Source organism: Podarcis gaigeae (genome assembly GCF_964106915.1).
Source record: "Podarcis gaigeae genome assembly, chromosome: 4".
NCBI classification, from domain to species: domain Eukaryota; kingdom Metazoa; phylum Chordata; class Lepidosauria; order Squamata; family Lacertidae; genus Podarcis; species Podarcis gaigeae.
The window spans coordinates 17,677,178-17,821,356 of NC_139677.1; positions in this window are offsets into that span (position 1 = coordinate 17,677,178).

Here is a 144,179-nt window from a genome sequence, read left to right on the forward strand (position 1 = left end):
CACCCCCCACCCCCACCTTCATCTGCCAGTGTCCTTGGTCACCCACTTGTGCTTCATCCCTGGGCTGGCTGAGAGGTAAAGGCTCGCCTGGCCTGTGGGGTGGCAATGATGAAGGCGGCAGGGACCGAGGAGAACTGGGCAGCAGTGGGAGCAGTGTCCAAGGCCTAGTCCAGGAAGGAGGAGTCTGCTCCTGTGGAGAGGGAGCTGGAGAATACAGTGTGAAGAATGCAGATCACACTTGCTTGACTGGTTTCCATTTCTGACCACAGGAGAACACATGAACTGCAGGCATTTCTGCTTCCTTTTCCATTTTCTTTGGAGTCCTCTGACATCCTGGACCATAGCAAGCAAAGAAATGTATGAATCTAACATTTACATACCAGCATATGTGCTCCAGCTCGTATATTTGTCAAAGGCAAGGAGTACATGGATTTCATCTGGAAATCAAATCAGCTCTATTTGTTTGTCGGAATGCTGTTTTGATCATTGACACTGGGTCAGCCGCAATGTAATTCACAAGGATGTAATCCACTAGGCACTTTAGAGAGAACAAAGCTGAGAGACTAACACTCTAAATCAACGTAGATGGTATTTCTATTACTATGTGCTTTCGCCCTTTTTTGTTAAGTAGCTGAGTGAGTCAATGTTTAATCTTGCCTTCTGCATGCCGCAACAGAATTTTCTTTCTTACTCAATTGCCTGAATTGCTGGAATGGAAATTAAAATAAAATGTACAAGCCGACACCGAAGAAACACACACAAAAAGGACAACTTCTTCCATGTTCCTGAATTTGGCCAATGCAACCTGACAATGTCAAAGCTGAAAGAATATTTAATCAATGTGAGTATTTAAGGGGGGAGAGAGAGAGAACTTGAGCTGCCAATTTCAACTAATCACAGATGTATTATGTTGAAATCCACAGTAGAGAAATTACCTGTGCAAAGCAACTTCTGAAGTGACTGACAAGGAAGGAGAACGCTGCAAGCGCAGAGTGCCACTTAGGCTATTAATAGGAATGACATGGACAAAGGGGAAAAGATAACAATATATGCTGACATTGCATAACATGAGCCATGAATCAATTTGCCCTTACACTCGCATCTTTGAAAGGACACCCATCTGATCCTATGATTAACTATGCCACAATCTGCATGTGAAACAAAACGGGGGACATTTCAATTTCATCTCTTTTGGAACTTCTAATAAGAGGCATAACAAATAATCAAGTGTAATCTCCTTCATGTTGTGCCCAGTGTGTCCATTTAGGTAGTTCTGCTTTGTTTGCTTTTTTCTTTTTAAATAAACAAACAAAATGTCATAAATTAGGAGGCCATTTTAGATAGTGTACCACATCTGTATCCATTCCTTTCAGCGATGCATATCCATTGTTACCCTCACAACTACATTGGAGAGGGTCAAATTTACCTCATGAGAGCTGAGAATTTTCTTATTAAATAAGAAAAGGTTTCACTTTCCCCAAGGTTTCGTAAGTATACTTGCTTTTTATGCATGCAGAACCATGAGCGAGACAGATGTTGAACAAAGAAAGGAAAGGATGGAGGCAATATTAATTAGTGCTTCTGTTAGCAGACTCTCCATCTCTCTTCCCCCTGCCTTTTCCTTCCTCTACTTTTTAAAAAATGTTTTGCTGCATTAGCAGTGGCAGAACTGCCAGTCTCTACCCTCCTCGGATAAAAAGTGGGTGGCGCTGTGGGTTAAACCACAGAGCCCAGGGCTTTCCGATCAGAAGGTTGGAGGTTCGAATCCCCATGACGGGGTGAGCTCCCATTGCTTGGTCTCTACTCTTGCCAACCTAGCAGTTTGAAAGCATGAAGTGCAAGTAGATAAATAGATACCACTCCGGCGGGAAGGTAAACAGTGTTTCTGTGCACTGCTCTGGTTCGCCAGAAGTGGCTTAGTCATGCTGGCCACATGACCCAGAAGCTGTACGCCGGCTCCCTCAGCCAATAAAACGAGATGAGCGCCACAACTCCGGAGTCGTCCACGACTGGACCTAACAGTCAGGGGTCCCTTTACCTTTTTACCCTCCTCGGAGGAGCATTGCATTGTACCAGAGTGAGACCTTGTGGGCAAGGCAGCCCGTGAGAATGCTTGTGCTGTTGCCATTTTGCAGTAGCAGTTAGAAGTTATGTTTCTCCCTCACCAATAATTTTATTGGTTTTCATGTAAATACAAGAATGACGTATAACTACAGTGACCCATACAGTGGTACATTCTCATTAAGCTTCATATGTAGTACACAGTACACAAGCAATATGTTTATTTATGCGTTGTCAGTTCAAGTATCCTCTCCACAGAGATTCTTGTGTTGTTGTTGGAATAAAAGTATTTTCTGTCTCATTTATAAAGGAAAAGATTGGAAGCCAAGTCTCACCAAAAGTGTCTGCCTTTGAAGTGCCTTTAATTACCTTTCTGTGGTGAGTAAGGTATTTCAGATATTATTTACACAGATGTCAATGGGGATTTCTATACGTTGTTTCCAGTCTTGGGCTATTGTTAATTGAGCTGCTGATAATGGGGGGGGGGGGGTCTAAGTCTCTGCATTTAAGGTTATTGTTTCAATTTGAGTCTGATGATCACTAGGCAAGAGCTGAATTGGATGGAAGAGATTGCTGCATAATTTTGGAAATAGTGTGAAACACCATTAAAGTATTACCATTGTGCAACTCCACCATACATAAAAAAATATAAGCCTATCTGCCCGTAACCTTCCTAGCATAGGAAACTATGTTTCAAAATGGTTAAAAAATTAAAGTTGGTTTTAAGGGATGATGTGAATAGTAGTCCTAAAACAGCTGGAGACCCAAGTTTGCGAAACATGGGCTTAGAACAAGGTGAGGAGAACCCTATGCTCTCCAGATGTTGCAGAGCTAGAGCTCCCATCATCTCTTTCTTTTTTTTAAAAAAAATTTATTAACAGTTTAAACACTACAAAAGAAAAAAAATAAACAAAACAATACAGTACAATACAAAAACAAAGACACTACATAACACTAACACTAAGACATTAAACTAACAAAACAAAAACAATTTTAAGACACATCCAATAATTTCAATATCTTATTTTTCATTGACTTGTTTCAACGACCTCCTCACACCTCCCTTTTTGTATTCCACTTCAGTTAACTGTTTCAGCAATTCCTTTCCATCTTCCTCTGTTTTCTGTCCTGTAATTTATTTTAACACATTCTAACCTTATTTTTTCCCTTTAATACATTAATAATCTATTTGTACTTAGTTCCTTATAACATTTCTACTAAAGCCATATAACTTCATTCCAACATTTTTCTAACATTCATTGATTTTACAGTATTTCTGTAAATAGTCTTTAAACTTTTTCCAGTCTTCTTCCACCGACTCTTCTCCCTGGTCTCGGATTCTGCCAGTCATTTCCGCCAGTTCCATATAGTCCATCAACTTCATCTGCCATTCTTCCCGGGTGGGTAAATTTTGTGTCTTCCAATACTTCGCGATGAGTATTCTTGCTGCTGTTGTTGCATACATAAAAAAAGTTCTGTCCTTCTTTGGCACCAGTTGGCCGACCATACCCAGGAGAAAGGCCTCTGGTTTCTTCAGGAAGGTATATTTAAATACCTTTTTCATTTCATTATAGATCATCTCCCAGAATGTCTTAATCCTTGGGCATGTCCACCAAAGGTGGAAGAATGTACCTTCAGTCTCATTACATTTCCAACATTTATTGACAGGTAAATTATAATTTTTTGCTCCCATCATCTCTGGCCATTGGTCATACTTGTTGGGGTTGATGGGAGTTGGAGTTCATCAACATCTGGAGGGTCAAGGTTTTCCCACACCTGGTTTAGGTGGGGCAGGGCTATCACATGACATGCACAGCTCTGCCCTGAAGTGCCTCAAGACTTGCTCACTACCTCTAGCAACTGCCAACTCAGCTGCCATCCTTTCCCTAATGTTAAGACTGTGCATTAAATGAGAGTGCAGCCAGGATGTGTCCCCAGAACATTCCCAGACTTCCCATGACTTCCACAGCAAACAAGTCAAGGTAAAAAAAGATAATCTGAAAGCAGACCATTTAAAGGCAGTATTTTATGCTACTAAAACAGTCATGGGGTACAAATTATACCTGAATTTGCTTCTTATTTTACTCTTCAACATCAAAGGAGATGTTGCTATCGTCTCTGAGTTGACATATTCTAACCTGACAGCAAAATTGTTCTTTTAGTAGCGAAATCACTAATGTGAAGGGAAAGTGAAAAGCATTCTTTTTGAAAAGCAGTTTGCTGAAACTTTTAAGAATCTGATGTTCTTTTGTTAACAACTGACCACTTGAAACCACCTTATTTCCAGAATAGAGATATGCCGTTTGACTAAATCATCAGTACATCATCTCAAAATTATGTTTCAATAATCTGCCAATTCACCCTATCTAGTTTGGCTCCAACACTTCCTCAGGGAAAAGTTGGGAGATAAAATTAAAAAGCAGTGTTCAGTGTCTTATGGGATTCAGATTTTAAATTATTAGATAACAAAAAGAAATTACTTTTGAAAGAGCAATTTTTGTGGGTTGCTCGGATCTTGACAGCAGAACATTTTTTTAAAAAAAACACACAGACACACACTTGGGATTTACCACAATAAATTCCCTTTGAACCTCAGAGGCATATCACAAATATAGCTTTAATTATGTCCACTGTCTGATAGAGTCTTGATAAGGTTTGTTGCAGTATCAAAAAGAGAAAGAGGAAAGAACAGTTCCTTACACAACATAGGCAGAACAGTAGTTATTGAAATTTACAACCTATAGGGGAGTCTAGCATACGTCTGATTTATTTCTACTGCTTTTATCCATCAGTGATACATGGTTCATGGGGGAAATTTCATCCTACTCATTTGATATCTGATTTCATTGAAACACCAAAGTATTGTGTATAATAACAGCAGAATAGATAACCTCTGTTGCTTGGTAACATCACATAAAACCTAAGCTGATGGCATAAAAAGTCAGAACACTGTTGACTGATAATAATGTATTTCCAAATATATTTGGAGTGTATGTGTTTTTCTCTGTATAGAAAACATATGTTCTTATTATGCTGCTTCAGAAAGCACTTTAACTCCAGCATTCGACAGAATATCACTGAAAACCATAGAGGTTGCGGGTAGAGTCTAAATATATATGCAAACATCATTGTTCACTTGCTTCTTCTTCTCCCACCCCCAACCCCCGCCATAAAACACTTCGCTGTCTGGAAAACTGTATTATAACATTAATTCCCAATCTACCTTTTGTCCCTTGTAAAAAAAAAGAAAGTATAGCTCTCTCCTGGACATCAACCAACTTAACCAACCCTCTAGCCTTGCTCTGCCATTTCTGGTCCAGCTATAAGATTTTACTTCTTACTAGACTTTGAAGCAAATGACACATTGTGCCCATTTCTTATTTATTTATGAAAGTATTTATATGCCACCCTCTCACAAAATATCAGGTGAGTGTAGAACTACACACACACACACACACACACACACACACACACACATATATATATACAGTGGTACCTTGGGTTACAGACGCTTCAGGTTACAGACACTTCAGGTTACAGACTCCGCTAACTCAGATATAGTACCTAGGGTTAAGAACTTTGCTTCAGGATGAGAACAGAAATCGCATGATGGTGGTGCGGCAGGAGCAGGACGCCCCATTAGCTAAAGTGGTGCTTCAGGTTAAGAATAGTTTCAGGTTAAGAACAGACCTCCAGAACGAATTAAAGTTCTTAACCTGAGGTACCACTGTATAGTAAAGGGGGAAAGGACCCCTGGATGGCTAAGTCCAGTCAAAGACAACTATGGAGTTGCAGCACTCATCTCACTTTCAGGTCGAGGGAGCCAGCATTTGTCCACAGACAGCTTTCCGGGTCATGCGGCCAGCAGGAATAAACCACTTCTGGCGCAACGGGATACCATGACGGAAACCAGAGCACGAGGAAATGCCATTTGCCTTCCTACCGCAGCAGTACCTATTTATCTACTTGTGTGCTAGGTTGGCAGGAGCTGGGACAGAGCAACGGGAGCTCACCCCATCATGGGGATTTGAACTGCCAACCTTCTGAACGGCAAACCGAAGACGCTTAGTGGTTTAGACCACAGCACCACCCAAATCCGGCCCTGTGTGCACATCACATATTGCGACCTGGAAAAATCCCACCTATTATATGTTATGTTATGTTACGTTTATGATATGATATGATATGATATTATAATGTTGCATTACTCATAGAAATGACTCGAGGTGACTTACAGACACAGTCAAAATACTAAAGCCAATTATAAGAATCACAATAAATGAAAAACTAAACACACACACTCCCCAATACATATTGTATAAATAAAAGACAAGTCTCCGTAGATCCAGTCCCCTTAAAAGAGGCCACAGATACAGCCCTATGGAACTCTAGAAGACATATGAGGGCATCAAGGAAGTTTTAAATGGCTGTTACTTTGTTGTGTTTTTAATATTTTGGTGGGAGCCACCCAAAGGGGTTGGGGCAACCCAGCTAGATGGGTGGCATATATGTAATGAAATATGTAATGAAGGATTATTTGAGGTCCAGCCTAGCATCTAGATAAACTTCTCTAAATATAAGAGTCCAGATTCGTGGTTAGGTGAGCAACATGACACCACTTCACTCTGCCATCTAGTAGTTTCCAGAGCATTTTATTATTTAGTCACTCCAAATTTTGGAATTCGAAAGCTTCCAGCAGCAGCAGCCTATGAAAGAGCAGAGAAAGGGTATTATAATTCACTGGCATTAATTGTCTGGAGAAGAGGTTTAAAAAACATAACCCCTTCCCCTAAGGGATAAATAGTTATTACAACGTGAAAGAACAGGATCCTAAATTATGGCCATGCAGTCACAAAAGTAACATTGAATTGCAATTTCCCTTATAAATCTCTAGTTTTCCAGGTTTATAACCTGATAATAAAATTTTGCTTGGGGCTAAACCATGTTGCACAAGCTCTGCAATTACAGGTGAAAAGGAACAAGGCTGTAATTTTTTAAAAAGTTTGGTTTAGTTTAAGAAAAAAACGGGTATTTAAAAATTCCACGAGTGTGTGTGAAATATATATATATGCTACACCCCCTTTAATACACCCTTGATTTTTTAAAAAAAGACACAGTTTACTTAGTGAGAGGCCTTTAATAATGGTCAAAAAATTATATTGTGAAGATTCAATGGCACTATTTGGATTCTGTAAAATATGGGGTTGAGGCATGCACTCACCTAGGTGAAAAAACCACTTTGAATGGCAGGAGAACTAGAGCTGTACATTTGTGCGATCTTCCCTGCCCTTTTGGCAGGGAGGTCTCTTCACATTGTTCTTTCTGTCATACTTTCTGCTCTACATCTCTGTAATATTTGCAAGTTCTTAAAGAAATGGGAGTGCCTGATCACCTCATCTGTCTCCTGAGAAATCTATATGTGGGACAAGGAGATTTTACTTTCTTGGCTTCCATGATCACTGCAGATAGTGACAGTTTGTTTTTTAATTTCTCTCTTAGGAGAAAAGCAATGACAAACCTAGACAGCTGTTAAAAAGCAGAGGCATCACCTTGCTGACAAAGGTCCATATAGTTAAATCTATGGTTTTTCCAGTAGTGAGGTATGGAAGTGAGAGCTGGACCATAAAGAAGGCTGATCGCCGAAGAATTGATGCTTTTGAATTATGGAGCTGGAGGAGACTCTTGTGAGTCCCATGGACTGCAAGAATATCAAACCTATCCATTCTGAAGGAAATCAGCCCTGAGTGCTCACTGGAAGGACAGATCCTGAAGCTGAGACTCCAGACCCTGATGCTGAGAAAGATTGAGGGCACAAGGAGAAGGGGACAACAGAGGATGAGATGGGTGGACAGTGTTCTCGAAGCTACCAACATGAGTTTGACCAAACTGCAGGAGGCAGTGGAAGACAGGAGTGCCTGGCATGCTCTGGTCCATGGGTCACAAAGAATCGGACACGACTAAACAACGACAATATTTGCTGAGATAACCACAGAGAAATGATGCACAGGTTGGCTACTTGTTCTATCTTCCTTCTTTTATCCTAGCCTTTGGGCTGGTACCCAAAACCTCAGTCCTGCCTATAGTGGTACACTGGAACAGGAACCCAGAAGACCACAGGCTGCAATAGTGGAGAGCAATGGGTTCCCTACTAGGGTGAGTGCCATCAGCATATGCTCAGCCATTCTGACCCTTGGTGCTAGCTGTGATCCAGCTGTCCTCTGGGAACCTGCTGAACAAGTGCCTATCTGCTTCCAATATGTTGTCTTGAATTATTTGAAATAAAGGCACTATTACAAAGGCAGCACAAGTCTCCAATGCTCTCTCATCCAAAGGAAACTAGCACAATGCCATACATAGCAACTGTGCTGCACTGCCCCGAGAATGTCTCATGACCTAGGGAAGTGGGGTGCATGTAAAATAGGTCCTGGGAAACAGATCATGTCGCCTATGAGCTGGTGTGATTGAGCCAAGAGGGAGCAAATAAAGGCAGTCACGTAATCAATCAGAACATCCTATCACAGAATGCTGGAAATCACAGCAGTGATTTGCAGGGAGAAATAAAGCAACAGTGAAAGTCAGAGCCTTAATTGATCAGCCACTAAAGGAGAATCACCTGCAGAGCACGCAGTCAGGGGGTGCTGATAAAGTCTATCACCAGGACAAACTGTTGACAGTCCATGGCTGAGAATTAGGAGACTTTAGCTGTCCAGAAACCCAGCAATGAGAGAGGAAAAAGTTGAAGGAACAGTTCTGGGAATAAAGGTAAAGAGACCCCTGACCATTAGGTCCAGTCGTGACCGACTCTGGGGTTGCGGCGCTCATCTCGCTTTATTTGCCGAGGGAGCCGGCGTACAGCTTCCGGGTCATGTGGGCAGCATGACTAAGCCGCTTCTGGTGAACCAGAGCAGCGCACGGAAATGCCGTTTACCTTCCTGCCAGAGCGATACCTATTTATCTACTTGCACTTTGTGCTTTCAAACTGCTAGGTTGGCAGGAGCAGGGACCAAGCAACGGGAGCTCACTCCGTCACAGGGATTTAGACGGTCGACCTAGTTCCGGGAATAGGAAGGAGCAAATTTTCCTAGGGGGAAGTGGTGGGACAAGAGGAAGTGTCTGCCTTCCACTGGATTGCATTAAAGGTGGGTCTCAGGTCTGAAACAGTTGAAATCTGCTGCCTTAGAAGGTTGAACTGGTGAGAAATGACAATTCAGCCAATGTGCATTAAATTAACCTATTACTTTGAGAAGAAACATTTCAGTGAACACCAACTATTGTTCCCTGCATTAATTTATGGACTGCTTCACTAATTTAACCTTAGCAAACAAGGATTGCTTGGGGTGTGGCTAACAGCTTGGGAAAGAAGGAGGAATGGGAAACCTAGCTTTGTCTGGTTGCCTAGGCAATACAGTGTGACTGTGTTCCCTGTAGCTGCTCCTGTCTGCAGGAGACCAAGAGACAAGTTTGCAAATTGCAATGCACTCCAAGGCAGCCAGGTTGGCAAACAAATGACTGCAGAGATTCAGAATTGCCATGTTTACTTGGAAGCAACACAAGTGCATTTGCTCTTAAGTAAACACAGTTTGTATTGTGGCTCATGATGCATTTTATAGCATTTATATGAGAAACAGATGTGTTCAAAGGGTTAGGCCAGTCAACTAGTTGAACACACATGGGAGTAAATGTTTCCATGCACTTTGCTGCAGGATGACATTTTAATAAATAAAATTATTAAAGGCAGAGTAAGTCAAATTCCCAATCCACTAGAGGAGGCTTGGCTAGACAGAGAGAATTGGATGAGGCAGAGATATCTCTGTTTAGCCCTGTCTGGCACTGCTGACCTCTGCCAGCGGGAGATTCCTGCCAGCAAGAAATACATCAATGCTCCTACCCAAATGGTGGTAGGCAGCAGAATACCCTAAAATGGGGAGTTTGGGGAAATGGGGCACAGGCAGGGTTGGGAAATTTCCTGCCCACTCCCTAACTTCTGCCCTCTACCCATCAAGCCTTCCCACCAATGGCAAAGGCTTTGGATTGCACTCTACAACATGGGCAGTTTTGAGATTGTTGAGTTTGAGGGACTTCTGGTCCCTCTTTCCTTTTTTGTATTGAAGATCAAAGTCACTCTGGTCAGGCTCAAAATCTCTGCACATCTGCAGGGTGCTTTTTGCTCAAAAACTCAAAGTGGCCAACAGGTTGTTGATATGGCATGGACCTGGCCTCCCTTTGTCACTGTGTGTGTGTTGTTCCCATTGTTCTAGGTGCATTCTGTGCCAGGGAATTTCATTAGCGCGAGCAGTTTCTGAGCTCTGGGTGCAGTACTATGCCTAAGATTTCAAATTAAATCTGCAGAGTGGAAGGAAAGGAGGACCCTTTTCTGCCTCCCCATTTGCAGCTACTCTCTGAATACTGGAGAAGATACCCTCTTAAGAATGTTAGGGGGATGGCTAGGAGAAGGACGAGACCATGTGAAAAAATGAACATAATATTTTAGCTGCAGTCCATTCATTTTCAGCTTTGTAATCTTGTTATTTAAAAAGTGTGCCTAGACATTCCAATGTTGCACCCATAACCTAGGTTTAAGGTGCCATTTAGTTCCTACCTTTCATATCTCAGCTTCGAACACTGAGCTTCACCATCTCTCAACCCATAGCAAGTTTATTCTGGAACAGAGATGAGGAACCTGTGCCTCAGATGTTGTTGGACTACAGTTCTTATCATCCCTGACTGTTGACCACGGCAGCTCCAGCTGATGGCAGTTGGAGCCCAGTAACAACTTGGAGAGTCACCAGTTCCCCATTCCTGCTCTAGAAGCACAGCCTAGTGCAGGCATCCCCAAACTCGGCCCTCCAGATGTTTTGGGATTACAACTCCCATCATCCCTAGCTAATAGGACCAGTGGTCAGGGATGATGGGAATTGTAGTCCCCAAACATCTGGAGGGCCGCGTTTGGGAATGCCTGGCCTAGTGACTTCAACTAAAGAGCTTTAGACCTAGTGGCTCATAGAAGGCATATGTGTGGTTGAACATTAGCTTGTGGGAGGAAGAAGGATAATCTTTGCCATAGGCCTAAGCCACATGGTAGTTCACTCTTTTGTTTTTAAGGCTTTCTGCCTGGTTAATGGGGTTGTAGTCACTTTGTACCCAAGTGTGATATGGCAAAGTTACTCTTAACTCCCTCTTTTGGTTCCACTCTTTCATTTTTTCAGACAGTGCCTGTCTGATGACTGCATATGTCTTTGTTTTTGTGTACACTTAGTAAATTAAGAATGTCATTTATGAAACACAAATTCCTTCGGCATGACTGGAAATGCACTGGTAGGCATCTATCTGAGACATGGTGACCCTTGCCAAGTTAGGTAACATTTCCTAATTATGAAGAACAGAGGGACAGCAACATTGGAGATTGTTCTTATTCTTAATTAATTGAATTTGTACTGTAATGCCCTTCATCCAAAGATCTCAGGGTAGTTCACAGCATAAAATTACAGGATAAATAAACAAAGTACAAAATAAAACAATAACCCTGCCCCCCACCCCACCCCATCACACAAACACATCAAAAAGGATATATTAGTCAACCAAAGGCCTGGTTGAAGAGGAATGCTTTTGCCTGGCACCTAAAGGTGTATAATGAAGGTGCCAGGCAAGCCTCCCTGGGGAGAGAATTCCACAAATGCGGAGCCACTGCAGAAAAGGCCTGTTTATATGTTGCCACCCTCCAGACCTCTGGATTCTCACAATTCTCTGTAGTCGCGTAGGAAACAACTGAACCAATAACTTTTTGCAAGCTACACTTTACCTTGAATGTAAGTGATTCAAAGCAACAAACACACACACCTCCGCCATGAGTGACCAATACATTTGTCTATGTGGCACTCGGGGGGGGGGGGGGAACAAAATGGTATCCATTTATTGTGTGTGTAGAATGACAAGTTTTAAAACTTCCAAGGAAGTTGCAAGTTCCTGGCAACAGTCATTAGGTCACCGCTTTAATTGCTTAATGTGTGCTTACTCGAGTTTATCCTCACCTCATTCCAATTTGTTAAGAAAGACATTGTCAAATGATACTAGTAGACTTTGTTCCTGTACAGGTTTTAGCCTGTTTTCTGTTTCCTGTGGTGTACTTCCATTTGGATTTATGCCTGTCAGTAATTTATTTCCAATTTTAGCTACAGCTTATCAGACATAATTGCTGTTTCCTTTATACTTAACTTTTTCTGACGTAAACTCTCTTGGCTACTTACAGTGACATTACACCAAACAGCCGTGGAACTTTGGTAGCTCTCGTCTTTGTTTTTCTGCAGAAATCAAGTACAGTCAACAATTTATTTCCAATTTTAGATAGTACTTACGACTCCAAATGTATCATCAAAGTCTCATTCTGCTCTGGACTATACACACCTTCTGCCCACTCCTCATCTTCTCTCTCTCTCTCTCTCTCTCTCTCTCTCTCTGTGTGTGTGTGTGTGTATGTGTGAGAAAGCTAACTTGATTTCATGTGAGTCTATTCAGATTATAGGAAGCAGTGAACAAATCACCTCCTGAAATGCCAGCACCAACACAAGTTGTATTACTCATGTCAATTTGTCCATGTAGTTCTTATCAGAATATTGTGTGAATGCTGGAATGCTGAATATAATGGAGGGTAAATAATAATAAATTGCAGTCACAAATGCCAATGGAGGAAATAATTCATTGCCAAGGTTTTGTGCCATTTAATTTAGCATCTGAAAAAATTCAGGAGTTTTGCTCTCCTGAAAATATTGTCACATACTGCGAAAGGCTGAGCCATACAAGTTGATGAGCATCGCAGGTGCACACGTGAATTCTCCATTGGCATTATACCCAGGCCATGATTGTGTAGAGAATCCTTTGTGTGATTCAAGATACAGAAGTTTTCAGCCAGGATCTAAAGAGCCTAATCTTATGTGTGTCTGCTCAAAAATCCAGCTAAATTCAGTGTGCTTACACTTGTGCATAGAATTGCAGCCTGTTACCAGGAAACATCAGCATGCCTCCCTTTTGCCCTCATACTGTTCATCTTTTCTGGAAAGGTTAATTGGTAGATTATTGCTAATCAGGAGAGGATGAGTGACCTGATTGCAGGACTAGTTATCACTATTTATTAAGGTCAAATTAATGTTGTCAGGCGCTCTGGTGCAGTTCCACCAAAAAAACCTGCTCCCCCAAAAGAATATATGAAATATGGCACCAGAAAATACATCTTGAGGTATCTTAAAGACTGACAACTGTGTTATTTCATGGGGCACCAAAACTATTCTGAGTATCTGCAGGTTCTCAACTCTCAGCAAAACACAAGGAAAAAAGCATTTTGGCAACCTTCATAAAAATAAGCATATGCCGTTTCAAATTTCAAACTCACTTCTCATTGTTTTTGGTCACTTCCTTACAATTTGTATCTTATTTTTCTTTATCAATAAAACCTGTTCCCCCCCCCCCAAACAGAAAAGCTCTGGCCTCATCTCTGTTGCTCCCTTCTGAGTACATTACAAGGGTACTCCATGACCTAGTCCTAGGCCAAAGTCCCTAACATGACCCACATTGTCTTTTGATAAAATGTGCCAGTTTCTGGGCCATTTCTAGTAGACTGACAGCAACATGTCTTCTAGAAGAAGCCTGCAGTGGGAAGAATTTCCCTAGTTCTAAAGTAATGCCAATCGTCATTCATGTTCATGAACATGGAGAAAAAGGTTTTAGGCATATAGCAATCCATGTCTTGAACAGGCATGGGAACAAGCTACATTAATTAATTAGTACTCTGCAGTCAAGTGGTGCTATGGGCTCCCCCCCCCCCCGCCTCAAACTGAACTCTTTTCCAATGCCAAAAGGAAGACCGTGTGGCGATCACACAGGGTCCCTGGACGTTAAACGGTCTATTGATCCCTGTGCCACCACTGTGATCGCTTCCCCGCTGCCACCAACCCGTTTCTCTCTGGTACACACAGAGTCCAGACATTTGTTAACATTAAACCAAATACATAAGTTTATTTTATAAGCTTTAACAAGTTTATGGTTTCAGATAATTTTTCCTGTCAGTTTCTTAATCTTAGTTACTTTACCGGTCTATACCTTCCTAATGACTTCTAACTGGTTACCCCAACTGTCTATCTGACTCCTCTTAACAGATTCTCTCACTCTCTCACATCAAACTATCCCAACCCACAGACTTATCCTCCCTCTCTCTTCTCTAACACCCAACTGACTCCTCAACAACACTAACTCTAACTCCTCCCCTTGGGTTCCCACTTGCCAATCACTTCACACTCATTTAACCCTTTCCTTATGACCCAGCATGATGTCACCTAGGAGGGCAAATGCCACAGACCACTTTTCAGACCAAGAGCACTTCCAGATTGAATCCCACCCCAAAATAGCAGCATTCACAAAATGACAAATTCAGGTGGTGCAATTAAAGATGATTTGGAGGTCTTGGATGGTGAAGCCCAGTTCGTCCCAAATTAATAAACAGGCAACGTTGACTCAGGACTTACAAAGTTTGTGCAAACAAATCTGGATGAATGCTTTAAAAAAAAAAAAAAAGGTAACCTGGAAGCGATTAAAGATTGTGATGGAATTGTTATATAAAGAAGCACTCAGAAATTCCACAGCACATGTACCAGCTCTTATGTGGACCTTAGATTATACTATCTCTCTCTTGAGTATATTATAACTCCAAGTTCAAGTTTAAGAGGCAATTTTATATAGGCATACATATCATACAAATAAAAATAAATTTTGCCTAATGGATCCAAGCTGTATATTTCCTAATGTGCTTAGCCATTTTATAGTTATTTTGCAATGTAGCAACAAGAAAGCCCATTTTCCAGATAGTTTGAAATTAAGGAAAAGTTCATCAAACCTCGCTTTAGATTTCTACCTCTCTTTTTTTTCTTTCGCCAATATCCCGAAATATGCCCCAAACCACTTGTATAATATAGTCCCGTGTTTCATTCAGAGGAACAGCCCATATGCTCCCTAATATTAGTAAATTAATGAGGCTACTTAAACTCAAGCAGCCTGGCAATCTATTGTCTACTTTTAAGGGAATCGTTTATCCCCCCGAATTGCATCAAAAGGCAATTTTGGCTAATTATTCAGTGAATATTGAAATGTTAGCTCTGCCCCCATGGGTACTTGCACTAAACTGTAAATGATAGTGCTTCTGAATGTAAAATAACTTGGTATGCTGTGTAACTTAGAAGGAGCCTGCCATTAAAATGATATGAAAATCTTAAACTACTGATACACTATCTCCCAAGCTATTTCCTTGCCTCATCATTTTTTAATTTTTTTTATTTTACAAGATTATAAAACATGAACTACAGCTTTCATATGTGTTTTTATTTTATAACCAATATGTTGTGGTGCTCTCCGCTGAAACGGGGATGTTGCCAGCTAAATTTCCATCTTCTCCCAGCCTTGCCCAGCTATAGCAAATCAGCAGGCATAGAGAACAGTGGTGATATTGATAATCATGGCCTTCTCTTTAGAGGATATCTTTTGGCCTAGCATTGCAACTGTGGAATATTGAGCAGAGTTGCCAACTATTTTACCAGCCCTTATTTGTTGTGACGGGGGTGCACAGATCAGGGTAAGACAACCTGTTTTCTTGCAGATATTGGCAGACCACAGCCCATCGATCCCTATCACTGGCCATTGGCTATGTTGCATGGGACTGACAGGTCCAAGAACTCTGGAAAACCCTCAGGTTCCTTACCCCAACTATGATAGTCTAACACTGATTTCCATGCCATGAAAAGGTTCATTGGGTGACTTTTGTGGGTCACGCTTGTCTACTTGACGGAGCAGCAGGCTTTTTGTCGTCTGTTGGCAAGCATTGTCATTGCCTTATTTATTGTTTTTATTTAATAGCTTGCTTTTTCTTCAGTGGAGTACATGGTGCCCCCTCCCAGATGTTAACCTCTGTGTAATAGGTGAGGGTGACCCAACTACACACACACAAAAGTAGGTAACTGTGATGTTAACATATGAGAGAGCTGGAGGTGAAATAGTTAAACAGGTTGCCCAATCAGAAGCAAGTTGGAGTCAGAGGGACTATAATACCAGCTCTGGGAGGGGCGAAGGGAAGAGTTTGTTGGGAGTTGGGTGGTTGGTTGGAGTGGGAGTGAGTTGGGTTAGAGTCTGTGGGTAGGTTGAGTTAGTGTAGAGAAATAAGCTGAGTCAGGAACAGTTAGGAGCTAGGAAGACAAGTAAATATCTGAGAGGTGGTTTAGTGAGTGAGAGCAGGCAGCGGAAGTTATAGGTCTGGATAGGCACCCCATGATTGTAATTGACCTATATCGTTTATGAAACCACACACTTGTTAACTGCAATAAATAAACAGAAGTTTATGTTCCAATTTAACCCTGACTGGACTCAGTATTGTACCAGGTAGGGCCTGGGTGGTGGCAGTGAGAAATAAAGTGGTGGCACAGGGATTAATAGATGGTGAAACATCCGGGGACCCTGTGTGATCACCACAGTGACCTTTATGGCCCTGTGGGAATTTGGTTTCCCCAGCCTTAGCCTGGATCAAGAACAATTTCCCCATGTCATGTTGCATATAATCAGCATCTCATTTAAACCTTTAACTATTAGGTGTGCAAAGCCCAGCAATGTAGATCCTGTTCGCAAGCAAGTGCAGCAATCAGGTTTAAGTGAGCATTTGTCCATGTGTATGCTATTCTTTGCTTATCTAGCATCATATTTGCATTAGGTCATAGATATCATCTAGGAAAATATTTTGTAATTAGAACTCCACGAAAGCCAACTTCTGATCAGATAGAACAGGGATTGGAACCTGTGGCTCTCTGGGTGTTGTTGGACTACAACTCCCATCATCCCCGAAACTAGCCCTGCTGGCGGTGGCTGATAGGATTTGGAGTCCAACAACATCTGGGAGACCACAGGTCCTGCATCCCTGAGACAGAATTATTGCGTGGACTGGCGGTGTCTCCAGATCCCGCGCAGTCCCCCCTGTCATGTGGAATAACGACTTGAGACAACGTGCTATGGGATTGAATTGGCCACAACTTTATTAAATTTCAAATGTGGGTAGACCTTGGCTCAGGCATTGGGCGTTCTCCCTCCCCAGTCCTGCACTTCCTGCAGCCAATCCGAAGCCATGGATGGCTCTGGGCAGGCGGTGATGCTGGTGCGGCTTTGGATTGGCTGCAGGAACTTCCTGTAGCCAATCTGAAGCCTTGCTGCCCAAGGCTGAGGTAAACCCAGCGCGACCATGGATCGCTGGTGGGCGGGCGGTGGGTCTGGGCTGTGCAGTGGGCATCATGATGGGCACATTGCGGGGCTTAAGTCGGAGTTTGGCGTGCCTGCTGGCCCCACGCCTGGCACCTGGCTCAGCACTGCTGCTGGTGGCGCGCTCAGCGGCCGCGCTGGAGCAGCTGGAGGGCGAGCTGCACACCACCTGCCCAGTCCTCCGCATGCGCAGCCTGCCCGCCAACCTGCCCTCAGATGATGGGCCGCAGCGCATGGTGCATGCCGCCTGGCAGCTCCACGGGGACAGCCCGATGGGGTGGCTGCTGCTCGTCAACAATGCCAGTGAGCGGGCAGAGCCCAGACGTGCTCCTGAGCAAGTGCAGAGTGTGTTCCTCTTCTAGGTCTGGAGGCAGCTGCAGGACCAACTTGCAGGATATTTATATTTTTCAAGATAAAGTCCAGCCCCCCACAAGGTCTGAGGGCTAGTGGACCGGTCCCCTGATGAAAAAGTTTGCTGATCCCTGGTGTAGAATGAGCAGCTGTTTCACTGCTGAGTGATTTTGTAAAGTAGCTGAATGGGTGCCCATCATTTGCAAGGTGAAATATAGGCTGCATCTACACAGATTTTTATATATAAAATGCAATGAAAATGCTATGGAAAAAAGTTATAAAAATATACATGCAATTTGCCATAGAGCTCTACAACACCATTTGGTGTCACATTTTTATAACATATGTATAACGTTATAATTGCCGCTGTGTAGCTGAGTCCATATATAGCTAAAAGTGAAGACAAATTCAGCCTGCAGGCTTGCATTCCACCAGACTGTGTATATCTGATGTTCCCTACCTCAGTTCTGAAGAAGATACTTTTGTTGTTGTGAAAACTGGTTGTATAAGATATCTTCCTTCCATTATGATTCTTTTGCTTACCAATTCTACCTTCATCTCTTAGTTTTAAAAGGATGGAAATAAGAAAAGAAAACAACAAAGAGGCTGCAATGGGTAAATGCACCATCTGGACATCTTGACTAGGAAACCACTATAATAAAGAAAGAACAAGATACTGTTCCACCCTCATATAAATCTATCTTCACATTCCTAAAACTGCCTTTCTGGAGACAGACAGTATTACATACCATCGTATAATGTGCAGCTTTAGAAATCTGCAGCAAGCCGATGCCTGAGAACCAATAAAGAGGAAGAAAATGTGTGCTATTACACATCTGTGGGTTCTGTCCCCCTCCTTCATGCCTAGATATTTTACTTTGATTTTCTACAGTTCTGTGAGTTTGAATCTGTTAATTGATGTTGACTTTGGAAACCTGAGAATCCCAGCTAACAATTTTAACTAGGTAAGGGCCAGTGAAATTTCACAAATAGAACAGTGATGGAGTAATAGTGTGTCTCAGCTCTTCCCTAGATAGTTTATGATGCTCACCACAATATGGGATAGCTATAAAGTGCCGCTACAGCACAGGGCTAGAGAAGATCTGCCCTAACAGTAAGTACCTAACCATCTGTGTACTTTTTGTGTTCTCCTTGGACACTGCTCCTGAGACAACCAAGGCCTTTCCCTAAGTGCTGGAAGAAACACCTTTTCCCCCCAACAAAGAGACCAGAGGGACAATGATTTTCGAAACGACATCATGTTTTGAAGCCTTTTGCACCATTGACTGACTGTGTCAGAAGACAGAAACCCCTGGCATATATTGATGTCAGGGTTGCCATTGGTGGGGTTGCCACCAAATAAATTTCCCTTTGGGGAAATCCTTTGGGAGTCTTTAGGGTGCTACTACCTTCTATAGAGAAGGAGTCTATGTGGTGTTCCTGCCCAGGTGAGCCCAATGAAGGTTGCCAGGTACCCTGAATTTGACAGCCTGAAGTTGGCAAAAAGCTGGCCTTCCCTGGGTGTGAGACAGGGCAGCTACTTTATGTATGTTATCATAAAAAGGTAAAGGTACCCCTGACCGTTAGGTCCTGTTGTGGACGACTCGGGGGTTGTGCGCTCATCTCGCTTTACTAGCCAAGGGTGCCGGCATTTATCCGTAGACAGCTTCCGGGTCCTGTGGCCAGCATGACTAAGCTGCTTCTGGCGAACCAGAGCACTGCACAGAAGAAGAAGAAGAAGAAGAAGAAGAAGAAGAAGAAGAAGAAGAAGAAGAAGAAGAAGAAGAAGAAGAATAGTAGTAGTAGTTTGGATTTGATATCCCGCTTTATCACTACCCGAAGGAGTCTCAAAACGGCTAACATTCTCCTTTCCCTTCCTCCCCCACAACAAAAACTCTGTGAGGTGAGTGGGGCTGAGAGACTTCAGAGAAGTGTGACTAGCCCAAGGTCACCCAGCAGCTGCATGTGAAGGAGTGGAGACGCGAACCCGGTTCCCCAGATTACGAGACTACCGCTCTTAACCACTACACCACACTGGCGGTGTTTACCTTCCCGCTGGTCTGGTACCTATTTATCTACTTGCACTTTGACGTGCTTTCGAACTGCTAGGTTGGCAGGAGCTGGGACAGAGCAACAGGAGCTCACCCCGTTGTGGGGATTCGAACTACTGACCTTCTGATCGGCAAGCCCTAGGCTCTGTGGTTTAGACCACACTGCCACCCGTGTCCCTCTGTATGTTATCATATTATATTGCAGATCACTTTGGGGTGCCTTCTGGGAAGTGATTCATAAATGAAATAAATTAATTGATATTAATAATATGGTAGCAGCATGCCACCATTTCCTGGACTGCTAGTTTATTGTAGCTGCAGACTGCAAAATGTTAGTGGAGGATCACTTGGCCAATGTATGTTGCTTTCCTTTCCCCCCCATTCCTTAAACTTCTTTACTGCAGTGGTATTCTTTTCATCTCTAACCCTGTCACCTTTTGCTCTGTGTGGTTCTGTCAGCCTCCTCTCAGTCTTCCTGTTTCTGCTGGGACATCTACAAAGGGAAGAAAGTGATATAAAAACACTTGAGGCAGAACAGGGGAGAGGTTCCATCCTTCCTCTTCTACATGAAAGCAGCCAATAGGAAGTGTGCGCATGGAAGCAACAGAAAACTGGCATAACTTTGCTCGATAATAGCTCCTAGGGACTCTTCTTTCATCATGTCTGCAAGAGATGCATTAGTCGTACACCAGGAGGCCTTTTCAGCATCTGGTTTCAGTGGCTCGTTCTCCTGAAGGACAGATGTCACCCAGAATGGAGAAAAGGCAGGACTAGAAAGGAACTGCATGCATGCATAGCTAATAAATGAACACATTCACTTTCACATTCCTTCAGAAAGGAAATGCTTAGCAAAGGTTTCTTTGAATCAATGTGAAGATACCAAACAGCAGCTGTTCCACAAGCAGAGCAGCACAGCGCTTCCTATTTTGCCCTTCCTGCTTCTCATTTCCCCCCTCATAATATCTCACAGGATCTCATGAGTCAGGCGGTCGAGTGGGTAACAGTCTCGGTTGTATGGTGAATCAGGACCATTTTGCCCCGCAAGCTTAGCTGAAGAGAATTCTCCTCTCAACAGTTCTATCCAGACACCTGCAAAGTGGATGCAGCTTGGTGGGGAATTGTGCCTCGAGCCCCCAAACCCATCCCCCATGGAAATAAAGACACAGTGGAGACAGAATTCAGTTTAAAGGTTAATGAGCAAATTTTGGCCACAACTTTATTAAAATACACAAATGTGACTGGTTTAGGCATTGGTATCAAACTATATCTGGCTCCTGCCCCACCCTGCAGGAAGCCTGGAAGGGTAAACAACCAGCAGGGGGAGCTCCATCAATGTATATAAACTGGTGCTCACCCCTGGGGTTCCCAGGGGTCCTGGCATGGCCCTAGCCCCTCTCCGGGCTTCGGACGAGATCCAGACCCCCCAGATTCCTTTAATGGAATACCCTATTCATTGGAGGGCAGGTGATGGCCACACCTCCCCTCCCCACATTCCCCTAAACCAATGCCTAACTGCCAAACCTTACAAAGTTGTGACGATTGCTAAGAGGCAGGCAAAAACCAAGTGGCCACAGCCAATCTGCCACATTGAAAAAAATTCCTACCTGGCCCCCATTCCAAAAACAGGTGACCAACCAAAGTCCAAAGCAAGGTCACAATTGGAAATTGCAGAGTTTGAAGAAAATGGAGGGTAAAGTGCGAGACTGGTTACATTACGCCCAGATTAAAGAAGTTTTTTAAAATGACAAAAAACTAGGGTTCCAGGTGGAGAAATCGAAGTTGGAGACAGAACTGTTAGAACCAAAGACTAAGGTACTATCAAGAATGTATAACTTGCTGTTAAAATGGAATACACAAGACGAACTGGTTAAATCTGCTATGATAAAGTGGGCACAGGATATTGGGCATAACATCATGTTTGAGGACTGGGAAAGGTTGTGGACCACTGGGCTGAACTTCACTGCATGTAATGCTCTGAAGGAAAATGTAATGAAAATGATATATAGATGGTACATGACCCCAGTTAAACTTGCCAAAATATACCATTCGTCTGATAATAAATGTTGGAAATGTAAGGAAAATGAAGGAACATTCTTTCACCTCTGGTGGACCTGCCCTAAAGTGAAGGCCTTCTGGGAAATGATATATAATGAGCTGAAAAAGGTATTTAAGTATACCTTCACCAAGAAACCAGAGGCCTTCCTCTTGGGTATTGTCGGCCAGAGGGTGTTAAAGAAGGACCAAACATTTTTTATGTATGCAACAACAGCAGCAAGGATACTCATTGCCAAGAATTGGAAGACTCAAGATCTACCCACACTGGAAGAATGGCAGATGCAGCTGATAGACTATATGCAACTGGCAGAAATGACCGGCAGAATCCGAGACCTGGGAGAAGAAAGGATGGAAGAAGATTGGAAGAAATTTAAAATTTATTTACAAAAATATTGTAATTTGATTGAATGTTAAGAAGGATGCTTGATCATAAATAATTGGCCACCACTAAACTAGATTGAAAATAGATGATAAGTGAGATTAAGGAAAAGACAAATCCTTTGGGAGAACTACCAGATTATATTTAAACGAGTGGATATAAGATTGTAAACAAGATGATAATTTGCTTGAAAAAACGTTTTAACAATGTAAGTGGGAGCAGGAGACGTGAGGAAGTCCAAACAAGTTATGAAATTTTGTGTATGATATAAGCAATGTTGTTTGTTATTTATGCTTTTCTCTTATAAAAATTCTTAATAAATATTTTTTTTTAAAAAAAAAAAAAACAAAGTCCAAAGCAAGGCCAAACACAACCTAATTAACGGGTGGGTGGGCGGGTGTTCGGCAGTGCAAAGCAAAAGGAGGTCCCTATGTCATGCTGCCAAATAAATACCAACCTTGCCACACTTGTGATTGGTGAAAGGCTATTGGCATAACTGTGGCAACACTGGCTTGGAGCGGGGCAAGGCCCACCCACAAGCCGGTTAGGGAAGAGTTTCAGGGCCGAGCACAACATGGACCCTCTGTTAGGAGGATTAGCAAAGCCATGGCATGCTTTGTGGTTTCCCAGGGTAGCCTGGTGATCCATTGCCCCCTGGATCAGGTATGACTGTGTGGACCTCTTTTGCCCAGATAGTATGCACTGGTTTAAAATGGCCAGTGATGCCTGGCTTGGCAACCTATGTTCTGGCCTCTGTTTGCTTACAGAGGTAGGTGGGGTCCAGTGCCGAGAAACTGCCAAGAGTGCCTCCCAGCCACTGAGCAAAGGCAGATTGGAATGATGATCTGATCCTCACTCTACTGCTCTGCCAACCACATCTGCTGTATTATCAATGAAATTGTGACCTAATTTCACCCAACGCTTTTGTCCAGCGTGAATCATTCATGCTGCACCCACAAGCTGCAAATCTGCAGCTGCTAGAGAAAAGGTTATAAGAAGAAATGAAGGGGCATGCCAGGCTACAGCACTCTCGGTGACACCATTATTCTAAAATAATATGAATAATCAGATTATCTTGATGAGAAGTGTGAGAAATACTGGACTGAATATTGTTCCGTTCTTATATCTCTGCTAAATGAAGTATTGTGAACTGCTGGGGTGTGGAGGAAGGAGAGCAACGCCCGGTGCATGTAGCGTATTTTTTGCTCTATAAGACTCACTTTTTCCCTCCTAAAAAGTAAGGGGAAATGTCTGTGCGTCTTATGGAGCAAATGCAGGCTGCGCAGCTATCCCAGAAGCCAGAACAGGAAGAGGGATCGCTGCTTTCGCTGCACAGCAATCCATCTTGCTGTTCTGGCTTCTGAGCTTCAGAATATATTTTTTCTTCTTTTCCTCCTCCGCACTAGGTGCGTCTTATGGTCTGGTGCATCTTATAGAGCGAGAAATACGGTGATTTGCTTGCCAAGAATATGGAATACAGCAGCAGTGGGTAGGGCTGCAATCCCACACAAACTGTGGGAAGAACTGGCTGAAAAGATGCAAGCAAGAGGACTCATATCAACGTCTCTGTGTGAAAAGCCCAAGAAACTTGCAGCAGGTCAGAAACAGAGAACTCTCTGAGGACATGTGTAGGGTTGCCATACAGCCAAATTTTCCCAGATATTGCCAGGATCCGAAAGTTGGAAACAGTGTCTTGAATGTTTGGCAACCCATGTCGAAAGTGTAGATTTTGGCATGTATGGCTACCCTACCACAGTGTGAGTGACACAGAAAGTGGTCAGGAGACAAGACTCTGTTGGACACATGTGTATTAAAGTAGACCCCAAAAAATCAACTTTATTGAGACTTGGCCTTTATTTGGCATTAGCAACATAATAATGCAGATTCATCTGTCATGTTCTTACTTCATTTCATATCTGTACATCTTTTGGTATATTTATGTCTATGGGAGCAATCCAACTAAGATGATTATCTTTAGTTGACTCATGCCCTATAGTTACATTGCTTAATTTTTATTTGTTTGTTTGCTTGCTTTTATGGTTTTTTAAAATACATTCAGCCAAAGTAACATAAAGCTAGTAAGAATCTTCCACACACAACAGCAAAATTTATCTCATAATGCAGCTTCTCTTCTGAGCGATTCCACTAAAGTTAGCAACTTCGGAGAATCTGCTTTGCTTTCATGGGTATATTGGAGAAAAAGCAGTGTGTTATATGAGAAGGCATGAGCCAATGAAGCATATATAGCTTTCAAAAAAGATGCTTGTGGTTAGTACAGCTATAGCAACATATTTATTCTATTTTTTAAAGGAAAGAAAAATAATAGATAAACGGGGAGGGATGTTCAATAGCAATATCAGTGTGTTTCCCTTTCTTTTCTGTATCCCTCAACTGCCGTCCCAGTATGGCTTTGTATGAGTAAAGCTGCACCACGGTCCCAATTATGCACTACCTGCTGCTACTTGGATTAACAGAAAACACTTTTCAGAGGGAAATTGCTTCCTAATTACTAGCAAAAAAATTCAAGTAATCGGAACATCTTGAATCTTTCAGAACGGCAAATGCACTGCCATTCATGCCACCTCCCTCCCCCAAAGAGCACGGACATTACAAAGGCAGTAAACAGAAGTACTTTGTCATTAAATATATATATAAACATGCACGTGCTTCCTAGAGGCCATTAAAATCAATTTCCCTGGCTCATGATGAAATATGTCTGAAGATGAGCTGTCATTGTGCATGATGCATCCTCCCACATGCACAGCTGTGTGTGTGCCAGAGGAGATGATCGCTCCAGGGCTCGAGAAACCTCTTCCCCACCCTCTTCCACTGCTAGTACTCAGCTGGAAGCAAACAGGGATGTAGCTGGCCAGGTGTAACTTCTTGGCTAGAAATATTTGAATGGGAAAGGTGATATCTGCTGCTTTTGATGGGACCCAGCTGTTGAATTCAGCCCAGATTCGGCTGCTTTGTTCCTTGCACCTGCAGTTCCAAAGTGACTTGCAGAGTAGATGAAGGTTATTCAATGTATTTTGTTGAAGCCAAAACAGGTCCTTAGTTAACAGCTGTACTTACCAAAAAAAAAAGTCATTCATGCTTTTAACTTGAAAAGTGAGCCTCCTTTCTGCCTCACTCATATTGGGTGATTAGCTGAAATCTGTGTGTGCTAAACAGAAGCTGGTAAGGGAATGAAAGCGATCTGTGTCAAATAGGAAGGAAAGAAAGAAAGGCAAGCAGATTGAGGCAGCTACTTCAAGGATGGTGGCAGCAATGGCGCAGCGTGAGTTGCCAGCGCCCGTGGCAAGGTAGAGGGGTGTGTGGGAGGGAAATGGATGGATTACGCATGTGCATTCAACTGCCTAATGGTATCGTCATCACCCAGAAGATCGCAGCTGCAAAGATAAGAAAAGAAGAAGAAGAAGAAGAGTTTGGATTTGATATTCCGCCTTTCACTCCCTTTAAGGAGTCTCAAAGCGGCTAACATTCTCCTTTCCCTTCTTTCCCCACAACAAACACTCTGTGAGGTGAGTGGGGCTGAGAGACTTCAGAGAAGTGTGACTAGCCCAAGGTCACCCAGCAGCTGCATATGGAGGAGCGGAGACGCGAACCCGGTTCCCCAGATTACGAGACTACCGCTCTTAACCACTGCACCACACTGGCTCTCATTCCAGTGAGAGTCATTCCATTGTCACTTCCTGGTTCGCATAGAGAAGCTGTTTACAATGGAGTCCAGAACTGGAAGTGCACAGTGGTACTGTCAGGATGCTGTCAGCGGCTTCTGGCTGGTTGCCCAGGAAAATATAAAGACAAGGGAAAGTTTCTTACTGTCCTTTTTTATTTCAATATTACATAGAGAGGCTATAGAACCCAGCCTCTTTGATAATGGCGTCCCGAGTGAATCTCCACCTCCTGTCTCTCCCACTTCTCATTTGTCACTTCTATGGGTCCTGCTATGTGCCCTCTGTCTTTGAGCTCTTTGCTCTCCTACTTTTATTTATTTATTTATTTTTTAAAATGATATTTATTAAAATTTCCAAAAATCCAGAATACAAAAGAAAAAAGAAAAAAGAAAAACATTTACATTTAAAACCTTACTTTCATTAACATCTTTCCAGGACTTCCCCATCCCTCCCCCTCTTGTATTCCATTTCCATTAAATTAATTCCACAAGTTCTTATGCCAAATTTTAAAACTTATTATAATTATAATTAGCCCATTATTCAATTTAATTTATCTTATATAACCATTTCTCTTTATATTTTTTGTACTTCCCTAAGATCGACCCCAATTCCCTTCCACGAATTCCCCTTTTTTGTCACACAGAGTAAAGCAAAAGAAAATAAAAAAGATATAATTTTACAGCCTTTGGGTTCCAAATCTCCCTCCCCCCTTTCCCGGTTTCGATCCCCCAAATCCATCCATCTATCTACTGCCAGCCTGGAGATCCCACGTCCATGTCCAAATCTCTCTCGATTCCACTTTGCCGTCTTTTTGGTAGTCTTTAGTTTCAAAAGGCCCAATCTTAGAGAAACTCTCAGAAAAGTTCATTCTTCTTCCATCCAGACCTCTATATTTAAGAGTAAAACTCAAATTCTGTTTCTTGATCCTTTTAAAGTCTGGATGTCCCAAATGTTCCAACTTCGAGCTTATTCCAGTTCTTGTTCCTCAGGTTTCTTTTCCTGTTCCGCTGCAAAAACCTTCTAATTCAAAAACTTCTAGTTCCTCTACAGAGGCCTAATTTATTCAGGAACACAAACTTACGTCAAGTCCCTTCCATTCTTCAATAGATAAATCCATTGTCTCCTTTAGTGTAGAGACCTCTGTAGACAAAATAATGCTTCGTTTTTGCAGCTTTCCCAGGAGATAAAAAGTCCTGTTCAATTCCATGAGTATTTTTCCACTTGCCACATTCTTGTAATGTCCCAGAACTCCCTCTAGAGGGATTATGGTAACTTAGTTTCCTTCCAGATCACACCCAAAAGTCAAGTTAACTTGTTACCCTTGTTTTCAGTTATTTATATCCAAATTGTAACGAATCTAACCAGCAAAGTCATCATAACAAAGTTCTCTTTTATTCTCCCACTTTGACAGCTACTTTGACAGCTGTCAAAATTTCAATATCTCTTCACCAGTCTCTCATAACGGATCACTCCCGGTTCCCGGGGGGTTACACTTTAGTTCTCACAAACCACTCTTCTCCAGCACAATTACTTGTAATTTCCCTTCGTGAAATTAATAACTTTTTTTCAAATAAACAGACTCTTCTCTCGATCTTAGTTGTCAAATCCTTGCGTTAAATCATCTACAACAGGGGGGAGACGGACTTCCTTTTTGCACCTCCCCCGCTCGCTCCGAATTCATAAAACAAATTTTTCCTTTTAGGTCCGATAAATTTACTCACGGGTTGTTATTTTTAATCCAAATTTTCAATGGAAGAAGTCGGCGCTCTCCGTCGAATGGCATGCGGCTTCGCTCAGCAGGGGAAGCAGTGGACTCATAGCACCACACCACCCCCCGTCCCCCGCTCCGCAGCCTTTAAAAAGGCTCCTTCGCGGGTCGGGGGGCGCAAATGGTGCCCGCCAAGTCACCAAGTCCATGGGCATCGACGCCCATGGTTTTTGAGGGTCCCCGCGTCACTGGCGCGGCGGGACCCAACCCCTGCCTAGCAGGCTCCCTCCGGAGCTCAGAGGGAGTCCGCCATTCGGCGATGGCACCAACCCGGAAGTCATTTGCTCTCCTACTTTTAAGGCTCGCCGGGTTCTGGGAGATGGAGGGTCTGGAATACTTTCTAAAGACACTGTGTCAGCCAGCTGCCATTCCAGTCCTGCCTCCTCCTCTCCCATTATTTCCCAACTTTTCCCCTCATCTGTCTCTAAGCTGTGACCTTCCTCAAACCTCTATTGTCAATCTATACTGTCTTCCTCTTCCTCCTCCCTGGAGGGGTGAGGATGGGGAGGCAGTCTCCACCATTCCTCCTCTGCCCAGTCCCTGACAGATACTGAGACAACACCAGGTGTTGAAATTTTGCAGCCCTCATAATTTTGCACCCAGGGCAACTGCCCCTGTGCCCCACCATGCTATACCACTGTGCCGCAGGGGGGTGGAGGGCAGAAAAGTGTTGGGAGGGTGGTAGCAAGATGTTGTGTTCCATTTAGCTCTCCCACCTGCTATCCTGCTGCCCTTCAGAGTTTTTTTTCCAGCTGGAACTCATTTCTGGCACCTCTCTGGTGGGCACCGTTGCCATTATAAGAGAACATGTGAGGCCTTCATGTTGAGTTCTGACACCTCTTTTTCTAAAAAAAATAGCACTCTTGTCCTACATTTATGTGGTGGATGCTGTCTCATCATCAGTGTGGAATTTAGATTCAACTCCCAATCAAGTTGGCTTATGTACCTATCATGGGAGGGGGCCATCTTGTATTTTGTCTCAGGAAGAAAAATGTCATGAGCCAGCCCTGTAAACAGTAAAATGGTTTAGATGACATTCATTGGTAGTCCTTTCTTCATGGACATAAACATCTATGACTGGAGAACTAGATGGTGCAGGGTATCATTGATCTCTTGGACCTTGCACCAGCTTCTGATACCTTTGACCACCATGAGGAGGTAAGTTCTGTTGGGTGCTGGATGGTTACAGCAGGTGCCAGTTCCTTGGGTTATAAGTGGGGTCCCCTCTGCCCCAGGAATTCAATTACCCTCTGGTAAATGTTCAAACTGGATCACAGTTTATTTGTGACCTATCTGGTTGTTTAATATACTCTCCTCCCCCCCCCCCCTGCATTGGAATAAATGGCAGAATCTACCTGGAAATACCTCCCTCCCAACCATGATGCCTTGACATCCTTTATAAAAAAGATTTGCAAATTACAGCACTGGTTGTGCTACATCAGCAAGCAAGCAAGCAAGCTCTCTTTTCAGCTGTATAATGAAAGTATCCATCAAAGTCTCAGATTTTTGTATGGAAATTAAGAGTGTATCAGTCAGTCAATCAGTGTCCTGATTTTTCAAAAAGAAAGAAAGAAAATTAAAGTTTAGAAGGGATTGCTTGCATTATGTATAGATGGTTAATGTGTCTGCAGAGATGATCACACACTCACTCTTGAATTCTCTCACTCTGCAGGAAATAAAGGGGGAAATGTATAAAAATTAATTTTAGGAATAGATTATTTGCATTATGTATTGATGTGTAGTTTACAACAGAGTTTACTGCGTGTTTGCAGTTGTTTGCATTCCCATTTGATTTGCACAGTCCACATCATATTCTCTTCAAATGCCATTCTCAATGTAAATTTGGCTTTACCTTATATAGAGATATACTCAGGGTTGCAAACAATTTGCTTTGGAGTTTTTGCATAGGTGGATCAAGTCTTACTTTCTGCTACCACTTTCCACCCTCACTACAGTGCTTTTCCTGTCATGCTTAAAACTATTTCCAGGATGCTCCTGAACAGATTAGCATGTGTGTGTGTGTGTGTGTGTGTATACACACACTACATTTTAATCCCTTAGATTTGCCCAAAATCAGAAACCTGCACAAGCAAACCACAGTAAAAATTTCTACACCAGATATTACTGAGCAATCTGAAAATGTTGTGCTTTAAATATATTTTCTGGTGCTGCTCTTAACATTTCCGGCTCACTCCTGAATGGAAGAATGTGTGTTTATATTTGTGTATTCCCTCAGATTTGCACAAGACTGTCCATGTGTTTTTCCAGTGCTGTTTTGAAATCTGCATTTACAGAGTCAGGGTTGTTAGGTGGCAGCAGGGAGAGCGAACCACTGGCAAGACCAGCGCAGCCAGCTGGGTGCCATTCAAATGCCATTAATACCATGAGCAGTGCATGCAAAGATCTTGAGAACTTCTGTGCCCGAGACCCTGCTCCAGCCTGATCTAGATGGGATATTTTTTGCATATCTCTGTGTATGGCTAAAACCAGTGCTCTCCAAGTGAAACACTTCATCAGTGAAGTGCTGAGGGTGAAGAAAAAGATGTCCAGTGAGCATTCTCTTTTAACACATGCTTTTTATGAATTGCACATGAGAGGGGAGTCCATTTGCTACCAACATTTCATGTAGATCTATGCCTGTGTGCAGTGACATCTTGATTCGGTTCATTTTAGATGACATAATGCATACCATAATAAAATGGAAAGCCATTCGAGAGTTTGGGCACAATGATAATGAAGAATAAACATGTCATGTAGTTAAAGGGTTAATTGAAACTTGTTCTGGTTCTAATTATAGCAGGGCAGCCCACAGGAATGTGAAGAGAAAGGAAGCAGAACGAACAAGAAAAGGGCCATTTTGCTAAATCACCCCTGAGCTTATGGCTTAAAGGCTCCACAAAGGTCTTAGGGGTGTCGGTTTCATTATAGTCAAAGACTTGCAAAAGAAACTCAATGGCAGGCCACCCAATAATTTGCATGATCATTTAGAATGCACAGACCAGATATTTTTCTGACACGATCATTAGCCACTCTAGTATCTGTCTCAGTTCTCTGTGGATCAGTAGTAATTGCATGCTCAGAGTAAGAAAACAAGGAGCACGTCATTAGCTTTTTTCAAATAAAACTAATTAGAGGGAAAATAACACAGCAGTGTTTGTGAGAGTGTGATAATTAAAAAGAAGAGGACAGATAATCATACAAGGGTAATTAAGTGCTATCAGGTAAGAAAGATTGATGTTGCATATTAAATCACCACAATTGCTGTTTTAAAATCACATCTTTTGGAAGAGGGGCTGCCAAAAATCTGATGGTAACAAAATTTTGATGAATTCCTAGAGATTGAGCTGAAAACTTACCAGAATCATTTGGCAGATTTGGCAGGTTTTGATGTGCCTAGGCTTTGATTTCACAGCATGGGGTGAACTTTCCAGAATCCAATGTTTTACGAATTTGGATCTGGAAGTTACACATATTCAAACCTGAGAAAACTGTTTTGTCAAATCTTTTTATATCGTCAAAGAAAGTGTCTCCACCCATCTTTATGCTTCCATGCCTTCATCTTGGATGCAGTATCTAGAAGGAAGTTATATAACTATAAGTGCCATTCCAAACTTTTCCGCTGTTGTTTTGTGAAGAGAAGGAATTGCCCTAATTCATGACAGTATGAATGGCAGCATATTCTTGGGGAAAACAATGGCTGCCTCCACTGGTCAAAGCAGGCAACCTGTCCTCCCCCACCTCACCCCACCCCACCCCACCCATGGGTGTCATTCCCACTGGGGCATATTAGGAAGAATAGTGGCCTCAGTTTCCTCACTTTATATATAGACAAAACTCTGCTGCCTTTTCTTTATTGTTAAGCACCCACCAAAAATTCTGAGAACTTACCTTTCCCTGAAAGTTGCAGAACTGCTTCCCACACACGTTTGTGGGGAACCAATGACCCCACGAAATTGAAGAGGGAATATTTGGCTTAGCACTGCACCTTCTGCAGATGTTGCCCACTTGTATTGCAGCTGATCCAGTGTCTCCAGGGACGGATCTACACTCATGGTTTTTAACGCTAAGAAAGAGTTAAGGAATGGTTCTGATAACTGTATAGCTACATGGCGTTCTGCTCTTAACGTTATTAAAATGTGACACCAGAGGCTCTTGCAGAGCAACCAGAAACCAGGGAGGAAATGGGGAAGAAAGCAAAAGAGAACATTTCCTGATTTGACGTTCTAATAACGTCTAAAAGGTCCGTGCAGATCCAGCCCAAGTTTACATCTTTGAGTTTTTAATAGTATTTTCCTTTGCATTTTTATATATCAGCCTGTGAGGTTCCCCATGAAAATGAACACAGCCCTTGTTATCTAAATAGTCCCTTTCCTACATGTTTTTTGTTGTTTTATTTGCGCATAACGAAAAATGTCACAGTAAGAACAACATATAATGCTTCAGCTCTATAGTGCAGAGACAGCTCACTCTTCACTTTTCATTCCACAGACGCAATGTAGCCATATTTCTAGTTTGTATTTTCCTTTTTCTACCTTGAACGGGATTGTGAGTCCTGGGAGCATGTAATCCCAGGCAGCTCACTGGACTAGTCCCTTGCCTCAAACTGTGAGGTTCAAGCTGTACAATCCTCAACCCTTTTTCTAGTTACAGTTCTCGCCCTTCCCCATAGTTGTTATTGCTGAAATGTGTCATACCCTCCAACATCTTGAGCTCCATAACTGGGATGTGCATCTCTCCACCTATGCTCCTGTGCAAGTCACATGATCCACAAGAGATCATGGAGTCCAAAATAAGTGTTTTCTTCTTTTAGAACAGCCTTTCTCAATCTGTGGGTCCCAAGATGTTGTTGAACTACCACTCCCATCACCCCTAGCTAGCAAGGCCAGAGCTCAGGGATGATGGGAGTTGTAGTCCAACAACATCTGGGGACCCACAGGTTGAGACCTGCTGTTCTAGAAGTTTAAAAACTACTCCTGCATTTGGGGGAGACTGATTGGGAGCAGAGAAGATGGTTTGGAAAATATCCTCATGTGGGAGTTGCTTGCACTCTTTGAAGTACCTGTTAATCTCTGGATAGGGCATGTCTGTCTAGTGACCTGCTGATTTGATCCATCTTAGCCCACCCACCCAAAGTTATCTAGTTTTGAAAGATATTGGAGGATAGTTTGTATCTTATTGTGTTTCCATCACTACCTCTTAAAACTCAATTTTGCCTATAAGTAAATGCATAATCCTTTGCCCTTGTATAGTGACTTGTTGTTCGCAAATCATTAAATGCATCGTGGTGAGATCTGCATACTAATTTTTGTATTCATTATTTGCAGTTCTAGCACAGGATTAGAAATGCCTGCTATTTACTGGCACCCAGAGGTACTAAAGCCTGTTTCTGGCAGATTATCCAGCTTGTTAATTACCTGCAAAAAGTGGTTTGAGAGAATTCATTACCTGCTTAAAACCCAATAATTTCAGGGCAGCGAGAAACATAATTCTTTTGTCTGTAAACAAGACTTATGCAAAGAAGGAAACATTTTGCATCTCTAACAAGCAAAAGGGTGAGTGGAAACTTATTTTGCTGTTATTCATATGTGACCTGAGAAATGGCAGTTGAATCTTGCCAAGTAATCAAAGAAGTCACACATTTGTACTGCTCTGTAAAAGGACGCATATCTGTTCAATGATATATGTTTGTTTGGCATTCGGGAATCAGAAAATGTAAATGCTGAAATCAGAAAGCTTAAAACAAAACTAGTAAATATTTGCTACACACACACTATTCTATCAGTTTGGAACACTGTGTGTTTGGAACAAATGCCAAGGTGGTTACTGGATTTCAACTAAAGTGATGTCCAAAGTGAATTTGGAGGTTCTACCAGCAATGAAACATCTGAATTTTTTTCAGGGAAGCCAGGGAAGCCAAGTCTGGTCATGTAACAGAGCTTACTCTCGCTCTCTCTTAATTCCAATCTCATGCAACTTTCTAAAGCTGCTCTGGTTGTTCCAGATTTGGAGATGATATGGGGATTGTGCAGGAGCAGGAGGGAGTGAAATTTGATTGCATGGTCATGAAATTGCTCCCCTCATGGAAAGACTTTGTTGGATTCAACCCATGAGAATGCACCAGAATTTAAAAACATGTGCAGGGGAGGGCAACTAAGATGAACAAAGGTCTAGAAGCCAAGTCTTATGAGGAACAGTTGAAGGAGCTGGGTATGTTTAGCCTGGAAAAGAGGAAACTGAGAGGAGATATGACAGCCATCTTCAAATATCTGAAGGGCTGTCACTTAGAAGCTTGTTTTCTCCTGCTCTGGAGGGTAGGACTTGAACCAATGGCTTCAAGTAACAAGAAAGGAGATTCCACTAAACATCAGGAGAAACTTTCTGACAGTAAGAGCTGTTCAGCAATGGAACACTGTCCCTTGGGTGGTTGTGGACTGTCCTTCCTTTTAAGCAGAAGTTGTCATGGATGCTTTAGCTGAGATTCCTGCATTGCAGGGAATTGGACTAGATGACCCTCAACATCCCTTTCAACTCTACAGTTCTTTGATAATATTCTATGAAATGCTCTTAAAAAGGAACTCATGACTACTGTTGTTTCCCTTCAGTTTGGCCTGCCTTCCTTTTATTACACGTAGTCTCTTCCAATTACATTAAACCCCAACCAATTTCATTCCCAAATTCCTGGCCCTCTCCAAAGCTAATCCCTAACATACCCATTTAGACTTCATCAGGTGCAGGAGCAGCAGTAATTAATATCTTTGGTTTTTTCCTCCGCAACAAATAATGGCTACTGTTACATTTCCACTCTCAGAACATACAGTGAGAAATCACTCCAAATGCCTACTACACAGCCAGGTTTCTGGGAGTTCAGGGGGAGATGTCCTGAAACACATACAGCCATTTATTATTCCAGCAATCCTTTAATCTTGGTAGCTGTAACTGTGAACTCTGGCATGCACAGCAAAGCCTTATGTCTATGGTGCAACTGAGAAAAGACTTGGCTAGTGGCAAGACTGAGATGACCGGAGCAAAGCAGGATGTCAGCACCTTACCAAGATAAAAGAGGAAGCATCCAGTAAACATGCAGAGAACCGGAAGAGGTTGTACACAGGATAGTTGTAGGTTCAGGGAGGGCTAAAGCAGAACAAAGCAAGGAGCAGCAGAAAGGCCAGCAGGGTTGTGACACAGCCAGAAACATCTAACGAGAGCTGGTGAATAACACCTTCCAGTTTTCCTTCTTATAAAGACTATTAATAGGCTGGAAGCAGGGAAGCTGAGTAGTGGCATCAGGTAAATCTGTATTCCAAGGCAAGAGTGAGAACTCACCTGAGGCCGCTTGGTCTTGTCTGGCTCTAACCTACCAAGAACCTTTACAAAATGGAAACTAGAGGAGTCATTTCTGAATGACAGGAGGTTCTGCTGATTATTATCATGAGATCTTGATCCTATCATCCTTCTGGAGGCCAATTCTTCTTCTTCTTCTTCTTCTTCTTCTTCTTCTTCTTCTTCTTCTTCTTCTTCTTCTTCTTCCTCCTCCTCCTCCTCCTCCTCCTCCTCCTCCTCCACTCGTAGCTGAGTAAGATTGTCTTCCATGAACACAGTCTTAACAGTGAGTCCGTAAGGGACTGTGGAGGCCAATTCTGGATCCACACGTTCTTCCACAGTGGGGACAGAGGTTTCCAGGTGGGAAAGGGTTTGCCAAGTGTGCCTTCCTCTTAGCACGTTTCTCCCTTTCGTCCTGAGTTTGAGTGTCTTCAAAGCCCATGACACCTTTGGTAAAGGCTGTTCTCCAATTGGAAATAGACAGTTCAAATATGTTATTTGCAGCCTGGGACTTGTTTGTTGTGATCTATTCCCATGCTACATGAGCATTCTGGCAGTACTAGAGAAATTAATGACCTGGCCATGCAAATGCTTGTATTGCATTTCTGGAACAGCACCGGACCACATCAAAGCAGTTCTAATGTCACAAAGGAAAAGAGATCTGCATCATGCAGTCTTCACATTGTAGGTGGCTTTGGAGCCTGTTTATTTTTTATTATTTTTACAGTGATTTCATGTAAGTAATTAGGAAATCAGCTGAATGTGCAGGCCAATCTGTTAGTACAATCTGAAACCCCACCCCCTAAGGAAAAAAGGAAAAAGAAATATGTCCTGTTCTGGGAAATCACAAGGACAAAACCAATTCATTTATCAGTGCCCTCTAGCCTATGTAGAAACTTGTGTTACTTCTACAATTCACAGCTAATGTGCAAAGAAAGGACTGTTCCCAGAAACAGAAGCTGAAAAGGCTATTTAGAAATGTGAGATTTTATGGGGGGGGGGGTGGAATGGGGATAAGCATGAACAAAAGAGAAAAGGAGGTTTTTCCTATATAAAGAGGCAGCCTGGAGGGCTTCAAACGCTCACGTTCCCTGCCTTTAGCTCGAAGTTGGTCCAGATAAAATTGCCAGAGTGCCTACTTTGCAGCTGACAGCAGAGAATCAGGATAAAATTTACATTCTTTGAGCCTAATTGTAGCACAAGTATGCCTTTTGATAATAATTTCTGCATGATAAATGTTAAGAAATATCATAAAAAACCGCAATAGAAAAAGCCAGTGCAACTTTATAACCCTTTCATTTAAAAGAACACAGGAGGGAGTAAATGAATTTCTTTTAGACTTGAATATGCATCTTAATGGTATACTAATTGAATCGAGCTTCCGGAGTATTAGGAGCCCGAAATAGAAATTTTTCAAAACTATATCGGAAAATTCTTTTGCAAGAAATATGTTATCCCCTATTGCAAAAACAGACTTTTCGATATTCTGCCAACTCATTCCTTCAGCCAGTGAAGATTTGGTCAGATAGTGGCATCTTATTAGCTTTCTTTTTATCTTATATTTCAACTTTAATCTCTTGCAATATTTTTTCTTTCAGTTGTGAAAGAAAGAAAGAAAGAAAGAAAGAAAGAAAGAAAGAAAGAAAGAAAGAAAGAAAAACACCCACACAGAATGGACAATGCACTTTTAACATGTGTTTGTTTGGATGCATCAAATGCATTTTGCATTTCAAATGATGTTACTATATCGCCTGCCCTTTTAGCGGATGGAAGTTTTAGTATGCTTTCCTGCATAGGAAGCTGAAGATTTATTCATTTTAAGCAAACTACTGCAATATTCCATTGTAATACTTTAAAAAGAATTTGCAAGCACCAGAGTTAATAAGACATTTCAAAACTGTCTCAGGAAGCATTTAGCTGTTTCATTTTTGAAAATATTCAAGGTCTGACATGCCAAATGCTCCACGTTGTTTTGAAGGTGGTATTGTTTACTGGATCTCTGTTCCCCTAACCAACAGTTTCAAAAACTGCTGAATAGTTTTATTGCAGTGTGCTGCAGTAAGGAGCAAAGAATTCGGAGAAATTCATGTATATTTTGTGGAACCTTTGCTGCTTCAAGAGAATGTTCAAATCTAAATCCTGGTTGGCCTTCAGCAACTTCATTGCCTCTTACTTCAAAGAGAGCTTCAGGTGCTGAGAGTGTCACGGGAAGACTCATCAGTCAGCGGATATTTCATACAGGCCTGCATTTTACAGAAGGATAATGAAGAGCTGGAGGTCTGGATTCAGCAAAGCAGTTACAGCATCTTGTTCTTTCAGCCTGTAAGTAGATCACTGTCTTTTGTATTTTTAATTGTCTCTCCCTAATGTGTTTGCCATGGGTTTGGTCCCGAGGCTGCAAAGAAGCCTTGAGCACTGCTGACAAATCACTGAACATCCATTGTGTATGATCAGCCCTCTAATTATAGCCCGGGGGAGCAATATCAAAATACTTACTCTCTGTCAGGTGGTGTGGGATGAAGCACCCAGCTGAGTCATTACATCGCCTTCCAATGCTGGGTCAGGCCTAGTTACCGTATTTTTTGCCCTATAGGACGCACTTTTTCCCCTCCAAAAATGAAGGGGAAATCTGGGTGCGTCCTATGGGGCGAATGCAGGCTTTCGCTGAAGCTTGGAGAGGGAGAGGGGTCAGTGCGCACCGACCCCTCTCGCTCTCCAGGCTTCAGGAAGACATCTGCAGCCTAGACAGCCCTGCAGGAGTTCCCGCAGGGCTGTCTAGGCTGCGGATAGCAGCTTGCTTCCCGGAGCGCCGGACACGCTGAAAGCAGAGCACCCGGCGCTTCGGGAACACATCTGCAGCCTAGGCAGCCCTTGCGCTGGGCAGACATCCACAGTGTGGGGAGCCCTGAAGGAGTTCCCCGCAGGGCTCCCCACGCTGCAGATAGCAGCCTGCCGCCCAGCGTGAAAAACGCCCTCAAGCAGAGCGCCCCTCGCGCCGGGCAGACATCCGCAGCGTGGGGAGCCCTGCAGGAGGTCCCCGCAGTGCTCCCCACACTGCGGATAGCAGCCTGCCGCCCGGCGGGCAGGTCGCGCTGAAGCAGAGCGCCCCGTGCGCCGGGCAGACATCGGCCAGCCCCACAAGCTCGGGGGACAGCAGGGAGGCGCAGCGCCGCCATCCCGCTGTTCCTCGACCTGGTTCGGTTTCCCTGACCTGGTTTTGGGGGAGAAATAAAGGGGAAATTTTTTTTCCTTTATTTCCCCCCCAAAAAACTAGGTGTGTCTTATGGGACAGAGCGTCCTATGGGACGAAAAGTATGGTAGTTAGTATATTTGGCCCAGGAATATCTGTTACAGGGATGGGGAAACTGTGCATAACCACCAAGATTTCACTTGGAAAATAGGGGTGTCCTGTTCAATAATAATAGTAATAATAAATTTATTATTTATACATAGTCCATCTGACTGGGTTGCCCCAGCCACTCTGGTTGGCTTCCAACATATATAAAAACATAATAAAACATTAAACATTTTTCTAGAAACTTTCCTATACAGGGCTGCTTTCAGATGTCTTCTAAAGATTGTATAGTTACTTATCTCCTTGGCTCAGGGGACACGTAACTCCATACCCTCCAACATTTATTTCTCTGATGAAAATAGAGATGTCCTAAGGAAAAGCGGGACATTCCAGGGTGAAATCAGAAACCGGGATGGCTTTTGTAAATCGAGGAATGTCACTGGAAACCAGAGACATTTGGAGGGTATGGAGGGTATACATTTGGAGGGTATACAATTTGAAGATTGGATAAAACTTTGGAAAGTAAATTTGAAATTTACAGATTGTATATTGCTAAAAGAGAATTATATGAAGTTGATGTATAGATGGTATATTTCACCGGTTAAATTGTCAAAAATATATAAAAATGAAAAGAGGGAATGTTGGAGGTGCAAAGAACTTGAAGGTACCTTTTACCACATGTGGTGGGATTGTAAAGTTGTTAAAACTTATTGGGAAATGATATATAATGAATTGAAAAAATGTTTAAAATAGCATATGTTAAGCAGCCAGAAGCCTTCCTGTTGGGCATTGTAGGTCAAGATCTGCTGAAAGAGAAAATGACATTATTTATGTATGCTACTATGGCGGCGAGAATACTGATAGCACAAAACTGGAAAACTGGAGAAGTTCCAACAAAAGAGCAATGGCAAGAAAAAATGATGAACTATACGGAGCTGGCAAAGCTGACAGACAGACTTCGGGAAAGCGTGTTCTCCAATAAATGAGAGCACGTGTTGCGGTGTGGGCCACCAGGCCAGGCCTCTTGTTGCCAGGCAGGTTATAATTGTTGCCTGGCATCATGATTGGGTAACCGGGTTGCTAGGGCAAATTGTATGTTGCAAATTGGGTGGGAGGGACCATAGTCTTTAAATATTGGTGCACTCTGGTTTCTCTTTCTCTTTGCAGAGTGCATCGGATCACCCGCCCGCCCGCCCTCTTTCCGGTTGACCTTGTGTCAGGGAACTGCCATCGGAGGGACAGGTGGTGGACAGGCTCCAGGAGAATAGGAGAGAATCTGCAGCAGAGGAAGGAACCAGCAGGGGGAGTGCAGGAGTCACAGCGGAGGGGAGGCTCTGGGATACTTCTAGTGAGAATAGCGAAGAGGTAACAAGACCCCCGTTAGGAACTCCCACCCTTCACCGGAAACTGTCACGCAGAGAGTCACGAAGGCACATGTCCGTCAAACAGCTTTTATGTTGGCATAAATTCCGTAGACGCCCACTGTCAGATTCTACCAGCGACTGATGGAGTCATGCTTTGGGGGCTCCGTTAGTGCCTCGGTTTGGATGACCAGCCAAACCCCAGAGGGATCAAGCTTTTACGCACAAGCAGCTCACTATCCCATCACAGCAATCTGACAGTGAGATGCAGGAGTTAAGGGAGTTCATTGACAAGAACCTCAAGCGAGGTTTCATCAGAGAGTCACGAGCGGTGGGGGGCAGCCCAGTGTTCTTTGTGGACAAAAAAAACACGGGCAAGCCCAGGCTTGTATGTGATTTCAGGGCCCTAAATGCAGTGTCAGAACCAGTGACTTTCCCTATGCCTAGAATTGATGACATTCTAACACGGGTGAGAAAAGGGAAAATTTTTACCAAGCTGGACCTTAGGGGGGCATATAACTTGATACGTGTGAGAAAGGGGGATGAGTGGAAGACCACTATGTTCACCCCCTTGGGGGCTTTTGAGTACCGGGTTATGCCTTTCGGATTACAAGCGGGCTCCGCCTGCTTTCAATCATTCATGAATCACGTCCTGGGGCCACTGCTCTACAAGAACTGCGTAGCGTTCTTAGATGACGTCCTGGTGTACTCAGAGAATGAGGAGCAGCATGTGCGAGATGTAAGAGAGGTACTGAGCAAGCTGCGAGAAAACCGGCTGTGGGTGAAACTGGAGAAGTGTCAGTTTCATACCAGGAAGGTGGAATTCCTGGGGTACCGGTTGTCTGACAAGGGATTGGCCATGGATCCCAGCAAGGTTCAAGCGGTACTGGATTGGAAAACACCAAAGACCAAGAAGGACGTGCAAAGGTTCCTGGGCTTCGGAAACTTCTATAGGAAGTTCATCAAAAACTTTGCCCATTTAACAGCGCCCATCACGGATTGTCTTAGTAGCAAAAAGAAATTTGTTTGGACGGAAGAAGCGCAGCAGGCGTTCGAACGTTTAAAGCAGGCGTTTGCGTCGGAAGAGCAACTTTTGCACGTGGATCTACAACAACCAATGAGAGTGGAGACTGACGCGTCAGACCGAGCGGTGGGGGCCGTTCTTCTCCAGCCGGGAAAAGATACGTCTGAATGGAGATCGTGTGCATTCTTCTCGCGGAAGTTGAACAAATCCGAGAGGAACTACACAGTATACGACCGAGAACTGCTCGCCATTCATGAAGCATTCCGGAAATGGCGGCACTTGCTGATTGGGGCGCAGCACAAGGTTCAAGTCCGAACTGACCACAAAAATCTGGAATACTGGAGAACAGCCCGAGTGCTGAACCAGAGACAAGTGCGATGGGCCCAGGAGTTCTCCAAATTCCACTTTGAGATTCGTTACGTGCCCGGCTCCGAGAACGTGAGGGCGGACGCTCTTTCCAGGAAACCTGAGTACTTAGAGGGGGAGGGAGCACCTGAGGCAAGGCATGTAATCCCTGAAGACTGCTGGGTGTGTGGGGCGGCATTGGTGGGGCAGAGGGAACTGATAGAGGGTACTGAGAACGATGAATACGCCCAAGAGAAACTCAGAGAGCTCAGGAGGACAGAGGAGAACACAGGGGGGTTTGAAGAAAAGAACGGGGCGTTGTATTACAAAGGGGCACTGTACATACCCGATGGGGAACTGAGGGGCAGAGTACTCAAGCAGTTGCATGACAGCCCCACAGCGGGACATTTTGGACAGCACAAAACCATGTGGTTGGTTACCAGGGAGTTTTGGTGGCCCAAGGTGAGGGAGGACGTACGGGAATATGTCAGGGGTTGCGACAGGTGCCAGCGAGCGAAAGGAGAGAGGGTGGCACCAGCGGGGCTATTACAACCCTTACCCACGCCAGAAAGGCCATGGGAGGCAGTATCCATAGATTTTATGACGGACCTGCCAAAATCCAAAGGCAAAACAGCTGTCATGGTGGTGGTAGATCTATTAACCAAGATGTGTCATTTTATAGCTTGTTCACATGCGGTCACAGCGGAGGAAACCGCCAAGTTGTTTGTAGAACATATTTTTAGGTTGCATGGCGCCCCCTTGAGGGTTTTGAGCGACAGAGGGAAACAATTTACTTCCAGGTTCTGGAGGAAACTTATGAGCTTACTGCACGTAGAACTCAATTTCTCAACTGCCCGGCACCCAGAAACAAATGGGCAAGCGGAAAGGGCAAACGGGATTTTACAACAATACCTGAAGTGTTATGTAAAAGACAGAGAAAATGATTGGGTGGATAAGTTACCTCTAGCAGAATTTGCCTACAACAACGCGGAGAACGTGTCCACAGGGATGAGTCCCTTTCTGGCAAATTATGGGTGTCACCCCCGGGCATTCCCAGGAGAGGGAGGGGAGAGGTGGAGCGTGCCGGCGGCGGAATATTTTTTTGAAGAGATGGAAGCGATCCACCATCAGCTTCAACTTAATTTAGAGAAAGCCAAGGAAGAATATAAGAAGCAAGCAGACAGAAATAGGAGGGAAGGTGAAACTATAAGGGTGGGAGACCGGGTGTGGTTATCCACCCAAGGACTACCGTTCAAGGGCGGGAGTAAGAAATTGAGACCCAAAAGATTGGGACCCTTTGAGGTCATACAGCAGGTCAACCCAGTAGCATTCAAACTCAGGCTGCCCAGTCACATGAAATTACACCCAGTATTTCACAGGTCATTACTGTCGCCGTACCGAGAGGGACGTGAGTGGGGGGGGCGTGAGAGAGAGGCCACCCAAACGCCCGTGATAGAAGAGAGAGAGCGCGACATGAACGTGGCAGGAATCATTGATTCCAGGTGGAAGGGGAATCAGGTGGAATATCTGGTAGAATGGGAGGGGGAAGTAGAGTCGGAAAACACTTGGGTACCAGCAGAGGTAGTCAATGACGAGGTCTTAATAGAAACATTTCATCAGCGTTTCCCAAGAAAACCGCAACCCGTGGCACGATTTAGAAGGGAACACTTTGGGACCACCGATGAGGAAGGAGAGTTTGAAGGGTTCCCAGAGTCAGGGGTGGGTGAGGAAGCCGACTCCGACGAAGAAGAGGAAGACGGGGAGAGAGACGGTACGCCGTGGCTAGAAGTGTTTGAATCCTCGGACGACGAGGAGAGTTCCTTCAGGGGCTTTCCGCCCTCACCGCCAGTGGGAGAGGAGGCGGGAGGGGGTGAAGGGGGCCCTGGGGGGGAGGTGGATGTCAGGGAACTGCCATCAGAGGGACAGGTGGTGGACAGGCTCCAGGAGAATAGGAGAGAATCTGCAGCAGAGGAAGGAACCAGCAGGGGGAGTGCAGGAGTCACAGCGGAGGGGAGGCTCTGGGATACTTCTAGTGAGAATAGCGAAGAGGTAACAAGACCCCCGTTAGGAACTCCCACCCTTCACCGGAAACTGTCACGCAGAGAGTCACGAAGGCACATGTCCGTCAAACAGCTTTTATGTTGGCGTAAATTCCGTAGACGCCCACTGTCAGATTCTACCAGCGACTGACGGAGTCATGCTTTGGGGGCTCCGTTAGTGCCTCGGTTTGGATGACCAGCCAAACCCCAGAGGGATCAAGCTTTTACGCACAAGCAGCTCACTATCCCATCACACCTTGCTTTGCCTGTCATGGGGTCGTCTGCCTTGGAGCAGGGGCCTAGTAGGAATTTTGCCATTTGGTGATTGGCTGTGCCATTTGGTTTTTGCCTACTACTCAGCAATTCGTCACAACTTGTAAGGTTGCGGTTAGGCATTGGTTATAATATGCTGGTGGTGGAGGGGTTCAGGCGGTGCCTGCCCCTCCTATTGCGCTGAAGGGAATTCCGTTAAAGGAATCCTGGGGCTTGCCATGATTTCGTCCAATCCCTGTTATGGGACCAGGGCCACCCAATCCCTGTTATGGGAATCCTTGTTATAGGACCGGGCAGGCAAGCTTTCGGGGAGCTGCTGGGGTGAGCAGCGTGGGTCAGAAGCTTAGCTCAAATGACCCCCAGTTTGACTTTCTCTTCTACTGGCTACCGATCGGACCTCGGGATGTCAGTTCTGTCCCAGGCGGGGGGACAGATAGTCATAACCAATGTCTAAACAACCACTCACTGATTTTGTATTTTAATAAAGTTGTGGCCAAAATAGTGCCCAAAAACCAAAACTAAAATTACGTGTTATGTGTGAAGTTATTTGAGGGGTGGCCTGGGGACCTACACACGCAAAAAGACAATAGTGACTTTGAAAAAGAATGGGAACCTTTTATATTATATTTGCAGAAACAAAGAAAGAATATTAACGTGATGGCAGGATTTAAATAAACATTCACCATCTTATTGATAGGGAGGAAATAATGCAATAAAGGGAAGATAGGATACATTGTAAAAAAACAGCAGAATTCAATAATGAAGATAACAAATCAGAAATGGGAGGTGAAGGACATCCAAAGGGAGGGAGGGGGGAATGTTAAAGTATGACCTCTTTTTTACTGATCCAGGCATGGACAAGATATAGACCTTCAGCAAGGCATGGACAAGATATAGACCTTCAGCAAGGCAGAGGCCTCCTGTGCCTTCAGATTCTACCCTAAGCTAGCATCACTATGAGAATGTATGTGAGTAATGTCATAATTATTCCTATGTTACTTCTCATACTTCTCTGACCCTTTATTGCGGTTGTTGATTGACAGTAATGGAAGAGATGGATTTAAGTGGACCTAGGAGATTTAGATGAGCAGTTTTTGTGCATGCTATATCGGTAATGTGGCCCTGACTCCTTGGCAGCACCCATGTCACAAAACATTACTATGAATCAGGCTGTAGCTCTGAGTGTATATTACAAGGAAAAGAATATAAACTCTTGAAGAGCTCTCCTGGCTTGCATCCTTGGTTTCACTATTACATGACAAGATCTCCTCTTCTAATTGTGACTTGCAGCTATTTTTATTGATCATAGTTTAGGCATTATTTATTGCCATTGTTAAGAGTGAATTTCTGTTTAATTATTATTTGCTCGTGTCTTGAGAGTTAATTGCATTGTGTACCATTATAATAGATTATTGAATATTACTTTGTTTGATATAAGATGATTATTTTAAAGTTATGTTTTATTATGATGCTTTGCATTGGATCAGATTATTGTAAGGTGTATGTTTTTGTTGTTGCTGCTGGTGTTGCTGTAAACTGCCTTGTGTATAGAAATACAGAAATGTGGTATACAAATTAAAAGTGGAATGAAATATAACCAGCTATCAACATGGAAACAGCATCTTGTCCAGAGAGTCAGCATCCCTTGCAGCACTTCTCAACCTGTGGGTCCCCAGATGTTGTTGGACTACAATTCCCATCATCCCTGAGCTCTGGCCTTGCTAGCTAGGGGTGATGGGAGTTGTAGTTCAACAACATCTGGTTGAGAAAGGCTGCAAAGGACATCAGGCTTGGAATGGACACTGATTTCACCTGGGCTGAGATTTGAAGGTGAATGTTCTGGTAGAAAGTCTGCAGAAAGCAACAGCAAGATTGATGAAACTTGCAAAATCACCTCCCTCTGCCTTTCTTTCTGCCTGTTCTCAGACTCATGCCCATATGATTCCTGTTCCCATCAACAAAAGGGTGTGTTTGGACGTGGCCCAGGTCCCCTCCCACCCTGCGTGACACATAATTAGCACTCAGAAAGCACTGATTTCTGCAATCTAATGGATAGTGTTCTTCAGGCATTCACAATCTGTCAGTCGGGTGGAAAGGGATGTCCTCTAACTGGCTTTTGTATTGCTGGGACCAGGAGCCAGTGGGGAATGAGAAAATCTTGGCAGACCACTAAAAAACTGGCCAGATGGCTGGCAACCCTAAAAGCTGAGCAAGCTGACAGCTAAGCTGAGCTGTGAGGAAAGAACTTGGCGGATCATAACTCGTGCTCTTAACCATTGTACTGCAGCCGCATATTTAATTCACAGTATTTAGAGTGGACATGATTTCAGGCAAAAAACACCCCATTATTTTTGCCTTTTCTTTTCTGGCAATATGCATTTCTATTCCATCTGTGATAAATAATGTACAGTCCTCTACCCTCTCTTCTCTCCTTTCAGAGCAGCAGTGTAAATTCTGATTCTCTACTTTTCTGGCATGAAATCAAGTTTTTTTTTCTGGGGGGAAAAGAAACCCATCAATTTTTCTGCATCCTGTACAACACAGGATAAACATTCTAAGTGCCTTTTCTGTCAAATGAAAAGAGAACACAGTTATAGGTTAGCTGTGCCAGCCAGTTCATTTTTGCAATCAACACTGCTGCTGGTGCCAAGTACTTGAAAAGATCAAAAACACAAAAGTAACACCTTGGTTTGAGTGATAATGTTGATACCCTACAAGAATACTTTGGCTGCATACCAGGCACGTTCCCTATTATTTAATTCCTCCGGCAAATATTTTAACATACTGTGTGCCTACCATCTGAAAAATGGTAGAGTTCAAAAATGTCACCTCGTAGAATTGGGAACCCTTTGCATTGTACTTGCAGGAGCAGAAGCAGGGAATCAGTGGCTCTCAAGATGTTGTTGGGCTATCTCATCACCACTGGTACCAGGCCATTCTGACTGGGCCTGTTGGGAATAAGAGGGCCAGAGCACCTTCTTCCCAGGGAAATCTCTGATAGCTGTGTGAGGGGAATAGGAGATTCCAAACGACTCTCAGCACCATTAACAAACTACAGTTCTCAGCATTCTTTGGGGGGAAACTGTGACTGTTTAAAGTTGCATGATACTGCTTTAAATGTATAGTGCCGAAAGTGTCTCTTTTATCAGAGGAATTGTAGAGTTGGAAGGGACCCCAAGGGCTATTGAGTCCAGGAATCTCAGCTAAAGCATCCATGACAGATGGTTGTCCAACCTCTGCATACAAACCTCCAAGGGAGGAGAGTCCACCACCACCCAAGGGAGACCATTCTACTGTCGGACAGAGTTAACTATCTCTTCCTGATGTTTCGTTAGAATCTCCTTTCTAGTAACTTGAAGCCAGAGCATCAGAAGACAATCATCTCATGTTTGCAATGCAGCTGCAATTATTATTGTTTATGTAAGAGCATAAAGAAGGCTGATCGCCGAAGAATTGATGCTTTTGAATTATGGTGCTGGAGGAGAGTCCCATGGACTGCAAGAAGATCAAAAGTATCCATTCTTCAGGAAATCAGCCCTGAGTGCTCACTGGAAGGACAGATCCTGAAGCTGAGGCAAGGCTCCAATACTTTGGCCACCTCATGAGAAGAGAAGACTCCTTGGAAAAGACCCTGATGCTGGGAAAGGTTGAGGGCACAAGGAGAAGGGGATGACAGAGGACGAGATGGTTGGACAGTGTTCTCAAAGCTACCAGCATGAGTTTGACCAAACTGCGGGAGGCAGTGGAAGACAGTAGTGCTCTGTTCCATGGGGTCACGAAGAGTCGGACATGACTAAACAACTAAACAACAACAAAAATGTAAGAGCATTTCTCAAAAAAAAACCAAAAACTTGTTTAGGTGGGAGGTGGAGATTAGAAGACCCATGTTCACTTTTTTATTAAGCTGAAATGTATTTCCTAATACATTGTGACACTGCTTTTATGATGGCTCTCACACAAGAGTGTACAGCATAGCTCAGCTTTCCCCAGGCTGGTGCCCTGTAGATGTTGTTGGGTGATATTTGTTGTAATGCAGCAACATCTGGAAGGTACCAGTCAAGGGAAGCATAGAATTATAGATTCAGAAGGGTCCTGAGGATCATCTAGTCCAACCCCCTGCAGTGCAGGAATCTTTTGCCCAACATGGTCCTTGAACGCACAACCCTGAGATTAAGCATCTCATGCTCTAACAACTAAGCTAGGATATAGTCAGGTGTGTTGAACTTTCAGCTTTCAAATTTCAACGAGTGGGGCTAACAAGTTGTAACATGACTTAGGAATTCAAAATATATTTTGGATAAATCAATATGATTTAATTTTACTTGGTAAATAACTGCATTTTAAAAAATGAACATTTTTGTGGAATTTCCAATACATTTAAACTTGTCTTAATAAAAAAAATGTCAGTAAATTTGCATCAGAGTTATTTAAAATGATTGCTAAGTTATAATATATATCAATATTGTTTTTATTATCCTCACACCCAAAAACATATTTTAAGACCCCTCACTGAAGAAATTTGCAAAAATTAATTTTCACCCCCTATAATGACATGCCGTAAATATAACACTAACACTTTCTCTTCTTCCACTCATAGTTTATTGGATGCAAGCTGATATGTGAAACAATTCAGGAAGCTTGTTCATTATATGCCAGTCTTTATCTCATCAAGTAACAAGACTAAGGATGGGTGAATCAGTCTATTTTGGCCTCTTACATGTCCACCCAGAAGTTTGATCCATCTGGTTTCTGCGTTAATCAAATGCATATTTCTAAATATCTCAAAGCATGCATTTTTAGTAGAGTTTTAAGTCAAGATCTGTGTTGGAACATCTGGAAAGGGTAAAACTGAGTAAACATAAATAAATTAACATGTACAATCCAGGAGGTGTGGATCAAGTCAGTTTATCAGAATTGGTGAAGATCACATTTCTCAAGCATTCCTACTGCTAATACATTTGTTTTGGGCATCCTGAACCATCTTCATCCTTAGATCTCTTTCTACCCAAGGAACAGCTGTTCCATAATGTTTGCTGTGCAACAGCCAAGTGTTTCAGGCTACTGCTAACACGCTTCAACTAAATTCATTGGACCTACTTGAGCGAGCAGCAACACTTCACCTCTGTGCTACATCTGCAGGCATCTGTAATGACTGAAGAGATGGAGGCAGTACAGCCTTAACTGTTCTATGATTAATAAATCAAGTCCCCTTGAAGTAGACAGTAAATTTTTGACCTGCAGAACTTTGACAGCCATAAAGAGAGAGACATCATATGGACACCAGCTAATAAAACCCGTGACAGATGAGTCTGTAAGCAGGATATGACATGACCCCCAGCAGTGCAGAATCTATCACAATGAGCAAAGCTTGCAGTGGCAGGAACAAAGGCTCAATCAAGTAGGGTTGCCATATTTCAAGAAGTAAAAATCCAGACACAAAAAGTTGTGGGGCTCAACAACTTCCCAGGAAACCCAAATTGCTCCCTGGAAGTTTAATCCGTCCTTGGAATTGTAGGCGTATGGAACCCCCCCCCCCAAAAAAAAACACATAGAAATTAATAAGTGGTAGGATTTTGGTTAACTGGGATATGAATGAAAGTACAACCTGTAGAGCTGTGCCAGACAGGGAATCCCTGGGCTGGCTTATGCAAACCAGCCTGGCTGGCCTAGCGAAGGGCCAATCTGTTAACATGACAAAAGGAGTTGATAGACCATCTGAGATGTCCTTTGGTCTGGGGAGAAGGATGTTGCCAAGGTGCTGGCGTTTGGTTTTGAGATGACAGGAAACAAGAGTTTATGAGCAAGGTGTTCTGGGAAGAGGAAGAAAGTGTGGGATCCATCTTGGGCAGGCTAGCTGAAGACTTTGCCGCACTGCTGTGGGGCGCAACAGGCTGAGTGGTAATGTTAGTAACAAATTTCTTTACTGGTTACTTCCTATCATACAAATCAAGTCCAGGATGTATACCATAAACAATCCTTAAGCAAGGTATATAACCAATTTAATTAAATCCAATGCAGATATATTTGTTCCTTTCTTCATACACCCTTGTTTTAGTTCATATATTACACAGTCCTCGAATGTGGTTAAGGAAAGGTCCCCGGAATCTCATGGACAATACAGCTGATGAGGAAACCTTGTTCTACCCTCTACCCTACCCAGCTGCCTGAGCCAGCCTTCCTGTGTTTGCTACCTATGCTAGCCAACCTCATTAGCTGTATTGTCTATGACATTCTGGCGACCTTTCCTTAACCACATTCGAAGACTGTGTAATATACAGCATGAACAAAAACCAGAGTGTATGGAGAAAGGAAGAAATATACAGTGGTACCTTGGGTTACAGATGCTTCAGGTTATAGACGCTTCAGGATACAGACTAACTCAGAAATAGTACCTCAGGTTAAGAACTTTGCTTCAGGATGAGAACAGAAATTGTGCGGTGGCGGCAGCGGGAGGCTCCATTAGCTAAAGTGGTACCTCAAGTTAAGAACGGTTTCAGGTTAAGAACCAACCTCCAGAACGAATTAAATTCTTAACCCAAGGTACCACTGTATCTGCATTGGATTTAATTAAATAGGTTATATACCTTGCTTAGGGACGTGGGTGGCGCTGTGGTCTAAACCACAGAGCCTAGGGCTTGCCGATCAGAAGGTCAGCGGTTTGAATCCCCACAATGGGGTGAGCTTCCATTGCTCGGTCCCTGCTCCTGCCAACCTAGCAGTTTGAAAGCACGTCAAAGTGCAAGTAGATAAATAGGTACCGCTCTGGCGGGAGGGTAAACAGTGTTTCAGTGCGCTGCTCTGGTTCGCCAGAAGTGGTGTAGTCATGCTGGCCACATGACCCAGAAGTTGTACACTGGCTCCTTTGGCCAATAAAGCAAGATGAGCACCACAACCCCAGAGTAGTCTGTGACTGGACCTAATGGTCAGAGGTCCCTTTACCTTTACCTTTACCTTGCTTAAGGATTATTTATGGTGTACATCCTGGACTTGATTTGTATGATAGGAAGTAACCAGTAAATAAATTTCTTACTAACATTACCACTCAGCCTGTTGCACTCTATATGTTGTAACTATTGTATCTGCAAAACAAAGTATTGTATTTTTTTTTGCACTGCTATGGGGGACAAGCCCCTCTTGAAATGGCCATGCTTTAAGATCTGGACTCACTCCGTGCTGGCTGAAGGTAAAAACAGGTGAATAAATCATATTTCTTAAAGCTACAGCAGTCTATGCCGCTTCTCAATTCTCCAAAGGAACACAGACCCTGGGTGAGTGCAAGGAACCCCATGGACTCTTGCAACCACTTGGCAGAGAGATGGGCACCCAGCTTTTGTAACAATATACTTTACAGTGCTGTTCAGTAATGGGCCATGCAAAAGTAAGGGCAGTATCCAACTAACATGTTCTGTAAGCACAAGAACTTACGCTTGAATGATGAAATTTCCTTTATACACAGTCCATATACTCCCCAAATCTGTTCTGCAAGGTTTGGGGAACCCCCAGAACAGATTAAGGGTGTGCAGAGAGGGGAAAGATGGAGGAAAGTCCTATTGCATAGGCTTGAATCCTTATGTTGATGGAACAAGTTACTTACCCGGTAGTTACTTACTGTGGATGCAACCATTAGTCCTGATAAGATGAAAAGATGTGGATTATTATTATTATTATTATTATTATTATTATTATTGCAGACTAGTAGGTTGGTGGCTCCAGTGTTGGTATTCTGTACATCCTGGGGAATTTTCCTTCGTTCCTCATCACCTTTCCAGCACTTTGCAGTAGCTAGCTGCGGGGTGCAAAATTACTATCTATTTTTGTGCTAGTCTGTGGAAAACACCTGTGCCCTTAGGATACTTTTGCTGTGTAATAAACCAGGTGAATCCATCAGAGTTACTGTATGTTACTGTGGACTTAAAACAGCAAACCCAGTCCCTGAAATGGGCTGTTTCCAAGAAGTGTCCTTACTTTGTGGTCATGAATCTGAGTGGGAACTTCTTTTAAATAACAGAATTGTTTCATAACCAGCATTTCTCGGTGATATTGCAGCTAGTTATGCCGAATGGGGTTTTAGACGCCAATGTTTTGTTTCTGTTTTCCATTTAAATAAAGTTACTAGAAGCCTTTTAGTGTATCATTTAATTAACACTTGGGAGTTATTTCCTAATTATACTTCCTAATTACTTTTAGCCAGTCCCTATAATTAATCTCTGATACTGGCAAATGTCCAGTTTTCTATTGGGGGAGGAATTTCTTTTGTTTTCTCAGGCTGTCGTCAATGCATGTCTTAACTACTTCCTTAGTTGTATCATTGAGTTTCTGTGGTAATTTTACATTATCATTTCCCTCATTCCTTTGTTAGAGCTACCTAGGTATATAGCCCAAACAGCACAACACCATACATGAGAGGGCGGCATCAGCAAATTTGCAGGAACCCTGTGACTTGTAGAGGTGCAAATCATTTTGTGGGTGTGCATTAAAATGTGAAATAATTTCCTGTGTTGTCCATACTCATTAGTGGCCGGATTTGATGTGATAGGGACAATACCACATACAATGTTGTCAAAATGAAAATGTGTGTTGTCATAGAGATGCTTTCGTGTCTTCAAGTATTTGAGCATTTCTCCTTTGGATTCCTTTTTGATTAGGCTTCCTAGCCCTATTCCATTTTGTTACATGGCCATTTGTATCCGAGTGTATGGTCTGAAGGCATGGTCTGATGGCACAAGAGAAAAGCTAGGAAATTCTGGGTCCAGGGTTTCCCCCGCCCAGCCAGAACTCACTGGCACTCAGTTCCTGCACCTCTCAGGTGGGTGCCATTGCCATTCTAAGAGAACAAGGGAGGCATTCATGATGAGTTCTGGCACCTTTTTTTCTAGAAAAATAGTGCTGTCTGCCTGGAAACCAATGCATGTGATGTTGAGTTCTATGGAAGAAAGCAGGAATGTGAATGCATCATACCTCTTTATGGCAGACTTAAGGGGGGATTTAATTCAGCAAAGATCTCTCTTGGCCCAGCCCAGCTGCCCTCTTGTTGACTGTTGTGTCACTGGTGCAAAGCCCACCCACCAAATCATGTCCTCATCACGGAGAACACATGTTGCGGTGAGATCACTAAGACTGCCCTCGCCATTTGTGTGGGTGGGAGCGTTTGGATAGCCACAACAACCTGATTGGGTCCCTATGTTGCTGGGGTAATTCTGGCCAATGAGGTTGAGAGAATTTGCAGCCGGGGGACCTATTTATACTGCTGCATGTTGCATCGAGCTTCCTCTTAGTGCCTCGTGCATCGGATCACCCACCCACACTCCCTATATTTAGGGTCTTGCTATGACCTTGCTGGAACACGTGTGGTGCTGTGGGTTAAACCACAGAGCCTAGGACTTGCCAATCAGAAGGTCGACAGTCCGAATCCCTGCGACAGGGTGAGCTCCCGTTGCTGGGTCCCTGCTCCTGCCAACCTAGCAGTTCGAAAGCACAAAGTGCAAGTAGATAAATAGTTACCGCTCTGTCGGGAAGGTAAACGCTATTTTTTTGCGCTGCTCTGTTCCGCCAGAAGCGTTTTAGTCATGCTGGCCACATGACCTTGAAGCTGTACGCCGGCTCCCTTGGCCAGTAAAACGAGATGAGGGTCACAACCCCAGAGTTGGGCACGACTGGACCTAATGGTCAGGGGTCCCTTTACCTTTACCTATGACCTTGCTATGCTGTCGTGGGTCATTTGCTTTGGGGGCAGGGGCCCGATAGGAATTTTTACTATTTGGCTGCTTGGTTGGTGCCACTTGGGTTTCATCTGCCGCTTAGCAAATTAACACAACTTTGTAAGGTTTGGCGGTTAAGCATTGGTTCAGGTTAAGAAAGGACCTCCAGAACGAATTAAGTTCTTAACCCAAGGTACCACTGTATCTGCATTGGATTTAATTAAATAGCTTATATACCTTGCTTAGGGATGCGGGTGGTGCTGTGGTCTAAAACACAGAGCCTAGGGCTTGCTGATCAGAAGGTCAGCGGTTTGAATCCCCGCAATGGGGTGAGCTCCCATTGCTTGGTCCCAGCTCCTGCCAACCTAGCAGTTTAAAAGCACATCAAAGTGCAAGTAGATAAATAGATACTGCTCTGGCGGGAAGGTAAACGGTGTGTGAACTTAATTCGTTCTGGAGGTCCTTTCTTAACCTGAAAATGTTCTTAACCTGAGGTACCACTTTAGCTAATGGGGCCTCCTACTGCCGCTGCGCCGCCGCCATGCGATTTCTGTTCTCATCCTAAAGCAAAGTTCTTAACCCAAGGTACTATTTCTGGGTTAGCGGAGTCTGTAACCTGAAGTGCCTGTAACCTGAAGCATCTGTAACCATGGCTTAGCTGGGACTGGGTCAGTTGGATCTCAAACTGCTCCCACTGCTCTCATGGGATCTGGGCCCATTCACTGCACCAGCTCTGCTACCCAATTTCCTCCTTGGTTTAACTAACCTAAGGCTATTGATTTCGATGGATTTCTCTGAATGTGCTTTAGTTAGATGCAGCCCTAAATGAGCACCGGCTCTATGGGGTTTGCAAATGGTTCTGTTTGTTTTCAGCTCTTGTTGTTATGGCCTTTGGGTGAAAAAATAAAATGTATGAAAGCGTGTTCTCACTAAAAGGAGAGCACGGGTTGCGGATGGGGCTATACAAGGCACCCCATGATTGCTAGGCAAGTTAAAGCCAGGGCTTGTTTAGATGGGAGGATCTGGTTATCTGGGGAAAGTTGATGTTGCAAACTTAGGGGTGGGGTCAGTGGCTATTTAAGCAAGGTCCACAGCTTTCTCTTTCTCTTTTGCTGTGGACATCGGATCTTGTGGACATCGGATCTCATCGGATCTCTGAGTGACTACAGCAGAAGTTTGGGTCGTATACCCTTTCCCTTTGTTTTTCTTCCTCCATTTTCTCCTCTTTCTTTAATTTGTTGCTGAAAGATCCTTCCCCACTTTATTTAATTTTCCTGTTTGTTTTGATTCCCTTTAATTTAGTCGGGGTGGTGGTGCTCGGCCTGGGCCCAGGGGCCGTGTGGGGAGGGCTTCCCTCAATTCCCCTGCCCTCTTGCAGGGTCGATCCCCAGTCAAGGGAACATTTCTTCTCAGTTTGTCCTTGCTTCTCCCTTCCCCACAGGCTTCTGTTGGTAGCTTCCCTGCGGCTGGCTGCCTGGCTAGGGGTGGCTTACCTTGCCCTGTAGCAGGCCCTGGGAGGCCGGCCTGGTGTTGCTGGGGGGCTGGGTGCCGCTGGTTGTCCCCAGAGGTGCATTGATTTGAGCGGAGAGCTGTGAGGCCTCCATTTTGCAGCCTCATTAGGCGGGAGCGCCATTTTGATTCCTCTCGGCCACGTGGCGGCCTCTAGCGTTCAGGCCTAGTAATTGCAGGGCCTGGTGGTTGCTTTATCCTAGGCTGAGTATAATTGGTACTACTGCGACCTCTTGTGGCAGTTGATATGTTTGCAGGCAATTAATTTCTTCAATTGCACGCAGCCTGGACGGCTAGTGTAGGTGTGTGTGCTGGTAAAGAGCACAAGGTTGTGGTTTGTTTCCGTATTGGACAGCTTCTGATTTGGTGGCTGGTGCTCTTCCCAGCTGCTCCTGGGTTACCGATCTGTTGCATAATCTGTAAGCAAGTGGTTGCCTCCTGTCTACTGGTGCATCATGTTATAGTCTAGGTCTTAGTTTTAATTAACTATTTAATTCATTCTGCTTCATTTTCTTGCAGATTCTAGCGTCTTAAAGAACTTAGTTGGTTTTTTTTTTATTTTTTTTTTATTTTTTTTTTTTATTTATTTTTTTCCTCCTCTACTTAATTTTATTTTCTTTTCTTTTCTCACCAGTAGTAGGAATGGCTCCTAAGAAGGCAGCAGGAAGGCCTGTTCCAGCCCGCTCCTCGAAGCGGCCTATAAAAGGCCCATCCCAGGCCTTGCGATCTCCGCAGCCTGGTCAGTCCTTGAAACGCATCCAGGCTATGGTTTCAAGTTTGTCTGGCGACCCGGTGACACTGGCAAGGGTAGAGGCGGAGATGGATGGCCTGCTACACCGTTGCTCGACCCCGTCAACGTCATCAGCATTCCCGCCTCCCCCGGTGGATGTTTCCTCTCCTGCATCATCATCTAGTGAAGAAGGGGAGCCACTGTTAGCCGGAGTTGGCTTACCTGATGCTCCGCAGGTCCAACCTTCGGTGCTGCCTGTATCGCAGGATGCAGTGCCTAGGGGCCGTGGTCGTGCCAGGGTCGGCGCCAGAAGAAGCGCATCGACCCGGGGCCGCGCTGTACGGGGCTCACCTGTACGGCCCCCAGCGCTGGGGCATTCTAATCCAGTTCATTCACAAGTTGTCTCTGTTCAGTCAGCCCCAGGTGCAGTGCAACAGGGTGAAGCGTCAGATTCTTCGATTGAAGACAGTCTTCCTCTTCCTCCAAGGTCCTCTTCCGGTGGGCATCGTCGCCGAAAAAGGGGCTCCAGGAGGCACTCTAAGAAGAGACGGAGGGACACATCGTCCTCCACTTCAGGTACTTCCTCCATCAGCTCTAGCAGTGATGAGGGGGCCCCCCTTAAGCTTTACTGGGGCTACGGGGAGTCGTCGGGGCTGCCAAAGTGGGTTTGGGAGCGTAGGGCAAATTCTCATAGGGCCAGGTATGGCGCCGTACAGGAGTGTCGAGAAGGGGTCCTGGTGCCTGACGTAAGAGTCTCCACCAATTCTGCTAGGGATATTATTCCTGGTGCCCACTTGTCTTCCAAATTGCGGTCTAGGATTCTGGATGGCCGCTACGTGGATATTTTCAGCTTGGCTCCTCCGCTTGATGGTCGGGAGCCGCTGGACAAGGGCCTTTCCGTTCCCAAAAGACGGACAATTGTAGCAAAGGCTGACAGGACTTTTGAACGTTGGATGGATAGTTTCCAGGTTTTTGCTGGTGTGATTTCTGCAGCGTATCCCAAGAGGTCTCTGCACCTCTGGGTTTATCTGTCTATTGTCCGTTCAGCTTTTACGATGGCTGGCGAGACTGCTGCATTATCATATGACCAGAACTTTAGGCGTAGGGCGGCCAAGATACCGACGGCCCGCTGGGACAGGAAGGACTTGGATGTGTGGACCACTTATGTGGCACCACGTATTGAGAAGAAGGCTTCTGAGTTGCAAAAATTCAAGCCTGCCACCCAAAAAGTTGGGCGCAAGTGGTTCTGCTGGGACTTTAATAAGGGCATTTGCCAACGTCAAGCCTGTAAATTCGCACACCTTTGTGACAAATGCTCTGGGAGCCACTCGGCTTCTGCTTGCTCCGCGGCCAGGCGGCCCTTTCGCAGGGGAGGGGGCTCCCAGCAGCCCCCCAAGGTCCCTGCCCAGCCTCCTGTTCCCGGAGCAGGAAAGTGATATCTTTTCTTTGGCCTATACTCCGGTTCGGCTACAGCCGTTACTGGCGTTACTGGAATCTTACCCAGACAGAGAGTCAGCGTCGTATTTGAGTAATGGTTTTTCGCTGGGATTTAGGATCCCAGTGGTCGTGGCCCCTGTAGCCCAGAATCCTAGGAACCAGAAATCCGTTAAGGACATGCCTGGTGTGGCGCGTAAGAAAATTGAAAAGGAGCTGGCTTTACGTCGTATGGCTGGTCCTTTCGCCACCCCCCCCTTTCCTAATTTGCACATTTCACCCTTGGGAATAGTTCCCAAGAAGGCCCCGGGGGAGTTTCGCCTAATTCATAACCTCTCTCATCCTAATGGTACGTCGGTTAACGACGTAATTCCCCCGGAGCTCTGTTCGGTGAAGTATGCCTCTCTTGATCATGCGATCAAGATGATAAGGAAGTTTGGGCCTGGTGCCCTATTGGCCAAGTGCGACATTGAGTCGGCTTTTCGTTTGTTGCCAATTCATCCTGAGGATTTCTGGCTGCTGGGTTTTCAGTTTGACGGGGGATTCTATTTTGATAAGGCTATGCCCATGGGCTGCTCGGTAGCTTGTGCGGCTTTTGAGTGTTTCAGCTCATTCCTGGAATGGGCCTTGCGCGACAGAACCGGTTTGGGCGGGGTTACGCATTATTTGGATGACTTTTTACTGGCCTCCGCGAGGGACACGGGGAATTGCGTGGTTCTGCTGCGTGCCTTTGCGTCCCTGGCTGAAGACCTGGGGGTTCCATTAGCGGCAGAGAAAACTGAGGGTCCCACTACGCAACTTACCTATTTGGGTATCTTGTTGGATACCGTGGCCCAAACCTCTAGTTTGCCGCCAGATAAGTTAGTTGCTTTAAGGAAGGTCATTGAAGAACTGCTCCCATTGAGGAAGGTTACCTTGCGACAGCTTCAGTCGTTGCTAGGTCATTTAAACTTTGCTTGCAGGGTGGTGGCGCCGGGGCGCCCGTTCTGCTCTCGCCTGGCCAAACTTACCTCGGGGCTGCAGGCACCGCATCATAGGGTTCGTTTGTCCGCCCAAGTGCAAGCCGACCTCCGTGTGTGGCTGGAATTCCTGGAAGAATTTAATGGCGTATCACTGTGGCAGGACACTTTGAACCTCCACAATGATTTTCAAGTGCATTCGGACGCGGCAGGGTCACTGGGGTTTGGTTTGTTTTGGGACGGCAGGTGGTGTGCTGAACCTTGGCCCCAGGCTTGGTGTGGGGAAGCGATAACTCGAGACCTGACATTTCTTGAGTTTTTCCCCATAGTTGTTGCGGTACACTTGTGGGTCGAGCATTTTAAGGACCATCGGGTTTGTTTTTGGTCCGATAACCAGGCAGTAGTGACTGTTTTAGCTAAGCAGTCATCCCGGTCGTCTAGGGTTTCGGCCTTGCTTCGGGTGTTTGTTTTGCACTGTCTGCGTTTTAATATTGTATTTTCTGCTCGCTTCGTTCCGGGTATTTCTAACGAGATTGCTGATGCTCTGTCCCGTTTTCAGATGGAACGATTCAGGTCATTGGCGCCAGAGGCTCGAGACCGTCCGGAGATTTTCCCGGATCATCTCTGGAACCTTGGCAACACTTAGTTTCACAGGGAGTAGCAGCATCAGTCGCCCCTTCCACGCTAAGGTCCTATAAGAAGGCCTGGGCTGATTTTCTGTCCTTTAATGGCCAATCGGCGGGGGCGGTCATCACCCCTCATTCTACTGCCCAGGTGCTTAAGTATCTGGCACATTTGTTCCAGATGCGCCGGGCGGCTAGGACCCTGCGACTTCACTCGGCAGCAATTTCTTTCTTTAGCAGGGCCACTTTTGACAAGGACCCATGTAGGAAGTTTGTGGTGCGCCGGGCATTGGAGGGATGGGGACGGCTCACCCCATCGAGGACTGTTCCCAGAAGTCCCATCACTTTTGAGTTGCTGATACAGATGCGCAGTAAACTGCGGAGCATCTGTTGGTCCAAGTTTGAGGCCCGTCTATTTTCAGCAGCCTTTTCCTTGGCATTCTTTGGGGCACTGAGGGTAGGCGAGGTGGTCCTGGAGCAAAAACGGGATGGAGGTTCCAGGGGTTTGCTGTTGCAGGACGTGAGCATGTCACAGTCGGACCTGAGGGTGCATATCAGGAATTCGAAGACCGACCAGGTGGGTAGGGGAGCCGTCATTCGGCTCTCGGCAACGGGAGAGAAGGGTCCTTGCCCCGTAAAGGATCTTAAGAGATACTTGTCCTTGCGGCCGGCAGGCGAGGGGCCTTTGTTTATTCATGAAAATGGGCACCCTTTAGTCCGGCATCAGTTCACTAAGGTGATGCGCAAGGTGGTAGTGGCCTGCGGCCGCAAAGCATCGGAATTTGCTCCTCACTCCTTCCGTATTGGTGCCGCAACGACAGCTGCCCATTGGGGTTTGTCTGCAAGGAGGATAAAGGACCTGGGTCGTTGGAGATCGGATGCATTCAAAGTATATGTGAGGAAATAATGGTGGTGTGTGTACTGACATTTTTTGTGTTTTAACCCTAGGTCTGGCCGCTATCCGTATTTGGATAGTGGGACACAGCATTGTGCACTGGGCCGCTGTCAGAGCTCGTCAATCTGGTCTGGGAGCTGGCTTGGGCCTTCCGCAGCACGTGCAGGTGTCCTGGATTTCCAGACGAGGGATGCAGTGGAGAGAATTATTGCCTCTCATGCACAGACGGGTCCTCCACGCTGGCCCCCCTACAGCGATAGTGGTGCAGCTGGGGGAGAATGATATGGTTTCCTCTTCCTGCTTTGGGCTGCGTGCTGCCATATTACTGGACTTGAGGGATTTGGCGGCCTTGGTGCCTTCAACCACACTAATTTGGTCGCAGCTGCTGAAACGCCGCATTTGGAGGGGTAGCCCTTGCCCGGCGGCCACCGAAAGAGTTAGGAAGCGGATTAATTCCGCGGCAAGCAAATTGGTGGTTGGTTTGGGCGGATTTGTGATTCCTCACCCTCTGATTTCGTTCAAGGCCTCTGAATTATTCAGGGATGATGGGGTGCATCTTTCCCCGTTGGGGAATGATGTCTGGTTGGATGCAGTGGTGTCCAAGTTGAGGGTGTGGTTTAGTCTGTGAGTGGTTGGCGGCGAGCGTAAAGGGCTCGGGTGGCGGTTAGGCATTGGTTAAAATTGGTTGGTGGAGGGGTATGGATAGGCTGGGCCTGCCCCTCCAATGCTGCACGGGTATTCCGTTAAAGGAATTCTGGAACTTACCATCCCCTTCGTCCAAACCCTTGGTGCAGGGTGCGGGCCGTGTAAGTTCCAAGGAGCATGCGGGGATTAGCTGAGGGTCTGTTTCGCAGCTCCAGTTGACCCTGATCTTGCTCTTCCGCACTGACTACGGAGTCAGGGCTGTCCCCAAGGCGGGGAGGACAGATAGTCTAACCAATGCCTAAGCAACCACTCACAATTTGTATTGATAATAAAGTTGTGGCCAAAATTATGCCAAAAACCTTAAACAAAAATAATGTGTGAAGTTTGAGTTATTGGGTTTGGGGTGTCTTGGGGACCTCAGCACGCAAAGCGTGTTCTCACTAAAAGGAGAGCACGGGTTGCGGATGGGGCTATACAAGGCACCCCATGATTGCTAGGCAAGTTAAAGCCAGGGCTTGTTTAGATGGGAGGATCTGGTTATCTGGGGAAAGTTGATGTTGCAAACTTAGGGGTGGGGTCAGTGGCTATTTAAGCAAGGTCCACAGCTTTCTCTTTCTCTTTTGCTGTGGACATCGGATCTCCCGCCCGCCCTCCCTTGTTGGGCTTCGCTTGACCTTGCTATGCCTGTCATGGGGTCGTTCGCCTTGGTGCGGGGGCCCAGTAGGAATTTACCTCTTGGCTGATTAGTGTGTGCCAATTGGGTTTTGCCTACTGCGTAGCAAATCGTCACAACTTGTAAGGTTGGCGGTTAGGCATTGGTTAAAATTGGTTGGTGGAGGGGTATGGATAGGCTGGGCCTGCCCCTCCAATGCTGCACGGGTATTCCGTTAAAGGAATTCTGGAACTTACCATCCCCTTCGTCCAAACCCTTGGTGCAGGGTGCGGGCCGTGTAAGTTCCAAGGAGCATGCGGGGATTAGCTGAGGGTCTGTTTCGCAGCTCCAGTTGACCCTGATCTTGCTCTTCCGCACTGACTACGGAGTCAGGGCTGTCCCCAAGGCGGGGAGGACAGATAGTCTAACCAATGCCTAAGCAACCACTCACAATTTGTATTGATAATAAAGTTGTGGCCAAAATTATGCCAAAAACCTTAAACAAAAATAATGTGTGAAGTTTGAGTTATTGGGTTTGGGGTGTCTTGGGGACCTCAGCACGCAATAATATTTATACAGTTGGTAAGAGGTTCTTCAGTACTTGTTTCTAAAATATCCAGACTTCTCTCCCTCCCTCCCTATTATTTTGGAGTGCAGTTAGGATGTGAATAAATGAGCCAATTCGCAACATCTTTGCCTACCCACTGCAAGCTGTTGCTCGTGACAAGTCTCAGAACTATTTGCTTAAAAAGCACAGTTTGCACCATTGCCCCCTTTTAAGAAAGGACAGCACATTCTGAAGCATTATTTGTCCTCCATATGTAATAGATAAAGCATGATCTGTCTAACTTGCTCCCGGCTGTATGTACCAGTTTTAATGAACACAAACAGCCATTTTGTTTTCTTTTTCACTGTAAGAAAAATGCCACAGGCATTTCATACATTATCAGTAAAAATACACAAGAACAAATAAAAAGAATACGCTCCGTCATTTGGTACTAGAAGTTTCAAAATATATAGTACTTTGGAAGAAAATGTAGATTTTAAACCAGCAATTTAAAATATATCTTTACAAATAACTTTTTGATTGGAGTCCCACCATCCCCTCCCCTTGAGATTTCATATGAAATATATTTCAGGGCATGGAACAATCGTCAGCATCCTATATGTGAAATATTTAAATTACTTTTAAAAAGGGAAAAACAAGGACCAAACTAAGGGAGCAATCCAAACCCAAGATCCACTGGAATGAACGACATTTGGCATAAGCAGATCTCTGGTTGAGCTGGCTCAGTCAGGTCTATGCTGGCTGCAGTTGCTCATCCTGCGACTCAGCTACATTAATAAAAATAAAATGCTTTAAATGCGTTATAACACTGTGACACCAGATGGAGCTGCAGAAATCTATAAAATTTTCCATTGTGAGCTTTAAAACTATTTTTTCAGAGCATTTTTTTTTATAACTGTGTAGATGCAGCCCTGTTTTAGCCAGGGTTAATGTCAGGGACTGGGCAGAGGAGTAATGGTGGAGACTGCCTCCCCATCTTGACCCCTCCAGGGAGGAGGAAGAAGAAGGCAGTACAGTGGTACCTCTGGTTATGAACTTAATTTGTTCGGGAGGTCCGTTCTTAACCTGAAACCGTTCTTAACCTGAGGTCCACTTTAGCTAATGGAGCCTCCCGCTGCCACCGCGCCGTGATTTCTGTTCTCATCCCGAGGTACTACTTCTGGGTTAGCGGAGTCTGTAACCTGAGGTGTTTGTAACCTGAGGTGTTTGAAACCTGAGGTACCACTGTATAGATTGACAACAAGGGTTTGAGGGAGGTCAAAGCTCAGAGGCAGATGAGGGGGAAAGTTTTAAAATAATGGGAGAGGAGGAGTAGGCAGAGCCACAACAACACCCAGCTGACACAGTGTCATTAGAAAGCATTCCAGACCCACCATCTCCCAGAACCCAGCGAGCCTTGAAAGTAGGAGAGCAAAGACCTCAAAGACAGAGGGCAGGTAGCAGAACCTGTAGAAGTCATGAATGAGGAAGTGGGGGAGATGAGGGGTGGAGATTCATTCGGTACAATGCCATTATCCAAGAAGCTGGGTTCTATAGCCTCTCTCTGTAAAGTGTTCCAGGGTGGTGATGTTGGAGAGGCAGGGCAGGGCAGGTGGAGAATTACCCCTATTCCAATCTCTGTTCAGCTTGGCCATATGTCCTAGCAACCCAGCAAAAGTGACATTGGTGAAAAAAGTGGCATGAATCAAACTATTTTAAAGGCTTGTTTTCCATCCTCCAGGCTCAGACAGGCTTAGCTGGAATTAGCTGCACTCCTGAGTGGATTCTGAAATAGAGGCAAGTTACGCCAGCATAATTTACACCAGCAAATTGCACTGGCTTCTTCTAGCTTGGATTGCTCTGCAGGTGTTACATGGCACACTTTTAAAGAAAACAAACAAAAAAAACCCTCCAAACCTGAGAATCTGAATGAAGAAATTGCAAAGGCAAAATGGCAACCCTTTCCCCTCTGTGAAGGCCATCTTCTGCTCAAAATCAACATCATGGAATGCTGTATACAAAAAATCAGAAATCTCTATTGCAGGACCAAAGAGATTTTGGATCACAGAAGTCAGTATGGTTGCTTAACACTGGATGCCAAGAGGTCCTGGGGTTAGCCCTAGAATTGGGCAGAGTGAGGTGGCAGATGCTATGGTCAGGAAGCAGACAGTGATATGTCTCACAGAGACAGATCTGTGCCTCCCTGTGCTAGCATTTTGGCCTCATGTCCAGTGAAGAAATGCTGTCCCATCTGCAGTGTTAAAGGTAAGACTTAGCTGCCATTCTGGTCATCTTCTGGATATCAAATGTGAGTGTTTGAGGGATACTTGAGGAATTAGGTCTTTTTGAGTGTCAGGAGGAACTCACTTGCAATGCAACTCCCAGACTAAGGTGCAGATGAGAATTTAGGCTGCAATCCTAGTCATACTTACCTGGGAGTAAAACTAATTGCATTCAGTGAGACTTTCTTATAAGCAGAAATGCATAACACTGTACTAAGAGTTGTATTTCCTTAACATTCTGATGTAGTTATTCCTTCTTCTTTTTTAAAAAAGTATTAGATTAGGTTTACTCTGGCAATGCTATGGAGTGGATTTATGGGTTACAATCCAAATAAATAAATTAGGGCACAATCCAGCCACACTTAAACATTGTTAAGTCTCATTGTATTCAGTGAGAGATCTAGAAGTACATGCTTAACCCCCTCCCTGACATCGATTTGTTTGGATAGTGCTTTATTTCTTAATATCATGCTCATAATGTACCATAAATGTGACTAATATTTGCTAAGGATGATAACCAATTACGTCCTTTCAGACCCAGTGAAAGCGATGGATTTAAGTTACATGATTTCTATGGATCAATTCTGAGTATGACTAGCACGGAATATCACCTTATGTTCAAAATACTTGCAAAAAAAGGGGGCCTCAGAAAAGTGGTATTTAAAAAAGAAGTGAACAGAAATTATATATATATATATATTGCATCACATTCATTGTCTCAACCCAGTCAGATGGGTGGGGTACAAATAAAGCTAAATTAAATTAAATTAAATTAAATTATTTTTATTATTTTTTATCCTTACAGCAACCTGTAAGGTAGGTCTGTGTTGCAGATCAGCAGATCAGGATATCAGGCTGAGAGACAGTGATCTACCCAAGGTGACCTATCAAATTCATGGCAGACTTTGGAGACTAACCCTTGGTTTCAGTAATGCTACACAAGGCTCAAGAGCTCTCTTTGTCTAAATCTTTCATGCATGACCTAAAGGAAAACCACAATCTGAGCTTGCTTTGAAATAAAACTGAAACAGTATTTGGAATTACTTGTGACTCTCCTTGGAGATTTCTTTGTTTGAAAACTTGTCAGAGAGGGGGAAACCAAAGTTCATTGGTCTAGTCAACAAGAAACATAGTGGAAAACGAGAAACTGTACCAGTGTACAGGAGTGGGTTTTGTTATGTTAAATTAAAATATGTTTGGATGCAAGCTTATATTCTGTTACTGACAGTAATGTTCTGTATGCTTTATCTCTCTATGAACAGAACTCTCTTGACTAAAAAGTTAGTAGGTCTTAAATAATATCTCCTATGTGACTTGGGATCAGGGGTGCAGGAAGGGGGGGCAGTTTTTACCGGATGCCTCACATATGCGGTCATATGGGATGCCGCTCACGTGGCAGCCTGTATGGTCACCGTGTAAGCGGCAGCCCTTATGGGGCTCTAGACTTCTGCTGGATTCTGCTAGATTTCCAAAATTATGTGAAAGATCACATAAAACATGGACTTTGTTTTAAAGGATGAACGTGATGCAAATATACAAAATAAATACTATACAAATAGGTTTGCGAATTAACAAGAAAGGAAGTGTCGGGAAGAAAGAATAAGAGGTAGTTTGAATGTAGCATCAGTGTGAATTTCTCCTAATCTTCCTATATACATAAAAATGTAGGATGTCACCAGGCTCCACAATAGGTGACTTCAATAGGCATCTCCTATTCAGGAAGGTAAAAGGGACGCAGGTGGCGCTGTGGGTTAAAGCCTCAGCCCCTAGGGCTTGCCGATCGAAAGGTCGGCGGTTCGAATCCCTGCGGCGGGGTGCGCTCCCGCTGCTCGGTCCCAGCGCCTGCCAACCTAGCAGTTCAAAAGCACCTGCGGGTGCAAGTAGATAAATAGGGACCGCTTACCAGCGGGAAGGTAAACGGCGTTTCCGTGTGTGGCTCTGGTTCACCAGAGCAGCGATGTCACGCTGGCCACGTGACCCGGAAGTGTCTCCGGACAGCGCTGGCCCCTGGCCTCTTAAGTGAGATGGGCGCACAACCCCAGAGTCTGTCAAGACTGGCCCGTACGGGCAGGGGTACCTTTACCTTTACCTTTACCTATTCAGGAAGGTCTGCGTAGGAATTGGGGGGGGGGCTGTGTGCCTCTTTAAGACATTATCCATTTGCCCTGAAAGCCCTGAAGAGGGCTTGTATAAAACCTTTCTCTTGTCAAATTGAGAATTCACATTATGAAGGTAGAATATGCTTTTTCTAGACAAATCACAGGAAAGTGTGCATAAATCCATTAAAATATACAAAGCACGAGTGCACCCTCAGTTTTAATGACAACGCTCAGTTCATAGTACGTATATTGACCTCCAGGACATGACAGAGATCACTAAAGGGTTTCGATGTGTTTTCTGCAAGAGATGTAATCTGGATCAATACTCCTTTGTGAATAGTGTAACTGTCAATCCAGTGATATGCATGTACATTTGATTACCAGAATGGATAACAGCCAATAATGAGATTGGGACAAAAGTAAAATAATAATAATAATAATAATAATAATAATAATAATTTATTATTTATACCCCACCCATCTGGCTGGGCCTCCCCAGCCACTCTGGGCGGCTTCCATAAAAACGAAAAATACAGTAAAATATCACACGTTAAAAACTTCCCTGAACAGGGCTGCCTTAAGATGTCTTCTGAATGTCAAGTAGTTGTTTATCGCTTTGACATCTGCTGGAAGGGCGTTCCACAGGGCGGGTGCCACTACCGAGAAGGCCCTCTGCCTGGTTCCCTGTAGCTTTGCTTCTCGCAATGAGGGAACCGCCAGAAGGCCCTCGGCGCTGGACCTCAGTGTCCGGGCAGAATGATGGGTATACTGGAGTAAAATCCACTGTTATGCAGTCGTCCCTCCTTTCTAACATCTAACCCTTACATTAGGCAGAGTGAGGTGGCTGCCTCAAGCAGCTGGTTTTGTTTGTCATGGAAGAAGGGCAGCAAAGTAATATTTATGTGCTGACAGCCCATATGCTACCAGGCCAGGTTCAAGGTTATTGTCCTGACATAGAATCATAGAGTTGAAAGGGACCCTGAGGATCTCCAACTTACCTCAACTAGAAGTTGAGCATCCCATTGCCTCTCCATGGCTGCTGCTGCTGGCTTTGGACAGCTTGTAGTGGCTGCTAGAGAGCAGATGAGGAGGTCTGGACAAAAAAATGGGGGGTTGAGGAAGGTCAGTTGGAGGGGAGTGAGAAATGTCCCTATTTTCATCTGAGGAATGTTGGAGGGTATGCATTTAGTGTTGCCACTTCCATACGATGTACTGTAGTATTTCGGGTTAAGTACTTAATTCGTTCCGGAGGTCCGTACTTAACCTGAAACTGTTCTTAACTTGAAGCACCACTTTAGCTAATGGGGCCTCCTGCTGCCACCGTGCCGCCGGAGCACGATTTCTGTTCTCATCCTGAAGCAAAGTTCTTAACCTGAAGCACTATTTCTGGGTTAGCGGAGTCTGTAACTTGAAGCACCTTTTGGTTGGACGCGGGTTCCTCCATTAGAAGTTGTGCAAGGTACTGTAATATTGCCAATATGGTTGGTTTTTCCTTTCTGAAATATGTACAGTTATACTTATGGTCCTTGGTTCCACGGAGAAATAGCTATGAAAAATGAGGTATTAATAGACTCCCACACTTACTACAAAGGAATGTGAACGATTACGTTTCTTTAGGATGTGTGACAGTTAAAAGGATGTTGTTTGGCAGAATGTCTTTATTGGTGCCTCATTTGTGATGCCCTGTATAGCTGACTTTTCATTTTAACGATGAGAATTAAACTGCAGAGGGCTGCTGTCTTTTAGTCTGACCTGTCGTTTTCACTGATAATAATGGTTTCCTTGCAAAAATAAATGAAAACATTAAACAGAACAAAATGAATGCCCATGGCAAGCAGGTTAACAACTGTTCTTTATGACTTAAGGAATAAAGTTTAGCCAAAGATAACGGTTAGCTCTTGAATTATGTTTGGGTTGAACTTATTCTTTCTTTGCCAAGGAATCCTGTTCTGCAGAAACCAGATTTGCTAGGTCTGTTGTTCACGGCGGAGAAAATGATCTCCTGATATATACAGCATGATCACTAAACCCAGTCTGCAAATATCCAAGCATGAAAAGCAACCTGGAGATAAATCAGATGTGTCAGATAATAATACACATGGCTCAGCGGTGGAACAAGCAAACCCAGAGTATGTGTTGGTTTTGAAGGAGTGAGTGTTTTGAAGAAGTCTGACTTAACTGAAACCCATCATACGTTTGATGTGGCTACTTTGGGGTAATATAAATGGCTTACAGTTGGGTGAAGAAAAGCAAAGGAAAAATAATGATTATTTGTAACATGTGAAAAAGAATGAAAAAAAGACAAATAGTAACAGTCAACATTTTAACTAAAATTATATATATTTTTGAGTTAACAGTTTTGATGATATTCTAAATAGTGAATAAATTAATTCTATTTACTTGCAAAAGAAATGTAAAGGTAAAGGTAAAGGTAAAGGGACTCCTGACTGTTAGGTCCAGTCACAGATGACTCTGGGGTTGCGGTGCTCATCTCAATTTATTGGCCGAGAAAGCTGGCATACAGCTTCTTGGTCATGTGGCCAGCATGACTAAGCCACTTCCGGTGAACCAGAACAGTGCACGGAAATGCAATGTAGTTTAGTAGTACCCAAATTGCTTGTTGGAAGATACCGATATAATTTATCCATAAACGATCGAGGCTTTTTTTGCCATTCATTGATTAAAGGGAAATCTGTTTTTCTCTGTTTGTTAACAACTTCTGCTACTGCAGTTATAATTACATTAGGCACTAGTTCCCTGTTGCCTTGTTTATCTACTACATCTCACAAATATCCCAGAAGAATAACTATTGGAGCTAACAGGATTGTTTTTAAAGCCTAAAAGAATGCACTGTTTGCATTACACCTTGCTATGAATAACACAGTTGTAAGCTAACTCCTCTGAGGATTTGCTATGGATGCTTTAGAAAATTGATCTGTGTGCATTCTGACCCAATCTGCTCTGCACTTTTTGGACTAAAACGTGTGGGCCATAACTATCTATCAAACTGTGCCTTCTCCAAATGTTGTGATGCTGTTCTCAACTCCAAAAAATAAATAAATCAAAAATATCAAAATGTGTTTAGAAGGAATACAAATTTCAAGAAACTACATGGATAAATATGTATCTTGAAACTATGTTTATAGTTACTTATCTAATTACATATTTTAATGAGAAATCCAATTATTTTAAAGAAAATTACAACCAAAAGGGGATAGAAGAAACTGATGAATCAGCATCTGTAGAAGAGCTAAAACTGGGAAAAGTCTAATGTATCCATTCCTTGTCCCACTGAGGGTGTCCCACTGAGGCTTCAGAGTGTGCTTCAAGGCAAACACATTGTTGTTGGCATGTCTGTCTTGAGGAGACAATCAAGTGCACCTCTAGAGGTGAAGTCAAACCACTATGTTATCAGCATTGATAACCTCCCCAGGCCACAAGCCTGGGCAGTGTGTATGAAGACCCTGGGCTAGTGTCCAGATGTTGACCCCCTCTTGGCCTCACTGATGTGGTCCAAAGGAAAGTAGACTACTGTGATGGAAAAGTTTGTTTTTGCTGGGCAGGTTGGGTCTACGTGTGCTTTCTTTTTCTTTTTCCCTGACAGCAAAGGGTTAACGAATGGCAGGGATTCCAGGAGGGGGAGGATTTGTAGAAACAGTTTTTTAGGTTGGGATAGATGTTGGAAGAATAGGTTGGGAGACAGGGAGGGAGATAGGGAATAAGAGGAGAGAGCGTTGGTTCTGGGTAGAAACATCCACTCTGAAGAATATATCACAAGCCTGAGAGTTTCTGAGCTTAGTGTGAAGGACAGTGTGTGGTGTCCTGTAAGAGTAATAGGCTAGGAATTAGCTGGTAGGCTGAGGCTGAACCAGGAGACATAGAAGCTGTGAGAATACAGTCTACTTAGGACTCATTCCAGTCAGGAGGGGAGAGATTCTTCTACAAAAAGAGAAGACTCCCAAACCAGTTAAGAGGGGTGTGGAGATCCCTTGGGTCTGTTACTTGGAGTACCTCAGGAGTAGGGTTGTCTAAGGGGTGTGTAACTGACAGGAAGTACCACCTTGTTAAAGAACCAAAGTATTAAGTGGCAACAAATGAGAAAGAACTGAAGTGAAATAATATTGTAATCTGAAGTATCTTATGTTTTACCCACTTTGTGTCATAAACTTCCTTTATTTCATAAGATCATTCTTGTTTATTTGATCAAATCCTGCCTGAGACTCCAAATTATTAAGTTTTCCCTCACACGTCCCCCACAAGTTAAACTGGGGTAGTTTGCAGAAATTCGTAGAGCTGGTGTCCTGTGAGGTGGGTGCACTATATTTAAGTGAGGGCAGGTGCAATGGCGCCAGAGGAAAAAGTGCTGTCATGCCGTCACAACTACATATTGTTATTCTAGCAGTACCAAAGAGACTTGGGCCCAGTTAATGCATTTACAGACCCTCCAAGTGTCTCTATTTTCCAGCGACAGTCCCAGATTTGCAGAAGCCAACCATGTTTCTAATTTGACCCCAGAACGTTGAGCTTTTCCTTAGGACACCCCTGTTTTCATCGCAAAAATGTTGGATGGTGTGGAGTTATGTGACCCCTGAGCCTAGGTGAGAAGTAGCTATACAACCTTTAGAAGATATCTGTAGGCAGCCCTGTATGGGGTAGCTTTTGAATGTTTAATGTTATATTTTCTTTTCATGTAAGGTGGAAGCCACCCTGAGGGTCTGGGGGACTCAACCAGATGGGTGGGGTATTATTGCTGCTATTATTATTATTATTATTATTATTATTATTATTATTAGACATTCCTATTTTCATCAGAGAAATGTTGGAAGACATGCATTTACTGGACTGATAGTTTTCTACCATGCTAAAATACTATCAGCAATCTCGTAATTCCTACCAGGCACATTTATTGCATCAATGTGGTTATTGCACAAAAAGGCCTATATGCCTGGAGGCCTGATTTGCACATTTTTTTTCCACCTCAGAACAAAAGGAAAAGGCCATGTAATTTGTATTTACATTCAAATAGGCCACATCATGCCCACCTCACGCATTATATTGTGTGAGGCGTATATGTTCATGTCTCCACAGTTCAAGAGAATTGTCAATTCTGTAAGCATGTTAATGAGTTAACTTGCAGACTGAACTCAGAGACCTATCTATTCTGTAATCTCACAGATTACATCCTTTCTGTGGTGAATTCAGTGTTTGTAAATGTCAGGGAGCCAAGAGCATGCAGAGGAGCCCTCAGATCAACAAATGGTTTTATCAAAAAGAGTGAGGCCTACCAGAATCGTACATGGCTGTTTGATGTGAAGGACAGGGAGAGACACAAAGACCTAAGTAAAAATGGGCTTGAGCTGCTTCAAATTCTGGAACTGCTAGAAACAAAAATCGTTTCAAAAACCTAACAACTGAAGAAGCCAATGTTGCACAGCGTCTTGCCTTCAATCTGAGCAGTGAGTACTCTGTGTGTGTATTCAAACAATATCATGAAAGGGAAATTTTGAATCAAAAATAGAATCAACAAAGCGTCCTGAGACATCCCAAATTAAGGTTTCAACATGTTTATTTAAAAACAAGGGTCTACGAGGCATTAGCTAACAAAAATACCAGTCAGAATAAAGCCCCATAATTCCATAAGATATGCAAACTCCCCTCCACCAGTCCATAGAAACCATACACTGAAATATTAACTCTGTAGGCATGCTTTGATTCTCTAGGTTCTGTGTGATTCTCTGTGACTCAAACATAATAGGTAGCAATCTTGGTTTTCCAGAAATGAGTCCATGGGACTTTCCCCTAAGATATATAAATCCACATTAGCAGTCAAAAGCAAAATGTAAATCCCCCTGCCACAATCTTCTGCTCATAGAATCCTCTAAATTCTGAATGCATTAGTTGCAAGTGGTAAAACCATTCCACTACCCAGTGGGGAGGAGTTGCAGTGGACCACGTGGCCACCCACTCCCCTCTGGGGCTGGGGGGATGAAGTCCCGCATCACCTGGAGGTTTCCAGCCACGTCATCATCCAGCCAGCCAATCTGCTGGCTGGGGAGGCATGGCCAGGCCCCAAACTGAGGTGCGAGCCAGAGAGCTTCCTCTTACCTCGCTTCTGCTCACATTCTGTAACCAATAAAGTTGTGGCCTAAATTTGCCTGATAACATTAACCTAATACCTGTGCCCTTGTGTCTTATTCAGCAACGAGGGGGTGGTTTCGGGGTCGCAACATGCAAAATGCAAGTTTCAGCAGTTACCGTCTTCATGAGCCAATGTAGTTCAACTCAGCAAAAACTAGTTAAATGTACACTGCACTTAGGCTTTATTGGAGCTGTTACCAAAGAGAGGACAAGTCAGTCTCTTCTAGTGCCAACAACCTGCCCCCAAAGGAGGGGGTCAGAGAGTCTCCTTGGCTAGAATCCTCACCCTGGTGGCCCAGTGAGACCTTGACAGCTTGGCTTGCACCACGACAGGATTCAGCACTGGTCAGCTCCCATGGAACAGGTCTGGTATGGAGCAACCTCAGTGGATTCACCAGCATGGGGAGGTGGGAATGTTGAGCTGATCCTGACTCCATTGCCATGCCAACTCTGCCTGTTGCAGTCAAGAAAGGTTTGATCTGATTTTTCAGTGTTTAGGACACTGAATCCTTTGTGGCTGAAAGCAGGTGTGAAATTCTAAACTTACAACAGGTAGTTAAAATTGTATTACAGACAGGCCATCTTTTTCTCAATCCGTCTGAACTCAAAAGCACTGTCAGGTTTTTTTTGGTTAATACGAGAACCAGAAAAGGCATATTGATGTCATCATGAAATATGTAGCTCTTGAAACAAAAAACGAATATTTGGGTGGAGTTTTCTCATTCTTTGTTCATTTATCATTTTTTCTTTCCCCTGATAAACAATTAATTACAATGTCACTTTTAATAGATGCTCCAGCAAATGAATTCAAAATCTTATTAAAAACTCTCTGGTAGAGGCTGAGCAACTAATTAAAGCCCAATAGATACAGAAATCACTGTGTATAAATATCTAATTATAAAAAAAGTTTCGAAAAATACCCCAGTAAACCATCAGTGTTCATTTTAAATTACAGAAGTTTAAAAAAGAAGAAACTATACACCAGCAAAACAAGGTAGTTAATATTCCAGTACTGATCATTTTATTCTCACAACACAAATCCCAGTTTTAAATCTAAACTCCCCTGTCTTTTAATACACTGGTTTTATTATTAATCTCACATTCCACTTTCTAGCATGCACCAAATTACATTCAAATATATTACTGCTCTGTGATTAAAGATGCAAAATGTGCTTTCCTTAATAAAATTGTTAACATATTTTATTTTAAATAAAACTTCCATGGGGATTGTGCCCAGTGTCTTAAGCAGCAAAATCATGAGTGGGATTTTGTTTTTAGGCCTTGGTTTTAAAACTGGTGCTCCAGACTTCTTTTAATCTCTCCCCATGCACAGGTGATTACCTTTACCTTTAAAGTATGTAAGGTAAAGGACCCCAGACAGTTAAGTCCAGTTGAATTCGACTATGGGGTGCAGCGTTCATCTCTACTTTCAGGCTGAGGGAGCCGGCATTTGTCCTAAGACTGCTTTTCCAGGTCATGTGGCCAGCATGACTAAACTGCTTTTGGCACATGGAGCACCGTGACGAATGCCAGAGCGCACAGAAACACTGTTTACCTTCCCACCGCAGCAGTACCTATTTATCTATTTGCACTGGTATGCTTTCAAATTGCTAGGTTGGCAGCAGCCTGGGACAAAGCAACTGGAGCTCATCCCCATCGTATGGATTCGAACTGCTGACCTTCAGATCAGCAACCCTGGAAGGCTCAGTGGTTTGGACTAAAACACAACCCACGTCTCTACAAAAGTCTCTTTAAAAGTAGATCTAGGGTGGGCATGGGTGAATGGGCAGGCTGCAAAGGGATTGTCAAATATGGAGGAGACAACTGGTGTGAGGGAATAACATTGTCAAACTGGCAGTGCAAAAAGTTTAGTATATTTATTTATTTATACATACATACATACATACATACATACATACCCCGCCCATCTGGCTGGGTTTCCCCAGCCACTCTCAGCGGCTCCCAGCAGAATTAAAATGCACAATGAAACATCAAACATTAAAAACCTCCCTAAACAGGGCTGCTTCAGATGTCTTCTAAAAGTAAAGTCAGGTGGTTATTTATTTCCTTGACATCTGATTGGAGGGCGTTCCATGGGGCCGGCACCACTACCAAGAAGGCCCTCTGCCTGGTTCCCTGTAACTTCGCTTCTCGCAGTGAGGGAACCGCCAGAAGGCCCTCAGAGCTGGACCTCAGTTGTCTGGGCTGAACGATGGGGATGGAGACACTCCTTCAGGTATACTGGGCAGAGGCCCAGTGATGCTGGGGAATTTCAGACCCCCCTTTAACTCCCCTGCCCCAATAGTTCATATTGGCCCTTTGGCCCCTCTTATTATAAATATGATATATACGTCTCAACTATAAAGCATTTGAAGGTATGCTCACCAGGATGCTGCAGTGATCAGTATGATGGGATGGGTAAACATAGAGTGTACAAGTGGCATTGCATGCTTTCTGTGGAGGGGCTTTGGCCCTCGTTGCTCCACATGCACCAAGACCATCAGTGTTAACAAGGAGCAAAATCAAACTTGCCTTCTGAAAAGGCAGCTCCTGCCATGTACTGTGGTGAACAGGGATGGATGGCTTGAAGTGATATCAGAGGCAAGCAGGCAGCTCTGACTGAAAGCCAGAGCCAGACATAGCTAAAGCCAGAAGAGCATCAAGCAGAGGCATTTGATAGCAACAGGCAAGAGAAGAAACACACAAGCACACCGAGGAGAGAGGCAATTTTCTGAAACAGCTGTCAGCCAATCCTCAGCTTGCTATTAGCCAGCTGAGCAGTCTGGCAAAGCAATGGTATGAGCCACGAATGAACAGCTTTTAATTTAAAGAGGGCCAGTTATTTCTAACTGGATTAACTGGATTAGCAACTTGCTCCGTCTCAAAAAAAAGAAAGAAAAGACCAGACCTTTAAACATAATATTTTAAACAATTAGTGCGCAGACTTGTGACTCAGAAATAGCTTTCTGTTAGACAAAGGTGCCTGTCAGCCTTCCCTTTCAGCTGGCTCGCTATGTGTGATTCCACAACCAGCAAGTGGAAATTCATTGCATACTTCTGAAAGAAAATTTGCTAACGCTTCAGAGTGCCTCCTTGCTTCGCTTTAGTTCCATTTGCCAAAAGGATTAGACTGCTCATTGTTTAGAAACACAGGGATGCGAGATCTTTAGCAAATCTTTATCCACTCCACAACAACTGCTATAAAGAGGCAGAACGAAACCTCGTTTGATAAACTTGGAATGACTCCATGCACCAGGTAGTCAGGGGTAACTTTTCCCTCGGTTGATTGTTGTTTGAATATATCAATAATTACTTCAGTCAAGTAAAATATTTGACACCTACCTCCAAAATCACATTACTCCCTCTGAGCTTTCCTGACGCAAATGATAGGGCAGTCTATAAATTCTAATAATAATAATAATAATAGAATAAGGCCACATCCACATCATACTGTTATGATGTGGGGATAGGGGGGGGGCATATGCTGTATGCCAATACCCTTCTAATTCCTGGAATAGCCTGGCTAGCTTCCTGGGGAGGCAATGAGTCATTAAGAAAACAAAGACAGTGGCTCTGTGCTAGATAACAAATGTCCGGAGGGGCCCTTCCCTCAACTCGCTGGTAATTAGAAAGACAAAGTCAAGAGTTGAGAGTTGAGCTATGTGAGCTGGAAGCTGGAAGCAAGGCAACAGGCTGGGAAGGCAGAGGATCAGAGCCATGCCTGATTTCTGCTGGAATACAAGGCTGCAGCTATGGGAGAAGGAAGACCCTACTGGGGTGTTAATGCTGTGAACCCCTCCATCATAGGCACAGGTTGTGTGTATGTGTAAATAATCCATACATCGTAAAGACACAGTCTTGTCTGTATCTCATACCAAAGGAAACACAAACCCTGGTTAAGTGCCTGGAACCCCTGAAATCTTGTGGTGCTCAAAGATTGGGGTTGGTATACAACAATATCGTTATAAAAGTTGTGTACCACCCCCCACTTTCTGCAAGAGTTGACACACAGTGGAGACTTTAAGAAATATGGTTTCTTCACATATCTACACCTTCAGTCTGCATGGAGGGAGCTCAGATCTTACAGCATGGTCACTTCAAGAGGGGCTTGTCCCCCCACCCCACAGCAGTGCAGCCAGCCTTCAGCCAACATGCACAAGATGAATCCCAGTCTTCCCCCCCCTCCTTCTTCCACTCCTCCTTGCTAAAAACTATCTTTTACTGTCACCTCGCACCCAGTTACCCTGGCAACTTCCCAAACCCCCAGTCTGTGAAGGACAGTTCTCTTACATTGCCAATGCATTGCTAGTCTATCAATGGTCTTGTGTTGTTTCTTAATGGTCCTAGCTTGGCCAGGAATTCCTCTGCAGCTTGTATTTCTCCCTTCACACCCCAAATAATCAAAATCCTGCCATTTATGCAATTTAGTCATGCTGGCCACATGACCAGAAAAGTTGTCTGTGGACAAAACGCCGGCTCCTTCAACCTGAAAGCGAGATGAGCGCCACACTCCATAGTTGCCTTTGACTGGACTTAACAGTCTAGGGGTCCTTTAAAAAGGTAAAGGGCCCCTGGGTGGTTAACTCCAGTCAAAGGCAATTAGAGGGCTGCAGCACTCATCCTGCTTTCAGGCCGAGGGAGCCGGTGTTTGTCCACAGATAGCTTTCTGGATCACATGGCCAGCATGACTAAACCTTTTGGTGCAATGGAACACCGTTACGAAATCCAGAGCGCACGGAAACACCATTTACCTTCCTGCCATAGCAGTACCTATTTATCTTCTTGCACTGGTGTGCTTTCGAACTGCTAGGTTGGCAGGAGCTGGGACAGAGCAAAGGGAACTCACTCCGTTGTGGGGATTTGAACTGCCGACCTTCTGATTGGCAAGTCCAAGTGGCTCAGTGGTTTAGACTACAGCACCACCCACTACTGTACCACTTTTACAGTCATATTTTTTTCCAAATCATTCCAGGAAATGTCATTTGTTAAAGGTGCTGACAGCTGTTCAAAGAACGCTTTTTCTCTCACAGAGCTACAATTTGTAGAGTTCTGTGGGAAACGGGATTCATTGTTAAAATAACTCCAAGAATTGTAGCACTGTGAAGGGAACTACAGTTTCCTCACAACTGTCAGCACTCTTAACAGACAGAAATTTCCAGGATTCTTTGGTGAAGGAGCCATGACTGTGGCCTCAATTCTCTGAAGGGCCAATGCTCTGTAGGTCTTAGAAAAATGCAGAGGAATTAAAACTTCAGAGTGCACCATTAAAAAGAACCTGCTTACTGATGGCTGGCTATTTCTGTTTTAGAAATCTGATATTTGCAAGTGTGTTAGCCCACTCAAAAATGAAGGGCTATATAAGACAGTTAATCAGCTTAATTTTTAGCATTTATTATAGCAATCAAAGTCCTGGTAAGTCAATTTGCATCCATACTTGAAAAATATATTTCTTTGGCATGCACTGAAAAGAAAAAGAGAAAACAGAGGAGCAAAACTCCTTCCATGCTCCTATGTTCAACTTGACACTTCTTTAGCGACATTTCATGTCACAGAGAATTACTTCTCACCACTTCACATTGCCTGGTATGCCATGTCGCCCTGACTTAACAACAGAAAGGCAAGGCAATGCAATGTGACACAAACTTAGTGATATTATACAGCATTCCAGGGAAGTAAACAGAGAGACCTGGTATCTTTTGGAAGACCAGAGACTTTAAACTAGGTTTCATGCTATTGAGTAAAACTGAACCAATGCTACTAGATATCACAAATGTTAATTTTTCTGGAAAGCAGATAAGACCACTTCTTTGGAGTGGGGGAGGGAACAAGTTCTTTACAAAAGATTTCCCACACTTCACATTTTGATGAATTAAATAGGTATTTTCCTTCGTTTGTTTCGAAACCTGTGGGAATATTAGTGCTAAAATCCTGACTTGTTTTCAGCCTGTTTAAATGTCTTTTTTCCTAATCTAAAAAACTATGGACTACCATTGCCATTAACCTATGCTGGTTCAGGATGATGGGATCACTAGGCTGAGAAATGCTAGGTTAAAGATGTTTGATCCCTGAACTAGCTTCACCTTCTCCCCCCTGCTAGAATGATTTATTAATATGTTTTATTATTGCCCTTCATCATGCCAGAAATCCCACAGCAGTTTCCAACATATAAAATGCATTTAAATAAAACAACCAATAAGAATCAAAACACTACTGCAGCAATCCAGCTACCACTAGAAATGGGGGCTGTCATTCATTAGCATGGGCAAACAGAAATGTTTTTACTTGGGGGTTAAAACTCATAAAAACCTCACCACCTAGGGATGAACCAATTTGTCCATTTTAAGTTCTCTCTATTTCTCATTTTTACAGTTGTAAACTGAGTCCCCCAAATTTCCACATCAATTTGCAGTTTTAAAAGGCAGCATAAAAATTCATCTGCATGTGGATGTGAATTTCTCCCAAATATACATTTTGGATATAACTTTCCCTAAAATAGTAATTCTTGCATCTTATTTTCATCAAATATACATCTCTAGGGACAATAGACCCCTGAATGTGCATGTTTGACCACATTACTTGACTGGAAAACTGCATTACAAGATTCAGAGAAATGTGAAATTCAAAGGATGGCTGGCTTTTTGTTCTTGTATTGTTTTGGAAGGTGCAAATAAGTTAAGTTTGCCTTTAAATGTGAACTGAATCAGATTTCTCTCCATCCCTAAAGTCATCCATGCCTGCAAGGAACAACAGAGAGGACCTTATCCTGTGCTATACAGTCAGCTAAACATACTGGGATGACTATGAGAGGAGCATGCCAACTGACTGCAGGGCCTGTGATGGTGGGCAGATGAGAAAATGCTTCAACAGATACCTGCGTTGTTCAGCAATGGAATAGCCCAGTTCTGCGCCTCTCCCTTTGTTCTGAAGCCAGATGGTATAGCTGCCACAATGTTATGGCTTTGGCACTGGGGAAGAAAACTCCAAACTGAAAGATCTACATTGGCTCTCAGTACGTTAGACAGTATCTTAAAAAGCAGAGACATCACCTTGCCAACAAAGGTCCGTATAGTTAAAGCCATGGTTTTCCCAGTAGTGATGTATGGAAGTGAAAGCTGGACCATAAAGAAGGCTGATTGCCAAAGAATTGATGCTTTTGAACTGTGGTGCTGGAGGAGACTCTTGAGAGTCCCATGGACTGCAAGAAGATCAAACGTATCCATTCTTAAGGAAATCAGCCCTGAGTGCCCACTGGAAGGACAGGTCCTGAAGCTGAGGTTCCAATATTTTGGCCACCTCATGAGAAGAGAAGCTCCCTGGAAAAGACCCTGATGTTGAGGAAGATTGAGGGCACAAGGAGAAGGGGACGACAGAGGACGAGATGGTTGGACAGTGTTCTCAAAGCTACCAGAATGAGTTTGACCAAACTGCGGGAGGCGGTGGAAGACAGGAGTGCCTGGCGTGCTCTGGCCCATGGGGTCATGAAGAGTCAGACACAATTAAGTAACAAACTAGTTGGTGGCAGTGGGGAAGCGACCACAGTGGTAGCACAGGGATCAATAGACCGTGTAACGTCCGGGGACCCTGTGTGATCGCCACAATAACAATAACCTGCTCACCTTGCCTAATAGTAAGGTTGGGCCTAAGCAAAAGCAGCAGATCGGATGGCATTGTTCATCTGATTTCCTAACACAGAGGTTGCTACTTGTAACCAAGAGGGGCGATGTCAGGTATTGTACTGAAGAGGAGGAGGAATGGTGGAGGTCTCTCCCCGCCCTTTTCCTATAGATTACAGGGAGGGGGGTGGCAGTCTCAGGGCTTTGAGGAAGATAGCAGCTCAGAGACAGGGGAACAGCCAAGTTATGCTATGTTAGGAGAAGGAGGGGAGGCAGAATACCCAACCCCCCTTCTCCCAAAAAATGGTGTTCATTAATGGTGCTAGAACAAAGAGCCCAGAGACAATTGTCCACAGACAGATGCCGTAGAAGCAGGTGTTGTTGCTAGAGGGAAAGGGGAGGAGTTCAATGCGAGCAACTCCATTATGGAGGAAGGACTGGAATTCTTTGTCTTTCACCTTGATGACTGAATACCGGTGAATCATATGTAAGAACTTACTTGTTTCCTCCCTGCCTCTCGGTGCCATCGGGGGAAAGGAGCGGATTCATCAAGCCTGACAGGTGACGTGGCAGTGAGGTGGGTGCTATTCATATGCTGCAATTGGAGCATTGATTTGGCTCCATAGTTGTGCCTGCACCGCATCCAATCTCTCCTCTGCCTTGCCACTCTCCAACAGTGACTGTGTGCTGGGAAGCCAGGGGAGCAACATCACCCCAACACTGTGCTATGTCAGACATTACTGGCTCCAAAGAGAGGAACCCATTAGAACAGAACTTGTTTTACTGCATGAGGAGTCCAGAAACAAAACTGTAGCGGGGGGGGGGGGGAGATGGGTATATGATGGGCAAACTGTACACAATATTCATTGTGGTTTGTCCTCAATGCCTTCCTCTGTCTCCCTCCCCCAAGCTTTATCAATCTCTTGAATCCTGAAGGGCAAAAAGCAGTTTGAGGGATATTTTTCCATAGAAAAGCCACCAGAGGTGGAAAGGTTAAGGAGATCATCTTTCTGTGTTTCTTTCACTTTAGACAGAAGCCTCCAGGGGTACATTTTGTAAACGAAACCTAGTGGATAAACTACATTGGCTGAGCATCATATATAGTTTGGCCCTAAGTGAACACACAGCATTGCAGTCATTATGTTTAAAAAGCCTTTTTTTATCGCTTTGTGATCTGACAATACATTAGATGTAACACATATTTTGACACAGTAAACAAAAGGAAAGCTCTTCAGCTATATTGAAAATGTCTCTTTGACAGTACCCTTGCACTCTCATTTTTGGCGCTTCTTTCCTTCTGATTAATTTTTTTTTTAGTGCTGGAAAGGAAGGAGCGTGCGGAAGGGGATTTCAGTAGAGCTGTTCAATTGGGGGCTGGATTAGGCTTGGCAGGGAAGGGGGATTAGGAGCAAATGGCCTTTTCAGAGTAAGAGAAAACAGAGCTACAGGCTGGAAGCCAGGGAGATGGTGAGGTTCATAAAAGCAGAAATAAAGTGAACTGAAATGTTTATATCCCCTGAATATGTATAAAGTTGTGACAGGGGAGCGGTCAAATCATCAAAACATGACCTAGCATTGTAAGAAATATTTTAATTTGTTTGCTATATCGGAAGAAACACAACAGGAGAATACAAAGAGATGCTGTTTGCCTTCTAACAAAGGGTATAATACCCAGTATATTAAGGATGAATCTACATCAGGGATAGGGAAACTGTGGCTCTCCACATGTCTTCTGTTGAACAGTAATTTGCGATGAGGCGTTTGGGAGGTAGAATTGGAGGCAGGGCGCCTAACTTGAATAAAATATTAGGGGGGGGGGTGTGAAAGCTCCACCCTGCATAATCGGTCACATGATGCGGTGCGCACACCCCGTTTGAATCGTAATGCAACTTTGAGAGGCCCAGCTCTCTCAACTATTTAATTGGAGGGGGGTAAAGACCCCTCAGCCCTTAGGAGTTGGCTCCTATGATTGGAGGGCAGGAGGAGATTGCTTAAAGATGCTGGGTTTATATATGCTCCTGGACCTAGAGAGAGGAAGAATGGGATAAAGGCTACAGAAAGGGCTTCTGGGTAGATAGTCAAGTCATCCCGTTTAATAGAGCCAAGTTTGATCTCATGTTCCTTGGTGTATCGGGAGTTGCAGCAGTAGTGGGGTGAGTGTGAATGTGTGTATGTTGCACAGTCAGCTAATGCAGCAAGCGAAAACAACAACACCTTTACATCCTAGTACAATATGCAGTGAATGCAAAACATTTCTGCAGCAAAAGAGGACATATGTTGCTGGAGACAACAAAGAGCCTTCGCTGTAGCCTTCTTAGACTTTACTGAATGGTGGGGTCTGCGTTGCTTCCGGATGGGAGGGAGGAAGTCAAATGACACCGAGGTTGATTCAGAGAAAGAGTTTATTCTGCTCTCCAGATAGCAGAAGGCACTTGCGTGGTCAGTCCACAGCAAGTCCAAAGAAATGAGAAATTTCATGCAGTATATATATCCTCCAGGCACCCTCTCCCCCCTTCTCCAGGAATCCAACCACGTCAGTGTTGAAAAACTAGCCCCCTCGGAAGAGGCTGGCCCCCCTCTTCTCTTCCCGGGGCTTGTTTACCGGTGATCTGCCCTGGCTGGCATCCCCGCAAGTCCAGGGAGATCGTGATAGGCAACATCTCCCAGCGTGGAAGATGCACACCCCCTTTGCTCCTTGCATACCAGCAGGAGAAGAAAGTCAAAAAGTCTACATATCTATGTTTATTTCTGTCTTTACATCTGTACAAAAACATGTCCGTTTAGTTCAGTCTCCTCCAAGCAACTCAGTAAGACTTCCTTCACATGCGCAACAGGAAGGTCTCATATTACACACAGAACAAAGCCCTGTGAATTCTTTCCCAGGACTAGCCACATCATGTGATGTAAACATCTGGCTGCTTGTTTGCAGCTGCGTTGTACTCATATCCCAACAGTCAGCTTATACACGCAAGTTGACATCCATGACCATAAACAGATATTCCTGTTCCGGTACTCTTGACCATAAAAGGTTGTTCCTGTTCCTATATTCTTATCTTGGGGCAGGAGGTCACCAACTCTAAGAACACTCCTGGCGCCATTCCCATGTCTCTTGTCAGACCTGACAAGGTCTGTGCGTCTTTGTGGTCATGATGTAAGATAAGACCCAGATGTGCCACCCCTGCTCCACTTTGGAATGGACAAGGCCATTCATTAGGCGTCACGGACTGATAAAGGAGAGAGCTTTGTTTATACAGCTGTGTTCTTGTTATGCATTTGCTCACGAGCTCAAGTTAATGGTTTTTAGCTAATGCATCCTTGGAGAAGGAAAAATGGATTTTGGGGCCCATTTCTGACTGATTTTAGATTTGGGAAACCCATTCCTTCACACAACTGTTCCAGCAACACTTTTTTCTGCCAAAGGCAACTATATCTACCAACACACTGAAGTTAAAATGTGAAACATGCAGACACATGCACGCACGCACACACACATGGCATGCTCATTTCTTCCAAAAATTATCCTTTTTAGGAAACTCTTTAATTTGGATGGCTAGATGAGGCTTTTACCATCAGCAACATTTCCCAGGTCACATAGAAAAATGTACCGGAAGAACAAATACAATGAAAATGGCTTGCTGTCTGATCACTAATCTCCTTCCACCAGGCCATTTCCAACAGCAAGAAACCAAAAACATGCTTTGCTTTGCCTTCCTTCCAACATCCCTTCAACTGAGGTGTGATAGATTCCATATCAGAGTCAGGGCAGCTGTGACATGTTATACAATCGCTGTGAAGGGAATGGAAATGTGGAGGAGCAGCTGAAACTGGTGCACTGTTGTGAGTTAAATGAAGAAAAAGAAAAAGAAAAAACACATGTGAAGGAAGAGCCAAGATTGCTCCACTCACCTCTGCTGTGCCCAGAGGTTTAATATGCATTTCAACTTCACTTTACAGAAGAGCAGTTGATAAGCTGTGAAATGCCTAGATTTCCATCAAAGCAAAACTGGGTGCTGTCAAGGCTGAGAGATTGGAGGCAAGGAGAAAGGACAGGCTGAGAGCTTGTGACAAGCCATCTTGGTGGTAGCAAGAGTAAAATCATTTTAGTGTGAGACTCCATCATTTGCTACTCCTGACACATTCAGATCCATGGGAAATAAGCAAAGCAGATGTCCCAAGGAAGACAAAGAAATGAGTTTTTTTCCCTTAGCTTTAGGTAAAGGTAAAGGGACCCCTGACCATTAGGTCCAGTCGTGGCCGACTCTGGGGTTGCAGCACTCATCTCGCTTTATTGGCTGAGAGAGCTGGCATACAGCTTCTGGGTCATGTGGCCAGCATGACTAAGCCGCTTCTGGCGAACCAGAGCAGCGCACAGAAACGCCGTTTACCTTCCTGCTGGAGCAGTACCTATTTATCTACTTGCACTTTGACGTGCTTGCTGCTAAAAGCACCCACTCAGAGGTTTAAGGACACAAGGCTGTTAACAGAGATAAAAGTGTTCATCCATTCCAAGTGAGGGCAGGAAGCACTGCCTTCATTCTGAACTGGCATTGGGAAGTGAAATAGCTGTTTCTGATTGGCCACTTAGTCACACATTCAGAATGAGGTCAAAAGTTCCCAACTTCAGACTAAACTGACTTTGTATTGGGACCAGCAAGAAGACCAGCCGCTGGAATATATCGTTGCCCTTGATATTATTAGATTGTGTATCTAATTTTAGTAATTCTGCTATTGTTGTTTTATATTGCATTTCTGTTGTTGCATATTGCATATTTGTTGTTTTGTATTGTGAGCTACACTGAATATTATTTTAATAGAAAAGCTGGATATAAATATGAACTCTAATCTAATCTAATCAGGCAAGTCAATCAGGTCGGCAAAACTATGTTGGGACATTGTCACATTTTTTACATAACCCCCAATTGCCTGCGAGACTTCAGAAAAGGACGTGTGTGTGTGTGTGTGTGTGTGTATTCTTATTTGGTTTTCAAAAATAGAAAAAGAAAGAAAGTAAACATACATTAAAAAAACCCATACTATATCCACATATTGAGATTACCCTGAATCTCTTGACTTCCTGGCATCCCCTCCTTGGATCTTTTTGGTTCTATTTTCAACTGCATATCAATACTTCTCAATTTTTTCATCTTCCTAAGTTATCTATACATCCTATTACATTAAAAGCGTGTTTAAAATCCTGCTAATGTTTTAACCTGTTTACAATGATTTTATAAATACATTATAAACATTTCCCATTCTTTTTTAAAAAATTCTTGTTTTCTTGATTCCCAGTTAATTTTGCCATTTTGGCATAGTCCAGGCTTCCTCAACCTCAGCCCTCCAGATGTTTTGAGACTACAATTCCCATCATCCCTGACCACTGGTCCTGCTAGCTAGGGATCATGGGAGTTGTAGGCCAAAAACATCTCAAGGGCCAAGGTTGAAGAAGCCTGGCATAGTCCATCAGCTTGATTTGCTATTCTTCTTTAGTCAGGGTTGTCTCTTCCTTCCATCTCTGGTTACAGACAAGGACATTTGGAGTGGGTGAAGGAGTGCTGAAACAATAGTAATGATGAGAGCAAACTACTACAAAACTAAAAATGTTGGTGAGCACTGGGTGCAGTTCTCATTGTTTGAGGGAATCTGATGAAAGAGAAGCCCTCAGAATTGCCTTCAACATTGCCCTACGGGTAGAAAACACTACAACATCATATACTGGGTCTTTTTCAGTCTTCAAATATGTCAGGAAGATATGGAAGAGAGAGACCTGGGTCACTCTCATCCAGGAAGAATCCTCTTCCAACTGTTCCTGCATCCTGGGGGTGCCCAATATGGGAGGTGCGGGGGATGTTCTCATAATTCGAAAGCAGCTCTTGAATCACCACACTGTTTGCTTTTTTAAAATGTGAACAGAAATAAATATTCCCATTCCCATTTATCATTTTTTAAATGTTGCAGGGTGTGAAATTTGATTATATAACTATTATGTAGATTAAATCAATGCCATGCCTCTTTTCCGAGACAAAACAAGAACCAAATCTGGTTTGAGGATGAAGCAAATTGTAAAATATTACACATTGGTTAAAACACTTATTTTCAAAACTCCTAGGTTAACACAGTGTAAAAAATTCAATGAATTTTTAATTTTTCTTATTACATGCACTGATGGTTATTGTCTCCAAATATCAACTCCCTGAAAAACGATCCAGCCTGAGCGTTACATTATATGTTTGTATGCGAGATAAGAATTTTACAACGCAGAGAAAACAGAGTGGGAGAAAATATGGTGTCTACCTTAAGATTGAATGGACAAAACCGACCTGATTGTCTCTTTGGAAACTTGGTCACAGCTTAAACACATGATGGGGGAGTTGTTCAAAACAGCATATAGTGACTTGTTATGTATATATTAGCCATAGCAGAAGCTCATGTTTTACACATGCTAGCATATGTTAGCCTGCAGTAAACTATTTAAACACTAGATGTAGGCTATAGCATATATTGTATACAGAGGAGAGCTGAACAGGATAATTTGTAAGAGTTACACAGAAAAATAGACACAACATTAAAACTGTAGCCTCATCAGCCTTAAAGTGGAAATCGCAGGATTGTTGATCACAGGGAAGCTAAGCACATTCAGATGATATGCTTAGAAGTAGCTTCCAGAGGCACTGAGTTCTGCTCCACATGAGGGGAGGGTCGTCTCATTCAATGAGTGTGACATCACACATACAACACACACGTGATGTCACACAATCAGGAGGAGACTCAGAGGCCTGGAGGGGCCCTCTACCACTGTGAGGAGGCCCTGCAGAGCCCTCCACCACCACAGCCCAGCCCCTCAAAATTCTTAGCATGTTACTCCTCCCATTGCAAGGATCATCTGATCTCCTTGCTAACTTTCCGTTCCATGAGAAAGGAAGCCAGTCTGTGTAACTTCCATCTCTGGTACTATTGTACTTTTTATTTCTGCTCTGTCTTGTGTCGAAACATGATGTCTGTATGAAGACTGCTCCTCTCATATGTGTTTGTTATGTTATTTAATCTATAATTAGTAGAAATAAAGTAGGTATGCCCAAATACCTCCTCAACTCTGTCTACACTGCTTTTACTCTGCTATACCAGGTGCTCACAAGAGTTCAGCTGTGAGTCCCAGAACACCAGGACCCCTTCCTGGGAATGCTGTGTAGCTGTTCAAGTGCCAGTGGAGGCCATGGAGTTCCATTAAAAATTGGGGGGCATCCCCACATACATTGGGGAGTTCGGCCCCATAGAATTGGCACCTATGGTACCTTCAGATCTTCACACAAAATATGTGATTTTCAAGAGTGAAGAAAAAGGTTAACCTTAACTCTGGCCCTCTATGTATGTTTTGCCCTGCTGCCTTCAGGGCAGGGATCAGGAAGAAAATAATTTTAGTTTGCATTGAAAGGAGAACCTAACAAGTTTTAAGGCTAACTTAAATGAGACTATCCTACATATGCTCACAGCTGCTCTACATTCCGCTAAATTTGACGTGTATTTACTTGTCCCAAGATTATCTAAGTTTTCTTTTTTAATTTATGCACACATTAGTCTTAGTCCACCCCTTCTAGTTTATCCGTTTGTAAGAAATTGGGAAGGAAATTGCATTTTAATGCATCTGCCCCCCCAAACCATTAATATGGCACCTATGAGAAAAGAGAATCACATAGTTGACATAGGATGGGCACTGAAGAGTCTTTTTCTTTGGTATGGAGTAAATAAAGCTATTGAATTTTTAATTATTAAAACAGGGCACAAAAGAGGCAGAGACAGAAATTCAATGAAAACTAAAGCAAAATGGACATGATACATAATCAGTACTCTCAGTTTTCTGTACATGTTTACCAAAACACTGGAAGCTCTATTCAATTAACATTTAATGGGTACCAAAAAGAAAACAACTTGGATAAAATTCCATGCTAATCATAATCTTTAGTATAGTGTGAGCTTCAGAAATCTTGCCTTTGATAAATATGCAGCAAACTAACAAAATTCAGGGTCTAAACTATACCATTCCTAAGAGGCTACAGAAATTTTAAAAATGGTCTAATATGTATTATTTATCGGTGCTTATTCATGCTTTAAAACAGGAATGTATAATACTTTCCACACTCTTCCAGATATTTGGGGCATTGGAGAGAAAATGTGGAAGCTGCCAGTGGAATAAGGCTCATATTTTTTCCTGGAATGCCTGAGAATGAGTTGTCCAGGACATTCTGGCAAAAACAAAATGCCAAAGAGCTGGCAATGTAAAATAAAATAAAATAATAATAATAATAATAATAATAATAATAATAATTTATTTATACCCCACCCATCTGGGTGGGTATCCCCAACCACTCTGGGCGGCTTACAATGAAATATTAAAATACAGTAGTCCATCAAACATTAAAAGCTTCCCTAAACAGGGCTGCCTTCAGATGTCTTCTAAATGTTGTTGTTCTTTTAACATCTGGTGCGAGGGCGTTCCACAGGGTGGGTGTCACTACTGAGAAGGCCCTCTGCCTGGTTCCCTGTAACTTGGCTTCTCGCAGTGAGGGAACCACCAGAAGGCCCTCGGAGCTGGACCTCAGTGTCCGGGCAGAATGATGGGGGTGGAGACGCTCCTTCAGGTATACTGGACTGAGGCCATTTAGGGCTTTAAAGGTCAGCACCAACACTTTGAATTGTGCTCGGAAACGTACTGGGAGCCAATGTAGGTCTTTCAAGACCGGTGTTATGTGCTCTCGGCGGCCGCTCCCAGTCACCAGTCTAGCTGCTGCATTCTAGATTAGTTGTAGTTTCTGAGTCACCCTCAAAGGTAGCCCCAAATAGAGCGCATTGCAGTAGTCCAAGCAGGAGATAAGTAGAGCATGCACCACTCTGGCAAGACAGTCTGTGGCCAAATAGCATCTCAGCCTGTGTTCCAGATGGAGCTGGTAAACAGTAAGGTCTTCTGCATCTGCTGTCAGAGGTGGGAGAATTTTTTTTAAATTTTTTTTGCACAAATTAGAAGGGGAAGCGAATATGAATGCAAATACAAATTAATGAATGAAACTAACAAAAGAGGTGCCAATGAATGAAAGACAAATGAACAAGGTTTTCTACTTTCAGCAAATGAAATCTGAAAATGAAAAGAACTCTCTCTCTCTCACACACACACACACACACACTTGCAAAATACACACACATTCTCCTCCAGCCTGTAGCTGTACAAATGGTTATGTGTCTGTGTTTTTTTATACTTCAGGTATATGAGTCAAATATCTGACACCCACCAGGGGCACCGACTTATAAAAAATATTGGGGGGGCGGGGGCCCATACCAACTTATAAAAAATATTGGGGGGGCCCAAGACCTCCCAACCGCTGCTGCTGGGGGAACGAAAGGGGCGAGCCCCGGGCTGCCCCGACCTTAAGTGAACCTGTGAGGGCCCGCCCTTTGCGGCAGCCGATTGGCTGCCACCGTGGGCGGTGAATATTAATGAGCTAGGGGGAATCCCCGCCTCTCTAGAACGGAAGTGGCTTTGTTTTAACTCATTACTGAATGTATTTTAAAAGGTAACTATCGTCAAACAAGGAAAGTAAAAAATACCAACATAATTTTGTGATTTTACAAAGCATAATATAACTAATAATTTTTTTAAATTATTGGGGGGCGGAGCCCCCCAAACGAATTTTTGAGGGGGCTCGGGCCCCCTCAGGCCCCATGGAGTCGGCGCCTATGACACCCACTGAAGGATTGCAATGAAGGTCCTTCAGGGATTTGACATAGCTCTACAATGCACTGGTGGTCAGCTATACTCAGCTTATTGGTTCAGGTATACTTCAGATTCCACTGTTGATCCATGTTTTGCCCCTTCTCTTATTAAGAATATCATAGAAGAAGCATCTTACATCAAGGCACTCCTGTGTTCACACAACTGTTTGTTTAATACCTAGAAGTCATCATGATGAATCTGCGCATGGGAAATAATATATATGGGAAATTAGTAGATTTTCCATAATGAAAGTTGAAGCCAAATGCCATATTAAAGCCTGATTTGTTCTGTTGCTGTCAGGGAAGCAACCAAGTTGTTAAAAATGCATAAATAATAGGTTCATGATACCCAAGAAGTCGTAATACATTTTGTTAATCAATAGCTTAGCCTTTTTTCCTGGAATACTAATGCATAGCCTTTCACAAAAATTATGTCACATTGCAGTGATCCAAATAATTGTGAATGCACTCTTTTCACCGATCTTGCCTGCAGACTTTTGCAAAGCATTTAATCTCTCGACTTCTGTGTTCCATAGGCCCAGCATTGTTGCAGTGAATACACACAAGCACATCACTGGTAGGTTATAAGTAACTATACAACCTATGGAAGTTTTTAATGTTTAATTTTTTATTATGTTTTTATATATGCTGGAAGCCATCTAGAGTGGCTGGGGTAACCCAGTCAGATGGGTGTGGTACAAATAAGAAAATGATGGTGGTGGTGTTTGGGTTCAATGAGAATAGCCTTCTCCTTTGGCAAAGATCCCCTCTGTACTCTTCTAACTCTACCAGAAGCCATGATCTTCTTCATAAGCTTATCGTAACTCTATCTTTTTAGAAAGCTTCTTTCTTCCAGGTTACTCTTGTAGCGTGGCACATATCCGTTGTCTGCAGCTCTTCTCTGTGTTATAGGTAAAGGTAAAGGTACCCCTGCCCGTACGGGCCAGCATGACGAAGCTGCTCTGGCGAGCCGGCACCAGCGCAGCACACGGACACGCCATTTACCTTCCCGCTATAAAGCGGTACCTATTTATCTACTTGCACTTAGGGGTGCTTTCAAACTGCTAGGTGGGCAGGAGCTGGGACCGAAAGACGGGAGTTCACCCCGCCGCGGGGATTTGAACTGCCGACCATACGATCGGCAAGTCCTAGGCACTGAGGTTTTACCCACAGCGCCACCTGTGTCAATGTTATACCCTGAGCATTTATAGACAAGAGACAGGATTACAAAAGCAAGCCCTGCTCCCAGGAACAGGAAGATCTGAAGAAGGCTTCTAAGGAAAAACCCCTCAGCTACCTTTTATTTAAAAGCAAGAGTTCTCCTGGAAATTCTTAAAAGGCATCCATCCTCCAGAAGTCACACAATAATACCCCAAACTTTAATGGAAGATAAATAGTTCAACAAAATTGGAAGTGTGGCATTTGGTACACCTTCATTTTACATAATGTACAAATAAGAGTAGGCAGGACCTCTGTTAAAGTTCCATAGGTTGTTTAAACTTCCTAGGAACATGCCTGAGAAAACTGGTTATGGCTGTTTGCTGTATGTCAGGAAACTGGCAGTACTATGGGGAGAAGGAAGAGGATCCCGGCAAGGGGTGTAGCCGGGATTGGGCAAGATAGGGAAGGAAAGGTTGGTGTAGGAAGTACTCAGAGGATGGTGAAGTGATGTAGAACAGAGAAACATACTGGACTAAGTTTTTGGTATGATCTGAGCATGCTCAACAGCGGTGGGGAAATCTAATATTGTGGTGAAATCTAATCCTGCAATAAAAATCTAACAGACCACAAGGAATTTCCTTTGTCTATAGACAGCCAGGATCTCGGTGGGACTCTGGATTGGATTGACTGGGGACTTGGCATACTGACTTGCTGCCAGGTAGGCCAGGGGTTCAGGACACTGTATAAATAAAAACATATGCAGTATTGGTGGGCTGGCACCTCTGTACTATGAAGCCCAATTAAAAATCAAGGGTTCTGTACTGTTCTACCTGGAACAGTGGCTGTGAAGGTATGGAATAAGGGTGTGAACTTTGCATTTTATCTGTGATTTTTTTTAAAATGGTTTTGCAGCACTCACTCTGTATTCCACTTGAATCAGCAATTTGGTTTCTGAGCTGATCTCTATAAAAATAAAACCCTCTTTGTTTTCCAGTCACCCTTATGAGGAATCCAAAACCAGGTGTAACTCCCCTTCTGGGGGTAGCAATTGTAGGCACAGAAGCCCCTCCAGACAGAATTAAGCCTACAAAAGTGCAAGTAGGTCTGGGGCATTTTGTGGGAGAAGTAAAAGGGACCCACTTTCTTCTATAATTCATATACGGACAATACTTTTATTATGTCAGGTACAATTTCACATCACCTTTTTGTGGAGCGAGCAGGGGTTTTTCATTTGGACTTTATGACCTTTAAACGATTAAGAGGTGGCTGGATGGTGTATACCAGGCATCCCCAACCTTCAGCCCTCCAGATGTTTTGGACTACAATTCCCATCATCCCTGACCACTGTTCCTGTTAGCTAGGGATCATGGGAGTTGTAGGCCAAAACATCTGGAGGGCCAAGGTTGGGGATGCCTGGTGTATACTCTTGCAGGGGTTAGAAAGTAATGGCTCGTCTGCCACATGATCTTTTTTCAGAGGAACTGAGACCATAAGATTGTTTGGAAATGCAATAAGAAAACAATCAACCATTGTTTTTTAAAGCAAGCAGAAAAATACCCTAAGCATTGCAGATGGTGTCAGAGAGAGGAAGTAATCCATTGTTGATTTGCTGATTGGCATGTCTGTCAAATGCCATGTGACCTCAGGGGAATGTCAAGTTGGAGAATTTCAACAAGCCCTCTTTTAAGATATGAGTTAGCTCTTCCTCATGTAGTTAATGCAGTATCTTGAAATAAAATGGTCATATTCTGAAGAAGAAAAAATAGTTTTCTTCTCTGTGACAGGTTTTTGAAGTTGGCTTAAACTGAGTCAAAATTGGTTGTGAACATAAGAAGGCAAAGCAAAAGTCAAAGAAAGGAATGTGGAGATAAGTTTGAATATATACATTTAAATAGTGGTGTGTTGGAAAGGATTTCAGACACCAGAAATCAAAGTTGTTGTGCGTTTTTGTAGTGCAGCCAAAGAATGATAAGGTTTTCTAAATGGTTATCAGAGACTGCAGGAAAGATGTCCTGTGGGTTGTGAATAAGGGAAAAATGTTAATGTCTAGACTGGGAAAGAAAAGAGCAAGAATACTGCTCATAGCACAGTTCCTTAAAATAGACATTTGTCCCACTGTGAAAGCTTTTGAGCAAGCTGGCCTTTTTATGGTGTTTTTAAAAAGTTGATGGCACTTGACATCTAATGTGTGTAGCAGCCTATCTCTGTGAAAAATATACTTTATGAACTGGCAGTTTAAAAAAAAAATCACTGAATCCATAGATCTATGTGGGCACTCTACTTGTGTGCAAACCTTATATGAGCAGGGATGAACGCACTAAGCTCTTCAACTGTGTTGCCATACTTGTAGTCCTCCAGTCTTTGAGGACAATGGTGTGAAGCAGGGATCCTCTGCTACTAGTGGAGGTTACCGCACAACTTAGAACCTGCACAATCAGGGTCCTAAAGTCATGCCAGAGAAGTATCAGTGAGTACAGCAAAAACCAATGAGAGTTCCCAATGCACAGAATGGCTAAGCAAGGCTAGGGCAATGTCTGCAGTCTCTGAAATATGCCTTGCAGTTCTTTTGGAAGACGTTATCCATGCAGAGTTGAATAAAATCTATAAAGGTGTAATTATTAGCAGAAAAAGAAGGGGAGAGAGAGACAGAGAGAGAGAGAGAGAGAGAGAGAGAGAGAGAATAATAATAATAATAATAATAATAATAATAATAATAATAATAATAATAATTTATTATTTATACCCCACCCATCTGGCTGAGTTTCCCCAGCCACTCTAGGCGGCTTCCAATCAAGTGTTAAAAACAATACAGCATTAAATCTTAAAAACTTCCCTAAACAGTTGAAAGCAACTGTCGAAAACAGTAAAGAAAGCAAGCAAATATTTGAGATAAGAATTAGCAACCCAAGGTGTATACAGTGGTACTTCGGGTTGCATACCCTTCAGGTTACATACGCTTCAGGTTACAGACTCCGCTAACTCAGAAATAGTGCTTCAGGTTAAGAACTTTGCTTCAGGATAAGAACAGAAATCGTGCCCCAGCGGTGCCCTGCGGTTAAGAACAGTTTCAGGTTAAGAACGGACCTCTGGAACAAATTAAGTACTTAACCCGAGATACCACTGTAATGGCATGCTTGAACTATGCATATTTATTATGCAAGTAGGTCCCTTTGACCTTTGTGGAATTTACCTGCTGTGTCTGGGCTGTGCAAGAACATTTCCGGGGTGATTTGCAAGCTTCCACAATAACATGTCATTCACTTGCAGTTTTAGGCATCTACCCAGTCTGGGTGGCATTGTGGTCTAAACCACTAAGCCTCTTGGGCTTGCTGATTGGAAGGTCAGTGGTTCAAATCCGCACGGTGGGGTGAGCTCCCATTGCTTAGTCCCAGCTCCTGCCAAACCTAGCAGTTCAAAAATATACCAATGCAAGTAGATAAATAGCTACTGCTGCAGCAGGAAGGTGAACGCTGTTTCTGTGCGCTCTGGTTTCCATCGCAGTGTTCTGTTGCACCAAAAGTGGTTTAGTCATGCTGGCCACATGATTCGGAAAGCTGTCTGTGGACAAACGTTGGCTCCCTCGGCCTTAAAAGTGAGATGAGCACAGTGGTGGAGTTTCATGCTCTGGCACTGGGGGGCGGAGAGCATGCGGGGGAGTGCCTGGCATGCATCCCGGGGGCGTGGTGCACACCCCAGGAACGTGGCATGCCTGCAGGGGTGTGGCTCGCATCCTGGAGGCATGGCACACGTCCCGGGGGCATGGTGCATGTCCTGAGGGCGTGGTGCGCTGCCTGCAGTGGTGTGGCATGCTTCCTGGGGGTGTGGTGCACCGCCTGTGGGGGCATGGCGCCCAGCACAGGCAGGGGGGCGGCCGTGATGGCACCCCACTGGGATCGCACTGCCGGGGGTGGTGCACTCCCCTGCCCTCCTCTTCCTCCGCCAGTGGCGCCGCAACCCCATAGTCGCCTTTGACTGGACTTAACCGTCCAGGGATCCTTTCCCTTTCCCTTACCCTAGTGGCTTATTCCATACAGTTCCACTCAGATGAAATTAGTACCATTCACTGAGATTAGCCAGTGTGATAAATCAAAATCTATTTTTAATTTTCGCTATGTAGGACTTTAAATCACTGCATTTTAAATCAAAACTTCCCATTTTCTTATGGAAATATTCTGTTACTTTTCACAAAACAGCCTGCCCTCTAGAGAACCTCCTTTAGAGGTTACTGATTTGTGTGTGTGTGAATGTTTAACACAATTATGTAACACACTGAGAGGCATTAAACATAATTCTAGTACCCTTTTATACTGTTTGAATAATGCTCTTGTTAAAGGCTCAGCCAATGCCTAGAAGTGGAAAACTAAAAAGTAATAAGCTGAGGGAAATGAAAATTGTGTAGGATAACATAAGTTACATTTGACAATATTGGATCCCTTCTTCCTATTTCTTATTCAAATAGCAAGTATCACCCTTGCAAAAGAAGTGAGTTTAAAACCAAAGCTTACACAACTAGTAAAATATGGAAAGGCTGGCAAATAGGCATGAACAAATTGAATGAGTCTCTCGTATTTACATACATTTTCTGAAAAAGTAAAGCGAATAAATAGAAGAAGGTGGTATTTTTTAAAAAAAATAAAAATAAAAATCCAGGCGGGTAGATCATAGAAGAAATCAGACTGCAAATTGAATTTGTGTACGGAACTGACATTTATTTTATTTTATTTGTTAGGAGCAGATGATTTCCTTAGATTGCCTCTAGAACATCTATCACACTGGATAAGAATTTATAGGATGTTTGAGACGAATGATGAGAAACTAGTAATGCTGAAAAACAGGCTGCGGACAAGAGAGAAATACCAACAGTTGAATTCGGATGGGTAGCAGAGTCCAAGCCCTCTTTGCACCACGGGGTGGGTAGGGTTTGCCTTAATGGAGATACCCCTCTGCCTAGTCCTGGCCTCTGCTGGCCTCCTGTAGCCCAGAATAGAGGTAGCCATTAATGTCAAAATACAAATATATTAGGAATATTATCGCCAACTACCGTATTTTTCGCCCTATAGGACGCACTTTCCCCCCTCCAAAAATGAAGGGGAAATGTGTGTGCGTCCTATGGGGCGAATGCAGGCTTTCGCTGAAACCTGGAGAGCAAGAGGCATCAGTGCGCACCGACCCCTCTCGCTCTTCAGGCTTCGCGCACCTCTCCGCAAGCAACGAAAGCCCAGCGCTGGGCTCCCGCTTCTTGCGGAGAGTTGCCTGCATGCTGAAGCCTGCGCGCGCTGAGCTCAGCGCATCCAGGCTTCACGGACCTCTCCGCAAGCAGCGGGAGCCAGCGCTGGGCTCCCCTGGCTTGCAGAGAGCTGCCTGTTTGGGGGCTGGGGTCGGGGGAAGCTCAGGCTTCCCCTGCCCCGCCCCAGCCCCACCCCTGGAGGGAAAATCATTCCCCCCCCCCTTTATTTCCCCCCCAAAAAACTAGGTGCGCCTTATGGGACGGTGCGTCCTATAGGGCGAAAAATACAGTATTTCAGTCCTCTCATTCCTGGAACCCTGGCTTCTGCCGGCCTCATGCTGCCCGTATAGGAGACAGCATAGCCTCCAAGAGTCCTGATTTTCCAGGGATAGTCCTAGAATTAGAAAAGCCACCCCTGCTTCTGATTTGATACTGGAAGGTGGATGATCCCGTGCTTGTATTTGGAAGAAGGGAGTATAGGAAGCTGTCTTATACTTGGTCAGATCAATGGTCCATTTAGCTCAGTATCATCTACATTTGCTTACAGTGTATCTCATGGGTTTCAGGCAATAGTCTCTACCTGCCTTACCTGGAGTTGCCTATGATTGAACCTTCTGCATGCAAAGTAGATGTTCTAACACTGAGCTACAGCCCTGCCAGAATTTGTTTGCAATTCCATGTACAATTTAGGAGAGCTAATGCTGTGCATGGATACTACAGGTTAAATTGGGGTGCAGGTGGCGCTGTGGTCTAAACCACTGAGCCTCTTGGGCTGGCTGGTAAGAAGGTTGGCGGTTTGAATCCCTGCAATAGGGTGAGCTCCTGTTGCTCTATCCCAGCTCCTGCCAACCTAGCAGTTCAAAAGCACACTAGTGCAAGTAGATAAATAGGTACCACTGTGGTGGGAAGGTAAACGGCATTTCCGTGCACTCTGATTTCCGTCACAGTGTTCCATTGCACCGGAAGCGGTTTAGTAATGCTGGCCACATGACCTGGAAAGCTGTCTGCAGACAAACGCCGGCTCATTCGGCCTGAAGCGAGACGAGTGCTGCAACCCCATAGTCGTCTTTGACTGGACTTAACCATCCAGGGGTCCTTTACCTTTTACCTTTTACCTATACAGGTTAAATCCTGCTTCTCACTAGCAGGCCTTATCCTTGCTAGTAGCATAGGCACTCTAGAAAATCTGAGATTCAGATTAGATCTAGTTGATGGTGGTGTCTGTGTTTTTAAAAGGTATTTTTAAAATCCCATGATTTTTTAAAAATAAATTGGGCATTTATAAATGCTCATATAACAACAAAAACACGTTTACATCATTTTCTTAGAATTTCAGAGTGTCTTCCCCCATCTCTTTCTGCACATAAAACTTTCAAAATTTTAATTTCTGAATGTTAGTATTTGATGTTCATTAGCATTAAATTTGGATTTCATTTTATCCCTTATTTGAATAATTGCAGAGGGGTACCTTTAAAAGCCAATTTGAGAGGGGAGAAAAACTAGATTAAAATGATTGATGAATATATAAACATTAAGCAGTATACATTCATTAACTAGAGTGCACACTACATTAAACAATATTGCTTTTTTGTTTTTACAAATTTTGCCTCTGCGACCTAACCAATGAATCAAGAAAATTTGTGAGGATGTCATCAGAGACAGATCTCCATTTCACTACTGCTGCCTCATTCTCTCTTAAGCAGGGCTCCTTCTACACTGGGGGATATTTTCTTTCAAGGACTATGGTTAGAAAAGTTGAATCTAAGTGAGTTGCTTGAGTATCATCATTCAGAGTTGTCTTACATCATATGAAACAGGGATGGGGAAACTGTGGCCCTCCAGATGTTTTGGGATTCTAATGGCCATCATTCCTGACCATTGATGATTCTGCCTGAGGTTGGGGGGTTGGAGTTCAACAATATCTGGAGGGTCATAGGTTCCCCATATATCCAGTGTAAGAGTGTCATGGTAACCCTGAAATGTCTGCTTTAAACCTTACAGAGTAACCTATTTACTTGTCCTGATATATTAACTTGTACTGATATATTTGCTCATAATACAGAGACAAGTGGGGATCCAGGAAAAACCTTCACAGAGAGGGAGAGATGAGGGGTAGGTCAAAGTAGAGCTTTCCCTAATCTCCCTGCTACCGCACTTCCTTGTCATGGTTCCACTATGGGCAACACATGAGCTGGGAAGCAGAATACTTCCTCTGATGTGGGTCTTCCTCAGCTTGGTTTGGTTACATATAGCTATAGATGAGTCTTAATCATTCTTCTGTCCAAGCTCAGATAGGTCAACCTGAATCAATAAAGTTACTTCTGTAGACCCCTGTCTTGGTCTCCTTACTTGAGTGGTTACTGTGGATACATGCCCTCAGGTATCCTGGCATTCTCCATTTGTGCAGAGGGGCTGTATCCATGGCTGGTGGAAGGCCTCAGGGCCCCCGGACAAAATGCCCTCTGGGGTGCCCCATTGTACCACTCCCCCCCCCATTTACCATCATAAGAAGTGAATCATCTTCATATGTTGCCAAATTTTACTATGTAAGCTCCTCTCTCTCTCTCTCTCTCTCTCTCTCTCTGTGTGTGTGTGTGTGTGTATAAGCTCTGTTGCGGATTCCTCAGGCAGAGAATCACAGTGTCACAGTGTGACATCCTCAGGCCTGTAAAGTGTTGGCAGAATGGCTTCCTTTTATGTTGTTGCTTCTAGGGCAGGTGAAGATTAGTTTGACTCACTCTACAGACAATTTCCTTTTACCAGCTGATTTTTCCTATCAAGTCCATGACTTTATTCTTAGAATAGAGAAATCTGGACCCCAAGGTCAGGACAGAAACATACCCTATTCATGCTTATTGGGGGGGGGGGATATGACCTGTACCCTTAGAAAGTCCATCTTTGACTATTTTGAGTACCCAGTCTGAAGGAAATCAAATGGCAAATGGCTGTCTGAAGGTTTTTAACTGCAAGCTTCTCTCTGATGCCAATGTTCACTGGAAGAACAACAGATGGTCAGCCAGAACTATTCCATGTCCTTGTCACTTGTGCATGTTTTATGATGATTGTTATTAAAGGTCAGAAACAATGCAGAACATAGCCCCAAGGACTAACATTAACCATTTTTCTATTACTTTTTCTCAGTCCTTCCAGATTCAGAAAACCAGAATGCCATCTGTACAAACCAATACTTTGCTAGACACCTTGAGGGAAAGCATTAAAAAAGTTCTAGATGAAAATTCTCATTTGAATGTGTACTTAAAATGCATTTTCTCAGTGTTATGAGTTTGGGGTATTAAGCTGGGTGCCAGGCCCCTATAATTTTCGGATCTATTAAGTGTTAGAATTAAATCAGGACTTCTATTTCTTGAAATAGCTATGCTAGCTTCCTGGTGAGATGATAGCCGTGTGTGTGTGTGTGTGTGTGTGTGTGTGTGTGTGTGTGTAAGCCATTAATGGGCAATAAGGGGATCAGTACTGTTGGGAAACTGTGTACGTGCAGCTACTCACACAGAGTCAATTAAGGTTTAGCAAATAGCCAGAAGGCAATCTGAAGGAGTAAGTCTGCCTGGTGATAACAGAGACATGGAGACCGCTCCCTGATTGGTCAAGCTCTCTCAAGGGAGTGACAATGGCCTACTAACTGGTATTTCAGTAGTTCATGTGTTCAGAGTTCAGTGTTCAGAGTTCTGTGTCAGTGTAGGAGGTTGGGAGTTGTGAGTCATGTATGAGAGAGCTAGCTAAAGATCCATGTTCTGTTCCTGTAAATAAAGGTAACGGTAAAGGTACCCCTGTCCGTACGGGCCAGTCGTGTCTGACTCTAGGGTTGCATGCTCATCTCGCTCTAGAGGCCGTGAGCCGGCGCCGTCTGAAGACACTTCTGGGTCACGTGGCCAGCGTGACGAAGCTGCAGCTGGCGAGCCAGCACCAGCGCAGCACACGGAAATGCCATTTACCTTCCCACTATAAAGAAGTCCCTATTTATCTACTTGCACTTAAGAGTGCTTTCGAACTGCTAGGTGGGCAGGAGCTAGGACCGAACGACGGGAGCTCACCCCGCCGCGGGGATTCGAACCGCCGACCATATGATCAGCAAGTCCTAGGTGCTGAGGTTTTACCCACAGTGCCACCCGTGTCCCGTTCCTGTAAATAGTCCACTGTATATAATAAACACCTAATTACAAGTTCCTGGTTCCTGATTCGTCTATCCTGTCTGCAGCCAAGTCCCCAATTGCTTCCGTGGATTCTGTGTTTACTCTGCTAGGTCTGGCTAAGGTCCTGTAGCTAGTCAGAAAGTTGCGAAACACCAAATAGGTTTTACCAAGAAGGCAAATGGGTGCAATGCCCTCCCTCAGCAGAAAATGCTAGAGCTTAGAGGGTTTTTGTAGCGATGACGTGACCTGGAAGTGAAGCATCGAGCTGGAGGGAGAATTGGAGCAATGTTTGACCCTTTGAGGTGTTCACGCTGTGAAGCCTCCATCATAGGCTCAGGTTGTATATATGTATAAATACAGCAAATATTATGAAGACCTATTCTCAGCATGACTGGCAACTGGTCACCCAACCAGCTGTTCATGTTCTGTCTCTGTCCTGGGGGACAATCAGCTGGGCTAGTTGGCTCCTTGGAATGGCTTGAGATGTAGCCTTTTCCCTTTGGTTCACTCATAGGTCATATATATGATGAATGGCCTTCAGCTATGGCATAAATATGTTTCCCATCAAATGTTCAGTTTCCAGCACATTTCCTCTCAAAATAAACATTTTTAAAGCACATCTTGATATCTCTTTGGCTGAGAACTACATCAGAATACCTGGGGTTCATGAAGTCTGGTGGAAATGAAGTTCCTTTCTGCACATTATAAATAAATAAATAAAAATACATTTTTATCTATACCCCGCCCTTCCCAGTTTAAAAACCGGGCTCAGGGCGGCTAACAGCAAATATAAAACATTGATTAGAATGCGACTTAAAAACAGCATAAAATACAACATAAAATGCAGCATCAAGATCAATAAAATTCAAAAATTCAGGGGTCAGTTTGGGAAAGAAAACAAACAAACAAACCCCAGTCAATAGACATCAAATGATCACCAGGGCTAACTGGCCAAGTTGGTCCTACTAGGGCCAGCAAGGAGACCAGGGAAGAATTTAAGTGTGGGGTCCCAGAAAGGGTTACTTCATAGAAGAGGAAAGGGGGAAAGGGAATAGAGGATCAGGCTAATTCAAATTGAAGGCCAGGCGGAATAGCTCTGTCTTACAGGCCCTGCAGAAGGAGATCAAGTCCTGCAGGGCCGTAGTCTCGTGGGACAGAGCATTCCACCAGGTCGGAGCCATCACTGAAAAAGCCCTGGTGGAGGATAGTTGAAGAGGCGCAGGTGATCAAATCAGTTCATAGTGGGATTCACAGATTGACTTCATCAATCATCTCTAACTGCAAGCATGAAGGCAACAGGCATGCACAGACCTTATTCCTGGACAGTTTAGGGGCTTAAGGCTTTAAAAATGAAACATGTCCTTTCTCAAGTTCAGACCCCCTATTTTAGCCCTCTTCCTCCTTTCATTTCATAGAATCATGGAATCTTAGAGTTGGAAGGGACACCAAGGGTCATGTTGTTCAACGCCCTGCAAGGCCAGAATGAGTGACCACATAAGGGAAACACATTTTGCTAATAGGTGGCGGTTAGGCATTGGAATGTGTTGTTGGTGTATGGAAGGGCAAGGTGTGGCCATCGCCTACCCCTTCACTTATGGGTATTCTGTTAAAGGAATGCGGCGGTCGTGGATCCTGTCCGATGCCCTGTGTGGCGGGGGGCTATGGCATGACCCCCGGTGACATCAGAGGAGAGCTTATAGTTGTATTAGCATCAACAGACACCCCCTACTGGTGGTTAACCCCTCATCAGACTCACCCCTCTCCGAGTTGATGGAGTCAAATTTGCTGTTGTCCAATGCCTAAGCCAATACCTTCTCACATGCTGTAATCAATAAATGTTGTGGCCTTTTCTAGCCCATTAACCTAATATACTGTGTCCACGTGTCTTTATTATTCCCAAGCGGGGGACGGGTCCTCGAATCACAAATATTGTCCATCATAAATACTTGGTTCTGAAGTGTAACTGCCAACAATAACAAAAACTTTTCTCTCTCTAAATGTTTTATGCAAAATAATAACAAATGATTTAAGCAGTCCTGAAAACAAACCACTTGAACATTAGCATGCCTATCCATTCAACAGGTTGTCATGACCTTCTGGTTTCATTTGAAAGTGTTTCAAAGGAAAGGTTTTCATCCTTATTCTGCTTGCAATTTATCTAAGCATTTGTCTTGCCAGTGGAGTATGTATTCAATTGCAGGTGAACAACTTTTTTTTGGGGGGGGGGGTTTGAACATATCATCACTGAAAATAATGGATCTATCTATGTAAGAGATTTCTAGTGTGACCTCTTCACACTAGAAGATGTAGTTTTGGAAATGGTTATCTAGAAATGCTTATCTATATTGCAGCATAGCAAAATGAGCAAACTAATAAAGCACGTATGTTTAGAAAAAGCAGAATTTGCTGGGAAATATTACTCACTGATTCTGTGGCACAACATATGGCCAAAAGACTAATGTGGTCAGATGTAAAACCTGACAGCTTAATATATCAGTGAGGCAAATGTGGAAGCTAACTTTGCAACCAATGATGCTCAAAAGTATGGCATTAGAAGTGGGGGGACGACTCAGAAGCACATTCCCCAAACCAAGAACTTTGATTGGCCTGCTGTTCTGTTCATTAATATATTTACTTGATTCAATAATAATAATAAATATATATAATATATTTATGCCTTGCCCACCTGGCTGGGTTTCCCCAGCCACTCTGGGCAGCTTCCAACAGAATATAAAAACATAATAAAACATCAAGCATTAAAAACTTCCCGATACAGGGCTGCCTTCAGATGTTTTCTAAAAGTTGTTTAGTTTTTTTATTGCATTGACATCTGATGGGAGGGCGTTCCACAGGGTGGGTGTCACTACCGAGAGGGCCCTGTGCCTGGTTCCCTGTAACTTCACTTCTCACAGTGAGGGAACCACCAGAAGGCCCTTGGAGCTGGACCTCAGTGTCCAAACTGAAAGATGGGAGTAGAGATGTTCCTTCAAGTATAGTGGTACCTTGGGCTAAGAACTTAATTCGTTCTGGAGGTCCGTTCTTAAACTAAAACTTTTCTTAACCTGAGGTACTACTTTAGCTAATGGGGCCTCCCACTGCCATCGCGCGATTTCTGTTCATCCTGAAGTAAAGTTCTTAACCCGAGGTACTATTTCTGGGTTAGTGGAGTCTGTAACCTGAAGCGTCTGTAACCCGAGGTACCACTGTATTCAAATAGTATTCTGTGGCTTTGATTCTGTAAAAGTTCCATGGGTATTCATGGGACTAAAGAACAACTGCTGGGACTCATAATGTTACAGAGAGTATTCTCAGACACAGTGGGAGATTACACATGCTCTCTCACAAGGAAACTCAGCTGGGAATCATTCCTCAGTAAGATCTACTGACTGGTTTGCTGCCACTTATGACTGCCTTGCTCATTCCTGTACTCATCCTGCTGCCTAATTGGTCAGAGCAGCATCAACAGAAGATCAAAGCTTTTTGCAACCGTCCTGCCCTTCTCCTTAGCACCTCTGATATTGGGGTGGGAGAAATGGAGGGGGAGGGCAGTAAAAGGCTTTGGGCAAGTTCTAATGGGAGGCAGTTTGAGCAAGCTTTAAGAGGAGGATTGCAGTTGGACAAGCTCCAAGAAAAAGGAGTGCCTTGAGGGAAAGGAGGTTGGGTGGGTAGGATTGGCACTGTCAACAATATCCTAAATGCAAAAGTCCTTCAAATTTTAGAATTTTGATTGCAAAAAAATGGAACTTTCCTCATTTTAAAGGAAAATAGCCCAGTTTGCTGAGCTGGATTCTGAAATTGTTGAGCAGAGTTAATCTCTCTCCAGTTTGAATAAACATTCGTTGTGTTCTGAAGCAGTAAATGTGTGTTCACATTTCTGGGGGGGGGGGGAGTAAGCCTCATTGAAATACTGTTAAGTTTACTCCTGAGTAAACATGGGTAGGATTAGATTCCACATTTCTGAAATGTGCAAAGAAGAATGAGAGAGCAAATGATGTTTGAATTAAGTTAAAGTTGAATTAAGTTACAGTTTAATTGGATTTGTAAATCTGAGACAGTTCTGGGTACTCCTCTTCAGTATTTGGTCTTATGTCAGCTACTTTTGAACAAGTCTAAATCAGAACTTTTTTCTGCTAACTGTGAGGAAATATGGAGTATATGTAATACATACACTGCAGTTTTTACGGAATAAAGAGATCTGTGATTCATCATTTTGAAACCAAACTTGTACCCTCTGGAGGTTTTGGTCACACTTGCACTCAGCAATGACAGATCTTTGCTCCAAACATTTGCCTATAGTGTGCATGTCTTTTTCATGATACTGAACACTTAAAAGACTGTTTACAGTAGTGGTCAGTGCTCATTGGGACTGGAAAAAAGGAAGGATGCCAAAGTGGGGAAAGCCAGAGCCCATGAGAGGTGTAAAGGTAAAGGTAAAGGGACCCCTGACCATTCGGTCCAGTCATGACCGACTCTAGGGTTGCAGCGCTCATCTCGCTTTATTGGCTGAGGGAGCCAGTGTACAGCTTCCAGGTCATGTGGCCAGCATGACTAAGCCGCTTCTGGCAAAACAGAGCAGCGCACGGAAACGCCGTTTACCTTCCCACTGGAACGGTACCTATTTATCTACTTGCACTTTGACGTGCTTTCGAACTGCTAGGTTGGCAGGAGCAGGGACCGAGCAATGGGAGCTCACCACATCGTGGGGATTCGAACCGCCGACCTTCTGATCGGCAAGTCCTAGGCTCTGTGATTTAACCCACAGCACCACCCGTGTCTCATGACAGGTGTGGAGCCAACTAATTCAGCTATTGCCCTCAGCCTCCTCCCTGCTGCGTTCGACAAGGGCAAGTATGAGACAAAGGAGGAAGGAACTCTCAGTCAGTGACTCTGAACTGCTTCTAAGTAGGAAGACAGACTGCTGGGCTTGGAGGAATCAAGACTATAGTTAGTGTGGCAATGTCCCATTTGCCCTGATAGTCCAGCCTCCACTGCCTGGTTGAGGCCTACATGATGGAAAAAATGAATATTTTCTTATTCCTAAGTATTGATAGACTCTGGAAGACAGCAACACCCACTTCCATCCAATTCCCCCTAAGAGTGACAAAACACTATCAAGTCCTGTCACTCCCAGAGACACCCTTGCTGTATTTGCATGCAAAATGTGTGACAGCAAGGAGCAGATTTTGAAGTAGACTCACGACTCGATCTGGTTCATAATCTGCCCAGATTGAATGAGATAAATCTGGACCTCTCAGCAGCTTTTGATACAATCAACCATAATATCCTTCTGGACCATCTAGAGGAGCTGGGAGCTGTGCTCCTTCCTCCTGGGCTATGTCCAGAAAGTAGTGGTGGGGGATGAGTGTTCAGACCCCTGGGCCCTCACTTGTGGGGTGCCTCAGGGTTCCATCCTCTCCCCCATGCTTTTAACATCTACATGAAGCCGCTGGGAGGGATCATCAGGGGGTTTGGGCTGGGTGTCCATCAATATGCGGATAATACCCAGCTCTACCTCTCTTTTAAATCAGAACCAGTGAAGGCAGTGATGGTTGGAGGCAGTTGGAGGATGGATGGTCGCTAATGGATTGAGGTTGAATCCTGACAAGACAGAAGTACTGTTCTTGGGGGACAGGGGGCGGGCTGGTGTGGAGGACTCCCTGGGCCTGAATGGGGTAACTGTGCCTCTGAAAGACCAGGTGCACAGCCTGGCAGTCATTTTGGACTCACAGCTGTCCATGGAGGTGCAGGTCAATTCGGTATCCAGGGCAGCTGTCTACCAACTACTTCTGGTAAACAGGCTGAGACCCTACCTGCCCGCGGACTATCTTGCCAGAGTGGTGCATGCTTTAGTTATCTCCCGCTTGGACTACTGCAATGCACTCTACGTGGGGCTACCTTTGAAGGTGACCCTTCAACTAATCCAGAATGTGGCAGCTAGACTGGTGACTGGGGGCAGCCGCCGAGACCATATAACACCAGTCCTGAAAGACCTACATTGGCTCCCAGTACGTTTCCAAGCACAATTAAAAGTGTTGGTGTTGACCTTTAAAGCCCTAAATGGTCTCGGCCTGGTATACCTGAAGGAGTGTCTCCACCCCCATCATTCTGCCCGGACACTGAGGTCCAGTGCCGAGGACCTTCTGGCAGTTCCCTCACTGTGAGAAGCAAAGCTACAGGGAACCAGGCAGAGGGCCTTCTCGGTAGTGGCACCCGCCCTGTGGAACGCCCCCCCCCATCAGATGTCAAAGAGATAAACAACTACCTGACATTTAGAAGACATCTGAAGGCAGCCCTGTTTAGGGAAGTTTTTAATGTATTTTTAATCTTCATTGGAAGCCGCCCAGGGTGGTTGAGGAAACCCAGCCAGATGGGTGGGGTACAAATAATAAATTATTATTATTATAGTATGTGTGTGTCACCAATAAGAGCCTAGATGTCATGGAAGAAGAATGAAACATCAGCTGATAGAGTCCTGCTTTTCCCTGTCTTAAAACTGTAATTCATTAAAAGGGATGCATTCCGCCCCCTTAAGGATAGATCCTGCAATGCATAATTACGTTCTATTGTGTTATGTTGCATAACTAATTGTGCATTAATTAAAGAAATAAATGGGGGTAACATATATTGAAAAAGGATGTACAAAAATGCTACCTGTGCTAATTTTGTTCGAGGGGAATAGAGGAGTCACAAATCAAGATGGCTTGGTGCCATGTTGTGCTGGAGACAGGCTACAGTTATATAAAGGAACACATCCTCCTTGAAATGTTCCCTAAGGGGCTCTCTGCAACTGGACACAGCACTCTGTAGTCAGAGATAATAAGATCCTTGTTATGGGAGCTGCAGTCTTCTGCTCTCACAGCATGGCAGTACATTTGATTTAATAAGCGCGGATCATTATAACATCTGCTTTGCCTCTGTGCTTTAGTGTATGCAGAAATCTGTGCTGTCTCAGGATCCTCGAGATAAGACTTACACATTCATCCCATGAGCCGAGAAACTTGCACTCCTGCTGATGTAGCAAGTTGTTTTCCCATTGCAGCTTGGTGGGAATTTTGACATCCTTTACAGAACAGGTGAAGCAGTGCAAGGGAGAGAGCCTAATGATTACCAGTTTTGAAGCACGCCTCTCCTTCATCTCCAGCATTGCTGCTAACACACACTCAACCTCCAACAAGGAAAGACTCGGATAGGTGGAAAACCCTGTGTGTGTGGTTTGTGACTGAATTATGACGTCATAAAATTGGGCTACAGCACCAACTCTCCAAAAGCAGTCATTTAACAGAAGCCTTCTGTTGGCTTAATAGCTAACTCTTGTGCGTATTTATTTACCACAGAGATTTTATGGTGGTTTTCTTACTGTATAGTTCAGGGATAATTTTATCAGCAAAAGATGTTGTAAAATGGGATGTGTGGAATGTATGCAAATGCCTGTCGGCTAATAATAATAAAAAAATAATAATTTATTATTTATACCCCGCCTATCTGGCTGGGCTTCCCCAGCCACTCTGGGCAGCTTCCAAAAAAATATTAAAATACTGTAATACATCAAACATTAAAAGCTTCCCTAAACAGGGATGCTTTCAGATGTCTTCTAAAAGTCTGGTAGTTGTTGTTCTCTTTGACATCTGGTAGGAGGGCGTTCCACAGGGAGGCTGCTACTACCGAGAAGGCCCTCTGCCTGGTTCCCTGTATATATCTTGAAATGGTGTGTGTGTGTGTGATGGCCATCAGTTCTGGTGGCTTTTAAAAGAGAATTACACACGTTCATAGAGGATACAACTATTAGTCATGATTGCTGTGATCTACCTTTAATGTCCCCAGGGACACGGGTGGCGCTGTGGGTAAAAGCCTCAGCACCTAGGGCTTGCCGATCGAAAGGTCGGCGGTTTGAATCCCCACGGCGGGATGCGCTCCCGCTGCTTGGTCCCAGTGCCTGCCAACTTAGCAGTTCGAAAGCACCCCCGGGTGCAAGTAGATAAATAGGGACCGCTTACCAGCGGGAAGGTAAACTGCGTTCCGTGTGCTGCGCTGGCTCGCCAGATGCAGCTTTGTCACGCTGGCCACGTGACCCGGAAGTGTCTCCGGACAGCGCTGGCCCCCGGCCTCTTGAGTGAGATGAGCGCACCAACCCCAGAGTCTGTCAAGACTGGCCCGTACGGGCAGGGGTACCTTTACCTTTAGCTTTAATGTCAGAACCAGTTCTCTGGGAATCCCAAGTTGAGGGAGAGCTGCTGCACTCAGAAGCAGCTGGTTGGCAGTCATGAGAATAGGATGCTGGAGTAAATGGGCCTTTGTCCTGGCTCAAGAGGGCTCTTTGTATGGTTCATATGTAGTTTGACGCTGTGTTTACGTCATACATTTCAATTTTATCCCCTCCCCCTCCAAATAAAGATGACATATTGAGCTTCATGACTGATATGGAGGATCTGGATGAAAGTCGAACACTCTAAGCGCTACACCACACGTCTCAAGGATTCAAGGATTTTAAGGCCGCTTTTTTCAGACAATGAACTGATACACCAACATGTATTTCAAATTCGTCATAACGCACAAGGCACACATTTACAGAAGGGTCAGGAGGTGGCCATCCAAAAGGGCAAATCAGCTTAAAGAGCATTCAGAGACATAGTCGACTGTTTTATTGACTTGAGCACTTTGTCAGAGAAAGGCATCGCTTCATACAGATTCAGCTGCTAGATTAGGCTGCCGGCTGCCCTTGCCAATTGGACAGATCTAGGGATGCTTGTGGAATTTGAGCTTTGCAAATCCTGATGCAAACTGACATGATCCATGTCTTTTGGACTAATGTGGAGATTGGAGATTAGTTCTCCACTGGCTTCCGCACGTCTCCCAATGTTTCAATGCAGTTTTCGGCAGCATGCACATATGAACAAATACAGTTTAAAATCTGTATTTTGAGGGTGTGTGTGTGTTTATCTTACTTTTTATTTCATAAAATTTATGCACTACTTGACTGCAAAAAAAACAACAACCAACAAACCCTCAACCCCTGTACTAGTGCCAATTCCACTGGTAACAACTTGTTAAGTATGCTAATAGTACAGAGGTGCCGCCTTGCGCTGAAGATTGGGGGGGGGGGGAGTGGTAAAGCATGGTGCGTGTGTGATGTCACACACACAATGAGTGCCTGTGACATTATATACGCATCACTCGCACATTGTCGGGAGGAGGCCTTGCCCGGCACTGAACAGCTTCAATTGCTGCAGTTCCTTCTCTCTTCCACTTAGAAGGGACCTGCCTTTGATGTTGTGCTGCATTGAGCTCAGCGGTCCCCCTCAATAGTGTGTGTGTGTGTGTGTGCGCGCACACACACACACACATGGGCGCTGAGTCCCCTATTAAGGAATTTTGCCACTTGCTATCAACATCAGCAGGCAGAGTTTAAAATCCCCCCTCCCCTCAGACACTCCCCTCTCATACGCCTTTTTTCTGTTCTGGGCATACAAGCAGGTATTTCTGCATCTGTGTACTTAAATAATTGCCAGGAAGTATGCAAGAACAAGAAACGCGGGTGGCACTGTGAGTTAAACCACAGAGCCTAGGACTTGCCGATCAGAAGGTTGGTGGTTTGAATCCCCATGATGGGTGAGCTCCCGTTGCTCGGTCCCTGCTCCTGCCAACCTAGCAGTTTGAAAGCACGTCAAAGTGCAAGTAGATAAATAGGTACCGCTCCAGCGGGAAGGTAAACGGCGTTTCCGTGCACTGCTCTGGTTCACCAGAAGCGGCTCTGTCATGCTGGCCACACGACCCGGAAGCTGTACGCCGGCTCCCTCAGCCAATAAAGCGAGATGAGTGCCGCAACCCCAGAGTCGGTCACGACTGGACCTAATGGTCAGGGGTCCTTTTAACTTTACCTTTATGCAAGAACAAATGTCCCCAGCCTTGAATATGTTTCACAAAGGGGAAAATGGAGGTTTGTGCTTTGGGTGCATAATATCCATTTGCATTTAAAAATGATAATACTGAGTTCATGAGTAGAGGCAAGTGGCGTGGGGTGCCAGAGCACCAAGTTCTGGAGGGCGCCAGGGAAGAGGCAGCCGGCATTAGCTTGCTGCCCTCGCCCACCTCCGCCATGCTGTGCCAAAGCAGCACCACATCCGGAGCCTCCACCTGCCGTGGCCACCATAGCACGGGTGCCAGGGAAGAGGCAGAGGCTGGGCACAGCACCCCCTGGCATTAGATCTCTGCCCTCGCCCACCTCGCTGAAGTAGCGATGCGCCCGGAGCCTCTGCCTCTTCCCCGCCACAGGAGCCACTCTCCAGCCGCTGCCTGCCTCCTCCAGCCCCGCAAAGGTGCTGGCAGCGCCATAAAAAGGTCAGCAACTCTGGGAAATGGGGGGGGCGGGCACGGGAGGGATCTTTGCCCCACAGTGCCAGATATATACTTAAGACGGCCCTGCTCATGAGCAAGCATGACAAAGAATGGCAGGGACTACACTCGAAGGCGGTGGACTCTCCTTCACTGGAAGTCTTTAAGCAGAGGTTGTCCCTATGTAGCGTTTTACCTTCTTTTTTCTTTATACTGCATTCAAATTCCATCCTTCCCCCATGGCATTTGAGGGGCAGATAATAAACGGGAGGGAGGATGGATTAAAATGTGACAGCAGAGGGTGGAGCAAAGCAACCAGCAGCAGAGACAGAAACAGTGTTTTGGAAAATGGTGTGGCTAGGTATGATGTAAAAATTAAAAAAGAATTTTTTAATTAACAAGTATGCCCTGCGACGTTTTAGAAGACCATCTCTACTATCGTTCTAATAGGGGAAAATAATGCTAAACAGGTCAGTGGAGATCCAGCCCAGGACTGGATCCTGTATTTGGACCCCCAATTTTTATAGCACATATGGTCCCTGAGAACAGAGAATATAGCCACTCTTGCTTTAACTGAGCCTTCCTCCACCTGATGCCTTTTAGGCATTTTGGACCACATCTCCCATCATTGATGGTCATTGACTATATTTCCCAACCTTGTGCCTCCAGCTGTTTTTGAACTACAACTCCCATCATCCCTGACTAGCAAGACCAGTGGCAAGGGATGATGGGAATTGTAGTCCAAAAACAGCTGGAGGCACAAGGCTGGGAAACACTGGACTATACTGATTGGGGATTACAAGTATTGCAGCCAAAAACATCTGGAAGGCACTAGGCTGGGGAAAACCACCTTAGAATTTTACCCTGCTGCTGTACAATAAAAATGTAAAGGGGGGGGGGAGAGAACAAGTTAAATCTATAAGAGATATAATAAGAGACAGCAACAGAAGTGATAGCATGTAATGGCAATAAACACATTTTATTCACTTTCTCCACATTTTGTCTTCAGTTAATACCAGATGCCAGGCACCTTCAGCATGACCCTGTCTATTTCCTCCATCTACTTCATTTCCAAACACAGCCTCCCATTGTCCTTGACTGCTGCCCATTAACAGCACTCTCCATAAATCTTAATTGAACACAGCAGAGCATCACAGACTTATCCTCTCTCTAGTGAGTTACTTAACCCTTCAGACACAGAGTCCACAGCAAATAACAGGTGAAAGTAATGAGGTATTCAGAGGGGAATGCAAGTGCTCGGGAGATCACTTGCAGGCGCAGAGAACACAGAGATCACAAATAGTGGGAGAATGCCACAAAAGGTTGAATTAGCTATATAAATGCAAGGAGTAATTTTTGTGTACATTCTGTCACAGCAAATCCAGGGAAGGGAGGGCAGGCAGAAGAATTAGAGAGCCATCATCTCTATTTGCAGGAGATGGGAGGTCTAGAAGCCACATTCTAATGCATAACACACAATACTTTTCTTCAGATTCATGACACTTAAGTCCTGAAATACACAAACGATAGCTGAGGTGATGAAATTGTTCCCAGAAAAGTGGACTACTTCAAAATGCAGGTGGGAGCTGTAATAGTTGAATACTCTTCACTACTGAAAAACAAGCAAACCAAAACAAGCCTCTGACACGCTGAGGTCTTTGACATAAGCTCAAGTAGTTTACAAAATGAATGCACAAAGGGGGAATGAGAGGAGGTGAAACACGTGCCCAGGCTCTGCTCTGGACTTCTACACATTTATTTGGAAGTCTGCATGGAGCAAGATTGGAAAGCCATAGGTTTCCCATCAGCAACTACCCAGCATGGCCAGAGACGTCTCTGACATGAAGCCTCCATGATGCCACTTGCTTTTTCAATGTTCCTGGTTGTGCATAGAGAGTGCTTGGTAGGGTGGGGTGGCATTACTTACTTGGGTCCCCAGTGCATAAGGTGCTGCCAGTAACTGAGAAGGGAAGTGGCAAGTGCAGTGGCAGGGCAGGAATGTTGGGTTGGGCCTACCACTGCACCAAACTCCCCACCATCTCCTCCGTGGTAGCAACCTCTGCATTGGGAAGGCAGGTAAGCAGCACCACACCACCGAGCCAGCCATTACTGGTACAAAAGGGTCTACTGTTTGAAGACCATCAAATGAACACATGAAAGTGAGGATGAGCCTGTTCCTTCAGACTTACATTTGTCTTACACACATACTGCAAGAGGCTATTGGACCCATATTTCCCATGTAGCAATATAGAAATCTGTGGAGCAATTATACTTAAAATACTGAGTACAGTATTGCCTTCCTTCAGAAATGAAGAGGAAGATGAAGATCTGGAGTGTTTCTTCTTTGAGAAAAGGCTTTAGGAAAAAAGAGAGGAACATGATGGAGTTGTGGGCATGCTGGTGGCAGCATAGACATCATGAAGAAGAGGAGGAGTTTGGATTTGATATCCCGCTTTATCACTACCCTAATGAGTCGCAAAGTGGCTAACAATCTCCTTTCCCTTCCTCCCCCACAACAAACACTCTGTGAGGTGAGTGAGGCTGAGAGACTTCAAAGAAGTGTGACTAGCTCAAGGTCACCCAGCAGTTGCTTGTGGAAGAGTGGGGAAGCGAACCCGGTTCACCAGATTACGAGTCCACCGCTCTTGACCACACTAACTAGGTGCCCAGTTAGCCCAGTTAGCAGAAAGCTGTCCCATGAACCTTCCACCCTGACCACCATGCATGGCACATGTAAGTCCCAGATCCAGAGGATGCTAGGACTCAATAGTGCATAAGGGCTTTCCATAGGCATCTGGTTGGCCACTGGGTGAAAAAAATCTACAAGACTAGACAGATGACTGGTCTGACCCAGCAGATCTGTTCTTATGTTCTGATGAGACAAGCATTTCCTTTATCTCAAGTTCACCCAGAAGTTCTTCCATAATTATGTAATGTCACCCTTTTGCACAAAAGGGCAGGACTCACTTAATTTTTGCAAATGTCAACTTCCTCCCGCATTTTATCTACAGCACTGCTAATGCCTTCAGTAAATCCTGGTAACAACTGCCGGGTAAAGTTCGATGCTGTGATTGAATCAAGAACCTGTTGAACCACAACGAAAGGAACTGACCACTGGATGATGCTGTTGCACTACGGAAAAATGCCAGCTGGCTCATTAAACCGGCTGTAAATCCAAAGAGGCACCAACACAAAAGTTCAGAAGTGATAGTTTCAGGTGTTTTGCTTGTCTTTAATTACTTATAATCATGCAGCGACAGATGTCACATTCTTCCTTTTCTTCCCTGGTAACTGCAATTTGCCCACACTTACATGTCATTTTGAATTCCCAAGCACTACATATGTCTCACCTCAGAGATTTCAGAATCTGTCACTGTAAAGAGAGGCACCATTCTTAATATGCAAAAGAAGAGGGAAACAGTCAATGTTTCATGATTTAGCAGGATTTTAATTTCACAATCTGTTGAAGGTGAAAAAGAGTATTGCACCGTGGAATAGAGCTGGATTTACAGCTGTTTGCCAAATGTAACGAAGTGTGTGCATTTTTTTGTTATGCGCTGTCACCGTTTTATTAGCAGGCCATTCCTAACAGCAGGAATTCAATACAAAAATTGGCCACTGAGTGGGAATATTCTTATTTTCATTTCTCGCAGCTTTTTGATACTTTATCTTCCTAGCAGCTGTGGGGAGGTGGTGGTTAAGTATTTTTGAAAAACACACACACACACAAAAAAAAAACAATTTAGGGGTACCTCATAGCTCACTTCCAACACTCACATCTCATCAAAGAGAACTATCTAGATACAGTACTTTAATAATCAAAATATTGTTTGCCTTTGCTTCATGACCCAGAACTAGAGATTTGCTTTCTGGTTGAAATATAGGTAAGAAGCTGAGAGAGAGAGAGAGAGAGAGAGAGAGAGAGAGAGAGAGAGAGAGAGAGAGAGATCAGAAGAACAGGTTAGAAAACAGTGTGAAGGGAACTGAAATTGAATACCTTCAAATTATTATGGGTGGTGTTCAGGGAAGACCCACTGAAATTGATGGACATAACCGAGGTCCGCTGATTTCACTCTGAGTAAAACTTAGTTGAATATTGTTCTGTATGTATACAAAATAGAGGTCATTAATCCTGGACTCCTGAAACAAGTTGCTAGCCCCTCACTTCCTCTGCCACTATTACAGCTGGTCCGAAGGAAAATTACAGGTACCTCAGCAGATCAAAGCATGTTTGGACAAAATGATAATCCTAAAATATGTTTAAAAGTAAGGTAAGCACATTGGGTTGAATCCAGCACATGTTATTATCTGAGCAGAACAACTTCTACTCATGCAACAAAAATATTTTTTTCCCTGCTCCCCTTGCTCACTCCTTATATCAGAAAGTTGAAGAAACTTCTGGAGGCCTGGGGGACAATGGGAGGAGGAAAGAGAAAGGAATTTACAACCTTTTACTTAGATTTCATTATTCCAAAGTCTTGAAAATGGTAAATATTGGCACATCTTTATCACAAAGGCATATAAAGAGGGTTGGATCTAGTCATGCTTAGAGGAGTCATTTGAATAAAGGTAAGTGACCGACTCTGGGGTTGCAGAGCTCATCTCACTATATTGGCCAAGGGAGCCGGCGTACAGCTTTCCGGGTCATGTGGCCACCATGACTAAGCCGCTTCTGGTGAACCAGAGCAGCGCACGGAAACGGTGTTTACCTTCCCGCCGGAGCGGTACCTATTTATCTACTCGCACTTTGATGTGCTTTCGAACTGCTAGGTTGGCAGGAGCAGGGACCAAGCAACGGGAGCTCACCCCGTCGCGGGGATTTGAACCACCGACCTTCTGGTGAGCAAGTCCTAGGCTCTGTGATTTAACCCACAGTGGCATCCGCATCCCTCTTATTTGAATAAAGAATGGTTAAATTAGTCAGGACAAACTTAATTCCCATTGAGTTTAGTGAATCTGCCCTAAACATAACAAAATCTGTATTCAAGTCCATTAAGTAAACTTCATGTAAAGTGGTATCTCAGGTTACATACACTTCAGGTTACATATGCTTCAGGTTACAGACTCCGCTAACCCAGAAATAGCACTTCAGGTTAAGAACTTTGCTTCAGGATGAGAACAGAAATCGTGCTCCAGTGGTGCGGCGGCAGCAGGAGGCCTCATTAGCTAAAGTGGTGTTTCAGGTTAAGAACAAATTAAGTACTTAACCCAAGGTACCACTGTAATATGAATCGTTACTGAATCTGTTTTTCTTAATATAATAAGTGCACCCACATTAAAAGCACAGAACATTGCTAAATAATGAGGATGCTCATATTTAGGAAATAAAATCTGAATTACAGGAGGAACACAAACAACAACATTGAGCAGAAGTTTCAGAGTGCACAGTGTCTCATACTTATGAAATGCAAGTTTCAAAAAGATTTGAATTTAAAGTTTTCTAGTTCTTTGCTATCACTAATCTAGCTGCAAGCATAAGATCTTAATTAATTGTATTCTTAAACTGAGGAGTGTACCAAGATAATAGGGCTAGTTTGAGATCTGGTTGTAGTAACTGTCGTGTCACCTGATTAATTATTTAAAATATTTCCCCCCCAAAGGGAATAATTTTTGAGCAAAACCACTTTTTCGAGTCCTAATTGAGATAGATCCCAATGGCAGTCTAGTCCAAATTTATTTCCAAAGTTTTCTTCTCCAATAGCTTTTCCCCATTTTAGTCTTAATGATATAAGGGGAGGGGTAGTCAATTGTGTGAGGATTTCATATAGTTGGGAGATTATTCCTTTTCTGAGTGGGCTGCTAGAATCAAATAATTGTTTAGGTTGCGTAGTGCCTGAGCCCTTATGTTGGTTGGTTTAGGAAGTGTATGATCAGATGCATCTCTAACCAGTCACAAGATATACCTCCTAGCATAAAGTTTTTTTTCTGGCCAGACCATGGCCAGATCTAGGTGTTATTGCAGATGCATTACTGGTGCCAAAACAGCAAAACAGCCCCTTCACTTTTTCTTCTCTTGATAACATGTACTAATACAAATGCCTGATGTGATGCTATCATGCTCCAAGTTTCTTTCTCCCCCACTGTGTTTCCTTGCCTGTCTTTTGTGGAGTGCAGCTTTCTCCCAATTGAAGTGCAGAGTGTTTGAGGACCGGGACATTCGCAGGGAAACCAAAATGCTTGTTTGCCAAGTTATTGTACTACCAACCTTAATGTTTGCTTGTGAAATATGGACCACTTGTAAACACCATCTCTAACTCCTCGAAAGATTCCATCAACAGTGTCTCCGAAAATTTTTACACATCACTTGGGAAGACAGGCGAACTAATACCTGTGTACTGGAAGAAGCAAAGATCAGTGGCGTAGCGTGGGGGGTGCAGGGGGAGCCGGCCGCACCGGGCGCAACATCTGGGGGTTAGGGTTAGGGGGCGCAAATCCGCGGGTTAGGGGGTGCAAATTACTTGCCTTGCCCCGGGTGCTGACAACCCACGCTACGCCACTGGTAAAGATCACCAGTGTTGAAGCAATGATTCTTCAACATCAACTTCGTTGGACTGGTCATGTTGTGCAGATGCCTGATGGTTGTCTTCCAAAGCAACTACTCTATTTTGAACTTAAAAATGGAAAGCGTCATGCTGGTGGTGAACAAAAGAGGTTTAAAGACTGTCTCAAGGTAAATCTTTAAAAATGTAGTATAAACACTGACTAATGGGAAACACTGGTCTGCGAGTGCTCCATTTGGAGACCAGCCTTTACTAAAGCTGTCATGGGCTTTGAAGACACTTGAACTCAGGACGCAATGGAGAAACGTGCTAGGAGGAAGGCATGCTTGGCAAATCCACACCGTGATCAACTCACCCAGAAACCAATGTCCCCACTGTGGAACAACATGTGGTTCAGAATTGGCCTCCATAGTCACTTACGGACTTAAAAGCGTGTTTATGGAAGACAATCTCACTCAGCTACAAGTGATTTCCAAAGAAGAAGAAGATAGGGAAACAGGAAGTGTGACAACGATGTCACTCACAGTTTGTTTTACTGGGCACTGGGAGATAAGGTGATTTTGTTACTGGGCACAAATTGGAAAGAGTGAATCTACTTCCTCTTTCAACATGCACATAATTCTACACTGAAATATATATATATATATATTAAATATTCATTTTTCACTTTATTTTTCTCTCAAAATACACATTTGTAAATGCATTGTGCTATGTTTGTGACTGTTTTGTGCCAATACATTTGGGAAGTACAAAACCCAGTGGATCAGTGAGGTTTCAGCGCACACAGTAGTCTGGGAGGTGCAGATCAGGTAGAGTCATATTAGTATTGGAATTCCTACAAATCAAAACCCTCAAGTATCTCTAGTGGCAGCCAAGTATCACCAGTTAGATCTAGTTATGATTGAACAGGAAATAAACCCAAGGTCTGTGCTCCTTGGAGAAAGTGTGGGGTATATAACTGCAATAAGTAAACATATGGTTTTCATGCATAGGTGTGTCTGGGATACAGTTTCCCCACTTTCTATAGCTTCTAATGCCTGTTGTGGATTTGTTACTAACCAGTGTTAGGAAGAACTGCAAAGGGGGATGAAAAAAAATATTAAATTGAGCTGCAAATAACACAGGATCAAGTGACACCTCATGATCTTAACTGATGACGTTTACAAATGACATGCGCTGTTCAGTTGTTGTCTGTAAGTAATCATCAGGTCTTATCTGACTGAAACTTTGCAAATACTTTCAGAGTGAAACTTGTTCTTCCCTGATCTGAAAGCAATTTTAGACAACATATTACTGCAGGAGGCTTATCAGGTAAAGTGTCTCAGTCAAAGGAAACTGTACACAGAATACAGATTCTGCCAGAAGCCAACTTGCCCATTTTAGAGAGCTGCCACCAAACAAACAATATGAAAGATTTGATCGCTGGGCACATTTATTTATTCTGGAGAAACTCTTTTAAGAGAGGCTGTTTAACAATAAGATTAACAATAAACTGGGCTGCTCTCAGACACCACATTAATTGTTCAACAATACTGCCATAACATACGAATCTCTCAGTGAAGCTGAGTCCTGTTCACAAATCCATGTTCATAACCTGAAAACTGCACCTTCCAGGGGTTCCTCATATGTGAGCATGAGCCTTGATATAAACATTCATTTTGGCTCTATTAAACCCACCCCATAAAGGGATGCAGGTGGCGCTGTGGTCTAAACCACAGAGCCTAGGGCTTGCCGATCAGAAAGTTGGCGGTTCGAATCCACGGGACGGGGTGAGCTCCCGTTGCTCTGTCCCAGCTCCTGCAAACCTAGCAGTTCAAAAGCATGTCAAAGTGCAAGTAGATAAATAGGTACCACTCTGGTGGGAAGGTAAATGGTGTTTCCATGCGCTGCTCTGGTTTGCCAGAAGCAGCTTAGTCATGCTGGCCACATGACCCAGAAGCTGCCTGCGGACAAACGCAGGCTCCCTTGGCCAGTAAAGCGAGATGAGCGTCGTCTGTGACTGGACCTAATGGTCAGGGGTCCCTTTACCTTTAAACCCACCCCATCTGACCTCTTTTCCAAAGGCATAGTATATCTGCCCTGCTAGATGACTAATCTGCTGCTGTAAAATCACTATCCTCTTACAATTTCACATACTAGCTAACACATCTTGCACTACTAATTTTCCAGGGTTCACCTGGACCCAGTATTGCACAAAATGGGTCTAATACTGCCAATTTTTTCCTGCTGTGTATTTTTCCTTCCTACATAGCTTAACTTCGTTCATCAACATGATGCTCCCATTTCTTCTCTTTCACACCTCTAAAGAGTCATAGAATTGGAAAGAGTCCCAATAATCATCTAATCTCACACCTTGAAGGTGCAGGAAATCCAGAACTGCAATATTCTTGATAGGTGGCTATCCAGCCTTTGCTGCGAAACCTCAAATGAAGAAGAGACCACCACTTTCTGAGGCTGTCTGTTCCAAGGTCAGACAGTTCTTTCAATCAGGAAGTTCTTTCTTATGTTAAGGTTGAAATCCTCTTTCTTGCCCACATGTCAATCACCTGATATCACTGTGACGTTAGTTGATGCTGTGCTTTGAAGCTCCATTTGTTGGGACTTCAAAGCGCAGTGTGGGCTGTTTGAAAGTCCTTTTGCAAACAGCCATGCTCTTTAAACAACCAAAAACTGAAATCTTGAGGAGCAGTGCAGGGCTGTTTGCAAAAGGGCTTTCAAACAGCCCACACTGTGCTTTGAACCTTGCACTTGAACCTTCCATGGAAACCACTGTTAAATTGAAATGGAGTGGGGGAATCTATTTTAGCAGCCATTTCAGTGTAGTCACTTCCTCCTCCTAGAGTATGGCACATTCTCACTGCCCACCAACTGACTGAACCTGGGACCTGCTGCACGAAAAGCATGTGTTCTGCCATCGAGGTACGGCTCTTCCCCATTGCTGCCATTGCCTCTTTAATTGTCAAGGTGGTCACAATGAAATGTAATCCATATGGATACTTCCTCAGGAAGTGCTACACCAAGCTGAGTACAGCTATTACGCCTCTATTGCTATGGAAAAGAAAACAATGAAAAAATGGGTAGCAGTATTATGAGCCGCATGCTTTTGCTGTGCTTGTGTGATATGGGATGGCAGCCGGCTCCAGTTCTGCAGAGCCTGTCAGGATTTTATCTCGCAAGTCCCTTCATCTCTCAGGTGACCATGTCTGCAATAGTTTCACCCCGCCAGACTTCATTGTTTCAAGCCTTCTTAGGGCTGAGTGACAATTCAATCAGAATGCACTTGGGAACAGGATGTACAAACAAGTGTCCAATTCCTGCTAAAACATTCTGCAGCACACATCTGCTTTAGTTTCATATAGTTTTCTTTATCGTCATATCAGTGATTAGTGGATGGAGTCTGCTATATCAAAAGAGCCAAGCTGTCTGTGAAAACTACAGCTGGGCGGAAAGCAAAAGAAAGAAAGAAAAGAAAAAGTAAAGTAAAGTAAACATGGTTGCATCTAAACACCTTGAGAGCGGGAAACGGAGAATAGTATAGAATGATTTCAGAGTACAAAATGTATTCTGGTAGTTCCAATCCAGTCAAGCCTGCATGGAAGAGATGGTGCAGAGTGCACATAGTCCTTTAAAAGAAGTAGTAGCTAGGTCAAGTTAGCCATATTGATTTGTGTGAAATTGGGAAGTTTTCTCATGGGGCTGTGTACATAATGAAGATATCCTCTTCCGTTTATCCCTGTGCTAGCTTCAATTTGTTGGTTAGCTTTTCTAGTATGGCTGTTTCTCTTACAGTTTGGTACCAGTGGTCCATGTTCATTCCTGACAGGTCCCTCGTGTCAAGGAACCTTGCACACACACTGTGTAAAAGAATGAAAGTTTATAACCCCCTCCTCTCTCCCCCCTCCCCCTCTCTCTTCTTCCCCAACCTTATCCTGTCTCACATTGAATATAACTGATCTGCAGAAAAGATTCTACGAACGGAATAAATTGTTAATGTTCACTTATTTGTCCTAAAAAGAAATCATGAATTTATGAATCCCCCCTGCAATGAAACCTGATGTGAAGCATTTTGATGATGCAAACTTATATTTTGTTACTACCAGTTCACAGAATGCTGGACCGAGATTTTTGATATATTGCCCCAGACAGAGGACATATGGTCAGCAAAAACATTCCAGTATCGCTTGCTTTCCCCCAAGGTATTGCAAGGAATAACATCAGCACTGCTGATTCATTTTAAATATACTTTGCGATTTTGTTCCATTTTAAAACTAGTAGCTAATGGAAATCAATTACAGAAGTGAAGCTTATCCTTTTGAATGATGTTTCCCATAAGCTTAAGCAAAGCGAGGAAGCATAGCAATTAATTGCAACATATCTCAAGGTAACGTCAGGACTGTATGCTAACTATGATTTATACATTTTTATTACTTACATATTCCAACTGTCAAAATGGCAATCTGACTTTAAAGATAGCTTCCTCAGGGTAGCCTTCACTTTCCTCACTAAACGCTTTGTAGCTGTTAAGATGTTCCTGGAAAAGAGGCAAGCTTTTTGCCTGTATGGAACAAGAGAGAGGGAGGAAAAATATGTCTGCTGTTTCTCAGTACAGTGGTACAGGTTAAGTACTTAATTCATTCCGGAGGTCTGTATTTAACCTGAAACTGTTCTTAACCTGAAGCACCACTTTAGCTAATGGGGCCTCCTGCTGCCACCGCGCCGCCGGAGCACGATTTCTGTTCTCATCCTGAAGCAAAGTTCTTAACCTGAAGCACTATTTCTGGGTTAGCAGAGTCTGTAACCTGAAGCGTATATAACCTGAAGCGTATGTAACCCGAGGTACCACTGTATATACATTTTCCTTGCTAACCATCCCCCCCTTAGAATCATCAGGGGAAAACTTAAAATAGAAACATTAGTGTTTCAAAAATACTACATTCAATATTACGCAGATTTCCTCATTATATTTAAATATCCAAATTCCAAATTAGTAATGGAGAATTCCACCAATATGTGTTTTATGCACAAATGAGCTTTAGTCATTCATTCCTGCTGTGTTTAAAAAAAACCCCAACTCCTAAAACTTTCTCTTAGGCATTCATTACTTTTGTTCTTCCAGCATTTTAGCAAAAGGTTAGTCACATGGTTAGCATTATGTACAACAAATAATTCTGCAGCTGATCTGCAGGACTGGTTTGAGTCAATCTGCGTTTCTTGCACTTTGAATTCTGCTTCAGGATCTGAGCTGCTGTGTATAAAATGAAGCTCTGTGTTTTCCATTCACTGGAATCTAAAAACAACTTTCGTATTTTTCACTCTATAGGACACACCTGACCATAGGACGCATCTTGTTTTAGAGGGGGAGAACAAGAAAAAAAAATCTCCCCCTCTCTGCTCAGCGCCCCTTCAGCGAAGCGGCAGGAGAAACGGAGCCCCTTCCATTTCTCCTCCTGCTTCACTGAAGGGGCGCTGCACAGAGAGGGAAAGCTGTGCAGTGCCTCTCCAGCGAAGCGAAGCCTGGAGAACAAGAGGGATTGGTTGCTCTCCTGGCTTCAGCAAAAGGAACCCGAAGCCTCCGGAGCGCAGCGGGACTTCCTGCTGCCCTCCAGAGGCTTCAAGCGGCTATCCTTGAAGCCTTCGGAGTGCAGCGGGAGTTCCTGCAGTGCTCGGTAGGCTTTGGGTTGCTTTTGCTGAAGCCAGGAGAGTCTTGCTCTCCTGGCTTAAGGTGGCTGTCCCTGAAGCCTGGAGAGTGAGAGGGGTCAGTGCGCACAGATCCCCCTCTCTCTCTCCAGGCTTCAGCGAAAGCAACGTGAAGCCTCCGGAGTGTGGAGGGAGTGCTCCCTCTGTGTTTCAGAGGCTTCACATTGCTATCGCTGAAGCCAAGGAGCCTGCATTCGCTCCATAAGACGCATACACATTTCCCCTTAATTTTTGGAGGGGAAAAAGTGCGTCTTATAGAGCGAAAAATACAGAATTTCTTTTCACCCCTTTGGCCAAAGTAGATGAAATGCTCAGGTTCAGGAGCCCTCCTAGAATGGGCTAAGCCTGCCAGTTTGGGGGCAAATGCATCAAAGAGTTTTGCACAGGGTACTTTTAAATTTTGATTATTATTTTTTCAGATATAGGAGAAATCTCTTAATTTTTTGATTTTCTGCTAGAGGTGGATGCAATGTGTAGTCATGGTCATCCCTTTTAACATGATGAGGCCTGGGAAATTTCAGAATAGTAGCTATCGTGGCTTTTGCCAGTGGGATGGTAGAATAGGAATCAAAGTGGGTAAGGGGTTGAAAACAGAACGTGGATCTGCAGGAAAGACTGGATATGTAGACTGAAAGCAGCAACAGGAACAGATGCGAGTTGTATAAACTGGATTGAGTTCTGTTCCAAACATGGGACAAATAAGTAAACATTAACAATACCTGCTCCCATTTCTGATGGAATTCTTCAACCCCCAGCTCCAAATGAACTTATCTAAATGTTGTTAGTAGGGGTTGCTTTCTGCTGCCTCAGTTTTTTTGGGGGGGGTACAGTGAAAATCTGACTGTGAAAATAATTCTGTGATAAAGAGACCTATTCATCAAAATGAAAGATTACTCTCACCCCCCCTTACTGCCCTCTCCTCTTGAAGTATGGGTGCTTCCTCAGTCAGTTTTGCTTTATTTCTTGTGGGGTAGAGAGAGTCATGATTTAATTGAGAGAGAGAACTCCACAGGGCCTATTAAATCCCTGTTCCACAAGATGCCTTGCTAACAGCGCAATCTTACTTGGGAACATGAGCACATTCCCCAGTTCACCTCAGTTTGCCTTGTAATTTTGGGGTATGCACAGAGCTGATGTAAATATTTAGTGCATACCCACCACAGATGTAAAAAGGTTGCTCTTTGGATAGAACTATGGCAGATAACAGTTTTTGCATTGGTCCCTCGATCCAAAAGCTGAAAGTTCAACAATTCTGTAAAAAGCACAGCCTTTTTCTTCTTTTTTTAAAAAACAAGAAGTCACAACCTTTCTCATAATGAAAGGCATGATGCTTGCTTAGGATGTGATCTGTTGATATGATGCAGTGGGGTGAGGGAAGTTAGATTTAATGCATCTGTCCTCTAATCTGAGTGCAGTTAAGTTATGTGAGCTGTACCACAAAAAGGGATGAGTTATGGCAATTGTCCCTCAGGCTCGAATATCTATGGATCTATGATTTATTTTTTTTGTACATGACACTCAATATAAGTAAGAACAGCCCACACAAAGGCAGCCAACAAGGGAATGGGCAAATTTGATAGGCTATACAACATCATCCTACCACAGAAACACTGGCAACAACTTTGTGAAAATAAAATTGAGATGTACTGAGCTTAAGCAACTAAAGAAGTTTTAAGGGAAGTTTCATGGGTTTCTTCTAGAATTTGACTTTTATTGACAGTATACTTTAATATGCATACAATAATATGTATTGCTCCTTGGTGGAAGAAGCTGTAATGAATTATACAGTTTTGTACTGTTTTTCATCCCATCAGATGTCAAACAGATAGATAAGTATTTGACTTTTAGAAGGCATCTGAAGGCAGCCCTGTTTATGAAAGTTTTTTATGTTTTGTTATGTTTTAATATTTTGTTGGGAGTCACCCAGAGTGATGGGGGAAACCCAGTCAGATGGGTGGCAAATAATAACAATAACAACTCAGACTCTTCTGTTACATTTTATTTCTGAGAACTTAATTTTAGTTATTAAGGGTGAGTAGATGATGGGAAGCTCTGCTTCTGCACATGCCTGTGGCCTGATAGGAAGTCTTGCTTCTAAGCTTTGCTTCTGCATATGATGCTGCACAAACCGTTCTAAGCTGAAACATTCCTAGAATGTTCAGCTCACATTGAGTTCGTACTCTGACCTGTTCTTAATGCATAGTTGACCACATCTACGGATGAATGCTATATCAATCATTAGTTATAATTTAATTAGGAGGTTTTCATGCCTGTTGAGTTCTGTGCTCCCTTTCCCAGCCTTTAATCTATTGGTGATTAATACCTATATGCAACCTTTGCTTTGTACTTGTGTTAACCAATCAGCAATAAGCACATACGTGGCAATGCTGTAATATTCAATAAAAGAGACTCCTCGAGACTTGCTCGAGAGATGCCTCCCATATGACACCTGCTACTTGTCTATGTTATTTCAACCCAACAAGTAATCATTGCCACCTAAAGTAATTGTGAAATCATCTGTTTTGTCCAAATTAACCACCACTGAGTTTTATCCATTTTTCATTTTCATTTCCCTGGAGGTTTTCAGCCATATGGACTTTGACACAAAGTCACAAAAAAGTAATCAGCAAACTATTCCTTTAAATTCAAAATTATGGTTATTGAGATTAAAGTCCCCTGCAGTATTCCTATTGGAGGTTTCTTTGACACCCGAGAGTACTGGGGGCCACCCCTGGACATGTGGATTTCATGGACACAACCCATGTGCATGTTAATGTCTTGAAATGCTTTCTTTCTAACTATAACCTTGCTGAAGATGTAAGCCAACTTTAGTCCACATATGCAGATACATGGACTTGGAAAAAAGATCAAAATGGGCCTAGCTGAAACAAAATCACAATCCTGTTGTCAGCTCAGAAGTAACTTCCACTGAATTCAGGGAGGACTCAGCTATACAGCTGCAAATAAAACATTTTAAGTGTGTTTTAAGTGCAATATACAATCTGACACTAGATGGCGATGCTGAGCCTTATGGAAAATTCAATATACAGTAGCTCTGGTTGCGAATGGGATACATTCTGGAGCTCCAGTCAGTTCTGGAGGTGATTCGCAACCTGAGGTGCCGCTTCTGCGCATGCACGTGGCACAGTTGAGTGTTTCTGCACATGCGTGCAGAGCATAGAGTGCTTCTGCACATGCGCGCAGCAAAACCCAGAAAAATACTTCCGGGTTTGCCATGTACGCATCCCGAAGGATACATAACTGGAGGTGAACATAAGTAGAGGTACCGCTGTATTTTTAAAAATGCCTTTTTAAAAAGTATTTTCAGAACGTTTTTTTATGTGTGTGGATTCCTCCTTACTCTCAAGTAAATGTGTCTAAATGCTTTTCACTGATGAACTTTAGCACTCTGTTTACTTCTGTAAGTCCAGCGACTTTTCCTTCTTGATTATTATTATTTTTCAACCCTGCCCATTTCTAAAATGGGCAATGATGTGCAAGTTGTAACCAACTATTAGCTATGAACTATTGTTGGCTGCTACTCTCACTTGTACAGTTACTTTTGGATTTTCTTACTAATTTCCTCTATGTTCTTAGAAATAATAACTCCCAGGGCTTCTAATTTTATAGATATTCCTTTAATAAAACCCAATTCATTCCCAATTTTACAAAAAGCTTATTACAAGGATTATGTGAACAATGAAAGCTTTCTGCCTACAGCAGAACCATAACACATTTGAAAGAAAAACACCCGAGGACATTTAAGGCATTTGCTGCCAGCATCGCTTTCTTTTTATTCATTCGGTTGTTTAGTTATTTAGTGCTGGGACTATATGGTTATTTTTGGTTTGTACATCCAGGCATGGATCTTAAGGTAAGCTAGCAGCTTAGGGAAATACACAGAAAAAGAGTTTCACATCTCCTTCTTCCCACCACAGTTCCCTGTGAGGTCCAAAGGCCACTTCAGATCATTGTGGTCTCTTCCAGAATATTGTGCATTGTGTTGAGGGCGCTTGCTGGTACAAAACGCCTTCTGAGAATGTTCTCTAACATTAACTTACCTTACAATCCAATCATGATTTCGGACAATTCTGAGTCTCCCATTAACAGCTGCATCCCACATTGTCCAGGAGGTCTCACAACCTTCCGGACATGTTTTGCAGGGTGCAGGTGTTTTCAGCAAGGGATAGGGAGCTTTTCATGTTTGAACTTCTTTAAGTCCTCTTGCCTTAGGATCCAAGCCAATGAAAACACAATTAAATAACAGGTCACAATTATATCTATATCTGTGAACAGGATTTTTTTTTAAAAAAAACACACACACAAAATGAGTAGCCAGTTATACCTAGGAGCACTCATGTGCAAAGCCGAAAACTTTGCAACCCTGCTTCTCAGCTGAAACTACTTGTCTGTTTTCATATTTCATATTCCACTAATTGCAAAAAGTGAGCCCTGTCTTTATAGGGTCCCCCCCCCCCCCCACTGGGCCTGTCAAAATTTACATCTGTGTTTGCTTACAATACAGGAAACCTCACAATGAAATAAGGCACATCAGACCATTCATTCCTGTGCAATCCAATGCCCCTTGCATGTTTCCTCATTCGGCACCGTGGCCTATACAAGTGCGTTCACAAAGAAACAAAGTGTGCCTCCGGACAGTCAGTATTTTGCGAGAGGGTCTCAAGCACTCACCGTGAATGTAGGTTTGTGCAATTAAAGTGGATTAAAGCACTCTGTTGCAGCAAATCCACTTAAACAAACAAACAAAAAACAGTGTTTCCACTTCCAAGGAGGCTCAGGAGACTGATTTGCCTCACAGAAGACATTCTGTTTCCTCTTTTCTTCCATACCTTTCACAAGGCAAATGTAACTAATGGGTGAAGCTATCTGAAGCTTCATTTTTTCCCCCCTTCTTCACTAGGTATAGCAGTGAACTCTAAGAATGGCTGCCAGAACTCTGCAAGTTCCTGAAAGAAGGAGAATAAACAGTATATCAATTGAGCTGGTGGTGTAAGAGTCCCACTTAACAGGGTCTAGGGGAAACCCCAGCTCTTATTGACAACACATTCCTCCTTGCAAAACATTACCATTGTTCAAGCATGTTCTTGGATCCTGTACAATTTTTCAACACTTTCCATATTTTCCTGTAATGTTCATTTTTAGGGCAAGCAGACTTCTGCTTGCTCATCTCTTTTTCAAACAAAGCAGTGAAACTTAAAGTAAAGAAACAGATAAAAGTATCTGTATTCAATGTTGGATCTAATCCTGAGATTAAATGTTAAATCTCATGATAATGTGCCTAATTACCAGGCTTATCTCTATATAGCCTGAAAATCTCTGCAGGAAACTTACTGATTATTAATTAAACTATGAAAATCAACCTTTTAATTTATCAACCAGATATGAATCCTCGGCTTGAAAGCTCAATTATACTGGATCTTTTAGTGTAATGTTTACATTGTATCATCTTTTAGTCGGAGATCAAATCTAAAATGAGCCTTTTGGAACCAGAATAAATCCCCCAAATTGTCACTTAATAAAAGACCAACTTTGAAGTTCCTCTGCGCTTTAGCTGTAATGTAGTACATTACTACATCGCAGGAAAGAACTGCACTTTGGCTGATCACTATGAAAGGATTTGGGAAAAGACAGCCATCTGTTTCCACCCCACACTACTTCCCGATATAACTAAACAATTCATTTAGTGATTGGTTTCAGTTCTCCAAGTCATTGCTGTGCTATGCTTTCAACTGAGAGAAATATTTTCCACAAAGACTATTGAATCTATTTGGTACTTGTGGTGATTGTGGTTTGTGAGAAGAAACACTGTGGATGAGTTGATTCAGACTTCACATACAACAAACAGACTGGTGTGTGTGAAGAGGCATTTTTCTTGCTGATTGTCCACCCTGGAGGGCACACTGCTGTCCACCAGTGCAATCTCCTATGTTGTTCTGGAGGTGGTGGTATTATTATTATTATTTATTATTTATTATTATTATTATTATTATTATTATTATTATTATTATTATTATTATTATTATTTACTGCCCTATACCTGGAGGTCTCAGGGTGATTCACAGAAAAGATCACAATATATAAACTCAAAACAAAAACAATAGTTCAGTAACACCCCCCCCCCCAAAAAAGAGCCACATTTTAGAAGGGCATAGGAAGTCAATCAGGGCAATCAAAGGCCTGGTTAAAAGGAACGTTTTTGCCTGGCACCTAAAGCAGTATAATGAACGTGCCAGGTGAACGTCCCTGAAGAGAGCATTCCACAGATGGGGAGCCACTGCAGAGAAAGCCCATTCTCGTGTTGCCACAGGAAGGAGGGCCTCAGGAGATGATCTCAGGGTCTGGGTAGGTTCATATGAAAAGAGGCAGTCCTTGAGGTACTGCAGTTCTGAGCCGTTTAAGGCTTTATAGGTCAAAACCAGCAGTGGACAGTGTGTGAGGTGGTGTGTGAGGTGGTGCCTGGGTCACAGGGGATAATCAGGAAAAAGTCCCCCCTCATGCTCATCTGTGGGAACATCCCTTGAACAAACGGCTGGTTGGAGGATATTTCCACTCTGCCTCTTGATTCCCCCGCTCCTGCCTCTGATTCTGGACTGTTCTCTGTCACAGCCTCTGCCTGCTCACTAAAGCCTGTCTCCTCCCTCTTCTCTCTATGGTCACTCATGGTCATCCCATCAAAAATCCCCTGGATTTTCTTTCTGGGGGTTCCCTTGTGGGTTCCTCAGCTGGTGTCTCCCACCACTCTTTTGCATCTAGCCAGTCCATGACACGAATCTTTGCACCTGGAAGACAGCACACCTCCTGTGATATCCTGTTACCTTTGCACATTGCTACCTCTGTGTCTTGCTCCCAGAATCAGTTTCTGAGGTTAGGGGAATGTGATTGATTTTGCAGCCCCAGTGAGACAGCATGAATCCTGGCAGTCCTGCTTCTATGTGTCACACATTTGTCTCTTGCAATGGGTAATCTTCTTCCTTCCTTGGGGCAACCCTCTTGCAATGTTGTTTCAGTACCATTCACTCTGCCCTATCTAGAATTTCCTCATCTTGCCCAGGAGTTCGAAGTGGACAGGTGAACATCAAGTTGCTGAACCTTCTCTTCCAGCAAAGCAACCAGCTTGCCCTTGCTGCAGGTGTAGTTTTGCACGTTCTCAAGCTGGAAGACAAACATGGCAGAGTAGTTCCTTCACCGTCTATGTCTCCACGAAACCGCACTCTGGGTCTCTCCCTCAAAACACCCTTGTGAATGCCCCAGTTTGCTGGTCATGAGCTTCCAGAAGCTGCAAACAGCTAAATATATCTGCTGCTGGCTGCTAAGTCCTCTCATTTCATGTGTGTATCCACAATGTGCCACACAAATAAAACTCTCCGGGGCTATCTTCTCTGCATATCGAAAAGGTGTACAGTATATTTCAGAAGGGGGAAATGTTGGTTTTCTTTGGCAAATAAATATTTGGACACTCTTCCCAGTATTAAAGTCAACAATTCAGCAGATTTCATCAACCACTGGTGCCTGTTAGACCATTGCAATCATCATTTCCCCAGTTTCTTGCTCATAGTTGCATGGCTTGGGAAAAGCCCTGAAGTCTCGTCCCTTCCCATTTCCTGCTCTCTTGTGCATGACTCCCATTTTCAGTATTGTTCATGGATAAGATACTGAAACAGCAGCAGCAGTTTTTGTGCTAAATTTGCAAGACAGTTTTACATGTTGGCTTAAAGCTAGCCTTGGTATTAATGCCAGCATTGATAGGACACTGTATCACTGTTAATTCTAACAGTGGATGTGGAATTATGGGTGTGGAAATAAATACAGAGAGTAGTAGGAGGTGGAGACAAAGCACAAATTAGAATTAAGAGACTGGGAACATTTACAACTGGGAACATTTACAACTCTGTTTTCTTCTATGTATTGTATCTGTGCTGATTCACTGAACAGTGGTGAAACATTTTCAGAGTTGCAAGGGCATGGTTTTGCAACAAGGTTACACTCTTTTACTTTGTTCACAATATATTATCAATTTATTATTTTGTTCTTCCACTATATTCTTTTGTAAACACTTTACAGAAACCTTCTTTGGCTCTGAGACTGCTGAGCCCATCATAAAACTACCAACTCTTGCTGAGTTTTAATTTTCACCCTAAAGAAACAATCAATAAAAGTTTTAAATGTTTTTCATTGTTTTTTTTTAAAACAAGGATATTCTCCTAATCTACACCATTATTAGAAGCCAAACAACATGTTCGGTTTTTTAATGAAATCCCACACTAGGGCTACCATCGGTTAAATTGGCTCTTAACTCTTTGTTATGATTAAAAACACATCATTTTAAACTGGCACCATTAAGAAAACATGGTATAAAGTTTCTTATAACTAGTATGATGATGATGATGATGATGATGATGATGATGATGATGATAATGATTTCTTACCTGCTCTTCAACATAACGTCCCAGGTTAGGTTACAGCAATTTAAAAATACAATACACAAATTGTAGTGACAAGAATAGAGTGGATCCTAAAATGCATGTAACCAATGTGTCAAATGTCATGGGAAAGAGGTGTGTCTTCAGCATATGAGCTGTAAATATTTTGCACATAGCAAAAGCAGAGTGACTCTGTGGCTTGTGAGGGCCCTGTTCTGACTTCAGATCATAGTACACCATTGTGTCCATATAGTGGAAACCACTATATGTTCCAGATGTAAAAGAGAAACGGAAATGGATCTCACCAACATAGTTAATAAGCTGCACTCCAAGTCCTTCAAGTCTACTGGCTACTGTTTCATTTACTAAACTCCAGCCCAGTGTGCCCTTTTGCTTACCTCACCTGTTTATGTGAGTGGTTTAATTTGACAGTTCATCTTGGATTGTATCTGTCCCCACTAGTGGTGTAGCAGCACTTGCTGGTGCCCAGGGTGAGCACACACCAGGTGTGTGCATGCGTGCGCAGGGCGGGGAGCAGTGTGTGGGGGTGCTGGCCCAGCCACCACCACCGATGCCACTGGAGCAGCCCCATGCCCACCAGAGCAGGGGCTCCACCTAATTGCCCGCCTGTCTGCACGAGAGTTGGAGGGAGCTGGCTGGCTGATGCAGCCCTTGACAGGCAGAGAGGAGCACCAGACTGGGCCATGCTGCCGTTGCCTGCATGGGGGAACCTAGTTCGTGCCCCCTCAAAAATTATTCTCCCGGTGCTATGACCCCCCTGACACCCCCATGCTATGCCCCTGGCCCCCATTGCACATGTCCAATTGCCCATATTGGACATAAAGATGGGTGCGAGCTCTGCATAGACTGAAGAAAAATGACCTTGTGGAATATGGACCTTCTGAGTATTGAATGAATGCAACTGATCCTCAAAAATGCATAGCAGGGGTACCAATTTGGGCCCAGAGTTATGGGTGCCCAATGTGGGTGACATGATGTCAGGACGTCACGTTGCGACAAGACATTAGGACATCACATGCCCCGTGGCAACGGAGGTCAGGTTCCGAGGTCTCACAAGGCCCCAGGCAGCATCTCCAAGGTCTTGCAAAGCCTCGGAGATACTGTCTGAGGCCTTGCGAGACCTCGGACATGACTTCTGGTGCTTTGTGAAGAACCAGAATTTTTTTGTGGGTGCTCTGGCCCCCAGGGCGCCCAATAGTTGGAGCCCCTGGTGCATGGATAGAGCCAAGCACCCTATCTTGACATGTCAATCTTGTACCACTTGCATGTAGTCACTTGGCTTAAATGTATTCAACCACATTTAGATATAAATAACCACGTTCAGAAAATAAGGTGCTCAGAACATAATTGTCCCCAAAGTTAGTACCCATAATGAAGTCTAGCCGCAATGTCTCATTTAGAAATACCAGCATCGTCATACCAACTTATTCTGCCAATTTGAATTCTTATTGCTAACTTTAAGTAAATCTTGTGCATACCAGCAGATGCATTAGACTAGGAATGCATCCTTTTGCCATTAATGTTTTGTGGAAGATGCTTAAGACTTCTTTGCTTATAGGAAACGGTGGCGAATGCATTCATAATTGCTATCATGGGGCTGAAGCTGTGCCATATGGTATACAATAAGAATGTGCTCATCTAGATTTACTAGAGCAGAGTAGATTTTCTTAGTCGGACTATTAACTCATACTCATTCATTCCCAGGCATTCTGCTTCAAACCTGCAGTAATACATAGTCATGAGCTGTACTGGTTTCTGCTTCAGGTGAATTTAAGAAAACAGACTTCTAAAAATAAGTTTATAACACAGTTTTCAGTCTGTGGAAGCCTTAACTTCTGACATTTAAAATACACCTGTTGTATTGTATTGGTTGGAGATAGTTATCCCAGGTATTATAAAGAGAAGCTTCCTTAAATATAGATTTTCCTATGTCAAGGATGGAATGCTTGGATTGTCAGTGAAAACTGGGAAGGGCTGTCCTGGCAAATATGCACATTTTGATACAAAAATGGCTTATTGCTATTTTTTGCAGAAGGTGGGGTTCTGTCTTTTTAATTTTAGAAAAGGATAAATAGTAGCTTTTCCTTGTAGTGTTACTCAGAGCAGGCAATGAACTCTTGCCTCTGTGAGATGTCACTGTGACATATGGCATTTGCTTGCTTGATGCTTTTGCTTACCCTAATGCTTTCTGAATCAAAATCAGGACGGAATGGGGTTGAAATGGTCTTAGTCATAACTTACTCTGTGATCTAGAGAAATTGTGGGAGACAACGTACGCTATACATTGTCAAGATCTAAGGATAATCAGAGTAGCAATGTGTTTAATTAAAACTACGCCTTCCACAAAAATACATGAATAGCAATGGAAAAAAGTAATTAAAACATATTTTGCAATGCTTGATGAAGTGACATGGGAATACCCAAATACCAACCAGTATTTCAGTACTGTTCCATAAACGATCATTCGCAGTATTCTACAATTTTTAGAATAGTATTTATAATTCAGTGAAGGGGGAGACCTTTTCTCTGCAGAAATACTTTTGGTAAAATCAATACTTAAACAGGTTACACATAAATCCATCTGAGCATTATAGTACATCCAAGATCTCCTATTGTACAGGAATCAAACTTGGTCCAGAAAGCCAAAAGAACATTCTGAGATTAGAGACATTTGAGGAATTCCTTATTTGAGAATTGCTATGCAAAATAGAATACACATTTTGAGAGAAAATGGACATTTTGGATGCAATCCCATGGTCCGTAGAAGGGCATCTTGGGGGTCATAGAATCCCTCCTCTTGATCTATAGGTAGAGAAGGATATCTGCCATTGCAAACCTCCCTCGGGTTTTTTTGGATGAAATTATTATTATTATTTTGCTGTTGCTACATTGCTCCAATAACAGTAATAGCAGGAAGTGCTTTGTGCTAGGGCAGACTTTTAATCTATTGGAATGGGAGAGAAAAAGTTCATAATGGAATGGGAAAAGTATGCCAGTGCTGGAGCTGCAATGTTTATCTTCCATCACACTGGAACCAATGAGATGGGATTCTTTTTGGGGGCGGCTTGAAAATCAAGGTTAAAATGGGGAGATGCTTCCATCTTCTGCCCGGCATAAGCATGACTGGGATTTGGGTTTCAGAGCTTCTCCAGTTGCATGGATCCTCCCTGGCCTCAGAGCATGGCTCTGTCAAAAGCACAATTTGTTTGTTTAAATGTCAAGAACATGGGTAGGCAAACTAAGGCCCGGGGGCCAGATCTGGTCCAAATGCCTTCTCAATCCATCCCACAGATGGTCAGCATGTTTTTACCCGAGTAGAGTGTGTCCTTTTATTTAAAATGCATCTCTGGGTTATTTGTGGGGCATTCCAGTGTGGTGTAGTGGTTAAGAGCGGTGGACTCGTAATCTGGTGAACCAGGTTTGTGTCCTTGCTCCTCCACACGCAACTGCTGGGTGACCTTGGGCTAGTCACGCTTCTCTGAAGTCTCTCAGCCCCACTCACCTCACAGAGTGTTTCTTGTGGGGGGGGGGAGGGAAGGAGAATGTTAGGCGCTTTGAGACTCCTTTGGGTAGTGATAAAGCGGGATATCAAATCCAAACTCTTCTCTTCTTTTACATGAGTAGAATGTGTGCTTTTATTTAAAATGCATCTCTGGGTTATTTGTGGGGCATAGGAATTCGTTCATTATTATTTTTTTCCAAAATATAGTCCGGCCCCCCACAAGGTCTGAGGGACAGTGGACTGGCCCCCTGCTGAAAAGGCTTGCTGACCCCTGGTCAAGAATATGGTCCCCCAGTCAAAGGAGTCAGCCTTGGAAAGTGAGCTAAGCATAGAAGTGGCTGACTCTGCAGACGAGCTGTCACATTCCAGATTGGACAGCCTGGCCCGCCTTTCTTCCAGGGCAGACTGTTAGCTCAGAAGTAGAGGGAGAATTGGAAGATGGCCAGAGCGAAGCCCAGCTGCCAGCAGAGGTAGAGTCGATATATAATGGGAGTGGGGAGGGCGAAAGCCAATCCATGAGCCCTTGGAAGGGTAGAGAAGTTCAGAAATCAGCAGAAGGGGCGGGGAAATAAGATTAGGCTCTGGCATCATTCCTGTTGGGGAAGGAGCACTGATTCAGATTAGCCAACTATTGCTACTGAGAGGCAGCAGGAAGACCTGCTCTTGATGTGCTTTTTCTGTAAATAAACCAAAATAGAACTGAAGGCATCTCATTACTGCTTATCCAACTGCTTGCCTGCCAGAGATCATTATATTAAAAAGGTATTTTGAAAAAAATAATACATGTGTAAGGATGTAATCCTAACTATGTCTACTCAGAAGGCACTTTGAATAAGTGGAGTCAGGATTGCAGCCTAAATGCAATTTTTACAGCTCTTCTTCTTTTTGGGCAATCACTCGTAGCCGAGTAAGATAATCCACACTCAAGTACACATCTAAAGAGGACTTTAAAAACCCGATTAATGAAATCCTGAGTAATGAAACCTTGAGTAAAAAATGTGAATCGTAAGATGAGCCAGATATTGACAGATTCATCCATCCCCAGCTGAGATGAGTTCACAGACTTTTACGTTTACTTTTGGCTTATACAATTAACATTCTAAAAAGAAGCTGTGACTGACAAGTTGGAAGCTCTTCTTAATATAGCAGGATGTTGAATTAATACATAATATAGCAGCATGTTAAACTCAGCTGTCAAATGCTTCAGAAGTCGAACGTTTTAGCTTTCGAATGTCGACAATCCGGAAGTGAATGCTTCCGTTTTTGAACATGCCTCAGAAGTTGAACGGCTTCCAAGGTGTGTTTCTCCATTTTCTCCATTGCAATTGCTGACAAGCAATTGCCCCTCGGTTGTCAAACATTTCAGAAGTTGGACGGTTTTCCGGAATGGATTACGTTCAATGAGGTTCCACTGTATGACAATATGTAGAAAGAAAGAAAGAAAGAAAGAAAGAAAGAAAGAAAGAAAGAAAAGTTTTTATTATGCATTTTGTGCTTTTATACTGTAACTTTGTGTTGTGAACTGCCCTGAAACCTACAGGTATAGGACGGTAAACAAATTAAATTAACAACAGCAACAGCAATAACAAAAATAATAATTTGCGGTGTATGATGGTTTGCTTACATAGTCATACATTTAGGTGGTGTTGTTTAAAAAAGCAGCCTATAATCTTGTAATGACATGGAGATTAATGTGGTCTGAGTTCTTCTTCTTTTTGGTCTTCTTAATGCCCAGAACATGTGAGTTAGCAAAGAAGAGGGTGACTTTGAGTCACCCAGTGACCGGAGTTGAAGAAAAGGGGATGTGAGGTGGCTTTGAAATAAGTGGGGTCATTTCAAAACAGATTTTAAGAACTGTTAGAACCCAAAGCTAAGACACTATCAAGAATGTATAACTTGCTGTTGAAATGGAATACTGAGGATGAAACGGTAAAATCTGCTATGATAAAATGGGCACAAGATATTGGACATAACATTATGTTTGCTGACTGGGAGCAGTTGTGGACCACAGGCATGAAATTTACGGCATGTAATGCCCTAAGAGAGAATATTATGAAAATGATGTACAGGTGGTACATGACCCCAGTCAAGCTTGCAAAAATTTATCATTTGCCCGATAATAAATGCTGGAAATGTAAAGAAACTGAAGGTACATTCTTTCACCTTTGGTGGACGTGCCCAAGGATTAAGGCTTTCTGGGAGATGATCTATAATGAAATGAAAAAGGTATTTAAATATACTTTCCTGAAGAAACCAGAGGCCTTTCTCCTGGGCATGGTCGGCCAATTGGTGCCAAAGAAGGATAGAACTTTCTTTACGTATGCCACAGCAGCAGCAAGAATACTCATTGCAAAGCATTGGAAGACACAAGACCTACCCACCTTGGAAGAATGGCAGATGCAAGTAATGGACTATATGGAAATGGCGGAAATGACTGGCAGAATCCGAGACCAGGGAGAAGAGTTGGTGGAAGAAGATTGGAAGAAATTTAAAATCTATCTACAGAAACACTGTAAAATTTTTGAATGTTAATGACGTTGGAATGAAATGAAGTGGTTCTAGTAATAAGGTAAAATAAGAATATGCAAGAATGGATTGATATTAGACAAAAATTTGAAGCTATAATATGTGAGGATAAATAATTAAGGGTAAATTAAGAGGGTATGAATTTGCTGAACCAATTTTTAAATGGAATACAAAAAAGGGAGGTGTGAGGAAGTCAGGAAAATAAGTAAATGAACGGTGAGAAATTAAAAAGAGGGGTTTTTATTTTTTATTTTTCTTTCTATGTTAAATTTTGGTTTTTGTATTTTTCTTGTGTTTTTTGTTTATCGTCTTGTAACTTTTTTCTTGTTAAAAATTTAATAAAATATCATTAAAAAAATCAAAACAGATTTTAAAAGTGAGGTGGTCAGTATGTCCTAATAGATATTATTATAGGTCCTTAATGGGGATGGCATCAAGGCCTCAGCATGGAAAGGCCTGAATTAAAGCCAGTGGGTGAATGGCTGACCAGGCATCTAGGGCAAGAGTTGTTATCCTGTGGCCCTGAGATATTGCTGGACACCAGCTCCCTTCAGCATAGACAATACCCAGGGGGGCAGAAGTAAAGATCTAGCAATATCTAGAGTCCCAAAGGTAATCCAACCTTGGCTTACAGGAATTCTGACAGGCACAAAGGTGTAGCTAAAGAACAACATCCGGCCCTGAGCTTTGTGCAGGTAGAAGAAGTGGGTGATAGGTTCCTCTTGATCACCTGACATTTTGTTAGCAAATCTGTGATTTCTGCATATTGCCTACTGAATGTTCTTCCACCCAGCTTAAATACAGCAGCAAATAAGCTGGTCGGTTGAGCCCACAGTCTAGTGCTGACACTGAGGCAGGGTAGTAATTTCAAGAAAGACAGAAAATGGATAGTACAAGAATCAAGCCCAGTTACAATGCCTATTCTCTCTCTCTCTCTCTCTCTCTCTCTCTCTCTCTCTCTCTCTCTATCTCTCTCTCTCTCTCTCTCTCTCTCTGTGTGTGTGTGTGTGTGTGTGTGTGTGTGTGTGTGTGTGTGAATGAATGATACAGTGCTAAATTTGGCTCAGTTCTCCTGGAATGCTTTTTTTTCAATTTTTTTTATTGATTTTCACAAAATTATAAACACACAAACAAACAAACAAACAAACAAACATCATAACCTTATTAAAACTAATCTTATTAACATTGTTAAGTGACTTCCTCATATCCCCCTGGTTGAATTTCAGTGTATATCATTTTAACGGTTTTCCAAATCAAAATTCTTATAAACTTAACTTAATCACTTAACATCATTCTTTCTTCCCAATTCAGCATTAAACATGTTAATTCATCACCTTACTTATTTAAATCCTAAGCCTAACTGGTAATTGCAAGCTTTTTCCAATTAATTTAACTTAACGTATTTAACTAAATAATCATTAAATTTCGTCCATTCTTCCTGGACCTCTCCTTGTTCTGGTCGCGGACTCTTCCGGTCAGGTCAGCTAGCTCTGAAAAGTCCATCATCTTCATCTGCCATTCTTCCACAGTTGGTATTTCTTGCATTTTCCACTTCTTAGCTAGTAAAATTTGAGCAGCAGTTGTGGAATACAAAAATAATTTAACATTCTCCTGGAATGCTGTTGGTGGGTTTCACCTCCAGAATGGCACAGCTCAATCTTTAGTTGCCCAGATTGCAAGAGCAATTCACACTTTAATTATGAGGCACAGCATGTTTAGATGGCTATGTTTCTCAGGATAGAAAGAAAAAATAGAGAGACCAGTCTGATGTGTTCTCTTGCTGCTACCATCCAAAATTCACAAAAGAACCTCTTACACCACATCATTGACAGACCTCTACATGTATCTTGAACCTGGGTACCTGTAGCCATCTGGGAAATGAGGACTTACCTGCTATCACAATGGTAGTACCAGTGTGGTACTGTGTTCTTCCTTGAAGATCAAGAAACAAGACTAGATCTGAGCTCCTCTGAGATGCCCACTTGTGACTGACAGTCTTGACACAAAGACAGAGTGTATCTAATTCCTTTACAAAAGTCCCCCAGTTGAAGTACAGAACTTCATTTAGATAGGATAGCAGGGGACATAGGCACACAGAGACTTTGATACCCTTTGTGATTTCACCCTTTCCATTATCATAGCAATCAGAGCAATCGTGTTCTGCTCTGTTACAGTGAAACGAGAGTGACATGTGGCTGATTATCTCTTATGAGATGCAAATTGTCTATAAGAGGATTAGCTTCTAGGAGCACCAGCATTTGACACCAGGATGACCATTCAAGAGCTCCTCAGAAGTCAGAATTTGATTATTGAGGAGATGAATTATGCACCAATGCTGGGCTGAAGCAATTTTTATTGCTTCTGAGGAGATAATTATTTTCTCAACATGCTTCTGTTGCAGAGAGCTAGAAGCCTCGGGATTCATTCTCAGTCCCTCTTTCCCTTAATGTTTTCTTCCATGTGACTTCCCCTTACTCTTTTGTTCGTATGTTGCATAGTCTCTTAAATAAACATTGTTTTTCAATTGAGGATCTCAAAGCATCTTGCAGGTACTTTCCTTATATACACAGTGGTACCTTGGTTTAAGAACTTAATACCTTCTGGAAGTCCGTTCTTAAACCAAAGCATTCTTAAACCAAGGCATGCTTTCCCGTAGCAGTGGGGAACTCAATTTACAAATGGGACACACTCAACAGGAAGCGGAACATGTTCTTATTCCAAGGCAAAGTTCACAAACCAAAACACTTATTTCCAGGTTTGCAGTGTTCTTAATCCAAGTTGTTCATAAACTGAGCTATTCTTAAACCAAGATACCACTGTATCATCTAACCCCCAAGGCCATAAGATACCCTTTTCCAGAACGGATAAACGCAGCAGATGCCAATGATAGAAAATTCCATTTTCCCCAAATAATTTAGTCTATAGCAGGGATAGGCAGATGCTTAGCAGGATTTCCCACCCTATGCTATTTTATTGGGCCCCTGGAAAATTCTCTATTTCTTAATTACATTTGGGCAAAACATTTGCCATAGTTTTGCTCAAAAGCAAAATAGTGGGAAACCAATTATGTCCTGGCCCTACATTTCAATTTTATAATGGAATAAACTGAATAAAATAGTAGTCAGAGAAACATCAAATAATCATTAATAGATATATATACACTCCAATACAGTAGCAGTCATAACAAGGAGCTATCAGACCAAGGTACAGTTAAAAAGCATAAAACTTTAATCATACATAGAGGTTGTACTATCTGGATCTCTCATCACAAGATGTGGCTATTCAGCTTCAGTTTTTATCCAAGAAGGTAGTATTGAAATTACAGGTTTTGCATAATGTTGCCCCCCCCCCTTAAGCATCATTTGCTCCATTTCCTAATTAATGAATGATCAGGACAGGCATTCTTGTTAAATATTGGTGACCTGTAAAAACCTATTTATATATTTATTTTTGTGGTTGGTTGGATGCTTTCAGTTGGTTTATTCCACTTGCTGAGGTGACTACACAGATAAATGTCTTGAATGTGATGTGAACCTTGAATAAAGAACAAGAGTCCTGTGCGGAATGCCAATTTAAAGCTTTGTGTGGTTATTCACCTTAGAGAACACAGCATGGATCTCAGCGAACCTCTGAATTTTAATTTCAGAGATCTGAGTAAGTATTGTGAAAGGTGTCTGCCAAATGAAAATAGCAGAAAAGTAGCATTCTAAGATTGCTTAGATTCAAGGAAACTGATTCTGAAGCGATCAGTTAAGTCCAATGATGCAGTTCTACAATTAAACTTGTTTGCCGATTGTCCCAATGTTTGTTTGTTTTGTTGCAACATATTAAAATAATAATACAGTCTATCCTGATAAATTTTAAAGAAGCAACCTTAGAGAAAATGTGTTTTTCTTCTTCCAGATATATAGTTTTCATCTAAATGAAGTGTAGACACTTCTCCTGACTAGGGAGGGAGGGAGGGGCAGATAGGTCTACTGCTGGTCCCTGTCAGTGTGGCATATCAGTGTGTCATCTGATTATTATTATTATTATTATTATTATTATTATTATTTCTTCACATCTGCCACATTTTAATCCACATTTTTAGCTATACTGCAAAATTTGGAGAAGAGTGAAAACTGAAGAATAACTGCTTTCTGATCTGCTTATTATTACAGGAGTGCAAATCAGATCAGCTCCCTTAATAATACAGAAAGAACATAATCCTCAAGCACTGTTACTCCCAAGCTATTGCTGTATGTTGTCTTACTCAACATCTTTATCAACGACTTGGATGATGGACTCAAGGGCATCCTGATCAAATTTGCAGATGACACCAAACTGGGAGGGGTGGCTAACACCCCAGAGGACAGGATCACACTTCAAAACGACCTTGACAGATTAGAGAACTGGGCCAAAACAAACAAGATGAATTTTAACAGGGAGAAATGTAAAGTATTGCACTTGGGCAAAAAAAATGAGAGGCACAAATACAAGATGGGTGACACCTGGCTTGAGAGCAGTACATGTGAAAAGGATCTAGGAGTCTTGGTTGACCACAAACTTGACATGAGCCAACAGTGTGACGTGGCAGCTAAAAAAGCCAATGCAATTCTGGGCTGCATCAATAGGAGTATTGCATCTAGATCAAGGGAAGTAATAGTGCCACTGTATTCTGCTCTGGTCAGACCTCACCTGGAGTACTGGGCACCACAGTTCAAGAAGGACACTGACAAACTGGAACGTGTCCAGAGGAGGGCAACCAAAATGGTCAAAGGCCTGGAAACGATGCCTTATGAAGAACGGCTAAGGGAGCTGGGCATGTTTAGCCTGGAGAAGAGGAGGTTAAGGGATGATATGATAGCCATGTTCAAATATATAAAAGGAACTTCCTGACAGTAAGAGCTGTTCGACAGTGGAATTTGCTGCCAAGAAGTGTGGTGGAGTCTCCTTCTTTGGAGGTCTTTAAGCAGAGGCTTGACAACCATATGTCAGGAGTGCTCTGATGGTGTTTCCTGCTTGGCAGGGGGTTGGACTCGATGGCCCTTGTGGTCTCTTCCAACTCTATGATTCTATGATCCTATGATTCTATGATTCTATGTGCCCACAGATCTACACATAGTGGGCCCTTATCCAAGTTGGCCATAATTAATGCCCCATTGATTTCAAATGGGCTTTAGTGCAACTATCATTCTCTGGATTGATGCCCATATGCGTAGGGCTTCCCATTTACTTCAAGGGTATAAGTCAGAACTCCTGCAGCTAAAATGGATAATTGCATCAAGATGAATAACATATCCCATAGGTGCCAGCTCCTAGGGGCTGGGGGCACCCCCTCCCAAATGGTTTTTGAGGGGGCAGAGCCCTGTTCAGATGGTGTTTCGCTCCACCACGTCTCTTCACGAAATCGTGAGTGTGACATCAGGGTGTTGTGTCGGGCCCCCCTTTCATCTTGAGTAGATGGAGCCTTTTGTGCCCCACAAGCACAAAAAGGTCCCATATGGGGTTAAAGAAAAATATTCGATCTAGCCCAGGTATGGCTAAAGTCCGGCCCGGAGGGCTAATCTCATTTAATCTGGCCCCTGGGACAAAATTTCAAACTGGCGCCTGGGACAAAATTTCAAAAAAGCTCAATAACTTCAATCCTAAATAAAGCTCAACAACATCAATTCTAAAAAAAGCTCAATAACTTTGGTCGGCCTGAAGGAATGGGTTTCCCAAATCTAAAACTTGACTGTGCAGTCAGTCTGAAATGGGCCCCAAAATCCCCATTTTTCCTTCTCCAAGGGTCCATTAGCTAAAAAGCATTAACTCGAGCACTTGAGCCAATGTATAACAGGAACCCAGCTGTATAAACAAAGCCCTCTCCTTTATCAGTCTGTGATGTTTAATGGATGGCCTTGTCAGTTCCGAAGTGGAGACGGGATGGCAGAGCTGGGGCTTATCTTATCTTGTAGGTTGTAAATATCCTGACACACTGACGCACAAACCTTGCAAGACACCCCCACGCTCGGGGATGACGCCAGGAGTGCTCTTAGAGTTGGTGACCTTCTTACCCCAAGATAAGGAATACAGGAACAGGAACATCCTTTTATGGTCAAGAATACAGGAACAGGAACATCTGTTTATGGTCATAGATGTCAACTTACATGTATAAGCTGACGTGGCTGGATTCCTGGGGATGTCAACTTACGTGTATAAGCTGACGTGGCTGGATTCCTGGGGAGGGGGCAAGGGGACCAGAAAGGGTATATAAGATGTGTGTAACCATTCCTTAAGTGCTCTTGCTGTGAACTGACCACGCAAGTGCCTTTCTGCTGCTTCGGAGAGCAGAAATAAAGAACTCTTTCTCTGAAGCAACCTCAGTGTCTTTTGACTCCTTCCTCCCTCTCCGGGAGCAACGCTCACCCAACCAATCGGTAAAGTCTAATAAGGCTACAGGACCTCATGTATGTTCACTTCATCAAATCTGGCCCTCTTTGAAAAACGTTTGGACACCCTTGATCTAGCCCCTGATTCATAGATTGAACAAACATGTGTGTCTTTTAGTAGCAGCTCAGAATGTTCAGTTTTAAAAACAGCTACTAGCAGAGTGAATTCAGTCTCACAATTCCCTACTGCTGTTCAACAGTTGATCGGTGCTGCCAAAGGTGCCAGAACCTACTCTCTGTATAATGGGTGTGCTCACAGAGCTTACTGGTGAAGATGGTTGACTTTGAGGGAAAATAGATAACTGTGAGTGTAGTTCAAGGTAGCACTAAGGCGATCATTCCACCAGTGAAAGCATTTCTGATTGCCCGACAGAACAATCTCCCATCTCCTCTCTTTCCATGCAGTGTTTGGGTGGGCTGACATTCCAGTTGGGATTTGGGAGAGGCATAGGGGGCATGCAGGAGAAGAGGAGGGAAGCCCCATTGCACTTGTGTTTGCTTCCAATAGCAGAACGGGTTAGTAGAAAACCATCATAAGTGCAAAAAGTATTCCATGGCGCTGTAATCTTATAAACAATATCAGAAGTTATGTAGTGCTTGGATTCTGGGCAGGAGGTATGGTTGATTTGTAGAAAAATATAGCCATGCTAAGAATCACCCAGAAATAGCAACTCCCGAATGCATAATTTGCGATTGCCAAATGACTCCTCTGTGCTTAGGCTAAAAAGGTCTCACTTCACATTTATAGGTGTTATTGTTTCATTGTCAAGGCAACAAATTGTTCAGTGGAATACCGGAGCCTTCCACCTTTGGAAAAATCAGCGTGTAAGCACAACAAAGAGACATTTTTGAGAAAATTAGCTACGGTAGTTAAAATATATATACTTTGGCATAAAGATATTCAAAAGCTATTGAATTCACTCTCAAAAATGGAAAGATCAAGAAGTCTTCTGTTATGGAAATAAAAAGAACTATAGTCCAGAAACTTAGTTCAGTGTGTGCACACATTCACGGATATCTGCTTTGATACTAAAATTAAGGCTGAGTCAAAAGAGGAAGCTCATTTTACAAACTTTTTTCTTTGGTTGTGGATGAAACACACCTTCCGTTTCCGTAATCTTTCACACCATCTTGTGAAAAGGAGTAAAAATATTCTGCCCTTGAGACTGACCCAGAAACTCCAGCGGGTGCAGAATGCCACGGCGAGACTCCTTACGGGGTCGTCGCTGCGAGATCACATTCCCCCGGTGCTATACCAGCTGCACTGGCTCCCGGTGGAGTATAGGGTCAGGTTTAAGGTGCTGGTTTTAACCTTCAAAGCCCTTCACGGCCTAGGACCCTCGTACCTAC